Genomic DNA, 144,179 nt, shown 5'->3' with positions numbered 1-144,179 from the left:
CTGCGAAAGACTGGCACCCCGTCCTGGGTGTACCACGCCTTGTGCCCTAAGTCTCCTGGGATAGGTTCCAAGCCCCCGGCGACCCTTTATATACAGTATGGTATATATGATGAGAGAATGAGTGAGGACAGCCTCTTATTAAAAAATAATCAGATTTGGGGTGCATTTCATGAGCTTGTAGTTGATTAGTGTTTCCTACAGAATAATGGTTAATTCCTTAGATAGTTCCCTTTTTGAAGACTTGTTAAACGTATAATCTATTTTGAAAAAAAAAAAGTTATTGAATTCTTTCCCAGTGGACCTTATGTTTCAACAACCTTGAAGAGCCGTGCAAGAAAAACAGAAAAGTAGATATAAATAAAGAAAAGGCATGTAACATTGGCAGGAATCTACGAGAGTAGCGTTCTCTAGGTGATAGAGAAAGAGAGGGAACGAGACAGGCATCAAGTCTTAAAGTATCTATGGTTACCTTGGCTTTATTGTCATTTGTCTTGGATTGCAAATGGTGTAAAGTGGGAGTGGGAGGGAAGCTTTAGAACGTAGTGTTATCGCACAAGCATGGTTTCACACACAACCACAAGAAAAACAAAAAAGCAGCATCCAGAATGTCTTACTATCTCTCTCCCTCTATCCGTCTCCGTAGTCTCCATCTGCACTGTTTTTATTATACATGCTACAAACTCATTAAAGTGGATTATGATTGCGTTTTTTTTTTTCTTTCTCTCATAATGTCCAGTGACATCATATATCACCCCATGTTTCTAATTAAGATGTAACACTTCAGGACAGACTGGTACGTTATTAAAGAAATAGATGGAAAATTAAGTGTCTCTCGCTGGCGTTTTGTCCGACATGGACACAATAAGATCTAATGAAATTTCCAGCCTTGATGTAGAGCGGGTCAGCAATGCAGGAAACGAAGTAGTCGCTCAGAAATCCCAAGGTGTAAATAAATGCATCTCCTGTTACCTAGTTTTAAATGAGGAAAGCCTGCATATACACAGATATAAGTCTTGCTTTGATCATGGTGACATGGTCTTAGAATCCCCAAGAGTGTAATAAAAAAAAGCGAAAGAATGCCACACACTCGTCTGTTCCAAAATGGCTCCTTCTAGATGGGGTCCACAATAACTGCCATGGTCTTCTAGATGAATCACTAACACACAGAGAGAGAGAGAGAGAGAGAGAGAGCGAGAGCGAGAGAGAATTGCACAGCTAGCTATTATTATCTATTGAAAGGACACCATTTGGACGAGGAGCACAAATGCTTCCTACTGTGCTTTTCTCCAAATTTTCAGCAATTCACCAAGCTTTAGAGGAGGTCAAGGAGCAAAGCGGCAGACGTTTCAGCACCGGTTAATAATTTTTCATTAATGCAGCGCTCATATTTTCTGCACTGATTAAGGTGCATTTTCACCAGATGATAAACTGAAATTATAGAGCGTACACCTCAGGTGATAACTCATCACGATGGGTTATGGCTAAATATGATAGCAATATAATGCTGTCATAAATTATGTCACAGTATGCTTGTCTGAAAATAAAATTTATTTTGTTAACTGACTGAAAAGGAAGATTTCACTGGATTTATATCTCTGTAGTTTTGAATGCATGTTGAAACATTTTATACAAATTGTGATGTTCAGTTTCATGAAGGCATGCCATATTTCTGTTAAGGGGAGTCGAAATAGTCATAAAGTCTATCATAAACCTGAATGTCTGAGTTCTGAAAACAGAGGCTGTTAAGGCAAAAGACCATCAACTACAGTACATTAAGATTCCAGAGTGGCTTACATAAGTTCTTTGAAGTCTCTATGAATAAATATTTCCTTGCACTGGTTCACTGGGTTACTCACTAAAAGTACCATCAGTCAAACACTGTTGGAGGAATTAAGAAACAGATACGTCTGCAGACATTATGTAATGATTGCAAGTGACTCATCTGTACGAACATCTAGAGGAAGTTCCATTCCACCACCTACGGTAGATGCCAGAAGACAAAACAGTCTAGACGCATGTCTTCCTCGATCCCTTGGAGATGTTGGACCAGTTGTGACCTTGCCCTATTATTTGATAAAAAGCCGGTTTTGGCTGACATTTGCTGTAAAACTGTTGTATGCTATAAAAAGAGTAAAAACATAGTCAATAAACATAGTCATTATTATTATATTATATTATATTATATTAAATGCTAATTCAGTATAAGCTAGCAGCACAATCGCATGGTTATTCACACTGTGGCTTCACACCTCCAGGGTTGAGGGTTTGATTCCCACCTTGGGACTTTATGGAGTTCCTCCAAGTGGTCTCGTTTTCTCCCACAGTCCAAAGACATACAGACTAATTGGCATTTAAAATTGCATTTAGTGTGTGAGAGCGTGTGTGTGTGTGTGTGTGTGTGTGCTTGTGTGGTCTGTGATGGATTGGCACCCATCCACAGTGTACCCTGCCTTGTGCCTGGATTTCTCTGGGATAGCCTCCAAGCCTCCTGCAACCCTCTACAGGATAAGGGGTATCAAGAAGCCAAAACATTATGGTGTAGGTTGCCCTTTTGCCACCTAACTCCAATAGACCTCTGGGGGTGTGCTGTGGTGTCTGGCAACAGGACATTGGCAGTAGATCCTTTGAGTGATGTGAATTAAAGAGGGAGGGCTCCAGGGATCAGACTGCACATCCTATTGGTGCTCAAGTGGATTGGGAGCTGGGAAGTTTGGAGGCAGGATTGGTGGTCGTGGGGTCTTTGGCCTGCTGTGCTCCATATGTGACAGAGTGGCCTTTCTATCATGGCAAAGAATTGACTTTTTCTTATGATTCAACTGGACAGGCAGGCCTTGGTACTGTAAGTGGTCATGGAAGAATTTTGACTGCCCATGATCCTGTCATCAGTTTACTGATATATAATTGATAACTATTGCTACTGTGTAGTGGTGTTGAAGTGATGGCTGATTGCATTATATATACTTTTGTCAAGATACATGCAAACATTAGATTAGACATTAGAAAAGGCGAGTTTTCTCAGGCCACCACATACTGTGCTATATTTACAGCATATACTGTATTAGATATATTGTGTATTTAATACGTACATATTTTAGGAAAGCGTTTACTATTTGTCAGATTACAGTAGATGTCATCTGCATCACCTTTATTTCCTCCCAGTGGAATTTGGTTCAACATAATACATGTACTCTCTGAGATGTGATATGTATTATTCGACTGCTACAGAGACCTGGTCATGATGATTAAAATTTACTGCTATCTATTGATTTTATGATGCATTTGCTGTCAAAATCTACAGTGACCCCATAATAAAAGCTGTTATGAAACTCTTGTCTTCAGTTATGAAATCTGAACCAACCTGGGCTCCAGGGGGATTATCTCTCAGATCTCAGTGAAACATTTCCACAATGCGAGTTAACGGTCCATTGTATTTCTTTACAGCAAGTATGTTTATCCTGCTTGTTTATCTGCAATCTCCAGGAAAGAGCACTTCCTCTGTTAGGGGAAGGAACTGCGCTCAACCCAAAGCCTTTTAAAGTAAATGCAAGCAAATCTGACCTTATTGACTTTAATAATGATAAGTTAAGCATTGCCATTCGGTGCAATAATATGTATAATAGTTAGTACATCGGTGGGGTTTTTAAACCACATTCATGACCATGCCTTTGTGGTTTCCTTTTCATCTTTGGCATGTAAAAGCTATGATGTGGTTTTATTGACTTGTATGTATTTATTAAGGTGCTAATATCTTCAGCTTCAGAATGAAATCAATTGCATGTACAACTCTTCAGGGGTAGTTAACAATGAAGGTTTTGCTTTTTAAAATAAATAAATTTCCACCTTCTCATGTTCACTTTCAGCCAGTGTGCACACTAATGTTAGACAACAAGCTGCTTTTTCACACATGATCAATACCATAAGCTCTGTTTTGTCTGTCTTGTTACACTTTTCCTTCCTCTTATGGTTTGCATTATATATGTATTATAATTTCTCTTTATTGATTTCTCTTTACATGGTGGTTTAATGGTTAGCACTGTCGAACCAAGGTCCAGGTTCGATTCCCAGCCAGGCTCGATTCCCGTCTCTGTGTGCATGGAGTTTGCATGTTTTCCCCATGCTTGGTGGGTTTCCTCTGGGTACTCCGGTTTTCTCCCAAAGACATGCAGATTAGGCTAATTGGCGTTCCCAAATTGCCCGTAGTGTGTGAATGAGTGTGTGTATGTGTGTGTGTGTGCCCTGCGATGGATTGGCACCCTATCCCTGGGATAAGCTCCCGGCACCCCTGTGACCCTAAATACAGGATAACGTTGTACTGTATATATGATGAGTGAGTGATTTCTCTTTCTTTCTGGTCACTTTTTTTCCTTTTTCCACTAGCCCTCTATATCTATCTATCTATCTATCTATCTATCTATCTATCTATCTATCTATCTATCTATCTATCTAATTTCTCTCCCTCTCTCTCTGTAATGATTAGTAGCTACTTTTCCCGAGCTCTTTCATTAGGTCTCCATTACATAGCCAGCTGATGGAATGCCCAAGCAGTTAGGATGGATGAGACGAGTGTCATGCCACATTTATACATCAAATTGTCTCCAGAGATGTGAAGAGATCTTTCAGTCTTAATCAAGATTAACACTCTAATCTGGCCCTATTGATGTCTGCAATTACTTTCAATTCAGATTCAAAAGTCGACCACAAGCCTTAACAAAAGACTGTCCAGAAGCAGCATGCTCTGACCCTGGTGCTGCCGTGGCAACAAATGCCTGGACACAGTTACCGTGATACCTGACGATTGTACAGTAAAGTGTTTTTAAAGGAACAGATGTGTATAGCTGCTCTCACCATGCCCAGTGTGTATATTGACTCTATTTAGGGGTTGCATATGATCCGATCTCTTGTCACTCATTCTCCTGCAGTGAGCCGCATGAAGCCTGGAACTTCACGTAGCGGTGCTTGTTAATTGCTCCTTGCCAGCCCTCAGGCCTATTAAAAGGTGTGATACCCCGTCTTTTTTCTCCCCCCTGCATGAACAGATGGCTCCAGCAGGCATCAGGATGCTGTTTAGCTAATTATCAGCTCCAAAACTCCAGAGAGGGGATACGCTGTCACTATGCTCCCTACGACATACCAGACACTCAGGGGACAAAGGTCAGAAGCAAGGCTGGGAGTCAGTACTAGGGTTTGTGCTGGCAGGATGATTGGACCCCTGTGACCTGTGACTCCTCCTTCACTTCAGCAAGAGAAATGAAAGGATTATCTGTGTAAATAAAAGTGATGTTTTGTCTGTACGTACATTCGTCAGAACTTGCTCTTTCAATGATATATTAAGGTTTCATACGTTGGAGGACCAGAACCCAGTCACAAAAATATTTGTTTCTGTATGTCTGTCCAGCTGATTATGTCACAGCATAAGGTAAAAATGGCTCGACAGAATGTAATTAAACTATGCCAGTCCTTAAGTATTTGCCTGAAGTTAAATCTGCACCATAAATTAAATTAAAATGTTACACAAAACTCAATGATAGTTTACCAAGTTTTTGTGAACCCTCATGAAACTGTATGTTTATTCTTCCTGCGGGAAGTTTAAAGCCGGTTTGTCTCCTATATGTTCCGAAACTGTGGGGCTTATTTAAGCAGTAATGTGGAACATCACTATTAGATAAAACACGGGTCGTTAGAGCAAACACATCCTCCACAGTCCGAGGTGAGAGCATGTGTAATACCAGGACTGAGAGTGTGACACGCCAAAATCAATATGTTGAGTAAAAGTGATGTTATGAACAGTTATATAATAATCTACATTAAACAGGGAGTGTGTTCCCCTAACATCAAGTACAACTTAGTGGAAACAAGGCGTAAACAAGATCCAAATGTTATGTCTTTGTATTAATAAGTTAGGCAAAGAGTTCTGGCGTACAGAAAGACAGGCAGACATGTACGTGGGCTTTAACAAGAAATAATAATATCACTAATTACATAAAATCTGATTAACTTATTTTTAGCTTTAACCTTTAAATGGTTTTTAAACTCTTTAACCAAAAAAAAAAAAAAGGCTAAACATTTATAAATATAATAAACTTTTTATTTATTAACTGCCTCATTGTGTAAATAAACAAATTATGATACTGAGCAAAAATGATGAGTGTGTGTTTACTTTACTTTGGCAGAAGTAGTAGACAGAGCTCCAAGCCTATGTAAAGAAAAAAACAATGCATTTTTATAGTGGAAAGCTATACTGGTCATCCATTTCTATCTTTTTTTTAATGAATGATTGTGTGTTAATTAAATATATTTATGTAAATGCAAATTAAATGTGAAATTAAAACGCTGAAATTTGCTGCCTTTTTTCTAAACACACAGTTGAAGAGGGATCAGAAATCAGAAAACAAAACAAGAAAAGCACACTGTCATGTGTCTTACAGGAAAAATTATATAAATAAACAAATTGTGAAAGGCAATTTAGTCTATGGGGAACTCTTCTTTCCTCTGGAGACCTTTATCTAGGTCACTAATATGTTATTTATATACACAGCACTGAAGCTGAGTATGGAATATTATATAATTTCATATATTAAGAATAATGGCTACAATTTTCACACACTTCAGTGCAACCCAATTGTAAGATAATACTCAAAACAAATAATTATCAAACAGCATGTAGAACTGTAGTGTGTGTGTGTGTGTGTGCGTGTGTGTGTGTGTGTGTGTGTGTGTTTGTGTGTGCACGTGCACGTGCACATGTGTATATGTGTGGTTGAGTGGCTTTTGGGGCATGAAAAGAACAGATTTATTCATTGCCTAATGAACGTGACATTTAGCTGATATTTACGTGCCATGTGCGCTGTTACTTTTGCATGCAGAACACTAAGCAGAGATTAAATACAGCTTAGCAATTACACATAATCAGTCATGCACAGATATAGCTCAGATAACCCACACTGGCCCGACCGCTTATCCCTGACTCGTAATGCCACACAAGTCATTAAATGTGACACTGTGACCCGCCAGGCATACTGATACAGGCATTTCGCTGAAAGCATCAAATTAGCCGCACCGATCTAAATGCTTTAACTTGTTTTGATAGTTTGTTGCTGTATCTCTTGCATGTGGGGATGAAATGTCATTTGTAGGCTTGTTATGCACCGGTATGAGCAGGTGACTGTGATGGCCTTCTGTCACATTCTATTAGTTTGCTAATCATTCAACGCTGAACTCAAATCAAACTTCGGAAGTTAGCAAATGAACCCCGTCACGTGAATCTCATGACACGGTGGACATTTTGAGAAACCCCTGACATTTCATCAGATTTTTAATATGTCTAACAGAATAACAGAGTGTCTCCAGGTAACTGCGTTGCAATGGTGAGTAAATTGGACACTTTTGACAAATGCATGGAAGCGCTTCGGACATTTTTGACTGTAAGTTGTTCTGAAAGTACAGGATTTCCTGAACTTCCCTAAACTGAACTGAAAGTCTGATTTCTTGACAGAGAAAAGAGGAAACAATCCCAATGAAAGACTCCCAACCTACTTCTACTTTTACAAGGAAATGCATTTACAGAAAAAAAGGAAAAAAACATTTTTGGCTTATTTTAAGGAAATTTATATTCACCATGGGAAATGAGTGGTCAAAAAATGCCTATAAATGGCTATTCCCCCTAAAAAAAAAAAACATAAAAAATCCGCCAACAAATTAGGCCACGTTCTCTAAACCATGACTTTGTGGGGGTCAACAGTAATAACTGTTGTTTTCACTTAATTCCATATTCACTATTTTTTTTTTTTTTATAATTAGGAATTAAAATGAACAGCTCAGTGGTGTAGTGGTTAACACTGTTGCCTTGCATCTCCAGGGTCTGGGTTCGATTCCCGTCTCTGTGTGCATGGAGTTTATTATGTTTTCCCCGTGCTTGGTGGGTTTCCTCTGGGTACTCCAGGTTTCCTCCCACAGTCCAAAGACCAGGTTTGGTTAATTGACCTCAGCAAATAGCATACCATACCATACCACTTTATTTCTAAATTGCCTGTAGTGTGTGTATGTGTGTGTCCCCTGTGATGGATTGGCACCCTGTCCGGAGTGTGCCCCGCCTTGTGCCCTAGGTCTCCTGAGATAGGCTCCTGGACCCCCGTGACCCTGAATACGGGATTAAGCGGGATGAGTAAATGAGTGAGGAATTAGAAGGTGTGTCTAAACTTTCAAGTGATAGTGTACATACTTTTGGTTAAATCTAGACTTTGCATTGCTTCATTCTGTTTCTCAGAGGATTTTTCCATCTGCCCTAAAAACGCTCCAGTTCTCACATCAAAGTAGCTAGGTGGACAACCCGTTACCTTGTTTTCCTATGAAGTAGCGTTTAGCACAATACGAGATTACAGAAACACGGTTGTTATTGCAGTCATTAGTAACACCCAGCTACTTCTTACAAGCTAACCTGAGGCACGTCTCTGCAAGTCTGCAAAATTCATTTTCCTTTGAAAAAAAGGAATAATTATGAGGCTATTATGAGGCTTGTTGCCATCCTTTCTGACACTTGGATTTAAATGAGGGCAGTAATGCCTGGAGCCATGCTGCTTTAAGTGTTTTCCCCACTAAGGTCACGTTCATTATGCTAAAGTTCGACCACAACAGCTTGGGCTTGCCAAAACATCGAAACATATTTCTCTTACACTCTGTTGCTGAAAGTAAAGTGCCCCTATTATGTGATTAATCTAACAACAAAAACTCTTTCTATACGTTCACTTGTGGCCTTGTTTTCTTGCATTTCACCATCATAAGAGCCGAATTCTAAAGGCCTTTGTCTTCTGAGAAATGCCATGTGTAACCCAGGTGTTTAAGGAGCTGTGTTCTGATCTAAATGGTTTCGTGGGTGAGAGGCACAGAGTGCCGGTGCCGCATGGCCACAAGGGTCAGGTTGTAGGGTTGCCTTCGGATCTTTATGGCGTGTTTATGTGTTTGTGTGCACCGACAGAGACATGTGTATTCTTGTGTCCTCCTGAGCTGCAGAGCCTCTAATTAACCCTGACCCCCTGGAACTCTCTCTCTCTCCCTTGTCACTCTAAACCCCTCTGGCTCCTCTCTAACTCTCTTTTTTTTACCCTCACCCCTGGTTGTCCCTTACTTGTTAAAAAAAAAAACAATGACTAGAGCGGTCAATTAATTGGCACCATTTTGGAGACATGAAAAGAAAGGTAGTTAGCTCAGGAAATGTTTTCATCTCAAGGTCAGAGCAGTAGAACTACAGTAGAGCAATGCATTGTGTATTTGTGCTGCATTGGATTCAGGATTATTGTATGCTGCAAAGTCAAAACCTGATCAGCCTGTCATTTACTCCCACTCACGGAAAAGCAACGCAATTACATTTTCTGCACATTCTCTTTTTTAATATCCTCTCTAAATGAACTGATTATATGTGTCGACTTTGTAGATTTGTAGATTTAATGGGCTCAGTTGCAAAAAAAAGAACATGATTGCAGACTGAGGGTCAATGAAAAATAACTTGCCCCATAATTCAGTATTAACTATTTGGCAGAAATTGGCTTTTGTAATGAGGCCGAATACTGATGTGCGTGTGCCTTTTAAATCTGAAAGCACTTTTACAGTAATTGCGTAATATTCACAATAAAGGTGTTAAAAAAGCAAATAAACATGTTGTCTTTTATATTAAAGCAATTTGCATTTTTAAAGAACAGTTATATCTAAACAAATAAATCGATAGGCCAAGAGGCATTCCATGAGTGATATAGAGCATAGCATCACTGGGATGTTTAACTACTGTATATGTATTACTCCACTTTGCAGGTGATATAATAATAATTAACTGCTGTATGAGGGAACTACTAACTGAGACAATTCTAATGCAGAAAAATAAACATAAAAGGAAACTGTCAGTCGCTAAGTGATGGTCACCAGCTTAACGCTAGTTCCACAAGTTGTGAAAAAGATATGTGTCAGTAGAGAACTGGTTAAATAAACCAACAAATTATAATCTGGTGATAATTAATGGTCTGTGAAACTGTTGTATAAAATCAATAGCACACTCGAGGCTGTTGTGCTGAATATCGGCATGACTGAAATATCGTCATATGATATCTGATATCATGATATCTTACTGATATTCAGTATAACAGCAGTGTCATACTGTATTGCTTAATTTTAATCTTTTGCTCGTCCAGGTGGTAGTGACGTTTCCAAAATCCGTCCCAGAATGCTGGTTACACATCAGGAATAAGGAAGCCAGTACATTGCCATTCATTAGTCATAATATAAACCTAAAATGTCAATTTGTTAAGTAAAGGCTAATATCTTTTTGTCAAGCATTCAAGCATAAATATCAATGCAGTTTAGACTCATTAAGATAGATTTAACTATAATTAGGCCTCATTTAAAAACTAACCCCATCTACTGTACTGCATATATCAGAATGCATCAATGCTTAAATCCTGATTTAAGATTTAACCCACCCTTATTGAAACAATCAAGCTACAGTTACATTTTTTACTTATATGTCCATCACTTTGGACATACCTTTTTTTAAATTGTGCTTTATACAGTACATAAGATGTATTTACTTCCAAACTCACTCGCACACTCACACACTCAATCATTCTCTGGATCCAATAATAATTAATGGGGTGCTGTTCTTGTGTCCAACACCCTTCTGTTGAAAATATAAAAATAAAAGCTTAGCCAATATTCAGCAAGCAATAAATCTACATTTATAAGAGCATGTGAGATGCAGTGAGGCATTATTAATTACCACATACACGTACCAGTGTGCGGTCGACCATGCCCGGGCACATTCTGCATAGCAATCAGCAAAACGGCCCAAAAGTAAACAGTGAAAATGGCATCTTGTTAAGGAGAGGCTAGCAGTTCTCTGTCTTTATATAACAAAAGAAACCCACTGTGAATTGGGGATGATAAATCCAGCAGTAATTAGGTCTTAGTTTTTATACACTGACCCCAACTGATTGCTTAGACAAGCACTTTGGAATAAACAAATGTGGCTTTAATTAATGTTGTGCTGTTATATTAATTCATGTTTCCTTTTTATGTTTTCTTTTGGCTTGTTTGAGTTCAAATTGAGTTCAGATGTTTTAGCCGAAAAGTTTCTCGAACATCTCAATAATCTATCTAAACAGCCAGCCAAATAAATTTTTCTCATTTATTCATCTTCAGTACCTTTTTTAACCTGGTAAGGATGGCAACGCATCACACATGACATGGAATTCAGAACCGAAAACCAGTCCATAGACACCATGCATATGTACATTCATGCATAGAGGCCATTAAAGTACTGTAATGCAGCCAATACATCTACTCACATGGCGTAGGGTGATGAGGGAAAACCAGAGGAACCCCATATGGACACAAGAAGAACATGTGACGATCCATATTAACCTGAGCTCGGGATCAACACTGCAATAGAACCCTAAATCTTTCCTTTTAATGTAAGCAAAAATAGATCTAAAACTAAATCTTTAAAGAAAAAGGCCTAAATGTACTTAAATCTAAGTTAATGATGATAAGGATAATAGATGTATACAGTATAAGCCATGTGCTACCGTAATTACCCCATAATTACCCTATGTGTACATTCCTGCAGAATTCCGTCTTTCTGAAAGTGACAGTGCGTCAGGAACGTCTCTGTCTTTGAGAGGATGTGTGAGTATTTGTTTGCTGCTTGTGTGGCATTTTGTAAACTCTGAAGAGAATTCTTTAGCTCCAGTGAACTTTTGAACCATGGCTGAAGGGGCAAAGGGTAAACGCAGACCTCACAACACACACATACACAAAAAGGCTATTTGTTAACAGCAATTAAAGCTCATGTTTGCATGTAACTGCTACTCAGGTGGGCTTGAGATCATGTGTCTTTCTGAGCTCTCGGTTTTTTTTTTAAGTAATAAATAAAGATAAAAACCTGATTTCCAAATGAAGAATAATAATATCGAGTAAAGACTAAAAATATTATAAATAAAGGTTAAATCAAACTGTACAGCTAGGTCTATAAAACTAATCCCAGTAAACCTATAGTGGGCCAAAACATTGTAAATCATTGATGTTTGTTGATGTTAAATATCTCACTAATTAGACAGCATTCATAGCAATCGAATCAATTCTTATGCACATTATCATGTGTCCATTATTGTGTTAGCCTTGGGTATCATACATAGTTGCTACACAGTGGTTTTTTTGTATGTTAGAGGTTTATGCACATCCTGCTTTTAGATGCTGCCATAAGGTCAAAGTCTTCGACTGAACCCTGGGGTCAACAACTAGTGTAATAAAATGGGGCCCGAACAAAGACAGCTCAAAACTGGCTCAGAAAACGGTGACCAGATCGATCAAACTCAATGTTAAGATGTTGACCTCAGAGCAGCTGCGAAATCATATCCAATGTAATTAATAAAAATTAATGAAGGTAATATAACGGCAAGATTTAATTCATATAATCCAAAGTAGAATTTATGGGCAGTTAAAAAAAAAACAGTCTTTATACATTCTATACATTATTAGTTGCTTTCACTTAATTTTGGATGTTACAAGTTATAGCTGTTAAAGTTCTATAGATTACTTCCTATATAGACAAACATTTCTATAACATCTCTATTTTTCTTTGCCTTTATTTTTATACCTCCGGGTCCAAAAGTGTTAAGACAACATATGTAATGTATTATAGTTCTCCCTGTGCACAAAACAGGTGGTTTCACTAATTAGTTTTAGCCTATCTGGCCGAAAAGTTGTGAAAAACTAGTGAGAAACCGGGTATGTGTCAATGGTGTTGAGCTTCAGGAGCCATGGCCTGGGTCATCTCCAGACCTGAAGCTGCTGGGAAATGGTGAAGATGGCAGTGGCATACAATAGACTGTCTTCTGTACCGTATCTTCAGGAAGTAATCAAGCAGGTAAGGATTAAACGAGTGACACCAGAGTACTGCAGACATGTTTCTGACTTTATGCTCAGCCAGATCCAACAGATTTTAAAGAATAATTACAATTTATCACTGCATAACGTAATAAATAATTCTTGTTACTTGGTTGTGATTATTATTTTGGAGAATGTCATTTAGAATTGAATTATACTTTTGTTTCAATTATTTTAGCCATCACTCTAATCCAGTTTCAATTCATTTATAATCTATAACTGATTATACATCTATAGGGTATTAACTCAATTTCAAACTAGGTTTCTGTACATTTTGTTGATATTCCTTTATTTGTATGTCATGTTCTTGAGATTTCCCCACAGTAGACTCCTCTTGCAGTAAAACAAAATGCTGAACAAAGATATTTCTCATCTAAAATGGGCACACTACTTTGGACTACATACTGTACTATTGTATGGTATATACAGTATACTTCATATGGCCTTCCTGTAGGCACTATTAAATTATTTGTTCCTGTACATTGTGTCAACAAGATCATGTATAGGCACAGTTTGATAAGCTTGTAGAAGCAATTTTTATAATTTAAATCCATCAATTTCAAGGTTAATCTTTTAATAAATATGACGATTTTTACTGTGTACATGATCATATACAGTAGGTAATCTTCTTACTAATTAAATAAAATAAAATTAACTTGAATGTGACTGAATAAATAAATCATCTTGAATCTGCATACTAGAAACCTTTTTTTCTTTTTCAAAACTATTTGATGGAATATTATTCTGTAAAATCTTTCCAAACCTTTTCTAACATAACTTTACCAGTTCTCATGGAAACAAATGACCAAAATATTAACTACTTTTCATCGATTCAAAGAATGTGATTTTGTTCAAAATACTGCATAGACACTACAGGGTTTCCCAAAAGTCTCCATACATAGGGGAAATTAACATAATTAAGCAATTACATGCATAACACCAGATGTGTTAACACGAGTTCATCAAGAGTGGGAGAGCCGACTCTGCGTGTGTTTACAAAGAAATTGCAATCATGTAGAGGATGTTTTGTAAATACATTTTACAGTTACATTATGATAAAATACAGTCACGCTTTGCTGAGTTTGAGTGTTGTAGAGATTAAAATGTGATTTGGTTTGTAGACTTTTGTTGTTGCCAGTCTCCATTATTGTCTAAAACTCCAGGGTCCTGGGCTTTATCCTGAGCCAAGCTACTGTACGTGTGTGTGTAGGTGTCCTTTGGGTTCTTCCATTTTCATCCACCTTTTAAAAACATGCTGATAAGTACTGTAGATTGTCAGATTTGGGGTGTTTTTCCAGCTTGTATCTGGTTTTCTTAGGATATGCACTGAATCCAGTGTGACCCTGACCAAGATAACCTGTGTCTTAGACATTATTTATACACATATCCCAACTTGCCCCTGCAGGAAAACAGCTTTTCGGAGATATATATATATATATATATAGATACCGTATCACGATGTGTTTGTTCTTAATGACAGAGCACAGCCGTATTGAAGGTTGCTAACTTTAAGATGATACAATTAAATGTGACTGCTATAGACATAAAGGCTGAGATAAGCAGAATTTTTGTTGAGGTTTGAATTTGTTTTATTACTAAAAGCAGACAAGTCCATGCGATATAGACGCAATTTATCAAAAATCTAGAAAAAAAAAATTTTTTACCAAAACGGTCATTTCTACCTGTAGTGTCTTGTTTATGTACTGTTTATGCATTTTATAAACAGGAAAGATTATTCTGCAAAACACAGTTCATGTTTCTGTGTAATTTAAGCATTGATGTTTAACCACAGTATGATAAAAAGTATAATGAAGACAAAAGGAGAGCATAAATCTGATACCCTGTTGCAGATAACAGATACATCTATAAATGTTCAAGATTAAAAAGAAAGAAAAGAGAGAAAGAAAAGAACATGAGCAGGGGGTGAGTGGTTCATTCTAATGGCATTGCCATGGAGACTGTAATTATTGTGCTACATTTCCACAGATGTGTAGATGGCTTGAATGAGGGTAGTGACGCTATGGAAGCACGTCAGCGAATATTCGAGTCCTCAGCGCCAGTAAACAAGTGCCTGCCATGCAGCGAGTATCCTGCTGAGCACTGTCTCTCTCTCTCTCTTTCTCTCTCTCTCTCTCGCATACTCCGTGTTGCCTTGGAAACCAGGAAGGAACAGAATGCCCCTGAATGTGTGCCAGAGCAGCTGATAGGCCACGTTACCTACCGAGTGAGTCATGTGACCTTGCACGGTAGAGCCTGCATACTGTACATATAGTATAGTGACACTTATGTAGGATGCTGTACACCCTGAGGACTCACAGCTCACAGTTAGCAGGTAGGTGTTAAAATGAAGGAGCTCGTTTGCTCAGTAACAAGGCCCGGTTCAGTCTGGAGTGAAAAGTAGCTGTTAACTAGAGAGCCACATGAGTCATTATTTGTGCACAGGGATGCATTTCGAACCTTGGTGAAAAAGCAAGGATATAGGCATGCTTGTTATGGACTAAAAAAAAACTGTCTGTATATCTAAAACCACATATTGTGCTCATTAGAGAATAATTTAATAAATCAAGCTTGAAAATGTAGAATAGACCATCCATGACATCCCACAGTGCACTGCAGTAGGTTAGTATCCAAAACATAAATACAATAGGAAGTAGATTACCCATAATTCACTTAGGGCCTCCTCTGATTTCTAGGTGTTTTATGGTGTGTGGTATGTAAAGGATAAATCATGACAGGATGTGCTGTAATAAGCAGGCAATCAACTATAGGGAAGCAGTTCAGTGTGAAGCGGAGTTACCGCTACCTCCTTTCCTACAACAGCACATCCAGAAACGTCTAATACTCTAATAGGACAACAGTCGGCCAAAGCTAACCTATTTATTTATCAAAGAACAATATGTTATAGCTTTTATCGAGTTATAGCCACATTCACCCCTGTGGAACATCCATGAATTAAATTAATTTCGATTTTTTTTTTTAACTATAACATTTCCAACGTGTTCCTTCCGCCACCCCTCCATGTCTTTTTTATCTCTTTTCATGAAGACAGCATATATCCTGATGACTTTCTGATGCGTGAAGGAATTCCAATAAATTTCCAATGTTACAAAGTGCTGATACTGGAGATAACTTCCATAAGGTCCATAATACGAAACTTCTAATAAACATCTTTTCATTGAAAATGTCAGTATTATTAAACCCTGTTTGTGTGGAGAACCTATTAAGTCACTATGTAAGTTGTTACTAGTTAGCACATTAACATAAACCTGTAATTTGCCATCCAGCAAAAGCTATTGTCAGAACTGACACCCTCTAATGAACACCTTCTGACCAGTCAAAATCAAGGATCCCAACAATGTGGTAATCTATACTTAAGAAAAGTTGAGCTGTTTTGTATGTTTTTAAAACATTTCATTTGGACAGCATCTGAGCCTCGAGTTCAACCTTAATTCATTTGAAAGCATCTTCAATATTCAAACCCATAACAATTATTACAATGACGTCTCATGCAGAACATGTCTGCGCCTAGCAGCATATAATCAGCCACTTTGTTCGAGCTGTTATTACTTCCGAGAAGACGCTGAAGCAGCATGCAGTTCACTAACGCCGAACGTCGTGCGAGAGACGCTCCTTTCCACTAAAGGCATATTCGTCCTGTCAGACGCTGCTATTGTGCAGGAGACTGCTGATGTCTGGCTTTCTTTAATTGACAGGTTGAAAGCTACTGCTGCCCTTGTGTCCTTAATCACTCCACCGTCACTAATTAGCCATTTCTCCTTACTGCCAATTAAGCTTGTCTAAAGGGAGCAAGCAGATGAGTCATCTGGTCCGGGCCCCACACGTCTCCTGCATTTGCAGAGTCTTTCTCAGCCTGGGACCTGCTCCACTGTTCCATCGTCTCAACCAATTAAACACTGATCAAAGTACTTCTTCATGTGAAATGACAGGAACCCAGGAATAAAGGTAGCGTTAAGGATGTATGACTAATACAAACAATAAATAAATATAAAACATAAGAAATTAGTAAATTAATAATCATTATGTTTGATTTTTTTTTAAAGGAACATAAGTATATTAGTGCAATATGATCCAATTTTAACACCAACTTATTCTCTTTATTGGTTATCCTGTACAGGATCAGGTGGCATGGTGGCTTAATGGTTTGCACTGTCGCCTTGCACAAGCTGGGTCCAGGTTCGATTCCCATCATGGGTCTGTGTGTATGGAGTTTGCATGTTCTCGCCATGCTTGGTAAGTTTCCTCTGGGTACTTTGGTTTCCTCCCACAGTCTAAAGACATGCAGATTAAGTTAATTTGTATTCCCAAAAATCCCCGGCCAGGTTGTACCCCACTTCGTGCCCTAAGTCTTTTGGGATAGGCTCCAGGCAGCTGCAACCCTGTGTACAGGATAAAGCCGTATAGACAATGAGTGAGTGAGATTACAGGATCATGTGAGGCCTGGTGTCTATCCCAGTGGACTTGGCACAAGGTGGGGTCCGTCCTGCACAGGGTGCCAATCCATTGCAGGTATCACACACACGCACACATACACACACAGTCCTGGGAATTTGATAACACCTTTTAGTCTAATCTGCAGGTCTTTGGACTGTGGGAGGAAACTGGAGTACCCGGAGGAAACCCACCAAGCACAGGGAGAACATGCAAACTCCACACACAGACCCAAACCCTCAAACCCAACACCCAGGAAGTGTGAGGCCACAGTGCTTACCCTGATGACACTGCAAATACATGTTATACCACTATGTAAGTCATCGACTCTCATGCGGCCGTGTATGTCCTAATATGTCCTAAATGTACTGTATATTTTTCTAAGTCCTTGTTTCTAAGATAACTATTTAAAACCATTTCAACCTCGAAAAATACCTATTTATTCAGTCTATCATGTGATAAACAATGTCAGTATGCTTTTATGTGACCTTAGACTGTATCATGATGCAATAATCGAAAACATCTAGCATTCAGTGCACACTTCTGCTTTTTCTATGTTTTTTCTTCTCAGTTTTATTTCATAATATGGAGATAAACAAAGAAACACATTTCATCATATTGTCACAAGCTTGGGACGTGTTCCGGAATATGACAAAAAGATGTAAATAGACTTCTTAAAGATGCACGATGGGTAAAACTGCAATCATAAATAAAAATGTAAACATTTTACAGTAGTAATCTAATTGTCTAAATACTTGAAAAACCTGCTATTTTCTATATTTTAAAAGAAAGCCAGTTAGACATTGTTATAGCAAGAAATATTTGATTGTAGTGTTATTGTATGATGGTGGGACATTGATTAATTAAAATATAGCAATAGCAATATTGCATACTCCTATTACTATACAAAAATGCATATTCCTATCTTGCTCAATATCAATACCCTGTATGTACAGATTAGATTATGGGTTTCAGTTCATCAGTTTATCAAATGTTGGATTGAGGCAAGTGATGGCAATCCCTGATGTGTTGGGCCAGATCTTGACACAGGCAGGTTATGGTGTTTCACACATTCTTTAAACAATTCAAGAGTCATCTGCTAGTAAGGGACATCATAGAGATCTGTCATTTACAATAGATTTGTATGAGTTTCCAAACCTAAATAGGTTGAATAAGTGTGTTACTGAAAGCCATAGACAGCTTGGCAAGGACATTTTATAGACACGGTTAGTGCTGTACTCGTGGCGTCCATATTAAAGAAAGCTGGCCTTCAACCCTGCTTTTTTTGTGAAAGGAGAAGTTAGTTATTTAGTGGTTCCTTAACACTGAGTGTACAAAGATACGAACAGTTCAGGTTTGAATAACAATTCAGTCAATTAATATTAACTGAAATTCTATGATGGACCTAACAGACATTACCATGGAAACATTTAGTGTATATTCATTGAGCCAACACCATGCACCTTAACCATCAACTCTCTCTCTCTCTCTCTCTTACACACACACACACAAATACACTGAAATAAAAGCTCTTGCATCTGCTTGTAGAATGTGAAGCACATCCTTAAACACGAGCTGTCAGTGCTCCTTCATGCTCTGTTTGTCAGGATCAGATGAAAGCAAGCACCTCTGGAGGACCTAAAAAAAAACACCAGAGATCTCTTTATGATTAGCTTTAATCAAGCAGACCAAAGCCGGGAAAAGCATAAAGAGTTCACACTCCCTTAACTTCTGCTCTACTCAAGCTCTTTCTACACCACAGCTTTTGTCAGCAGCACTCTTATCTGTTGGTAAAATGATACGATTGTATGAATTCCTTGGACGTTTTAGGAGTTCTTTCATGTACATGCTTTCTTGATAGGCTTTTAAGATAGTCAACCGCAAACATGATTCATCTACTGTTGTGCCTGTATTTCTATCTTTGGTTTTAGGCCAAGGTATGAGCTGAATGATCAAAGGGACAAGTTTTTAAATACTCAAATAATAACTGTGTTTAAGTGCTAGATATGGGAAAAGGATTCATTTGCAAAGTCAAACCTTAGCCGGTAGCTTGGTGCATTAAGGCGCTGAGATACTAATGAGAAGGTTGGCAGTTCCAAGCCCCAGTTTCAGGGGTCTGTCTGCTCCAAGGGTGCTGTATCCTGTGTCCTTAGCTGACCCTAGCTTTTTAACTGCGATATAAGGTAAGGTGTTGTATGTGCCAACTAAAGGTGTAGTCTACCTTTTTAAATGTATGAGCTGATCAGTGAGTGCAAGATATATAGTGTATAAATCTCAGGTGCTTGACAGTGAAACTATTAGGGTTGGGAAATGCATTATAGCACAAGGTATGATCGATTGAATAATAAGAATGATGTGGAAAAAAAACAAACTGACCTCCCTAAATGCTGCTGGATTTATGATTTTTAATTGTTTTATGTCTTTCAAGTCCATAATGCTCTACTGGCTTCATGCCCTGCTTCTTCCAAATACTGTACAAAACGCAGCAAGCAGATTGTTAATGGGTGGGGCTCCTGGTTAAAGCTTTCAGATAGCGATCAGAAGGTCTTGAGTTAAAATCCGCTAGGTGTAAGTTGTGCTCAGTTCTATCCTGAATCAGTTGTGAATTGGTTTGGATTAAAGAATCAGGCAAACCATGACTAAGTATTCTGCCTTTTGTTTAATTTGTACATGACTAGACAATATCTAATTACTAACTACTTTTCATTTTCCATTTCCATTGGAGCTCTGGAGAATAAAAAACAATAAAGTAAATCCGTTGTCCAACTGATTTACTCATATACAGTATAAATATCACATCCACCTTCTAAGTCACTACAGAATTCAGGTTGATAATGATAGTCCCGAGGGGATTGTTTCATTCTGTATACAATCATCTGACATGTGTAACTGTTACTAATAGGCTGCTTGGTTCTACAGGCTGTGCTTAAAAGAACTCAGCCCCAGTTTCTTCATAGTTTTCTGTTTAGATTCTTTATAGCCAGCGGTGGTGCAGTTTCATTTGGTTACATAAAAAGTACAAAACTGTCAACCACAGGATCACAGCCAATAACCCGGTATGAATGCCAAAAAATCTTCACCTCTATTATTCATTTTTTTAAAGAACAAAGAGAAATCTGAAAAACATCTGAAAAACACAAAGAATGATCATCATGGAAGACTGTTGTCTCTCTCGCTCTCTCTCTAAAATAAAACTCTCATCCATCTCATTTTTTCTCATTTTCAAGGAGACGCGACACATCGCCTATCTTGCTGGGTCTATAATAAGAAGCAATGGCTTCTTTTATTAGATAATGTTTAGCAGTGCAGCTTCACAGCATGCCAGACCCACACCACAGAACCTCCATGCTAGGTGCTGACAAACCTTAAGAATCTCTCGCCTGCTCTTTTATCTGTCCCTTTGGAAGATAATTACCCAGAGCCGAACCGGCTGGAGGTCTATCCGTAGGAAAGCTACATCTGCAAGATGAAAAGACAGTATATACGTGTCTGAAAGAGAATAAGACACACAGAGGGAAGATTCTGAATTAATACTGCCTATAAAAGAATTCAAGTGTATGTGTGTGTGTGTGGATCTGGTAGTTCATCTATAATGTATCAAGAGAGGTTTAGGCAAGATATCACTTCTCTGTCCTATTCCCTTTCTCACTCCGTCTTTCTCTTTACACTGTATTTCACTTTACTTCTCACACACCTACAGTATCTATCTCTCACACACAATCCATCTCCTGAACCCACACACATCTGAGATAGTGCAAGAGGGGTGTGGACAAAAAAAAAAAAAAACATGTGATACCTGGTGCGAGATGCATAAAGTAAGGCAGCGCAGCTGCTCAAATATTGATCACTCTTCTTTGTGCTGGGGCCATGGCTCGCAGTCAGATGCTCAGGACCCCATCAAGATGAGGGGAGGCCAAAAGGCCACCGAGAACAGCCACATAGAGCCGCTCCATCATGATGCACTATTTAAAGAGCCTGACATACACACACATTTTACATGCATGCCCATACTCATTTTGTCCACTGGGAGGTAAAAGTCTAGTAAAATGAAAAGCCTGGGGCAGTAAGTGTCCTCCTTCACACACCGTCCTTCATACAGAGTTGCTGGATTGTTCGTTAGTACACCAGTATACCTTACAAATAGAATTTTTGAGTTAGAAGGAAGTGCCTTATTGTATCTAGGCAGTATCTGTGTTTTTTTTTTAAACATTTATGAAAGTTTGAGCTGATTAGTGCAATGCTCCTCCTTATGCAATGCTTTCATAGAAATGATGAAGAACATACCAATGACTCTTACATACTGTAGTTTATTTGGATAATAATTGCTGCATTACCATACTTAAATCCTTTAAATATAAATATTAAAATAAATATTAAATATATATCATATATCGTGTCATGTTTTTCTGTTGCTGTCTTTTTAACTTCTTTGCTAAATCAGTATAGTATTGTATTCTACAGTATAGTACAGTATAGTTATAGTATAGTATAGTACAGTATAGTTATAGTATAGCATTGTATTGTGTAATACTGTATTACATTTTACATTATACAGTACAACAGTTCAATCCAAGCAGTTCGATTAGACAAGAGGCATTTCATAAATGCTGATATAGTGTATATAGATAACAGCATTAGTACAGTATGTTTAACTACGTATATGTATTACTCTGCGTCACAGGTGTTCTAATGATCATTAAACCCTTAGGGCACTACTTAGTGTGTGGAACAATGGATATAATGGACAATATACATCCCACATAGCGCACTACAGTAGCTTTCCATTTTACACGGAGAGTTAACAGAACTGATATTAAAAAGTGGAATAAGTGGAAATATAAAGAGAAACGTACCGGGACTGGACGTAACAGGACTGTCCACCACCTTGTATTATGCCCCTCACCTATAATACCTGTAAAATTTCAAAATGACTTTCACCCCATTACTGTAATTACACTGTCGGTCGTAATTAATGAGTCGGTTGCTAACTGTCGGTCACCAGGTCAGCCAGGATCAGTTAATTAGTTAATTACTCAGTTAAAAATATGTGTTTGTGCAGAAAATAACTGGTTAAATAAACAAACAAATCATAATCTGTTGATAATAAATGGTGGTTGTGGAACTGCTGTATAAAACTAATATCAGACTAGAGGTTGCGCTGAATATAAGCACAACAGGATTCACTCTCAAGTGATATGGCTTTAAATGCAAAACAGCATAAGGAGGAAGGCTCTGTATGGACTTTGTACAAGCACCACGTCTAACAGCTAACTAGGAAAATATCCCTGGATAATGGAAGGCAAGAGAATTGTTTCCATTTAGCTCTCTGAAAAGTAAAGAATAAAGCAGACAATCTAAATGAATAATATTATTTTAAGTGTAACCAATTCAGCTTCTTACATTCCAGACGTAGTGTTATTTCTTTTTGTGTGCAGGTAATAATAATGTTCAAACTAACTTCCAAAATTATTGACTTGCCTTGCTGAGGCTGACTGAAGCACATGATTACACCTAAAGGACTGACGCAAAAATATTATCTTAAAGGTACATTTGAGGTAAAGTGAAGTTATTTGGACATATTTTTACCATCTGTAACCATTTACCACCTTATTTCGCCCTATAATTCTTTGCCTATCAATTGAATTATCAATAGAATTGAATTCTGTGTCAATCAATATAATGACAAATGACAATTCATTCACAGTGACAGGTTTTGTTTTTTTCTTCCAGTGGGGGCAATCTTACTATTCTTTGTAACCTGGCCAGATTTTCACAAAAGTTTCAACAAACATGGCAAACATGGAAATTGCTCACCTTGTAACTGATCAATGCTTACATTTAATTTGTATAAAATACCACAAATCATTGTGTACTATGTTATTCAGCTGTAACTAATACCAGGAAGAAAAATCATAGTTCGTAAAACCAGTAGCAGTTCTTTTGTTGTTGTCTAAGTGCTGTCCAATAAGACAGGATTAAATGAAAGATGTGTCTATACATAGTACATGTCATGCACACTCGGAACGCGACCAGCACTAGGACCCGGAAGTTAAGCGGTCGCGAACCAGGAAGTATAAAAGAGGTAAACAAACCATAGCACCTCGCTCAGTCATTGAGTCGCCGATGCTACGTCGGATTTCTACAAACCGTGAGTACTCACCTTCTTGGTTTAAAATCCTGATCGAGTGTGTATTTATAGGACGCGGGTTAGATTGTGTCTTTCCCTTGCTCCCCATTCGTGAGAGTCCTTAGATCAAATAGCGTGATTATCCTGCTCACTCGTGTTCGTCCGCGTTTGGGTTTACCATTCACGCAACAAAGGGCTAACCGCTAAAGCTACGTCTTCTGGTCACTCCAGGTTAGTTCTTGACAGAATGACTGAGCCTTCCGCGGTGAACCCAGCGGACTACGCGCACCTCTGCGACGTGGTAGATCAGCACGCCAAGCTCATCAACACGCTAACCGGGGAGATCGCTAATCTGCGCCGGGACCTCCAAGACGTCGCGGCCTTGCGCCGCGAGGTCGCGGAGCTCCGGCAGGAGAACGCGGATCTCCGGGCGGCTGTAGATAGCGCGGCTAGCCGTTCTCCCGTCGCGGCGGCTCCTTCGGATGTATTTCTGGCACTTCCTGATAAATGGGATGGCACGGACGGAAAGTGTAATGTGTTTTTAACATCGCTTGATCTGGTGTTTGAGTTTAATTCCACCAGGTACTCCACCGATCGGCTACGCATCGCGCTTCTGGTCTCGTTGCTATCCGGGCAGGCAGCTGAGTGGGCCACGGCAGTTCTCCGGGCGGATTCAGACACCGCACACTCATATAATGAGTTCACCCGCCAACTCAGACTCACTTTTGAACACCCAGCGGGCGAGGTGGAGACCGACACCAAGCTCTACCATCTGCGGCAGGGAGGATCGTCCGTGAGCCGGTACGCTGCAGAGTTCCGGACCCTCGCCGTGCAGACCGACTGGGAAGATGCCGCGCTCCGGACATCCTTCTACGAGGGACTGGCTCCACGTATCAAAGACGAGCTCGCCGGGCGGGAGCTTCCTGCTACCCTGGAGGGGATGATCCAGCTCTCCCTCCGCATCGACCAACGCATCCTCTCTCGCCCGAAGCCAGCCCCTAGGACCCTGCCGCCTGCACCCACCTTCTCCTACACCCCGCCACGACCACCTATTGCTCTCACCACCTCCACTACCGGATCTGTCGGATCTCCACCTCCTGCCGTGGTTGACACCGGAGCCGGGGAACCCATGCAACTAGGACGCGCCTCCCTGACCGTGGCGGAACGCGAACGACGGTACAGAGAGGGGTTGTGCGCCTATTGTGGGTCAGCAGCACATCACCGGGCGGTCTGTCCAATTCGTCCGGGAAACGCTCAGCCCCGGTGAGTGCGAGGAGAAGCTCACCGGGCCCTCTCCACCTCTCCACCACGATCAACGCCACCATCTCACGTCTCACGGTCCAGGTAACTCTCCAGTTTGGCCACAAACGAGTCCGAAGTACCGCGTTTATCGACTCCGGTGCCGCTGGTAACTTCATTGACTCAACTTATGCCAAAGAATTGGGGGTGAAGATCGAGGCGTTATCCCAGCCGGTTCACATCACTTCAGTCGACGGTCGGCCCCTCTCATCCAGTCCCATCACTCACCAGACCCAACCAATCACATTCATAATCGACCAACATCAGGAACAGCTTCAATTTCACCTCACCTCAATCTCATCTCCTCCCATCATCCTCGGATACCCGTGGCTGCTGCAGCATGACCCCCTCATCTCCTGGAACCAGAACCGAATCCTCCAGTGGGGACCGACCTGCACTGAACTTTGCCTACGGGCCCCGGCTGGGACGTGTTCCACGGAGTCCGAGGCCCCCGATGTCGACATCAATGCCATTCCACCTGCCTATCGTGACCTGGCTGGAGTCTTTTGTAAAAGGAGAGCCACCTACCTTCCACCTCATCGTCCCTACGATCTGGCCATAGAGCTCCAGCCGGGTTCAGTTCCCCCCCGCGGCCACCTCTACTCCCTGTCAGCGACCGAGACGCAGGCGATGGAAGAATACATCACCAACGCTCTTCGCCACGGAACCATCCGGCCCTCCTCGTCACCGGCAGCCGCCGGCTTTTTCTTTGTGAAAAAGAAAGGGGGGGAACTTCGCCCGTGTGTCGACTATCGGGGGTTAAATAAGATAACCATCAAGAACCGACACCCATTGCCGCTAACCAACTCAGCCCTGGACGCCCTCTCTGGTGCCACCGTGTTCACTAAGTTGGACCTCCGGAGCGCCTACAACTTGGTGCGCATCAGAGAGGGCGATGAGTGGAAGACGGCCTTCATCACCCCCACGGGACATTACGAAAGCCTGGTCATCCCATTTGGATTATGTAACGCACCCTCGGCCTTCCAGCAGTTCATCAACGATGTCCTGAGAGACATGTTGGGCCGATGGGTGTTCGTTTACCTGGACGACATTCTCATCTACTCCCGCACTATCACCAAACACACCCAACATGTCCGGGCTGTTCTAAAGAGATTGCTCGCTCACCAACTGTACTGTAAGTTGGAAAAGTGTGCTTTTCACCAGCACTCCACCACGTTCCTGGGTTTTGTCATCTCGTCCCAGGGTGTGGCCATGGACCCGCAGAAGCTAGAGGCTGTGCGTCATTGGCCCCTACCCAGGACGCTCAAACAGCTTCAACGGTTTCTCGGGTTTGCGAACTTCTATCGTCGCTTCATCCGGGGCTACAGTACAGTTGCAGCACCACTGACCAATCTGACCAGGCCCGCGACTCACCCCTTCCAACTCACTCCGGCCGCCATCTCAGCATTCAGGGAACTCTGCCATCGCTTCACCACCGCACCTATCCTTCTTCACCCAGATGCCAACCAACCGTTCGTTGTAGAGGTGGACGCCTCGGATGTGGGCACCGGCGCTGTTCTCTCTCAGCGAGGTCCAGACCAGAAGCTACACCCATGTGGCTTCTTCTCCAAGAAATTTAATCCCACTCAGCAGCGATACGGGGTAGGGGACCGCGAGCTGTTGGGCATAAAGTGGGCCTTGGAGGAATGGCGTCACTGGCTCCAGGGCGCCAGTGAGCCGTTCATCGTCTGGACGGATCACCAGAACCTCCTCACCATCCGCAACCTCAAGCAACTCAATCCCCGACAGGCACGGTGGGCACTATTCTTCGAACAGTTCGACTTCCATCTATCATACCGCCCGGGGTCGAAGAACACCAAGGCGGACGCCCTATCGCGACAACAGGAGGAAGACGCCCCCCGGGCGGACCCCGTGCCTGTCCTACCCACTTCACGCATCGTGGCACCGCTCCAGTGGGATCTCGAGACAAGGGTTCGCCAGGCTCAAGCTGCGGAGGCCGGGCCGGCAGGGGCACCGCCTGGACGACTCTTCGTGCCCCAACCACTAAGATCTGAGGTCCTCCAGTGGGGTCACTCATCGCCCGTGGCCGGACACCCGGGAAATCGAAGAACATTACAGTTCGTGAAACGGGCGTTCTGGTGGCCCTCCATGAAGAAGGACATCGAGGAGTTCGTTCAGGCGTGCCCGGTGTGCGCCAGGGCTAAGGACACCAACCGACCAACCCCCGGAGAGCTCCAACCTCTTCCCGTTCCTCGACGACCCTGGACGCACATCGCTTTGGATTTCATCACAGGCCTGCCGGTTTCCGAAGAGAAAAACACCATCCTCACGATTGTCGACCGGTTCTCCAAGGCAGCTCACCTGGTGGCCCTCACCGGACTCCCATCAGCTAAAGTCACCGCAGAGCTGATATTGGAACACGTAGTCCGTCTGCATGGGTTCCCCAAAGACATCGTCTCGGACAGAGGGCCCCAGTTCACCGCCCGGTTCTGGAAGGCCTTCTGCCGTCTGATCAACTCCACCACTAGTCTGTCCTCCGGATACCACCCCCAGACTAATGGTCAGACGGAACGGACCAACCAACAACTGGAGCGCTACCTGAGATGCTTCGTGTCCGATCACCAGCGCTCCTGGGCCCGCTACCTCACATGGGCTGAGCTGTCTCACAACCTTCACGTCTCCTCGGCCACCAACTTGAGCCCATTTGAGGTATGCTATGGTTTCCAACCTCCGATGTTCACCCATCAGGAACCGGAGGTTGACGTACCCTCGGCCCAACAGTTGGTCCGTAGGTGTCGACGGCTATGGAGACAAGCCAACCGTGCCATCCAACAGGCCAACGCCAGCTACATCACCCAACATCGCCGTCGACACCCCCCGGGACGGTTGTTCAAAGCAGGTGACAAGGTCTGGCTCTCAACCAAGAACCTCCATCTCCACACAGAATCCCGGAAACTTTCACCAAGATTCATCGGCCCATACCGCATCCATCTACAGATCAACCCTGTCACCTACCGGCTCCAGCTGCCTGCGGCGCTCCGGATCCATCCAGTATTCCATATTTCACAACTGATTTTCCCTTTACTATTTTCCCTTCACCACTTCACCCATGGTTCCACCCACCCGCCCTGCTCCTCCTCCCCGAATCATTGACGGCGGTCCCGCCTACACCGTGCGACGGATCCTTGATTCGCGGCCTCGGGGCAGAGGCACCCAATACTTGGTCGATTGGGAAGGCTACGGTCCCGAGGAGCGGTCTTGGGTTCCAGCACGCTTCATCCTCGACCCCGAGCTCATCCGGGACTACCGTCACAGGGTATCCTCCACCGCAGGACCGTCCGGAGCCGGTCCTGGACAGGGGGGTACTGTCATGCACACTCGGAACGCGACCAGCACTAGGACCCGGAAGTTAAGCGGTCGCGAACCAGGAAGTATAAAAGAGGTAAACAAACCATAGCACCTCGCTCAGTCATTGAGTCGCCGATGCTACGTCGGATTTCTACAAACCGTGAGTACTCACCTTCTTGGTTTAAAATCCTGATCGAGTGTGTATTTATAGGACGCGGGTTAGATTGTGTCTTTCCCTTGCTCCCCATTCGTGAGAGTCCTTAGATCAAATAGCGTGATTATCCTGCTCACTCGTGTTCGTCCGCGTTTGGGTTTACCATTCACGCAACAAAGGGCTAACCGCTAAAGCTACGTCTTCTGGTCACTCCAGGTTAGTTCTTGACAGTACATGGTTACTGTGTATAGATGTTGAATAACAAAGACATTTCCAACAGTGTATTGTGTTTGATCTGCCTGTTTGAACTACACCTGTGATTTTGGAGTAGCATCACCATCCTGGACTAAAATTAAAATCTGGCATCTTACACAATGTTAAATCTTTTCACTAGTGTGTCTTATACGTGCCTTGGTATTGTGACAACACATCCCGTCTACACACTACGCACACAAAGTCCGGTCCCACACCACGGCCGCAGGTGTGCATGCCTAATAACCCTTTTCCACATGCCTCAGTGGTATCCCTGATGGCGGGTGGCAGTGAGCATTTGGCTGTGAATCACCCTGCCCGTGTCCTCCCCCCCATCCGCCAGTGGCTCAGACGGCCCACAGAGGCTATGAGTGGCACCAGGTCCCTCACCTCTGCACCCTGGACCTCTGCCTGACCATCTGCTGCCTCTGCTGCAGCTGCCAATCACTGAGGGTAAGAAAAAAAAAGAATTCTTTGCCACTAAGGACCTCAAGAACAAGTCATCCAGATCAGCAGCCTCCTTTCGCACCTCTTGCCCATGACCTCAGTTAATCTGGCACTAGTATGTATACTAACTGCTAAGTATTGTCTTTGTCTGCTGCATAGACTGCTAATTCTTCTTATTGTTTCAGAGCTTTATTCAAGGAGAGAAGAAAAGGGCAAATAAACAAATACCAATGAAGTACTGTACATGTGAATATATGCTGTATAAAGTTAATTCTAAAACATGGGAGAAGAAAGTGTTTATTTGACTGATGAACTATTTAGTCATTTAGGAAACCGACAGTACAGCACATCAATGATCCCTCCAAATAGACAGATAGCATTTTAATGTGGTATTTTCTTGGTTTTACATTCCATTAGCTCACATCCATGAGTCACTGCTAATGGCTACAATCTTGGCTTTTTGTTGATTTTCTTTGAGATCACCAATTCTTGGAGGGGGTATGGAGCTTGACTCCTTTAGTTTCTGCCATTGCTCATCAGAGGAAATGAAGTAACAGGGAACAAGGAACATGATGTTTCTCTAATTTTGTGAACCCATGGCATCATATGACACAACTGCTGGGAAAGTCACCGATCCATTTTCCATAGCAACACACATCCTTTATTGGATTGAAAAACGTTCAGGAAAACCTTACTGCTGAATACAACCAGAGACATGTCCACCTGCTACAACCTGAGTCAAGTTACAGAAAACATAGAGCCTGAGATCAGGTGAATTATCCATGGGTGGCCTTAACACCACAAAGGGATGTAATTTCTTTTTACACTTGTGGCTGTTAGTGAGTTTGATATGGAAAGAACATGAAAAAATATCTCATGATGAAGCATGACCTCTCACAAACCAGAATTTCTCTCTTCTCCAATACGCAGATGTTCTCTTTCTCCCATCACTCACTTCCTTTTGTGCGCTCTTTCTCTCTCTTGGAATCATCAACGCCATGCTTGGCTGCAGATTATGGAAAGGAATTTAAGCTTACTGTTTGCTAGGCTACCCAGTGGCTACTAACATTCTCGTGCAATCTGAATCAAATCAGTTGCATTAAGGAATGTCTCAGGGCAAGAATATCAACTGTCTTTTAGCTTATATTACCTTCTAGCCCTCATCCAAGAAGAAACATGGCATACAAAAGACTATTTTGGCCTTGTTTTGATCGAGCCCCTGTGTGGGGATAAGTTTAGGGCAATTGTGTGTCCAAACAAATAAGTGATATCATCTCTCATTTGCAAAAGCATGTCCTTTTATTTATCTGCACACACACACACACACACACACACAACAGGACAGCTGTTTAACGTTATTCTCAAACTCTTTGTTCTTTTATTCTTTACGAAACTCTGCGTTGCTGTGCTCTCAGCTTGTTTTGGATGCTCTTTATTTTTTTTTTCCTGACGTTTTAAACATTTACAGTGCGGTTCTTCATCGGCAGAGATAACAAGAGGAAACGTAAGCAGTAAGATAAATGTCACAACACTTCCTATTCTCCTCTCAGTGCACAGATAAGGCTGGCCACAGATGAAAGAGCCGGCTGAAATAAAACAGAGGGAGACGCATTTGTTCTGATCACGATAGCATCTCTGTAGCACATACAGCTGAGATACACTGCATGGATAGAGTTGCGTTCAGATGAATGTAAATTCCAGGAGAGAGTGTTACACTTCAAACGCAGGAGGTGTGAGACCAAATAACAGCACAGGGTTTGTGTTGGAAACGGCTTGGTTGTATATATGCGTAGTTCAGCCTGTTTCCAGAATCAAATTAGCGCATGTTTTCCTTCTCTGTAACACATTAGGCTGAACTAATAAAATTTATTTATGAATGTTTTAGAGCAGTAAACAGTGTCTTAAAATATTGTTCAGGGGTTCCCAAAGTCATATGTTAAGGACAAATATAAAGAAAAAACATTATTTTGTTAGGCAGAGTTGGAGCTTTAAATAAGTTATTGTGTTCATCTATCATAATCTGAAAAGAATACAATGGATCATGCTTTTATGGGAAAATAATCAACAGTGTGTGGTCAGACATGTAGCAAAGGTACAGTTATCCCAAAGATGATTCCCACGGGCAACCTCAGTTCTGACAAAAAAACGTCTTTCAAGGACCAAGGTGTTACATACATATGTTGTTGCATGTATGTAGCACCTTGTCCTGGATGAACATTGTTTCGTTTCACTGTGTACTGAACTGTATATGGTTGGAATGACAATAAAAGCCTACTTGACTTGACACGGAAGTGTCAAAATGTGCAGTTTCTCAAATGCCCACTGGGGACTAGACCAGAAAGCGAGTCAAAATGTTAAAACACAAACAAATGAACTAAAGAGAACAATAAAAGTAAACATGTTTACAATCTGGTACAACAACAAAAAAAAAGTTATCCCTTACAATTATATTAAGTCATAAAATAATGCTGATATCTGTGACAGCTGCAATGCAGGTGCCAAACCGCTAGCTGCAGCTAACAAGTCAACTAAAATTGTTGAAGTTTAAATTACAGCAAGATTTTTTTTTAGTTGAAACGGGACAATGTGCAGTGTACTGTATGGATGACAGAGTTCAATCAAATGCATCAGTGTATAAATGAACATTAGCCACCATAGCAGTTTAATCAAGCTCAAGTGAAGCTCGCTAGCTTGTCGGAGGTAACTTAGTTGGGAAGGCGGGTTCCCAATGAAAGCCAGAGTCCGTTTGTTCAACTTATTTGCTCATTCATGGATTAAGCGGGGTTTAGACATAGTCAGCTCACGTCATGGAGGGTTTGTCCAGTTCTTTAACATACAGTCTACAATAGGTTTTTCCTCATAGCACCAGTGTTTTATGATTTATCTCAATGCATTTTCCTAGTGTTTACACTCATACACACCCTCCCTTTCGGCTCGTTTCCTACACTGAGGATGTTGCCACGGCGGAAAACTTTCTTGCTGCTACAAAGTGCTGACACTCGAGAGTCCTTTCACAAAAGGTAAATAATAGATGTCTCCTTAGAGGAAACTTCAGCATATCACAGTTATGCATTGTTCCATGTTAAATAAAGCTTTACTTTGTTAGATTATTATCCTGTGCAAGTCAGAAATAATATCTTCTAATGAGGACTTTAATATGCAGTGACTTAAGAGCAAGCTGCTCTTATAGAAAATTAATCATCGACTTCTAAACAGAGTCAAGACTTCAACAATGCTGTGGTGAGAGTGCAGTTAATAAAATAATGTACTGGTTATTTGGAAGACCTACACTCCCTCTTTGATGTTCAGTGATGTGAAATCTGTCCTCAGTTGAGAAGATGTGGCAGATGAAACAAAGCTCGTTGATCGATTTCACCAGCAGCTCTTGGAAGGTGCTGGAAATGCCAAGAGTTTTCTTCCAGCAGGAAACAATCTGTGGTGATTTATTGCTCTTTTAATATTGGCTTTCAGCCCTATTGCACTGCAATACAAAGAACTAAACACAGTGTTGGATAGCAGTTCCCCCACATTCCTTTCTTCAAAAGGGGGAGGAAAAAAAAAAATCTAAAGTGATTTTGGAAGTGCATGCTCGAGGAGCCGTACTCCTACATCCTGCAGAGTTTATGTTAGACAGGATCTAGAGTCTGGCTGCCAGATGCTTATCTTATCCAAAATGATTTGTGCCCCTGTGCGAACCTATTAAACATAGTGATAGTTCTTAATTAAAAAAAAAAAGCGCTAGACAGGGAAGGCCAAATGTAAAAATAAATTAAAGATAACTCTGTTTGATTTTAACAGAACTTTTGTTTTACCATAGTGAGTGACAATAGAATTAACCTTATAAATGTCTGGTATACACAGACTGCATTCATTAATGTTTGCCTTTTAAAGGCAAAAATGTGATACATCTCTCACCCCCAACCTAGAACTTTCTCTTTGACTTACATGAAGTTTGTCTGTGCGATGTTTTTCACAATAACTTTTCTTTCAGGATGATAACAGCTATATAGACAATTGTTCAGCCAACTTAGGAGCATATTGAACATTGTGCATGCTAATCTACATGTTTAGAGCAAAACTGATAATATTCACTTTTCGAAATAAACGAATGAAACTAAAGGGAAAAAAAGAAAAGATGCACTTTTCTTTCATGACCCCATTTGTAAATCAAGAGGCCTGGGTGGCTCACATCAACTCATCAACTCAATGTGTCTTTCAAATGAAACAATCAATCAAGCAATCAATAAGTGAGTAAGTATGCATGCCACGCCAGTATTCTTACTTTGTCTGGTTATCTACCATTTTGCCCGTGAAGCCTGATGAAATCATTCCATTTATCTGTAGTTTCAACATGTGTAGGATCGCAAGAGTAGAATACTATAATTTTTTTTAACCCATCAAAGTTCTATTCAATTACTAGCCAAAACTACTAATTATGCAAAATATTAGTCATTTTTTTATTCTAGACAATATGTATATAAATATATAAAACACCAGGCGTCATGGTAACCAGATTTGTTTTAATGCTTTAAAATGTAACAATAACGCAGAATGGTAGAATGAAAATTCTAGTTTTCATTTCTAGAATTAAAACTTCCCTGACCTGGGTTGCAGGAGCATCACAGACGTTTGACAGCCTTTATCCGATTACAAACCGAATCAATTAGTCTTTTCTATACCACCTAACTATCTGAAACCCTGATCAAAGCCTGACATTTGTTCTCTATGTGAAAGAATCACACACACACACACACACACACACACACACACACACACACACACACACATTTAGGAATATCCAAACACACTGACTTTTTTTGTTTGCTTTTTTTCATCGTTCTCAACTTGATCTGTGCAGGAAGACATACTTACTAATAAATATCAGGTTCCATGTTGTTTTGATGTAACATTAAAGATTTTGTTCTTTGAACATCTGTGATAATGTTCCCACTATTAACACTTATGTCTTATATGTTTCTTAATAATTTAGGAATCATTTGGTGCTTGAAATTTTACTTGCACCGTGTTGCAGAAATGTATAATTTAATATAAAAATAATGTTTTTTTCTTCTCCTTTTTTTTTTTTTTTTTTTGCAAATCCACTGATAAATCCAATTTATAAATACATGATAAACCTTTGGTTTGATTTTCAAGGCTGCAATTATTTGTACTACTGCAACCCTGAACTGGCAACGTGGAATAAAACTGAAATAAAATTATGTTAGTTGTACCAAGACCTTTTGACTAATCACTTATTCCTACACAAAGGAGAAATAGAAATTTTACACAGTACCACATGCACCACCTACACCAATAAGCCATAACATTAACACCACATAACATTAACACTGATTATCAATTACATAACCAAACTGTAAACTGGTGACAGGATCATACTGTAGGCACGTATGTATGGGGCTTAGCAGGCGAAGAGTTCAAGGTTGTTGATTTGGCCTTAAAAATTTAAAAGCATCCATGGGATGTGCTGACATAAAAGTCTAATCCATGGAGGCCCCACCTTACAACTCATAGCACTAGTGGACATGCAGAGAGGGGTTGTTGTGTCTGATCAGTCTATGTATTCAGAATGTGTGCATTGTAATTGATTGTTAAAACTAGCTATCAAAAGTATAAAAAAACAGACATTTGTGTGCTCAAGTTAAATTGTTAAAGCATACTCTAGCCAGAAAAAAAAACAATTAAATCTATTTTTTCCTGAGAGAATTTAGCTGACTTGCGATAAAAACATCCAGAAAACATCATTTTTGCACTAGTCTCTAAAGAGTGTTTTATCTGAAGCAGGACATTATGATGAGCACCGAACTCTACTGAACCGTGTACGCAGTGAGAGTATGATGCCATTCATTATGCACAGACAGGAGGCAGTTTCAGATCCTCCTACTCGATCAGGCATCATCCTCCTTATCATCATCATTATCATCCATTCATCATCCCTGAATCCTTTACTGTTTGCGTGACAATCAGGAATGACTCAGGATGAACCGTGTGGCACTATGGTGTCTCACTCTCTGAAACCATGAGAAATCGTTGGGAGCGCTACAATCGTTGCCGTGGTAACCAAATCAAATCCTTGACTCCTACACTGCGTATGTGTGTGTGTGTGTGTTGTGATTTTAGAAATGAATCAAGAACTGTGACTTTGTTTACAGCCAGTATTTCACAGGGTTATGTTGACTTTATTTTGGGGGGAATCACAAACCGACTCTATTAATTAAAACTGAGCATTCTGATGTTATTTGTAATTGAATAAATTAGATATTGTTGCAGTATAAACACGCTTGTTTACTGCATATTCAATTAATATTGACCTTGAATGTGTGATTTCATCCTCTTCCAATGTTTGTTTTTCAGCTATGTGTGAAGAGTAAAAAGCCTTATTTGTTTGCATTGACAATACCCGTATCTTGATATTACATGCGATAACAAATGATCCTATCTCACACCATTTTTTTTTTCTTTCTGAGCTACGAACAGATTCTGCCACTCTTGCTCACTATGTAAATCACCGAGCTCGCTAGGTGGAGTGTAGGAAACTGTCACCATCTTATTTTTGGAGATATATATTATTATTCAAGATGTTTTTAGAAGTTATTGGATGGCGTTTCCTGTGGCCTGCAACTTTCTCCTGAATGTTGCACTGATGCAAACACGGTGTATGTATTGTGTTTACACCAACCTGAGATACCTTACAGAAAAAAAACCCTATGAGTCAGACTACTTTCAGAGCGATTGCATCCAATCCTGTTCCGATTGCAGCTTATGGAAATGCAATCCCACTGTCACTGGATGTCCAACATCATCCGTTAATGCAAGGTTGGTTTGACATAATGTAAATTTCTTAACAAGATTAAATACTTGGCACAGTTTTCTTTTTTTGAATAGAGTTTGGTCGCAAAATTTTGTTAAACCATTTATTTATGGATCCTCTCATCTTCAGTAATCACGTCTTCTTGTTCACGGTTGCTATTTTGAGGAGCAGAATTACACCATAAATGGGATGCCACTGCAAACATATTAACACCTAGGAGCAATTAAACGTTGCCGGTACAGTAGGTTTACAGGAGGTTGTTGGAACATGGAGAACCTAGATGAAACCTACAGAGAGTTCTTATTACTACTTATTTAGACTTATTCGGCTTTGGAATATCAGCTCCATTAACTTCAAGGTTCTAGGGATAAATTCCAAAAAGCATAAAATGGAAACATACTGTAGTGCACTATGTAAAGTGTCCTTGATTAGGGATTACAGAAGGATTTAGAATTCAGCCTTGGGTTTGATGTTTGTTAGCTTATGCCTTTTGGCAGGTAACTGCTCTCTCTGCAATATTGTATTCCATCCTGACCTGCTTTATCCCATGCTATGTCCGACAGTTAGTGTAATAAACAATTATTGTAGGACATTGTAGGGAGTGATGGTGGTCTCTGACTTTTATTTCTTTCTACATTGTAAAGGCATCCAAAAGATGCAATACTCTCCTTTGAACAGCTAATATTGAGATGTATCTGCTACTTACTGTATGATCTGTAAAGCCTTCATAACGGCCTTTCTCTAGCTGGTAACTTCTCCACTGCTGCAGAGGTAAGTTTTGGTCTTGCCTTCCTGGGATGGTCTTCATCAGAACCAGTTTCATTATGGTGCTTGATGGGTTTTTGCAAATGCACTTTGGCTGACCTCCGTGTCTTAAAATAAGAACTCACTAATGGTGTTGTTGTTGTTATGTAATTGCCTAATGCCGTATGTGTTATTTCATAGTTTTGAAATCCAGAGTATTGTTGAATGTACAAAATAAATCACTAAACAAAAACAAAGAAATTTGCAAGTGACCCCAAACTTTTGAGCAGCAGTGTACTGTATAGTTGTCAGAGTGGTACATTGGATCCCCAACTCTGAGTTTCAGTTATTGTTTGTGTGGATACCTACGAGTTCTTTAGGTTTCTCCCGCATCCTTAAAACATGCCTCTAGGGAGACTCATAATAAAAAGTTGCCCCAGGTGTAAATGAGTGGTGGGGAGTGTGTGCATAATCCAATGGACTCGGGCATTGCTATGAACTTATGCTGACTATACACAGGGTAGATTCTCTATCCTCCATTACCCTGACCGGGATAAAGCAGTTCCTGATGGTGATTAAAATGCATGTAGGCAACAGTCATTGTGGTCATTTGATTTGGTTTCATACGTCTTCTTATATCAGCGTTAAAACAAAAATGCCCAAAATATCAGCACTCAGTGATTTAAATGAATGCATGACATCAGAGTGATTCATCAGCATTTGTCCTTCTGTCCTCAGACGGTGACCTTAAGATTCTTGATTCACTCACTTGCTGAAGATGTTGCTCTCCTAAAATCAGCCTGCTTTGATTCGCCTCCATGTCTGAATAACAAACAGGACAAAAAAGGAAAGAGGAGTCTTTTTCATCCTCATTGTTTTTGCTGTGTTCTCTCTCTCTCCCTCGCTCTTTCTGCATTTTAAGCTCCAGGCATCAGCATTTTCTATCCCTGATTACAATGAACCCTAAACAGATAAAGTGGCATCGCTTTGCTAGGATTGTGTGGCACATCCTGTGCTGTTACATGCAATTATCTCATTTTATATTTTTGATATGTGTGTGGGCAGGTGTGAGAAGTGTGTGTGTGTGCGTGTGTGTGTGTGTGTGTGTGTGTGTGTGTGTGTGTGTGTGTGTGTGTGTGTGTGTGTGTGTGTTTCAGTGTTTTCCTGCAACTATGGCAGAATACAGAGCAGCTCAACATGGCTGTTGAACTGAATTGTCCCTCATAATTCTGACGCAGAAGTGAACAACTCCTCGACAATCGAGAGCCAGATTACGACAGTGCTTTAAAAAGCTTCCATTAATACCTGCTGGATATGGCTAATTAGCCACAGCGAGGAGGCCTGTTTGATGTAAGGAGATATGAAATAAATGTTTCATTTATAGAGAATATTATGGCTCAAGAGGATGCCTACTACAAAGCACGGCGCAGTGAAGAGCCTGCGAGCATTGTACAGAATCCAGGCGCTCTCAGGGCTGAATTACTGATGAAGAGATGTACAAATAAGATGTGACTGCTTGGCTCGGCTTTAAGAAACACTCTCCATAAAGTGCAGCTCGAAACTTTTTCTCTCGAAACACTTTGTTCTACAGTCTGTGCCAAAAAAAATCTGATCCCACGCAATATTCATACAGATCCGAATCAGTTTGAGAGATGGTTCTCAATCAGGATTGCATATGGTTGAATGTTACAACCAACAAACTGATCAATTTTTTCCCCTCCCAGAACATTACTAGCTTTCATCTCACACACACAAACACACACACACCCTGACTTTGCATGCAACATTTTCAGCAGTCTGAATGATTTAACTCCAGTTGCTGCTTCCAAATGAACGGTTTAAATCTGGCATTAACTCAGCCTGAGATAAATCTGCATTTACATTCCTGATAATACGAACCAAATTTATGCACATGCCAGGAGTAAAGTAGTCCACCCTGATGTTGCCATAGCAACAAGAAGCTTGTTAGGTGTGTAAGCGCAGAGGTTTTTTAATTATAAATAAATGACACTGACTTTTTAATTACATATATATTTCATAAAGGGTTTTTTAAAAACTTGTACAGTAATATTTATATCTATGAAAATAAAAATGATGTAGCTTTAATTCCTGAATGTCTACCAACAGAACAGGTTAGGTCTGAGCTGCCCTTATTCATGGGATAAGCCTACTTGTTTTTATACAAGTTTAGGTTTGGATTGAACCTTTTAATGCAGCATGGACCACACTTTGAGAACTAATCAAAAAACAAAATAATTCTATGCTAAATTATGTTTAAATTCATACTGATGAAGCAATAAGAAATGTTACAACTTCTAACCGTACATCAAATGACTTAAATCATGTAATCATTTGTCAGATTATGATGTATAAAAAGTATGGCTATTATTTCCTCAGTTTATCTCATCGCTTGGGTTTGCAAAACAATATCAGTTTCTTAAATATAGGAAATTTTTGTCATGTTTCTAATTTGGAGACTGTAATAAAATAAATGCAAGGTTGTTAAGGAATATTCTTTTTAATTTACACATTTCAAGATTATAACTGTCTTGTATCCTGCAATGTTCTGCTTTATACTACAGCACTTTTGAACACTTGAATCTAAACAATCTAAGCTAAATTCATTCCTATACAAGCAGCTCCCAAAGTAGTGTTGTTTCAGTTCAGTGCACAGGTTTCTATTAATTGGCTAAATTTTTTATAAAATTTTGTAGATTGAATTAAAGAAATGTGAACAGTTTAAAAAATGAAAAACTGGTTGTTTGTGGTACAATCACAGCAGCAACCTCATTTCCCCTCTCATCTGTTCCAACTATTCAGCATCTGTTTTCCACTTAAGTTATTATGCCATGTTTTTTTTATACTTGACTGATTCCCAAGTCAAGACTATGTTTAAAAAGTACAAAAAGTCTGGCTATGAGGGGTGTGAAAGTCTGAAAAAATGAGGGGTGGCTCAAGAGTTTTTTGCACAGCACTGTATATTAATAAACATTTGTTTCCTCATAGGACCAGTTAATTGTAATCTTTGGATTATTGGAAGCTATACCGTATGTGCAAAACATGTCATTATAAAAGGATTAAATTGTTTACATGCTGTGTTTATTTCATGCAAATTACTGACCATGCACATAATTCAAATTGTTGGGTTCACTATAGACGAGGATATGTTTTTTATTCATTAATTTGTTTATTCATCCAAATGATTAATTGATTATTGGGCTGATTCTGGACATAGCCGATACCATGTTCATAAATGTAGACATTTGCAAATAACCAGGATCAAAAGATATATAGAAGTATGAAGACATAGAAATATGCAGCTGACTTGCTACCAATGTACACTGAAATGTGTAAATATTTAATAAATTCAGTTTAACATCTCCAGCTAGTTCTCCCAAACCGCATTTGAGTAAATCCAAGCAGAGTCACTCCGGTTATAATTGGTGTGAACTCTTCACAAGTTCTTCCTGGCAGTGCTTAAAGAGGGCAAACACCATGGGAAGGGCAGGCAGCTCTGAGCAGAGGAACAGGAGAGCGCTGAGGCTAATCACCATGAGGAGCTGCAGACTCTGTGCTCGTGGCTGTTCATGGCTGATAACTGTGCAGCAGGAAACACTTTGGGGCATCGTTGAACACCCTTAACTTCCCTCTTCACCAAGTTTATTTTTTTATGGGTGCACAACACTGATCACACAGATCACACCACTTCTGTCTAAGAGGAAAAAGCAATTTTGTAAAAAATAAAAAATAAAATGTAAAAAAGGAACAAGAGAAAATTATCAATTGTCTGTAGAAAAAAAAATACTGTGAAAAAATGATTGTGGTGAATCATAAACTGATTTCACTGGGTTTTGAAAATACTTGCTAGAGCTGCAATGACAAATTTTGTCATTAGAGTACCGGCAAATTGTTTACAATTTCATATTATTCTGCTAGTGGAAGAGTTTTGGGTAACCACCCTGGATATACAGCTAATTTAAAAGACTAAGTGTGATAAAAAGTCTTGTTTGATGCAAACAGGCTCTTACTGGAGTCACTGTTTTCCAGTAGCTGAGTCTTAAATAACTTCATTGATTTTGTTATACGCTGTTTCTTATGTCATAAGCATATAACCTAAATAAGAAGCGTAAACATGTGCTAAGGGTTTATTAAAAATTTACTAAGTGTAAAAATGCAACATTTCTTTATAAACAAAAGTAAAACTGATGTTCGATGAAGGGTGTTCAAGTCAAACCAGGACTTTTGACTTTTGTGCAGTATACTGTAACAGAACACGGTTATAAGAGTAACAAACTAATTTTCTTTCTATATATACTCCCCTGGTACACTAATGCACTTATCACCAGAGTTTCACTAGTGCTTGGATACATTGATTGCAGAAAGTTTTTTTAGTACACTAAGCTTTCGTAATATGTAAGTGGTGTGGAGGGTACAGTAGTATAAGGTTGTACATTATCCAGCAAAAACAGAACACCTTAGTTGATCAAACCAGGACATTTAAATCAGGCCCTTTCCACTCGCTAAATGTTCACAGAAAAGACTGCATTGAGCCACTGGTTCCGAGCACATCTTATTCACAGACATACAGCCTTATTTAAAAGTTTTGCACCATTCAAATGTTTTACTGCAGCCACCGACTTTTGGATATGTTAAAGATTTACACCTTCTTTCATGAGAATTTTCATCTCAAGTCCAAGTTTGACTTGAAACCCACTCATATAGTGTGATATAATATTGCCTTCTTCTTGATTTTCACAACCTGACTTTAATGATAATCCTTGCTCTGAGTATAAAATGATAAACTCATTAATATGCATGTGAAATGCTCTGACAGCTACAGTATATGTGTATTATATATGTTTTTTGTCCTCTTTTTATTGCTAAAAATAAAAACCTATGTGGGTTTGAGCCCTGGAGGGGTTTTTATCTCAGTGTGGTTCTAAAGCATGCGGCAGAGCTTATTCATTTTTGAAGAAACATGACTCCAACATGTAGACTGAGGAAAACATGAAACCCCACCGAGATGAGAGACCTGTGTGTTTTTTTTTTGTAAGTGTGTTTAAGGGTGTATGAGGGTGTGTGCAGGTGTGTGCACTCAATTGCTCACAGTTCAGCCATGACTAAGACAAACATAGTCTTTAAACTGTTTAAGTGTCTTAAGGAGGAAATGATTTTAAGGTGGAAAAAAAAGATCTCAAGAAGAATCGAGATGACACCGTATTAATCTTACTTTAAATCCAATGTTGTTGTTTTTTAAACCTAGACATAATCAGGCCGTGACATGGTGGCTTAGTGGTTAGCACTGTCGCCTTACACAGTACAGGTTCCCATGCAGGTTTGATCCCTGGGTTTCCTCCAGATACTCCGGTCTCTTCCAATAGTCAAAAGACATGCAGATTAACCTAAGTGGCATTCCCAAATTGCCCGGAGTGTGTGAGCATGTGTATGTGTGTGTGCCCTGTGATAGATTGGCACCACATCCTGGGTCTACCCACCAAGTCTACTGGAATAGGCTCCAGGACCCCAGGGACCCTGTATAAAGGATAAAGCAGTATAGATGGTGAGTGAGTAAGTGAATAGATAATCAGGCTGACAAAATAGCTCCACTTTTCTGTCATTATTGCCCATGTTAATCTATCAAAAGAGTGACTTTTCTCAAAAGCAGGAGAACAATCAATCTAAAACAAATGGAGCGTCAACAAAGGATAGAAGTACATTTGCATGGATGGCAGTGGAACGAGATTAAGAATTGTAATAATCTGCAGAAGCGAAGAAACAATTCATGACTAATACCACAACAAAAAATTCTGGACCCCCCAGGGGCAAAGAATGACAATCTTCATCACACCACGCACAAACACACACACTAGTAAAGAGGAGGAATGCCAGAAAGATGGAATAGATGAGGGAGACAAAAAGAAGGAATCTGGAATTTTAAACATTTACACTTGTATTAAATGAATACTTAATTGTGAAAGAGGGAAGAAAAGAGAAACAAATCATAGAGACATTTTGCGAGGAGAAAATAAGATAAAAGGGAGTCGAGTGTGAAGTCAGTGTTTGCACGAAGCATAATTTCGAGAGAGAGAGAGAGAGAGAGAGGGATGTGAGGCATGTAAGGGAGGAGGCTGAGTTATATACAGTAATCAAGCGTGCATTTCTCACCACAAGACATTTCCTGCAGGATTCAGCAGATGTGTCCCATTCAGGATTGTACATCACATTACACACGAAAATGTTATGCTTCCACAAGATTCATGATGCTCGTTTTGCTGTCTTTTTTCTTCCTCACGCTCTCCTCCCCTCTCCCTATTTCAAGCATGCTTAGCTTTGAGAGGTGACTGGAAGTTAAATATATAGTGCCGCACTCTGGAGCATCGCCGGGTAACACTTTTTTATTGTCCAGAAGGAAAGAAGAAGGCGAGAATTAAGCAAAGGGATGATGAGAGATCAGTTGTTATATATCTCCAGAGAAAATTCTATTCGGGATATACAAGCTCTTCATATGAAACACTAGAGAAGTGTGATTGTACAGTATTATTAAACTAAAACTCCAGCCTGAAACGCATGGTGTGCTTAGCTACTCCAGTGCTAAGCTGTTACTTGGAACTACATTTCTGCTATATTTGTAAGGACATACAGTAGTAGTCATGTCTGCTGCCCTGATGTGATGGAGGACATTGCTATTTCTGTCACAATAGTGTGAAATAGCAGCAGAAAAATAGACACAAGCCTACTGAAAATGATGAAGGACATGTTTGAGCGAAGACATTGGTGCAAAGGTTGTCCCTGAATACAATGCGGCAACACACTGTTAAGACAGAGATTCATCTCACCTAGTCAGAGATCTACTAGATGCCAAGCATGAGCAAGCGTTAGCATGAAAGTTGCAAAAGCTGGCAGCTGAATTCTGCAGTTTAAGCAGAGTGTAAAGATGAAGAAGTAAGAGCTAAAAAGGTTAAGTGATATTTGTGGCAAGCATTGTAGGTAATGTAAGAAACGAACATGTCAACATCTGGACAAAATTAACTTTAGGCATGCTGATCATTAAACTGTATGAGGGACGTTCACGTCAAAGTGGGACAGAACACAGTCATGCGTCCTTTTCTTCTCTATATACATAATCCTTAGCTACAATAATGCACTTATCACTAGTGCTTGGATACCATCAAGGTAGAAAGTCTTTCAGTATACCACAGCCATGATCAGACTGGCTGCTTCATGTCTAATACACTGGCCTGCCAGGAACTCCTTTAATAGTGCAAATATGTGGAAATGACTTGGAGAGAGCTCAGGACTGTACGTAGGATGTCGCGATAATTCCCAGCCAAGTAATGTGCAGGTGGCGTTGGTGAATGATTGTGTGCACAGTTCCCTGAATGTTCACATGAACGACTGCAGTGTTCTTCGAAATTCAAATGTTTAACTGTGTCTCATCGCCGTACTGTGCTTGAAGTCTTCTGTAAATGTCAACTGGTTTTACTACTTTATTCACAAGAAACTCATTACAAGTTCTGGTTTGACAGCATTAATGCAGAGAGTTATACAAGGGAGGCAGAGATGGAAACAGAAAGACGACATAGAAAAGCTAAAGGATACAATGGAGGGCAATGTGAAAGAGTCAGATCTCAGAGTAGGAGAGATAAAGAGGAATGTGAGCGAAGAAACAAATGTGTAATAGAAACTGCGTTGCTGGGGGAATCCAAGTGGAAAATGTGTGGACTTCAAACGGCGTCATGACTATGCCATTTGTGCAAGTGTGTGTTTGTGTGGGAGCGTGTGTAACATTTCCATGCCTGTTTCGCACATGAACAAAAAGCACCCGTCACTATGAGGCATATATGAAGACCTGAAGATCATTAGAGCATAATGGTGCTGCGGTAGAAGCTCTAGCTCTCCTGCACAGTGCTGATAGATGGTTCTTGTCGCATGCACTGCGTTTCGACACCACTGTTTGTGTGTGTGTGTGTGTGTGTGTGTGTATCACAGAAAACAATGGGAAACAAATTGACCCAATCATGAAGTTGCTGGCGGCATGTCATTTGTGTTGCAAGAGCTCATGGGAATGCTTGAAGTGATGAGTGTCCTCTCTCTCTCTCTATCTCTCTCTCTTTCTCTCTCTCTAGCTCTCTCTGTGCTCTCACACACACTGCATGCGGGCACTGATTCATCACTCTCTCTGCCAGTGGGGGGTTCTTGCAATGCCAACAGTGTTGCTCAGAAGGTTCCAGTTATGTGAAATGGAGGTCAAGACATAGGGGCCGACTCTCAGGATGAAGCAATCATACAGTAAGAGCTGCGTACAGCCTGCCATTAGGCCGATCAATGCCTTAGATTTTACAGTGCACTCAAAACCACTGACATTTTCTATAGTTTACTATAACTAGGCATAATAGATCACAGTGCAGAGACCATTTCCCGGATACATATACGGTACATGCCAGGGTTATTTAAAGGAATATTTCTGTTTTTGTTTTTTTAAACATTTTGACTGCACATGTAGTGTAAAGTATGTGTAAAAAAAAAATAATAAACAAGATAACTCAAGATAAGACTTCACATGTCTACTTACTTAGTTTTATGGAAATCTGAAGATAGGCTGTTAATAAACATATACATAAAACATGAAAGAAATTCACCAATTCTTGTGTCAATAGCTTTAAATTATGAATTTAGCTTTGAAATTATTTATGATATATATTATTTATAATAATATAATTTGTACACAGAGTAGCTGCACCGTTTAAACCTGAGCACGCATGGATGGACTTGAGAGATGATTTTTCAGAGGCGCAACAAAACCTTCACAAATAATTAATTAATTAATCGACTTTATACAAAAGATTTATATACTTTACATTTCCACATCAACTTTTTACGTGTTGCATGTGTTGCATGTTTTGTTTACTTTTATTTTGTTGGAAGAAATATCAAATATCAAATAAAAAAAATAAAAAAATTGAACTAACTGGAACGAATATGGAAAATATATGTTTTTTAAATAATATATTTATTTATTTATTTATAATTGGTCAGATGTAAAGACTTACCTTACCTTACTTCAACGTCATGCACGGTAGTCTGATTGGTGTTTCCAAATTGTTACTGTATGTGAGTGTGTGTGTCACCTGCATTATGCAATGAGTTCCCCAGGATCCTTAGACTGGGTAACCAGTATACAAAAAAAATTAGAATCAGGTGTGTTAAACTCTGCCATGCTGTGACGCATCAGGACTGAAGACTGACAGTGCATGAGTTTAACAACTCAAACAAAACGCTGTACGTCCACTAAGTAAAACCAGTGTATCTAAGTTAAACACTATCAATCGTCTTCCATAAACACTTCCCGTGTGGGCCGTACCAGCCAGACACCCTCAGAGGCCTATAAAGCGTCTCGACTTTCTCACGCCACCTGCCATTACGAAGCTGCATGCAGGGCCGGTCTATTAGTGACCTGAGGGGATTTCCCCATTACTCACTTAACCATTAACCGGCAAGTGAGTGTGTGGTGTGGAATACGTCACCACATGTTTGCGAGACCCTGATAGTGTCCGCATGTCTGCGGCCTGCTCACAGAAACCAGGTTTGGCCTGTAAAAGCTTGCGCAGACAGATAAGAGCAGAGCCACTGCACAAAGGCAGAGCAGGAATGACGAGTGTAAACAGCCGCTAATCAGTCAGCATTGCTAATTCAGTCACGGGCTGATAGTGGAGCATTTATCGCAGCCCTCATTTAAACGCACAGCGCCGCCTGATTTGGCTTATCGAAATTTAAAAGTGCTTCGATGAAGTGAGTGATTTCAGGTTCAGCCAGAGAAAACCGTATGTTAATAGCTCGATGCCGGCTCTGGGTTCCTGTGGATTTACGTCCACAGTTCATTCTGATAGTGGACTCTATTTATATGCTCCTTAAAACTGACACACTGTTAAAGAAAATCACCATTTATGGGTATGTTACATGTAAACCAGGTTAATGTAAGAAGCAGTAGGTTTATGTAGTGATCGCGCTAACAAAGCGTTTTAGTCTATTAACAAGAGAATAAATAGCTATCATCAGCTAGCTGTGCAGTCAGTCACATTGGTTGCATGAATTAAGGCTTAAAGCTAAATATAAAGTACTTTTACAAAGGAATTTTGTCTCTTGTCTTTGAAAGCTTATTCGAACACCCACCACACTCGTCAGTCTTTGGAAATATTTTAGAATCTGAATACAAAGCCAAAGTAATGAAGCTTACCAAAGTTGTGAAATTTTATACAGTACTGTATACAAGGATATGAATGTCTTACGTATGCATTAGGTATTTAAATAGGGTATATGTGCTAATGTATGTCCGTAACGAACAATAATTGTGTAGTGATAATGTACATATGATGTATGTGTAATATGTAAATACTATATATGTATAGTACAGTATCAGCCTTAAGGTTAGAATGCATACATTGTGCACAGTATTGAGTAGATTCACCTTGTGCCGCCTGGCCAGCTCTGATCCCCCGGGGCATGACTCCACAGGACCTCCCGGGCTGTACTGTGGTGTCTGGCACCAGGATGTTGGTAAACAGATGTTTGTAAATATCCATTATATTAAAAAAAAAATGTGATAACTATCAGTTGAAAAAGGCAACAATTTGATATTTCTCTTGTTATTATTAATAATTATTCACGTTTGTTCAACTTATGTATTTACCTGAGTGAAAATCCTGCCCTTATTTGAATACATGACTCTATTTTCAGGTTATTTATTCACAATTTTTTTCAATTTCCATTGAATTATCCATCAATTACACCAAAGTGCTTTTGAATTCTTGCTTTTAATTGGTAAATTAACTTTCTCTACCTGTATCTCTGCCAGCAGTTTGAGCTCCAAGGTGAATCTAAAGTTTATATTAATCTGCTTTTTCTATACATTTTATTCACAAGTACATGTATGTGTATTCCGGACACATTAAATAATCCGGTTTAAAAAATAAACTGTGCAATTGCTATAATAACATGATGATGCTTTCCTGTAAGGTGATGTGGTGGGGGAAAGTGGGCTCCAGGAGTGTGCGGTGTCCTTTTTGTTATTGCTGTGGTATAAGGGAAAGATAAATAAAACACTTCAGGATGTGCTGTAATAGAAAAAGAATCAACTTTGGAATAGAAATAGTAACTCGGTATCTATAACTCTGCCTCACACCTGGGTGTCACTGAGGATTTTAATAAAACTGCACATTCTGTCATGTTTTATTGCTTATTTATTAGGCTAGGTATAAAAGTTCTCAGTGTGAGTCATGAATAAAGCAGCAGAGAAGAAAGCTGGAACAGAGCTTTAACTTTCTAGAGACAGATCTGATCCAGTATTGTGTTCTTTCATCCTAAGTTACCTTTGACTTTTTTCATGTTTTATACATTTTTGCCCCAGTTTAAATATTTGAAGAGCAGATACCACAGTCCTCATTTTTCCAGGAGTTGATAGATAAATAAGGATTATATTTATTTGACTTGCCGCTATTTCCTGCCAGAACAGACAGCACACGGAGGCGCTTTATTACGGTGCAAGAGAGAGCTTAATTTAAAATCTGTTTGCTGAACCAAAGTGATTATTCCACTGTGGTAATTAAATTGAATAAGATATCAGGTTATTATGTAGCTTTCACTGCACAGGGGGCGAATCCAATAAGAAAACAATGTGTGGAAATACAAAAAAGCTCCTTAAAGCTGGATGTTGCTTTAAACAAAGTTGCCTCATTGTCTACCAAACTAATGTCATGTCTGCACTTTATTTATTTGTGCACTTTAAACTTTTTTTCCTTTTTAATATAGACCATGTCAGCAACACGTCCCCCATTTCTACCAGGACATTTTGTCTGTATCAGGGCCTTTCACCAGAGTCCCCCTTATCAGAACCCCCACAGTGACTCGCAGATCAGATCCATCAGCTCACACACAAACACACACACTCAACGCACAGAAGCCCAACACACAGACAAGAACGTTCACAGACACTCGAACTTATGAGATCATACGCACTCACATTCCAGCTTTATCTAAGAAATAACACTGTGTGCAATGATAAATGTATTCCCTTGCAAAGCAAATCATTTGAAGGAACAGAGCAGCTTTGGGAGGTAAGCATGTGTTAAATGTCCAGCTGTAGCAAATTTTCCACATTTGGGATCTGCCAGTCGGGCTGAGACTTGTTTCTAACACTTCTGGGTGATTTTTTTTCTTTTTACCATGTACCGAAAAACATGCAGGCGCAAGGTAAACTTGCTGTAAACTTGCTGTAAACTGTTAAAAACCCTGTCAGATAGATGAAGCCGACTGCAACGTCTAGCAAAAGAGTGTTTCTCACTCAATTAACAAATGCGTCTATATATCAATAAACAGCCACAGTTTTGTTTTACATCCAATTTTCATGTTTTGGAAATCAGTCCAAACTGTGAAAGATGAATGATGGGTAATTGAGAAAAACATGAGATTGAACACTCGAACATTCAGCGTCTCTGCTTTATCGCGTCCCCCACAGAAATCTTGGCCGACGTCATAGTTGGAACGTTTTTTCAGGAATGAAAACCCAACCCAATCCATTTGAAGAAAAGAAAAAAAAAAAGCTTACTGGAAATTTTTTATTCTTTATCTGGGCATTCCGATGAAGCACAAAAACCAGCTGGGATCACAGTGTACGTTTTCAGAGACATTGGGTTTGCGTGCTCATGATTCCAGTTTTACATGTCTGTCTAAATTTATCTGCTTTCCATAAAAAATTAAAAAATTAAAAAACGTTCACCTTTGTCTAAGACTGTATTGAACAGAACATCGAATCAGCAGAACTCATAACTCTCATAACTATATTTTTTTTCCAATGAAGTTGAATAATAATCCAGAGTATTACTGGGTTAAATCTAAACGGTCGAGCTTCATGAAGGTTAGTTAAGACAGTCACTATGCACTTCAATGTTCCGCTGGGCTCCCACTGTAGATTAAAGCTGTTCTACCTGTGCAGTTTAATATAGCTTCCTTTTGAGAGCTAAATCCAGCTTCCTCTGTGCTCCGAGACATCCATTACTTCAATTATTCAAGCCTTACTAATCCAGTCAGACCTCCACTCTCAGCCCGCCCTCGCTTCCCAGAAATACATATCTCAGAAATACCGACACGTCCGAAACGCTCTGTTCGCAAATGACATGGTTTGAAAAGGTCAACCGGGCGAATTATTATGATGTTCTAAAAATGCTAAATAAATCTTCTCGCAGAACACTTCAGATTATCAGACCGTATCACCCACATGTCTAAAGGATAAATAAAGCATTTTAAGGAGGATGTCTGTCTTAGTGTACTGTAAGAATGTGTTAATATAAACCATGCAGTCGTATTGTCAGACAGATTGCTGTTTTTGAAAATTAATCAACACCTTCTGAGTTCATCAGCGCTGTACTCTAATATACGATGCAATGTAGTTATCTTTGGTCTGACATAAAACTGAAAGAAAATGAAAGGAAAAGTGTCATTATGTACAGAAAAAAGAAACAAAAAGAAGTCTGAGCCCCCGCTTTAACAGCTGATCTTGCAACTTTTGATTTCACTATTAAATATGACCCCGTCCTTCTTCTGGTCCTCCTCGTCAATGCATTCACCATCCACCATCCTGCTGCCTAGTTGTTTTATTTCAGTCCTGTCAGACCACAGATAAGACAGGTCTAGTCTCTGGAAGTCTGACAGTAACAAAAGGCGTCTGTCAGACGGCTCCTGGGCCAGGCTGAGGCAGTGGCAGGCGAAAATGTTATGAAGATAAGGTGTCACAGCGAATGAACATGATGCTTGGACTGTCCCACCAGCTCCTCGCTTGGCAGCCTGTTTTCAGTTGATCAGTGCCAAGAAATCCCTGAGCGAATTGTTTTTAGGAATTGTTTTTGGTAGGGGACAAATCCAAATGACATTTGGCTTCTTTTTTTGTCTCAGTACCATAGAAGTCGAGCAATGACAATAGTCCAAATGTCATTTTTTAAGGTTTGCTAGAAGAGAAAGAGTAAGAAATAAAGAAAGAGAAAGAAAGGATGCATTCCTCAGAGCCAAAGAAAGCTTCAATAATAGAACCTGCAGTTCTGTGTTCATCTGGATTTCATTGAGTTATTAAGCAAAAAAAGACAAAATGTTTATTATGATATTTCCATTTCTCTGAAGCAATGGGAACATAATCTAATAACATCACCACAGTTGGCGGTGTTCATCTTATTAACAGCAGATGAGAATACTCAATGTTTACAACACAAATTATATGTCTTCTGTAATATTTTATGGTCCTTCTCGGCTCCACATGGACAATATTGTTGTGTAAGCATCATGATGTTCCAGCACTTTCTTCTATGTCCTTTTAGCTATTCGAAAAAAAATTTAAATGTGAGAAAATGTCTCCCTGTTTCACTTGCACAAAACCTGGAGTTTTTCCAGAAGCAAAAAGAGCAAAATACAGTTTGTGCTACTCTGTGAAAAGTAAATAAAGGAAAGAAAAAGGACCGCTCTGGACCATGCTCAACATGGATGATCAGGTTTTTGTAGACAACCTTGCAGCTCGTGAGGGAGTGTGGTTCATGGGGTTTTGGTTCACACCTCAGTTTTGTTTACCACCCATGAAATTGCAGCAGCTACTAGAAATAAGAAGGAACTGACACGTCTTTTTTTAAGCTTGACCAGTCTGAGCAATAAAAAAATGTGACAACAAATAAATAAATATTAAAAATACAAATTAAAAATTAAACTTAATGTACAACATACAATATAGTTTAGCAAAGTAAATTCGAAATAGTACTCTAATAGTCTTAAAATGTTTTGCTTCTCGAATTGTCAGGTTAAGCAAGTAAGAGACTGTAAATCAATCACTTGATTCATTTTCATATTTAACCATTAATTACCAGTTTATGCCTCTAAATAATTTTGTTTCATTACCACCATTTTGTACTAGTGCCACAAACTCTAAACAAATGAGATACCTGTTTTAAATTCAGTGCTGGAAAAATAAGTCTACACTAATCAGCCATAACCTTAAAACACAACACATTATGCTCAATATTGTACCAGATCCCCTTGTGCCACAGAGACAACTCTGGCCCCTCGGGTCAGAACTCCACAAGACCTCTGCAGTGTGTTTGGCATTGACTTTTTCAGCAATTTGTGCTACATTAGCTTTTCTGTGGGGTCAAACCACACAGGTTGGCCTTTGGTCCCCATTGGCATGGGTGAGCCTTGGGTGCCCATGATCCTGTTACCAGTTTTTCTGCTGTATAATTTATAATCAATGTTATTCAATTCACCGATGGTTGTGTGATTGTTGTAGATGATTGATTTATTCAGTGCTGAATAAATGCCAGTGCTTCTCTGCCCAATTACATGGCTGTGAATTTTCCCCCCTATTTGTCACACTTAAATGATTGAGATCATAAAACTTATTTTTCATTTTACACCAAACTAACCCGAATAAATACAAAATGCAGTTTTCGAATAATGATTTCATTTACAAAAAAGAAAAAAAAATTGTCCAAACCTACCTGGCACTATTTGAAAAGTAAGTGCCCCCTAAAACTAATAACCAGTTGTCTCTCACTTGGCGGCAACAACTGTCGCCTTTCACGTTTCTGTGAAAAAAAATTGGCCCGCTCGTCTTTGCAGAATTGTTTTAATTTAATTAAAACTGCCACATTGGAGGGTTTTAAGGTCAGGGTTACAACCACAGCAAATATTTTTTCATAGCACTGTATGTGCCAGCATGGTGTCTTAACAGTTATCACCGTAATCTTGCACCTCCTGGGTCGAGGGTTCGATTCCCTCCCTTGGCATCTATGTGCATGGGGTTTGCATGTTCTCCACATGCTTGGTGGGTTTTCTCCGGGTGCTCCTATTTCCTCCAACAAATATATGCAGATTAGGTTATAAAATCGGGAATGAATTCAATGATCACCACTTGTCTCCATGATCCCTAGTTGGACTACAGAGATTCCTATATGGATGACACACTGTATTTCTTAATTGTAATTTTTTATTAAACAAGCTATGTCAAGAGTTCACTAGTGAAGCCAGAGAGAGCAAACAAAATCCAAATTTCAAAAACCGAAACTGTTTAGAAAACTAGAGTCACTGAATTATGGCTATTTAATATCACACATTTATCAGCTGTTTAACAGTTGTTGTTTTTTCCAAGTCCTCAATTCATACCTCTAAGGTCCACCAAGAAGATCAGAAGGTTGTCAGTTTGAGCCTCAACTTTGGGCCCGTAAGCAAGGCTCTTAACCCTGTCTGCTCCAGGAGCACCATATCACGGCTGACCCTGAGCTCTGACCCCAGCAAAGCTGGGATACACAAAGAAAGAATTTTACTGTGCAGTAATGTACATGTGACAAATAACGGCTTATCTTAACTGATGACCTCTGACACAAAACATAAATTAACAACATGTTTTGTGTTTCATTTGCAAATACGTCTTTTTTTTCTCTCAAACAGATACAACTGCATCCATCTTCCTTATCCTCAGCTTATCAGGCAGATGAGAGACGCACATTATCGTGCTATACCAAATGATATTAGTGATGCCATGTGTCACTGTCAGAGGCTGCATGATGCATAATCGATAAAGGCTACATTCACAAGGGTCAGTCTGTGGCCTAAGAAATAATAACCATCCAGGAGACAAATTAAGTGTCTCCAACATCCGCTCTCTCCAAATCGGAGATGACGTTCACAGCATCATCCAAACTGGATTTTCTTGTTTGCTGACATTTAACCAGTCTGTTCTGATGTGACGTGACATTGATCACGAATGTGTCCTGTTTGCAAGATGAACACATTGGCTCAACTGTGAGCACACACTCACTCAAGCACAAAAACACCCCAAACTGATAAAACAGACAGAAGCGTATTATTGTACAAGAGATCTATGGACGAGACAAATGGGGTCACCGGGGGTCAGTGACATCATCGTGTCAGTCAGCAGGCAAGAGCTCTTTTCTAGTGATGGTTCTTCAGCACCACGGTTCACACATAGAGGTGGCTCAATGGTTAATTCTCTTGGTTTTGATCAGAAGGTCAGGGGTTCAAGAGCCAGCGCTGCCTTGATCCCTTAACTCTATCTGCCACAGGTTTGCCAGATCATGGCTGACTGCACCTTTCCTAAAGTTTTGGATTGGAAGAAAATCTTGAATTGCACCATGCTTTAATGTATCCCAACCAGCAAGTACCTATAACACAGTGCGTCAAAGAAAAAAACATGATGTGTGACAAACAAAAGCTTCTTCTAATATAAACTGCCTTTTAAATGTGTGAACAAAATGCAATTATTATTTTAAATAACACAAATTTTAAATCTTAACTGTTTATCTGGTAGTTCATTAGTTCCTTGCTGACTGAAGCTGACCCAGACAACATCCTTGTGTCCATCATTAATAGACATTTAAAGCATGCAAAGCATCGCCTCCTAATCTTCTCGTACTTCATGATCATCCTTGTCAAGTGATTCATAATTAAGGCATAAAAAGGAAGCCAGAGTTTGAACTATGCAAGTCAAAAACACAGTTTTTTTTTGAGACATTGACCTTTTTGTCTATCCCCTCCAGACAATACTTTAAGCTCTCTGTAATTCTCCAAAACTGTCCACAAGGGAAGTCAAATGAAGATGGCACAGAGTCGACAGGAGCACTTTAAGAACTCAACTTCTTTGACATTACGCCGTTCTAGCCTTAAAACAACAACCTCCTACAGCTTAGACTTCAGAGATAATGGCAGCATGTGTGAGGCGGGAACCCTCTCTCAGGACGTACCAGAGGGCTGGCTTCACTGATAACCTCTGTGTGTGTGTGTGTGTGTGTGTGTGTGTGTGTGTGTGTGTGTGTGTGTGTGTGTGTGTGTGTCCTTAGCAAGCTCATACATCCTCAGTATTTGTCTTTATTTGTCTTGGTGAACAGTTTGATTTCTCGCAAGACCACCCACAGTCACACATCTACCGAGCTCTTCTGGTATTTTCCTTTTAAATTTTTTTTTTTATTTGCTGCTGTGGACGGTGGCCACATTGAAATGTCTGACTGAGGAAGATCCCAGTGAACCGTATGCTCTAATTCCTCCAGCACACACATTTCCATCTTTTTTAGAATAGAGCTGAAACATTGAATCAATGCTCTGTTTATTAATAATAAAAGGAGCCCAAGGCAAGACTAAGAATGTGAATTTATAGGTCTGTTGATTTAGACTTATTCAATTACCCATTCATAGAGCATGGGCTATCCAGAGCCTATACAGGAAACACCTTAGTTCAAAACAAAATACTAGAAGAAGTGTATAAGGTGTGTTAAGCTTAACGATTTTAGATATAATTGAGAAAATAACAATGCTAATCAAAGACCAAACACCAGGCAGGATTTAATAACACTGAGAATATTTCTAAATGTGATATTCATCTACACTTATTTGTATTGGCATTTTTGTGTATAAGTGAAAATTATGTTTCTGGGTTGTGTTTGTGGCCTTATGAGTATTAAACCATATGTCTTGAAATACTGTAACGTGATGATGATGATTATGATGAAGGGGGGGATTTTTATTATTATTATTATTATTATTATTATTATTATTATTATTATTATTATCTATAAAAAGGTAGATAATAGGTTTACAATATACAAATAAATTAAACAAATAAAATCTAGTTACAAATTACATTATGAGCATAAATTGAATAAACTATCATTTTAAACCAATTTTTTCATTGAAATTGACTACAAAATCCAAAAATCCTTTTTCGAACATACACCCTGGTTGGTGTGCAAACACATCACAGGACAGAGGTGTACACACACTAAATTATACACTACAGATATACATCTAAGAATGGCAATCAGCCAACACCATGTGTCTTTGGACTGTGGGAAACAAGTGACAACCCTTTTAAACGCTGTCAGGTCTGAGGTGACAGTGATAATCATTAAGCCACAATGACACCTAGTAGTAGTTGTTGTTGTTGTTGTCTTAAAAGTAGGAGTAGGAGTAGGAGTAGGAGTAAAAACTCAACAATTACATGTAAACGTGTACTTGGGGGCAGAAGAAATCTTAAACAGAACATTATAAAAAGTAACAACCTTTTTAGTAACACCTTTAAAAAATCTGTACTCTAAAATAAGAAACTTTTCTTTTACTTTTTTAAGCAAAAAGAGTGTGTATATGTGTGCGTGTGCATGTGTGTGCATGTGTGTATGACCAATTTTTTTGATTATTCTGAGATTAAAAGTTCGAGAGTGTGTTTTTGGTCAGGTAAATATACTTTCCTTGTGGGGTTTTTTTTTCCTAATATTTACATTTTAATGCTTGGCATCCAGCTTAAATCACACATATAAACACTCATACACCGAAAACTGTGACTTAACTACTGGATCTAGTCTCAGTTACATGTAAATGACCCTACAACCTTAAAACATGGCCCCAGTCATGAGTCCCTGGTATCAGAGCTGGCTTAGGTACCGAAGAAAGAGATCTGATATCAATCTAAACCTCTAAACTATACACACACATGCACACACACACCTACACACACACACACACACACACACAAAAGATTGATATGTGTGGCCTTTCTCTGCCTCACCCTGAAAGGGTCAGAGTCTCGTCTTGCAGGAGTTCCCCTCTCCATATCTGTTCATCTTTGCTTGTACAGAGGTCGTGTTTTCTCCCACTTTTTTAATTGGTTTAATGGCAGAAGTGGTAAATGACTCCAAAGCCCTCTGGCTTGCTGAACACCGGGGCTTAAGGGAATGACAAGAAGCACTGCCACCTGTTGCAGTAATTATCAGCTTAGCCGAGCCTAAAGCCAAGAGGAGATGTGTTTGTATGTGTGTGTTTGTATGTGAATATGTTTGTGGGGTGTCAAATACAGTGTCTGGTTTCCTGCTCAGGTTTTTTGGGCTTCCTCTGGATCGCCTGGATTCCACTTCCTTTTTCTACCAAGCCAAGAGATGACTGCAGCAGGGTTGCTTTCTCATTCCTGTCTTACAGATCAAAAAGGACGTCCTCTGGTTTGCTCGCTGGCTGCATGCAGCCACCAGGGAAATTTTCAAAGGCTGGAGTTTAGAAAGTGAATTTTCTCAGCAAACAACAAAACATAAAAGCCAGCCACTGTGGCAGATTAAGCAGACGCTGCTCTGCCTCAGCAACTATCTCAATTGACCTACATAACATTTCTCCTAAACATCCGCCTACTCTTTTTTTTCCCATTTATTTATTTATTTATTTATTTATTTAATCTGGCAGCTGATGATTTCTTTACAACTGTCTGACTTGCGGGTCATAGATTTATTTATGGAATAAAACACGAGGGCGCATGCTGTTATAAGAACACAATCAGTGACAGGGTGGTGCGATGTGGTCCGACGGAAAACAGAGTCACTTGTTACCACCACAATGTAGATTATTTATCAGTAACAGCACCTCTTGAAGTGCTTTAAGCCTCTTTATACCTCGGAACATTTTGCCACTGTTGGTCTGCTAATGATCAGGATGTTCTACTTTTAACCAATAACAGCAGAGTTACAGGGAATGTTGTGCCATGACTGGAAGACAACTTCCTGTTTTTATTTCATTTATCTCTTAAGGTAAAAAAAAAAATTTTTTTTTTGAAGCTTGTCATGTTACAGAGAAACCGGAAAGTCCAAAGTCAGAAAGACTTTCCCATAGGGGAATTTACTGACCTTTATAGCGCTGACATTGGAGCCTATGACCGTAAACCTTAAAGAAAAATCACCATCCAGGAAACTTCCTTTGTTAAACAAATTGTTTTTCAAATACATTTTCAGAAAATGCAGACTAACCTTACAGTTCCCAGGGAATGGATTGCGACTATAGACACACTCAGATTTAAGAACTAGCCGGCACTACTGTACTATCTGAGCTCCTGTTACAGAAAATTAATCATCGCCTTTCGACCAATCAGATTTGACAATTCAACAGTCCCGTGATATAAATCTGAATATCACTAAAGTGGGCATTATTGTTAAATCTCCAGAGACTGAACTTAAATACTGTATAAACCACAAACAATTTAGTATCTGGTGAGTCAGTGTAAATACCCCCAGGGTCACCTGATTAAACACCAGTGGTTGCATGATTTCTTTTGTTATTCAGGACATCAAAGGTGATGACTAATTTGAAATGAAAAGGTCAGGATTTAACCAGATTTTATTTCTCTCTCTCTATCTCTATTCCAGTATTTCCCTCTCATGGATTCCCAAACATTCACATACAGTACACACACACACACACACAATTCATCATTAATTCACCAGCCGATCGGCTGCACCTCCCTCTCCTGAGTCAGTCTCCGTATCTCCTCAGGTTATACATATTTATACATGCACAGGCTCCTCCGCTTCGGCACATGTCACAGTGGTGAATGCTTCTCTTTCTAATGAACGCGTTCTCGTCTTTCTGTTTCTCTTCCTCCCTCTCTCTCCACCCACACTGCTAGCATATCTGTTTGAATTAGGGAAGCTCCTGCGAGAAAAAAAAAACAAAAACGAAAAAGGAAAAAAACACTATTGTTTGCACACATGTCAAAACTGAGTGGCAATATTCTAAACAGCTAACGATGCTAAGCTAATTCTTCCCCTTGCTTTTCTGCTTTTTTTCCTTCCATAAATTCTTTTTTTTTCATGCTTGATCTGCTAATCTGCTGCAATGCCAGAGGAGAACAATGAAGTTTGTTAAATATTTCTGGGGATTTATCAGTTGGCTGAGGAGAGAAGAAACACACATATTGTATTGTTTCATAAAGGTGTGTGCTTACTCCATCCAAGCAGACAGTGATCGCATGTAAATGTTCTTGGGTGAAGAATTACAGACAGCAGGCTGATGTGATAATGAGAATGATGGCTGTTAAGTTGAATGAAATGCAGCGCTTTGTTCAAAGAAATTAAGTGTAAAGAAACATGGAACTGAAGCCTGTTTGATTTCCTTCCTTTTTATTATAAATTAGGAAGTGAGACTCCAGCTTTCTCCTGATTCTGGCCATTTCTCTACTAAACTCTTCACCTTTCTTTTATTATAAGACTCAGTGCACGTAGTCATTATAATTATGTGTATAATTAGATATAATTCAAGAGCCATGATTTTCATCCGGGAAGAATAGATACGCACACAGTATTAGATGAATTTATTACTCTGGTGAAATAACAACCCACCATAATCAAAGTGATTACTTTTTATAGAGTTTTATAAAGTTTTATAGTTAAAAGTATATCTATACATATAGAAAATCGATCATAATGACAGTTTTGGTTCAAATGTCCTGGGATTAAATGTATTATTTCAATAGTACACACAATATCACTTAATCTATTTAAATAACCCTAGTATGATTGAATTCCAAATTCACTTTGGACCTGGTCATTGTGTATATTAAGACATTTTACTTTACCAAAAAGAAAGTAAAGACAACACAGAATAATTTCTAAATAAAATTCTCAGTAGTAGTAAACACTAGAATATGTTTCTCGACCCTCATAAACTCAAACTCATAAACTCATTGTTTTCTTACAACCATAGTGGGCTGTACCTTGTCTTACATGTTTATGCTGCTTAAATCTTCAATTTATTATTAAATACAACTTCCTAGCTAGTTAATTAGCTTTAAAAATATTTTGTAAATTAGCTAATTTAGTCTTGCTTTCTAAACAAATAGTTAAATGGTACATTTATGTGTTTCTTTCTTTCTTTAATGGAATGAAGTGTTGCTTGATTAGCGGACGGTGAGGCAGACGCCTAGTCTAAGGAATTTTTTATTTATTTTTGTACAGGATGTTTCTTGACGAGGCTACTTGGGCAGATGAAGTATATAGTCTTACTGTACTGTAATATGAATAACAACTAAGAGCATAACTATGCATGGATACATTATAAAATGTGAACATTATTAGTTGATCAACATGAGCATCTCGTCCCATACATAGGGCAAAACATCCATAAACATCTTACCGCATTAGTTCTCAGCAACATTTTCATTAAATGTTTTTGTGTATGGGAATAATTTGCTTCTTTTTTATATTTAGAATTTTTTTTAACTTACAAAAAATACACTAAGCTTTTATTTGTGCTTGAATTAACATATAACATAAATGTTAATAGTGCCATTATTAAAAAATAATTAAGGAAGTGGTAGTGTAAAGCTGTTCCTCAATACACATACACAAAAGTTATCTCAACCCCAAATATTTCCTTTTTCTCATACCACCATAGTATCATACTGTTTTTTAAAATAAATAAATACCTTTAATGTTGTAGAACATTCAAAATAACAACTTTTCTGTTTCTCTCTCCTGAAGTTAATATGATAAAAGAGTAGTGCATATGCCATGATACTGAAAAACTGCAACACATAAATGTTCAAGATGAACTTTATAGCTTTATGAAGACCCCCTTCAAAAATGTTAGGGGGGTGTTTCATTTACCAGAAAAAACTTTACAGAATCAGTTTTTTTTTGTTTGTTTTTTTATGTGGGACACCCACCATACAAGTTACTTTATAAGTTGTAAACATAAAACATTAAAGCAAGTGCATTAATATTAACCTAGGATTTGGATTATAGTCTGAACTATTGACAGAACTGCTGTTAAAGGTTATTAATCAATCAATGTAACATTTGAGAATTAAACTGCTCTGTGAAATAAGTAATATACTAAGTGAATAATTGAATAATAAGCTAAGAGTTTAAAAGGCTAACTTTTCCTGCCGGCTAGTTAATCTGTAAACATCACGGCTGGGGTTACTGCAGTATTGCTGCCAATGAAACGAGTGTGTGCTTAAATATTGTTTCTCATTAGACAACGCAATGAGAATGAAATCTTCTGCCAAACAGAATGAAGAATGTTGTGCACAACCAGGCAATGCCGAGGTTACTAAATCAAGCTAAGATTTAAGAGGAGGATTATAGCTCCAGACCTTCATGTTTATGGCGAGACACAAGCCAACCTTTAGAACCTTCCTTCTCTTTCACTGCACATGCCAGTTACATGGATTAGCTTTTTTTATAATGTCATTTAAACCAAATGTTTATGAATATTAAAGGTTCTTTGAGTTAATTACTATTTTATTAGCAGCGATGGTTCATGGTGGTAAAAATACACAAAACTAGTCTGTGATCTCAATTCAGGATTGGCATGACCAACATTAGCTCACAACTGGCATCCAGTACCTTATCATTATCAGAACTGAACATATGCTATTTACTCAGTGTGGTCATCAGAATGATTTTTAAATACTCAACCATGCCATTTTATTTCCTGTAAGTTTTATGTTAAATGTATTGACATTCACTTGCCTTGCTTTTTCAGTGTTAACTTTATGGAATTAACGTCAAATTAACGAAAACTTTCAGTAGCAGAGGGTGCTTTTGTTCAGTGGTAATCATTCCGCAGGACTGTATTAAAGATCACTCCAGATATGCAGGAAAAAAATCCTGTAAATGGGCTCTGCATTGTTGCCGTGCAATCACCATCATTTCAGATATGGCTAGTGTAGACCTTGTGAAATTACTCGGTCCCATTGTTCCAGGCTCCTATTCCTCTCAAGAGACATCACTTCACTTAAAGGCACTGATGGAAAAGCCTATACCAGTCTCTCTCTCTCTCTCTCTCTCTCTATTTCTCTCTCCCTCTCTTTTACACACACACAGACACAGAGACACTTCCCATGCTATTTGCAAAATGAGCGTAATTACCCATAGCGAATGGTCATAAATGAACATGTCCCTTTGTTCCTGAAACATTACATTACTGGGTTGAGATGGCATTTCTTAAATTGAAGTGCTCTTCCCAATCACATCAGTGTACACAGTGGGATTGGATTGTCATTTCTGAAAAGTCTGAGCTTTATCTCCATTGCAGTGTTATCACTCATGATTTATAGGGTCACGTATATATTTCACCCCTTTTGAGTGCATTTTCAATCTCTAAAAGGCACAGCATCTGCCAAGTAACTGAAAACAGGCCTTTTAACAAAAAGTATAATAGAAGTAGATTTGATGGTCCAGATGAGTCGTTGTGATGAGCTCACGCTGACTGCTGACTGCTGACTAAAGCATTCGTATTTCCTTCACGAAGAAAAACAAAGGTCAGTGACCTGATGGGTGAACTGCACCACATGGGAAAAGAGTAACAAAAAACCCAGGAGGTCAGGCACCTCCATGAATCATCAACCACAAACCACAAATATTTTTTTCATTTAAAATCCAAGAATTTCTTAATTTTCCCTTTATTTGCTTGTTTTTTACGTTCTGAATGTTCTTTTATGGAAAGATGCATTTTTAACCCAGCCTTTCATGGAACTTTATCGTGAAATAAAATAACAGAAATGTCAGTTCTGTATACAGATACCACGATTGAACCTAAATTCCTTTAATTCAATATTATTGTTATGCACGCTAATGTCCAGTGAAATAAATAAATAAATAAATAAATAAATAATCAATATCCTGTCATGGAAGGAAATTTGGGAAAGGATCAACAGTGGCCCCCTGGCAATTATGGGGTTTAAATCTACAACCATCTGATCACAGAAACTCAAAGCCTGAGCCCAATCTTGCACACAATGCTTAAAGTCACTGTAAACTTTCTTTGTTATTGTTTTTTAATTGGTTGATGTTAAATTTAAATTAGCATCATGTCCTAGAATGTATTTAGACCAGGTCCCTTATGTATTAAACCATGCAGAGCAAATATTAAGGCAATATAGCAATGACATTATACTGTATGGCCTTTAATTTTACACCGAGGAATAATTCAGATATTTTGCAATTGCGAGTGTCCTATATGCAGTTACAGTACGTGGCACAACTGCTTAGTGCGCTCTTACCAACAGAAACAAATGGAACGACATTTTACCCTTTCTTGTCTTTGTGGTGCAACCCTTGTTTTGTTGTCTATCTATGTACCTACAAAAAAAATTTTTTAATAGTAATAATATTTTTTTTCATATATATATATATATATATATATATATATATATATATATATATATATATATATATATATATATATACTGTATATTATTTATTTATTTATTTAGTCTGTCTATTTTGGTCTGTCCATGAGCCATCTGGCACAGACAGATACTCTCCACCCTGGAGATAAATACGGTGCTTCTGTAAGGATCGGGTTGCCACCTCGACGCCTGATTGTCATTCATACATTACAGGCAATTTTGGAACATCAGTTATTTTTTGGAACATCAGCCTAATCTGCAAGTCCTTGGACTGTGAGAGGAACCTGGAGTACCTGGAGGAAACCCATCAAGCACAGGGAGAACATATAAACATACAGACACACAAACCCCACGGAGGTATGCATCCTGGATCTTATTTTGTGCATTTATGCATTTAAGTACATAATTGGACCATAATGACCTTTTAGAATTCTGACTACAATAATGACTTTCTAGGCAAAAGGTATGTGCTTGAGGGTATCAGCCAAGAACACCAACTAATACTGACAGTGTACTCCCTTGTCCATCTCATTTATGAAGCAATTTATTTATAATTTTTTTTATATTAGGGAGGAAGAAAAATCTTAAGAAGACATTTAAAAATAGCAATCGAAATCAGTGGGGGAGGGGTGGAAACTCAAGGGTGCACTAAAACATTTCACTCTCTCTTCTTGAAGGACCCCTAGAGGCCAGGGCAGCGCGCGTGCTCGTGCTCGCGCCTAGGCGCACGCACCCTTTTTTATAGCGCGTGGCTGAACTGCTGCTAAACCCACGCGCACTAGTGCACAGCTCTACATCTCTATAGAGAGCGTGTTTCCTTCAGTTTACCTCCAACCTGTAATCTCAACATAATTAGAGTTTTCAGCGCGCTGAATCAGGTGTGCGAGATAGATGCAGGTTGGAACTAGACTATAGAGCATAATCACAGCACTGCAGGAGGAGGTTTGGATGTCTGTGCACTGCACAATAGTAGCCCACAGAGACACAATAGTACTGCACAATAAGCCATGGGTAATCGGTATGTCGAGCCTGTTGAGGTGTTTCTGCATTGATATGCATTATGGGGCTGGGGGAGTCTTGTGCATTGCAGGGTGCAAAGAATGCGCATTGCAAAGCTCACTGTTTTTTATCCCCACTTTCCTTTCTTTGAGTTTCAAAGAACTTAATCAAGTCGACGGAGAGTGGTTTATTACGTGCAGGACTGCTGGGATTTTCATCCTGCATGTGACTAAAGATCCTGTCTGAATCGATTTGTCAATCACATCTCTTTGTTTGACCGTCGACAAATATTGGGCAGACAGTTGGCAAATACGTGAGCAGTCCTTAATTACACTCCTGCCCCTGGACTGTCTGATCTGCTCCGTAACGATGTGGCAGCTGTCAGCCGGGAAACTGGGTTTGTTGTTGGAAACGCGCCTGGGGCTCATCACCGAGCACCTTCATGCAAATAAGGTTTAGAGCAAGTCACCGTTTAGGTCAGGTTACCTGTTTGGGTGACAACTGCCAACAAACGATCATTCATTTCAATGATGCCTTTCAGTTTTTAGGAAATCTTTTAAAATAATTTCAAGTCGATCTATTACAATTCACATGACATCAGTTGTTTCATTGGTTCGTTGTTACCTCCTACACAAATTCATATGAGCATCACTTAAAGGTGTATTCTGACTATATTTTATCCCACGCAAGCAAATAATAATAATAATAAATAATATATATACGAATGGCTAAATGTTTAAACAAGGGATCAATTTGCTTAAGACAATTTGTACAAATTGTCAAATATCTGGAAGTTTTTATAATATGCAAATATTTCTTAGACGTTTCTAAACATGCCCTAAAGGAGAACTTAGTCATGTGACTAGGGCTAGTTGTAATATCTGAGAAAGCAAAATGAGATGTAAGCAAGTACTAACAGATTTTATAAAATAAAAAAAAAAGTAAATTGGCACCAAAAATGTTTTTACACACTCAATATAATTAGCATAGATTGATTTTAGCTATACTTCTGTTTTTGTGAAAATGACACAAGTCAAGCAAAAAAAAAATTTTATATGCTGCTTCATATTTATTTTGCATCTTTACAATCCCAAATATGTCTTATATGTCTTATTTCATGCATATGTGAAAATGTTAAAGGGCCCAAAAAATCAACAAGATAAGCTGAATACACCTTTAATTTTCCAAAATGCTTTCCAACAAACGAATACAGAACATGGTGCTGAATATGCTAAAGTATTAGTAAGTCATCAACCCATTTCAGGGCGGTGTCCCAAAACTGCATCATAGAAAAAAGCGCATCATTCCTACAAATTTCTATTCTTAATTGAATTGTTTGTATGTAAAGAATAAAACACAATAGAGACAATGTTATGGACAATTAATCAACAACAGGGTGGTCTGATGAGTTACTATGACAACATTGATTGTTTTCTAATAACAGCACATCCTAAAGTGTTTTATTCGTTTAACACCATAGCAGTTTAGCAGTTTGGCAATGTTAACAGTGGTGTATTTACTACTGAACAGTATATACGTTTTGTCCATTTACAGTTACCTTCAATGTTGTGGAACTTTGCAAAAAGTTTTGAAACAAGTTCCAGTCACCGCCGTCAAAACAGTCATTTCCTCATCAGCTCTCTCTCTTTTTCTCTCTCTCTCTCTCTCCCTGTATTATGCTGTTTCTAATAAATGTCCTAAAAAAAGGTCCCAGTTTGCCTATAAATTAATTGACACAAACTACAGGTAATGCAACATGTACAGTAAATCACCAAAGCTTATTTTAAATTGCACTTTGGTACACCTGTATACTTCTGTGAAATTATTCATTTGTGACCAATTCACAGAAACCTCACACCCCACAAAAACAGACTAGCATGGCTAACACAATAACCAAAGGCAATCCAAACACTTAACTACTAACAGGAAACTAAAAATTAATTTGTGTTACAAAATGTCATAAAACTATGTGCTAACTGCCAGAATAGCTAAGCAGTCTGGGAATCATTCAGTTGGCACATTCTTAAATTGACCCAAGAATGCAACAAGATTTTAGAATAACTTAGCAAACAAATTGAAGCCAGATTACATGCTAAATTCTAACGTTTTAGAGATTAGAACCATACACTATACCATGAGTATCCTATAGTTTACTGGTAATATGATTAGAGAAACCAACATTGTAAATAAAGCACTAACATTTGGCTAAAGGGAAATTACAGTTCTAAGTGCAGAAACTTGCTTCCTTGTACAAAAACACAATGACATACTTTTGTGTCATACATCATTCACATTTTAAAATGGCACTACTTGTGCTATTTGAGATGGAGTTCAAAACTGAAGTGTGTGGCGATCAGCACTTTTTGAGTTAAAGGACAGAACCAACTGTCAGCTGGCAGTTCCACCATTTACGATTATTTTATGTACTTTGTGACATTTGCGTTATCTTGGTGTTTTGAGATATGAGACATCAAAGTTTTGACATTCCAGCTAGCAAAACCTTGAAATATAGTGATTTACATTTACATCTTGACAAAGCCTGGATTTTAAGGTTACTTAAATTTACATCACTGCAGTTCTGAGGCATTTATAAAGTATACTACTGGACAGCAGATTGAATTGTGAGATATGAATATGTGAGATAATAATTTGTGAGCTTAAAGGTTGAAAAAAAAGAAAAGTAGTTGGAGAAGGGAAAAAACTAATAATAATAACACAAGGAGAATAAAGTATTCCCCAGCTATGAAGTTGTGGTGAACTAATTTTTAACCAAAATGCCCCAAACCAAGGTTGTAACATTAAAAAATAAAAAAAAAATTGTACTGTATGCATAGCACAGTGAGCGTAACCTGGTTGCTATGCTAAGTATAGTAACATCCAGAAAAAAGGGTCAATAGTGCCAATAATGGTTCCTGGTTTTCCCAATAGAGAAACCAAAAATATTCCTGCAATGAAATGTTTCCTTGTTAGAAGGGAAAACTAGAGCAATTTTAAGAAGCTAAGCATACTGTACTTTATATTAACCTTGGCTATAGTGAAAAGAAAAACGTCTGAATAACGCTTTTTTTAAGTGTACTATAGGGACATGGCATTGACATTTCCCTTACACACCCTATTAACTATTAGTGCAGAATTGGAACCTTTTTTTTTCTATCGAACCAACTTTCGTGTGGATTTGGACTACTATACAACAAATAGTCTCAGGGATTATGTCTGTAGTGTGCAAGTCCTTTCAATGACTCGAGCTCTTATTAAATACAGTAGTAGAGTGAACAGATTACGCCACCTGTGGTAATTATGATGATGGTCACCTGAAGTGGTGGTGCTGCTGTTGGTGTAGGCTACTCTTCTGGCACACTGTGAGCTGGATTAAGACATAACCAGTGTCTCCTCTCTCTGCCTGTGTGTCCATAACACTGTGTTTGTGTGTGCGGGAGTCAGTTACAGAGACACGAGAAGCTTTTAAACACTGACTCCGAGTCGGACACACTGATCTGCTGAGTCTGGTGTTTATGGGTTTTTTGGAGAGGATGGAGCGCTTCCCTGGGATTTGACTATTGCGATCAGAGGAGCTCGCATGGTGTTTTTAAGGATATAACAAAGGCAAGTGGTTGTTGGTTTATCTGAAAATTAATAGCCTTTTGGGGTATAGGGATGGCATCGCCAAATTGATTGTGTGCTCGGCTGTTACTGCTATCCTTGACTGCAGATTACTGACACTAAAACGGCACAACAAGGCGGGATGTGCATGCATGTCGTTTCTCGTCGTTCTTTGAAAGCACGCACTGCATGTGTATCTGGGTCTTACGCGCTTTCGTGCTATAAATATCATAGTCTCTGTGCGTAAAAGCCAGAAACAAGCATGACACAAAAACACCAGGACTTGTGGCTCGTATAGCGTGTGAAGATGGGGGGAAATGCAATTCTATTGTTTAGGTAAATGCGCCTGCATGGTTTATTAAATTGGACATGCATATAATAATATAGGATTCGGAGCATCCCCTAGTTGTGATTGTGGTGAACTTGCTTTTCCCTATTCTCTCCATACACCATACTGATCAGGAGCGCAGCCGTTCACAGCCTTATATAGTCCAAGCACACACACACACACACACACACAGAGAGAGAGAGAGAGATGGGAGGGGAGGGGGGTCCATAAGGGTGGGCTTTGCATATTTCTAATGAAACCAATGAGAATGCCCAGATCCGAGCAGCCGGGCGAGGGCAGAAGAAAAGCGACTGCAGTTTAGGAGGGGTGTGTGGTGTATGTGTGTGTGCGTCTTGTGTGCATATATGTGTGTGTGTGTATATATCGGTCGGTTTTAAGACGCTGTCATGGCAGTGCAGTGTGCCAGATGTGTGTGTCACTAGCTCGCCTCTGGTCAGAGAGTTAAGACTCGGAGTGCTCGCGCGAAGGCTCGCGCTTCGAACCCAGAGCCACAGGCAGACCAGCGGTGAGTGCGCGCGCTTACACTTTTGTCGTGACGGAGGATTTTTTTACGCTCACATCATCACCGGAGCAGACGAGAGAAAGATCGGCTGTGCGTGTTGAACAGGCTCCGCGTCTCTCCGCCGCTGCTTGAAGGAAATGGCGAGTGGGGAGAGGGAGAGAGGCGCGCGCCGGCTCACCAGCGCAGGAAACCGGAGCTGAACGAACGCACGCGCGCAGCCTCCGCTTGCTTTTCACAAGAAAAACCTCTTTCCTTCACTCAGAACGACGCTCCAGCGAGCGGATTTTAACCACACAGGATTGTTCTTACTTGTTTTTTTTTTTTCTTTGTAAGGTTATTGTTATATATATATTTTTTATTTGCAAATTTTTATAAACCCAAGGACGCGAGGATGCATGTTGGATTAGCGTTGATCCTCTTAACGGGAATCTTTGTCAAAGCGAGAGCTATCAAACCCGGTAAGTGACAGCCGATGATGTGTGTTTATTTATGCGCAGTGTTGGTTTAACCAGGATTTGAAGGGATTAGACTATGAAAACTGCTGCATGTTGGCGGAGGAAGGTTTTTTTTTCAGCGATCTGAGCTGCTCACCTGTCCGGTCCAGTTCTCTAAACTTTAAGCATTAACTATGATCATCTAGTGTATAATCCATGCTCATCTTTAAGTCAGCAAGGGACAACATCATAAGATCTTAAAGTGTGAACATTTAAGTCAACACCATGTTAAATTAATGTAACCTCAAGTCGAGGTTATTTGCGTAACTCTTTTAACAATTTCAAAAATCAGATTTGCTTTTCCAAAAAAAAAAAAAAAAAACTCATAATCGGGTTTAAGTTTTAAGTTTAAGCGCGCGGTTATTTAACGTTTAAATGAACGTCCATAGATTTAAAGCATAGGTTTCTGGTTCAATACGGACTCAGAGACTCAGACATGGACTTTCTTTTTTTGGTTGTTTGTTTTGCTTGGTAAAAGAAAACTGATAATTAGTCCTACTTGCTGCGTAGTAGCTTATCTAAATAGGAGCAAACATAGAAACACCAAATTCCTAAATTCCTCTCACTTTTTTATTTTTTTTATTTTAGTTATTTCTGTCCTGGTAAAAAAAAAAAAAAAAAAAATCTCACATAATAGGCGGTAAGATCTACTGCTAGTTCAAGTAGTGCTTGGTAAAAGTTATGTCGTATAAGATCATTTTTGTTCTGAAATGAAAAAGTCAATAGCAATAAAATGTACAGTACATGTGTCCAAGTTAAACCGAGAATCAAACTAATACATTGTAATAATAATAATAATAATAATAATAATAATAATAATAATAATGCAATTTAAGGAATCTCAGCTAAAGCAGAAGTTAAATGTTTATCTTGTATTAGGAACAAGTTTAGTCTAATCATGTTGAGGCTACTGTCTTACTTTGTGTTCTTATTAAAAACTCATGTGACTCAGATTTGCGAATGTTTCTGAGAATCATGTGTGGCCTTCACGTGCCTTTCTTAATGCAAGCCAATAAGAAAAGCAACAAACCAACGGCAGGATGTTCAAAAGAAATGAAAGAAAGGAACAAAGAAAAGGAATGAATTTAAAAGATGCATTCTTTGCGTCAGCAAAACGTGCGTAAAGGGGAGGAAAGGCTTATACCAAAACTGTGGTACTTGCGCATATTTGTGTGCTTGATTTCGTTTGTTAAAATAATTATATGTTTTCGTGTTTCATTCATTATCGAAATCCCTGTTCCAACTTGGATTATATTCGGATTTCTGTTTTGTTTTTTCCCCCAACGACATTGTGTGCGTTTTTATTCTTTGCATTGTGTCTCAGTTCCAGACCAATGTGGTGGAAACATCCGGATCACCAGTGCCAACTACCTGACCTCTCCAGGCTACCCGGCTTCGTACGAGCCGTCGCAGAAGTGTGTGTGGGTGATCACGGCTCAATCATCTCACCAGCGCATCCTCATCAACTTCAACCCGCACTTCGACCTGGAGGACCGCGAGTGCAAGTGAGTACCTCTCTCTCTCCCTCTCTCTCTCTCTCTCTCTATCTGAGTGTGTCTATGTGTTACCGTGTGCGTCTGCATGTTTGTGCAGTGAAGGGGCGCCACCTAGCGGCAGGTCCTACTCACGGCCTGAGGGCTGCTCTATACACCAAAGTGTTTCCTGGCTTATTGATTTTGGCGGCTGTGTTCAGCAGATGAGTGGTTCATATTAGTTTTGAATGGATTTAATGTTGTCGATCTGTGATGAAGTCTTGGATAAGTGCTTTTTACTCTGCTCTTATACAAGTTCAATGATTATTTGCAGCTATGAAATGCTGTTTGTTTTGTTGAGCCATTTAGCAACACATGGAAAAAAAAAAAGCGATGCTTTATGAAACCATCCTTCAAGTAGCTGCAGTTGCGTCTTGATTAAGTGGTTGCGTGATTGGAGAGATCTGAGTACTGTCAGCAACGTGAGAGTTACACAATAAGGCATGCTGCCGCTCTGTCACTGTCTGAAATCTCGCCTTCCTTCACCCTCTTCTTTGCTTCCTTTGTTTGTGCCGGAGGGTTTAGGCTGGAGAGTGGCGGTTGAGGGCTGTCACCCATGTGCTTGTCTCTGTTGCACCAACCTCTAAACCCGGATAGTCTTCCGCCCTAAGCCTTTTGTGTCCACAGAAAGCCTTGTATTAATGGCACCCTTTATCAGGATCTTTACCTTTTTACAGTCCTAAACCTACAGAGATTTACAGCTTCTGATGACCCTGGGTTCCATGCACAAAAGGGGATCGTTTCTTCTCTGGGGTCAGGTTTCCTTACCCAGACACACACACACACACACACACTCACAAACACACCGTTTTTATAGACTGTATAGATTGGAGTGAAAAAGGACACGTGGTCAGGAGACAATGTAACCCTAAGCCGCCTAATGAAATTACCCAGGAATGAGTTTCCTCTGTTTAAATATGCTGGGTAAAAGAAGCACCGCTGGAGGCAATAAACTGAAAAAGAAAAGAAAAAATGCATTCTGTCCTTAGTTTAGGAAAGATTTCAGACAGCTGACTTCAGCTATTAATTAAAACATTACTGATATTTGTGCTTAATCTAATTTGCTACTTGTAAACATCCTTGCCTAACGCTGATTTGTATGTTAGTTTGTTGGTTGCTCGTTCATTTGCCGGTGGATGTTGTAGGTATTGTTGTACATGCCCTCTCGCAGAGCGCCCTCATTATAGTTGGATTAAAGCCAGTGTGTATTTTACCGGTCTGATCAGTCACGGCTTGTAAACCCCAGCATTAAAGCATATTCCAACAGCTAACCTGGAACGACGTCTGTGAAATCTTATCAGCTCACGGCAAGGTCGCTAAGGAACTTTTTTCTTTCTGTTTTGAAGTCAGTCTGAACATCTTGACTATTCTAGTTCACCTTTGACCACTCTCGAACCATCTGTTGTTTTACATTTGATTTGCAAGGACAAGGTTTCATCGGATTTCAGTTCGCTTGACGAGCTCTGGTCCTGAGTAGTACTTGAATTCCGAATTAGGGTCTTTTCCCACTTAGTAGAGCCACAGCCATATGGAGACATATATATATTTTTTCACTAATTTGATTTCAAGTAGAGCTGGGCATCTGCTCAGTGGGTCTGGTGTCTGCAGATTGGGGATTGTTTTCCTGACTTCTGCTTTCAGCTGGACGGACATTAAGAGGCCTCGCATGACAGAAACCGTTGAAATGGACTTCTTATCAGATGGAATCTATAGTGTGGTGATGTAATTAGCTGCATATGGAGCACACATGTTCCTCTTGTTCCTGACATGTCTGTTATCAACAAATCAAACAAGAAGAGCTGCACAGCCAGTGATAAAAGTCACTGATTGTCACACGTGATGTGTGTAAGACAAAGCAAGAGAGAGAAAACGGGAGTGCAGTCTGTCAATAGATAAGTGCTTAAGTGGTTCTTGAGTATGGCTCTTTCTTTTAGCGAGTTTGTACTTCTCGTCTTTTCAAAAACGAGTTGCACACCCATGGAGTTTGAGCAGAAAGCTGACCTGTGAAGACAAATATTTGAACTGTATTCTTTTCACAGCAGTGAGCTGCCTCCCACATGCCTGTCTGAGTGAGCAGGTTTCCTCTTAGTCACCTCCGGGAGCTTTACGTGTGTTCAAACCTGACGATCTACTGCAGAAGCCTTGTGTTCCTTTGACCCCCACTCCAGAAGGGTGTAGTTTGAATGCAGCGTGTTCACTTGAACGCTCGCAGGAGACGTGCGACAGTTTTGCTGGCTCTGTCAGACTGGGACCTTCAGTATTAGGCTGAGAAATAGCTCTTGGCACGCACAGCAGGTCTATTAAAACTGGTCGAGTGTCTCTGAGGCTTGGCTCTTGGCACGCTGCATGGTTGGAGCTTGTTTTTGTGTATGTTGTGTCAGAAGCAGCGTTCTGCAGGTACGTGACACATTATGAATCACTCATGCGTGCAGATTTGCTGACCAGATGCAAATTTTGTTCGCACTTACAGGCACCTGCTTTTAAGAAATGATGGCATGCAATTAAGGAGAGATGAATGAAAGAACGGGAGTGAAGCAGGGACATATGCTGCAGATTCCTCTGAGAACACTGGATGTTTGTAACCAGCAGTAGAGCAATGTGTGTGTGTGTGTGTGTGTGTGTGCGTGCGTGGGGGGATGTTGGAAGAAGGCAAGTAATATTCAGGGAATGCATACTTAAGAACAGCCCATTGTAGGAGAAGTCATTAAACGTCTCCCGGCCTCTTAGTGTTTCTGAAGTTCCAGAGCCCCCCTGTCGCTCAGCAGAAACCTAACGCCTCGAAGCGCAGTCTCTCCTCTGTAGCGAGGCCTCGGCCTCTGCGCTGTCCCGCTGGTTCAGCCCACAGAACAGCACACACCCCGCTGGCAAAGCAAACACGCTGTACTCGGCTCGCACACAACACACATCCTGCCACTTGGTTGACAGAGAGGAGGCTGGGATATGGCACGGCTTTGATTTACTGAGTGTGGATAATGCAGGGAGATGAATTTGAATGAAACATAGACCACAGGTTGCTGTAGGCTAAAAACCTCCCACTGTGGATGTGAATCAGTCGAAAGAAAAGTACACAGGGTTTTGTTTATGTGTGTGTGGAGAAAAGCTTTCTCATGGTCTGTGTAATGTGTGATTCTCATTGTAAACCCACCTTGCATCTTTAAGACTTGATGGAGGCACCACATCAGAAACGTTTGCCAAACCCCTCCTGAGCCAGTGGAACCTTGTGTGATGCCTTCCACCATGCACTCAACACATAGAGCATGTATAGAGCTGGACACTGGGATGATATCCTTGTCATATCTACTGGATATCTTTTATATAGTTCTTTATATATCACAGTCTACATGTTTTCCAGTTTCCTCCTACAGTCCAAAGACTTGTCGTAGGCTTTCCAAATTGCATGGCGTGTGTGATTGGGTGTGTAAATGTGTGTGCGCTTGTTCCCTGTGAGGGGTTGGCAACCCATCCAGTCCGTCCGCTGCATTAAGTTCTCTGGGATAGGATCCATGCCAGCCGCGACCATACACAGGATAAGCAATACAGAAGATGGATGGATGGATGGATGGATGGATGGATGGATAATTTAATTTGCAGGTATAGTTTATGGCTAAGTACACCAAAATGGTACCAACATCCATTAGCAAACCCACAGCAGAACTAAATATTGTGGTACATACAGTAAGAGGTGAATCCTCATATTGAACACTCTCTCACCTACACAAACCTTTATTTATTTAATTAATTATTTATTTATTTATTTATTAATTAAGTCCTTCTCGCCTCCCTTTCACAGTCTTGAGCGACTAAGAGAAATCTGGACAGCGTGCTCGTTCATCAGTGGTTGTCACGGTGGTAGAAATAAAGAAGACAGGAATGTAGTGGCCCTCTTTTATCCTGCACTGACTGGGCTTTTTAAAAAACAGGGAATGCTCTGACCTCAGGGCCCGCGGAGGAGGACTGGGCTGACAGCGATTGTTCCTGTTACTTATGACTCGGGTTAACAAGCGTAAGCTGTGTAGAGCATCAGAGAAGCTTTGAGAAGCTGCGGGATCAAACGCAGTAAGTATTGTGCTGCAGTTGTTCCGAAGCAGCTGGCGGGACGAGGAGAGCAGCTTTTGCCTCCTGAAACAGGTGCAAGGTTTGAATGCGGCCTCCTGAAGAAGTGCCATAGTTGTTTGTTTCCGATAACAGCGTGCACGCAGCGTGAGGCTGAAGCGTTGGCCGGCTAAATTCGATTGTACCGCGGGGGTGAAAGCAGTTTATTAGGTGGTGGATGTTTGGCAAGGCTCTCGCTAAGCTATTTCTTTTTCATCAGTGGTCCCAAATCAGATTTATTTGCGCGCACATACACTCACTCGTGCACACACCACGGCTGAACGGGGGAAATCCGTGAAATAATCGCGGTTCTGTTTTAAAGTCATGTGTTCGGAAGAAATGAAAAGGCCATTTTCTGTCTCTCTTCCTCTTCCCGCTGCCCTCGTTTTCCTCCTCGCACATCTCCTCTCCAAGTAGGACAAAGTCCTCTGGTTAATGAGAAGGATTAAAGTGCACCGTGTGTGTGTGTTTCTGGACCGGGGGTAGCTAGCAGTGAAGTGGTTCACCTTGGCTGCGTGTCAGAAGGACAGGCTGATTGAAAAGTGCTCTCTGTCTGCGACATCTGCCGTCCTCCCTGCTGCTCTGTCAGGCTTGATTCATGTGCGCCTCTCCCTCTGCCTCTTGCCATTTCGATGCTCAGCATGAACGGATCTGAGAGCAGAGAAGAGGAAGTAGAGATGGGCGGTGCAGATAAGAAAGAGTGAAAAGTGTTAGATGGAATATTTAAGTAAAGTGGGAGGGCGTAGGGGCGAGGGGAATAATTTGAGAAAAGCCACAGCAGCATAAAGGAGTGATGGAGATTAGTATGAATATTAATAATAAGACAAAACAAGGAGAGAGACAGGGGAGGGGGTTAAAAAAAAAAAAAAACACACAGACCGTTACGTACTAAGAGTGCGATGGAGATTAAACGAGCGTATTGAATTTGTGAGTATGAAAGCAATAACAGCCGTTCATAAAATATGATGCGGACCCACTCCCCCCTCCCAGCTCTGTTAAAACTCATAAATCTTCTTCTTGAAGTTATTTAAAGAATGGCGGAGGTTTAAAGGAGAGTTTTGGCTGACGCTGTTCGATTTTCTAAGCTTTTCCGACAAGGACGAGCCGGATGTTTGACGTCCCAGGCTTAAGCCAGGCAAGCTGAGTGATCCCTGCTGCTTATTTGGTTTTCAATCCCTCGCTGGCTCCTTAAAAAAAAAAAAAAAAAGGGGGAAAAAGAAAGTGTTACAAATTTACATGATTAAGAACAACACACTAATCCTTCAGCTTAATCTGGGCCCTCCTTGTTCTTCCTTCTTTTGAGATAAGTGGTATCGATGTTAACCCTGCAATTTAATCCCATGTCCTGTTTAAGAAGCAGAATCTCTGAGCTTAGCTTGATAACTTTATCATTTGTTTTTCTATCTCTACACACAAATGAGTCGAATGTTTAGCAAGAGCGATTCGAGCAGAAAAATGAACGAGCTGTAATTGCAACACGTGACATGTCGAGTCATTGAAGCTGGCTAAAAAGACCCAGAGTGCCCTGGCGCTTAATGCCGCTCCACCCCTGCACTCGCCCCCAGAGGGGCTCTATGTGCGAGATGTTAATTGATGTTGCTCTAGTGGAGAGCTATTGCATCGTGTTTAGTTTGCTGTCAGGATTGCAAAAGACCCTTTTGGTCTGATTGATGACGTCCAGGTTGGGTAAAGCCCAGCAACCCAATGGTTACACCCGGGTCAATACTGATATTTGACATGTTTTGGCTTGAGTCCAGTTCACACTAGGATGTGGAGACAATTCCAAGTAGTGCGTGTGTATCTTTGTAGTGGAGAAACTTTCACCTCCCTTTTCCTCCGTGTGTGTGTGTGTGTGTGTGTGTGAGAGCGTGTTTTCTCCTATTCTCCACTCTGTCCATCTTCATGTTCCCCTCCCACGTTCGTGTGCTGAGTCTGACAGCCGTCGACAGACAGTGATGGATGTTTCTCTGGGTCTATCTGATGGAGTCTCTATTCTATAAAGGCTCTTCACTCAGACCTCGCAAGCACTTAATTTGCTCTTTTCTCAATCTTTTCTTTCAGCACCGAAGCCTTGCGTGAAAATGTAGCCACACTTTAGTCAGTCCCAAGGTGGGACGCTGGTATTCCCCTCTCTTGGCTCTTCTTGTCTCCCCCCACTTCCTTTCTCTTCTCTGGCAGATCTGCCAGTCCTGCTGAGAAGGCTACACTCATTAGCACTCGCAAAGCCTCCAAGTTGGCAGAGCCCATGAGGATTTGGAAATAGGGAGGTCAGTTTGCCCTCCAAACTTTGGCACCGTCTTTGGCACCAGTACGTTGATCAAACGGCATCATACAGAGTCACGCACACACACACATATACATGTATAGAGTGAGTATATACACACATATTCACACATTGAGCAGAACACACTAGTTGCGGCGGATATGAGGAAGCTCTTGGCACCTGACTCGCTCAGCACGGCTGCTCGTCACTACAATTCCAAGATTGGATGAATTCCTCATTACACATAAAAAAAAAGGGGGGGGGGGGGGACAAAACAGAGAAAAGGAACGGGACATGATTTACATTCAATGGACTTCAAAAGATCTTTGATCTTTTTTAAGAATGTTTTTCAATACAGTAGGAAACTTTTACCTCGTATGTTGAAATACACTCACTTCATACAAAACATCCTTTTTTTTTTTCTTTTTTTTTTTTCAAAGCAGTCCATACCTTATCTCCGTATACTGTAATTGTGGAGGTCAAAAGTGCTTTGTGAGCGTGTTGTGTTGCGACCATAATGTGAAAAAGCCCCGAGGTGTCCAAACCAATTTTGTGTCTAAATCTCAAATATGAAAGGAATCAAAAGTATCATTAAAAGATAATATCACACCTGGACACAAAAAAGCGTGGCAGTTTAACAAGCAGGAATGAGTTTTCTCCTAAGTTTGATCTTTGAGTATATCTGTTGCTTGTGTGTGTGTGTGTGTTCGTGTTTGTGGGGGAAGGGGTCCGGGGGCCAGGGTACCGGATTAGACCCGGCACTATCTTGCGCTCGTGAGTTATGATCCTGACCCGGTCAAAGGCACAAAGTCAGCACGCTGCCCTGTCCACCCTCGCTGAACGAATGATCCCCCAGGAGGGGTGTGGATGGAAGGATGACTGCGGGGTCACGATGAAAGACGAGATGTCCAAGTATACGCCTGTTAATTGAATAAGTCCCAGTGTGGTTTAAACCCCTTACACCTCATTCTTTCTCGCTCAGTCATTCATTCTGTACAGAGAAAGGAGGAAGTGAAAGACTGAAGAGTGAATTAATGAGTGAAGGCCAACGTGGAGAGGAACCGGACACCAAAACACAGCGCCCACAGCCTTAGGGTTGTTCCCACTTTTGTATTTATTAACCAAGCACACAATCCACATACTCTTTCTCTCGTGTGCTCTTTCGCTTTCTTGCCCTTTCGCTCCACGGTGAATCTTACCTCTGGTTGACCTTCTCCATTCCTCATTGACATTATTCGCTCCAGTGCTCAGAGCTGACCGTGCAGGGATGTACAGTAAATAAATGGATGTTATGCTTTTTTATGAGACCCCTGTCCCTGGATGTTACACACGACACACATGGACATGGCTTAAAATTCTTTGTGCTCACTGGGTCATTTGTTCCTTCTGAAATAAAAAAGAAACTTTATCTAAACTTAATTCTTTAACTTATTATAGCTATTTATAGTTTCATGCATAACTCTTAACCCCCCTTAAACATTTCCACATTTTGTAGTGTTACAGCTTGGATATGAAAAGGACTTAATAAGGATTATATGTCATGAATCAGTCCATAATACTTCTCAGTGGGTTCCCTTTTGAGTCTGGTTTCAGATTTTTTTTTATTTTTTTTTTTTAGTAAAGCTGCTTTTGTGACAATGTCCGTTGTTCATAGGTTATACAATAAAGGCATTATACAAAATCAGTTAAATAGAATTGAACTGAATAATACTTAAGTCTATGTGTGTGTGTGTGTGTGTGTGTCTGTGTGTGTGTGTAGGGGGGAGCATGTCAATATAGTTTGGAAATTAATTACAAATGAAAACAGATAAAAGTTTTTAGTGCATAAATGCTCACCCCCTAAATTAATTCCGGTGCCATCAGAAGTCACATAATTAGAAGAATGGAGTCCAACTGTTTTCGATTAAATGCAGCAGAATTAGTTAGAGAACGTACTTAAACAATGCGGATTGAAAAGTCTAGGACAAAGTTCTGCAAAATGGGTCGCTTATAAAGTTATAAAAAAAAAGAAAATACAAATGAGCACCATGAAATTCATTATTTATTATTATAAAGAAAAAAAATAATGTTCAGGGGGGGTGATTACTTATGCAAGGCACCTGAGATCTCCCTTAACTATGTTTGTCTTGGACTTTTATATTTATTCCTTTCTTTAACTCAGTTATCAATTATTTAGACATAACACTGCACTATGTATTGTATCTGTTTACTTAAAGCAGCTAACCTTTTACATCACATAGCAGCACAAGCTCACAGCAAGTCAGCACCAGCACGGTTAAAAAGTCCCGGTCGATACTCAGAGCTCTGACATCGATCTAGTATAGAAAGGTGAAAGAAAAGGGAGGATTGGTGCATGCTTAATTTATTATAGATCTTTTATAGAGTCTTGAAACCCCTACTGTTCTGCTGGATGGTCAGGGTGACCGTACTGACCCTGGTTGTTTTCCAGCATCGCTCTCCCTCTGTGTGTACGTCTGCACCGGCATGCTGTGAAATCAGGGCCGGACCACACAGTAGCTGGCCTGAGGAGAAGCTCTGTGCCTGGGGCTGGGGGCTGCTGTGCCACTTTATCTTTTCCATTTCCTCTTCCTAACAGTGTTCCTATAACAACACCTCCGTTCAGAGCTCTGGGCATGGCCTGGATAGCGATACAACCTATTCCTATTAGGCATCATGGTGGGCCAAATGGAGCGTGTTCTCACAAGAATAGCCAGGCTGAAGCCTTAATAAAGATGGATATGGGGGAGTTATGTTCCAGGACGTAGTGGAAATTTTGTTTAAATACACTGCTAAGTAATACATGACATTTTTTATAACTTCCAATCAACTTAATAACTTTACAAATATCGATACTGACTGTAATAGCTTTAGACGTACATTCTATGACCTAATTTATAGCCTACTCTCTATTCCCTAGTCATATTTTCCAGCCCTAGCGTGGATAAAACATGACAGATCTTTCACAGCTTTAATTTAATGAAAAATGTGTGTCATGACTAAAAACAAGCAGCTCTAACTTTGGAAATATTACTTTTTTAAATTCCTCCAGATACCAACGCTTATCGATTATTATTGTTTTATTATTGTTATTGTGGGCGTGGGGGTGGTTTGTGGCACAGAGTTGTGCTGAGGTTGGATCACCCAAGATTAGGCTGTAGTTCATCTCGTCCCATTTCTCATCATGTCCTGCCTGTAAGTGACAGATTAATGTGTATCCTGTTCTGCTCGCCATGTGCTAAAGAGGTAGATGACGGGACTTCCTTAAGCTCTCACAGCTGTGTGTGTGTGTGAGTGTGCATGTGCACGCAGCCATCAGCAAAGCCACTTGAAGTGATATGATCTTAAAACCGCGACTCGGTGCTCATTCTGAAAAAAATGTATTTTCCTTTTAAATGTAAATGTGCAAGCGTTTTCCCCCGGGCACAGCTCTTAATGAATGGTCCGGGCGCTTTTTAAAGGTATGAAAGTGGAATGTAATGGCAAAGGAGTGTGTGGTACTTTATGGTCTAATATTCTATCTGCTATTCTTAGAAAGCATTGCAGCCCCATGTTTTGAATTACAGGAAGAAAAAAAAACACAGAAACGTCCCCAGTAGATATATAATAAGACCTCATAGTACACCTTTAATAATAATATTTCATAACGCTTTTTGTTTTCCATATTAGTTGAAACAGCTTCTTTTTTTTTTTTTTTAGAAAGGAAACTCGTACAAGCTTCTACGAAAACAGAGACGGTGTTGTGGCTCCATCACATGATAGAGTGACTGAAACCCCTCCAGCAAATCTGTCTCCATGTCTCCAAAAATGTCTCTCTCTCTCTATGTCTCTTCTACTTTGCCTTCTCACTCATTTCTTTAAAGAAAATATTCTACTGTGCAGTATTTAGGCTCATAATTAGCTGTTAATACTTTAACTTCATTAATATGATTGTTGCGAATCTGAGGATCTCTGCGAAGTGTAATTAGGTAGGTAATGAAAGCAGGCATGCTGAATCCATCAGTGCTAATCATAATTGCTGTTTATGAAAGCATGGGGTGCAGTCTGCTGTGCTGCGCCTGAAAAAAATAAACCCAGCTCTAAAAATATGTCTCAGGCTGGAAAAGCCATAGGGCCTCGGTGCAGCTGTGCCTTTTTTTTTTTCCCGCCCGGGTGATATTAAAGTTACATGGCTGTGATAAGCATGGAACCACTTTAAGTTTCTCCACCCGTCTTTAGCTCACTCACTCCGCTACCCGCTATACACTTTGCACTCAAAAAATGGAAAAGTGCTTAAGCTGCCGGGCGGTAGCTTATTCTTGGAGTGAAACGTTAGCGAGCATTGGAATGCAGCTGGACGGCACCAGTGTGGAGAAACTGGCATGCCACTGATTGCAGAGGACATTTTCGAACCTTTTTTTTTTTTAAACGGTCGAGTTGGTCATCAGTGTGATCTCTGCGACAGCAGATAGAGATAGCTGAAGTTAATCATTCTGTCGCGCATCGTTCTCACAGCTGCAGTGAAAAAGGCGTCCCATCATGCCACACTCTGTCTATCACAGGGAAACAGTGACAGACAGCTCTTATTGAGCCTTAGGTCTTTTTAGAGCCTTGGGGTTGGTCAGAAGGTGTTGATTAATTTTCAGAGACAGAAACCGTGCGCTCCTTCTGATTCCTTATTATTGTTTCTATAGCAACAACCCATTGATAGAGATGGAGGAAGTTCTGGTGATGAAACAAAATCTGTGGTTTTGGTCCCTTTCCATGTTCTATCCGGATCCCTTGTTGAATACATTTCACGATAAGATAAATTCTACTTTGTCAGCAGACACGAGGGTTTGATCAATGACATGTGCAGTAGCCGGACAGTGTGGATCTAAAGCAGACATGTCCGCTCCGGGCTTTTCCAAAGAGAAAAGAGAAGAAAAGAAAAAAAAAAGATCAGACAGATGACAGATCTTTTGCCAGCTTTTCAAAGCTAACCTTTGGCTCCTCAACGTTTTTTCCAACTGGCAGTTTTTTTCTCATATTACATCAAGTAAAGCCAAGCCTCGCACTCCTGCGCTGCCTGTCGAATATTCCGTGACGACATTCTGAAACTCTGATGCTTAAGGCGTAATGTTTGGCATAAGTGTGTGCTTTTTGACAGCTCAACACGAGAGAGCCGGCCTGAAAGATTGTTTCAATAAGGTCACATTACACCTGACCCACATCAATGGAAATGGGTTAAGTGATCTGTGGAGTTGCATAAGCGAGGAAATTGCCATCAGTGTAATCATATTTCACGTCTTTGGTTGTATTACCGGATTTTGAATGGCAGTGTTGGGGCTGAGACGGTCTCTCCCTCGCCCCGGGTCTATGTTATATTGTTAGCCGGTGGTTTATTGTGTCTTCATGAGGAGAATGGGAGCCAGAGCTAATGTTCTCATTTAACACTTCTGGATTGCCTGCTCTACAGACCACACGTCTGGGTAATACATCGCAGTGCGCCGAAGCGAAGGTCATGGCATATTAGATTCATCCTTTTCTTTTAATTTCCACTCTGGACTGTCCATTTTCACAATTAGCACTGTTATAGGAAGTGCCATAGCTTGCGGCTTTTTGGGAAGGAGCATTTGGAGCTAGGAGAAGTTTGGGCTTGAACACCCAGTGAAATATTATCCAGGTCCAAATGCTTGTTCATGGGCGATTAGCAAGAAATACATACTGCACAGGTGACAATATATACTCTCATACACCAATATGGTACAATTACTATTCACAATTTTGTCTAACAAGCTGGCATTATAATGAGAAAATTTCACTTATTTTCCCTGGTTTTGGTTTGAAAGCCAGCTATCTACACTCTGGACTTAGCAAAATGAAGGGAACAGGCACAGGAGGGCAAAAAGCTATATTTCCATGAGATACCTTCCAAGCTCAATCATATTGGTATTATTATGCACTGAATGTCTGTCTGTGTGTGCTTGTTTTCGTGCATGTCAGAGCAGCAGACGGTCTGATGGCAGGCGATACTGACAACCCTGAGACAAATGGCGATCAGTTTAAGGGCAAAGCTGTTGTCTAAAAGGACAGAGGGAAAAACCAGAGAGAAACACATTAAAAGCAGCATGTCTGCTGTGTCCTCTAGGCAAGGAAACTGAAACACGCAGAAAGCATACAGGGCGAAAAGTGAGAAACAGATTTGGGACCAGGGGCAGGTGCACCAGAGTGCTGTCTAGGCTGAAAGATCGCGCCACTCTGTTTTGATGAGATTGCTTGGCTCTTTTGCTGCTGGCCCCCAGGGAGCGATTCCTTCTTATAAAACGGGCCTCAGTGCTTGCTTTCAGTCGGTAAACGCCTCACACTGGCCGCGCAGAAGCTCCTGTACAGAACTAGACCCCTGCAGGTGTGTAGGCGAACATGTTAGCCAGATCCGTCTCACATGGTGCGTGCCGTTCATCAGGAGAAAGTAACTCTTGTGCCGTAAATGGACCTGCGAACAATCTTGTAATGCCTCCCAGATGATCGGTGTCATAACATTTTGAACTAGGTGCGTCTGCAGAACAGCTGAGAATGAAGGAGAGCGGATGTACCAGCTTACTTCACACGCATTCAGGAAAAAAAAAGGAAAAAGAAAAACAGATGCAGCAATGTGCGTGGAATGTTGCTAAAACACGTTTCTTAAAATTCTCATCAGCAGCATAAACCCAGAGGCAGTATATCCATCTGCATCTCATTACTGCTGAATCACATCTCAGCTTTATATGGTCCATGTGTGAAGGCAGCTCATGATGTGTTTCGAAATTCACTAAAGGTGCTAGATTTTGATGGAGGTGTGAATATTAAGCATGCAGGCAGAAGGAGTGGGCACGAGTCTTAAAGCAATATGCTTCTTCTGTGTCAGTGCCGTCATGCCACTTTGGCTGATTGTTCGGATCTCTCCGAATCGAGAAAATAGGTTTCTTAAGGCACGACAGTGACAGTCGTGTCAAAAGATCTGCGGCATAGTGCACGACGGCATTCGTTTTGTGGCTGCTCAGCAGTACGTGGAAGCTATGAGTGCTTGGGGACTTCATTTGTAGAGTGTGTGTTTATCTCTGTGTGCGCGTTTGGGGATGAGGTTGTGCTACAGGGGAATCTGAGAAAGCGTGGAGGGAGAATTGTTCGATGAAGCAGAGGAATGAGAACGGAAAAGACAGGCCTGAACAAGATTGATGCTCTCCATCTCGTGCCTGCAGCGCCACCGCTGCTGATGGGAGATTTTCCTCACGCTCCAGCGCAGAGAAACCGGATCAATCTGTCCTGTGTGGATCAATCTGACTCAGTCAGTCCAGCTTTCCGGGCAATTTGTGGAATTTCGGATGGTGAGATGAGAAAAGACCGGTAAGCAACCTCGCTGATGCGCCCAGCCAAAATGTTTTTCGTAGAAAGTCTCAGATTATGCTGGGCGTGATGTATGTGTTTTCAATGGGAAGCAATATCTACATGATTACTTAAAAATGAGTGAGACCTGGATGTTCGTGCGTAAAGCTTATCTTTGCTTATGACATTATGAAAGACTTCTCTGGCGCAGATCTTTCCACCTTCCGGCATGTTGGCGCCAAAGACGACGTTGTCCAGGCAAATTGAAGAGGACTTGAAAAAACAGCGACTCAGCCTCTATGTCACCGAGGCTCATGGATCATAAAGCATAGGAAGATTACATAAGTGAAGTTAATTAAGAATTTAATGCCATTATTCAACATACATAACTTGTGTACAGTGACACAACACAACACAAAACAGTAGCACGATACACAAACCACTTTAGAAAAGCCGTATGTGTGTAAATGTGTGAGAATGACTATGTTATATATGATACCGTATATAATATATAATCTGCGTGTTATTGCTGTAAAGTGTTCAGTCGAGTGTGTCCCACAGGACTGAATAGCTTTTTGACTCATATGGGATCATTTATCTTTAGGATCTGGGTGTAATGCACTGGTACAGACTGGAGACTAGGCTAGGAGTGCTGCTGTTTGTTCTAACTGATGTTGTGCTCTGGGTCTGCTATCAGAGCATCCAGACACACACACTCACTCAGACACACACACACACACACGGGTGAAGTCATCGCTACATTAGCCACCACCCCAGGGGAGCCAATTTCAGAGAGCTGCACACTTCTCATATTCTCAATTCACACACACACATAAGATCGTACAGAGCGAAAAAAAAAAATTTCATTTAAACATCACGTGTAGTTTTACTGCAGACTGTGTCGCCTGCGGTTAGGAATATTTTTAGATTTATTTTATAAATTCAATTCAGGAACGGGTTATTTTTACACATTTAGGCTTGTTTCAGCTGCCAGATATATAGAAAAGATTGTGACCTCTGTGCATGTGTGTGCATGTGTGTGTGTGTGTGTTTATTCGTAATGAGCTCAGAGACATAGTCTAAAAGTGGCAATGTATTGCAGCAAAAGCCCCAGTGGCTCGTCGTTCCTCCTTCTGCTAGCGTTTAAAGGCACCACAGGTGATTAAGCATCACGGAAACCAGATCTCGCTGTCAGCCGTATCAGGCCGAGCTTTATATTTTACGCATTTAAAAAAAGTGGGGCGATGTTACTGTGTTAAAGGCGTTGTCCTAAAACAAAACTGTAGCACTGGAGGAGAGAAGCGGAGCATCAGTTCACAGTAGCGTATCTCACCTCACTGGCTCTGACACGACCACCCTCTGTTTCTCGTGTTGTGTTACTGACACAAGATCCCCGAGTGCGAGTTTGTGTTTCTGTCTCCCTTTTGTGTAGACACACGCGTCTGTCTGTGTGTGTAACAGACTTCCGAAGTGTTGCTGACTCAATTAGGCGGTTTCTCACATCAATAGCTGTAGGGCTGAAATTCCATTTGTGTGTACATGTGTGTGTGTGTGCGTGTGTGTGTGTGTGTGTGGAGAAGCCAAAGAAAAGAAGCAAGTAATACAATCTACTTGCTTCTTTTGTCTTCTTACTAAAAATATTGGCACCCTTAATTGAAACTGATGAATAAAAATGACGTATAGTTTAACCTGAAACAAATTTATTGTATTCAAACACTGTATTGTTATATTTTACAGTATTTCTTTTAAATATTGTTTTTCCCCCATATTTCAGATGGAATGAAAATTCTGTTTCAAAGACATTCATTTTTTCTTTATCGCTTTCCGGTAATGTTTATGTGACCCAATTATTTTTGTCCTCTCTGTTCGAAGGATGCCAATATTTTTTTTTTTTTTTTAGAGACCCAACTATGTTTTGACATCATACGATTATGTTCAAATGTCTTTACATTTTCTTTATTTGACTCACAGTAGCATACACACAGACACGAATGTACACACACACATACACACACATAAACAAAGGCATTCTGGTAGGTTTGGCATGGAGCAGCTGTGTGCATTGTTTAAGGAGCGGTGAGACATCTGCACTGAGCACATGTACTTCATCTCTGAATGCTCCTGATCCTGCTTTAGTGGATTAACTGTAATTTAGTGCCAAAAGTTTGATTTAGTTGTCAGCATTGTTGAGGGTTCAGCAGTTCAGTTTGGGGAAAGTCAGCCGGCAGCTGCAGCTTTAGTCATTCTGTGTGTTTATGAGTGTATGTGTGTGAGTGTATGTGTGTGTGTGTGTGTGTGTGTGTGTGTGTGTGGGAGAGGGAGAGCGAGGGAGAGCTTTTCTTGTCCTCAGCTACAGTAGGACATTGGGACACTGGGTGTGGTGAGGATATCTATCTGATCAGTGATTAAGCTCTAATGGAATTCCCGCTGTTTTTACACCTTTAACGGACATGGAGATTGTTTCCCATGACACTAAAAATAGTTTAATTCTTAATGTGGTCACAAAGGCGCTTTTATTTATACCTTAGGTATAGACAGACAAGGAGTGTGGGGCTGGAACAGTGGTATAACTTAAATTACAGGCGCTATAAAAATTCATTTTATATATGACCTGTTTTTTTTTTTTGGGCTGCATCACACTTTTTTCCCCAATACTGTATATTTTACTTTATGCATACTGTATATAATATTAAGTAAAACTGGTGTTCAGATTGTAAGTTAAAAGGCATAAGTGCTAGGCGGTAAGTACGTTTTTAATTTGTTTTTGTTAAAAGCTAGAAAGGCGAGATTATAATTTGTTAAATAACCTAATTCCAGAGGATATGGTGTCTGTCTGAGGAGTGAATCCACCCAGTACATTTCACTGTAATTATAAATATATAATTAACTTTTTTATTCCTCCTGTGCTGTTGAGAACATTGGTTTCCATCGGTGTGCATCGTTTCTATAGCAGTGGTGGTTTTACAGGGTCTGGGTTGCTAGCCGTCTCCCAACCCTCATCTTTGTCATCCGAGCTTTGGGACCGGTGAGGGCAGAGCGTTTTTGTGTGGGCATTGGGTTATGGGCCTGGACCAAGAGCCCAAAAGTGACAACTCTGCTGTGATATAATAAACTTCAATCACAAATAATGTTATTTTTCTTCCTCTCTTTCTATAGATATGACTATGTGGAAGTAAGGGATGGCGTCGATGAAACCGGGCAGCTGGTGGGCAAGTACTGTGGGAAGATCGCTCCTTCTCCTGTAGTGTCTTCCGGTAACCAACTCTTCATCAAGTTTGTGTCAGACTATGAAACGCACGGCGCTGGCTTCTCCATCCGCTATGAGGTTTTCAAATCAGGTAAGTCTGACGAGTCATATTTAATTGATTTTCTTTCTGTCATGAATGAATCTGCGGATGTATAGATATTTTGGGGTACTGTAAACTGATGCACACTCACCATTATTTTGCTTTGTGCTGTGATAGCCTTAAGGAACTTGTTCCTGACTTGCTAGTTTATCAGTGGATGAGTCACAGCAGACGAGGAGAGAGGGGCTCTTAAGAATGAGAGCAAAAGAAGGAAGACTTTCTCTTCTTCCTGGTTTGGATGCCTGAGGAGATCAGATCAGCTGATAGTTTTGTGAACATTACTAGTTCCTTCCTTTAGCAGAATCATATCTCTCCCTGCTGTGTCCTGGTCACTTATTGGTGTGTGTGTGTGTGTGTGTGTGTGTGTATGGCCTCACAAAAACATCAAGTCACACACATACCCATGAACACACACAATGGATGACTTATCAGAAGAAATTTCCTGTTGTTCAGGCCAACTTCCTGTGTTTAAAGGACAAGTAGGCACAAAGTTAGTTAGCGTGTGCTGTGTGTGTGTGTGTGTGTGCAGTGAGACTAACCCTGGTAAGGTGCAGCAGATGCCACTTTCATTAATTAACCCCACTTGCTGCTCTCGTGCCTTTTCATTTGACCTCATGATAAGATGGATGCTTTAGCCGGGTTTCTTTTCATCTCTATAGTGAGTGCTTGGCCTTTAATGTGCACGTGTGGAGCAGCTGGTGCAATCTGCTTTTTTTCCCCGTTAATCACAAAGAGAGCACCACATACTGTACACACCTTTACACATAATGGAAAGTGGAAAAAATAAATCAGTAAGGATAAAAGTCTTACAATTTTCTACTATATGAAGTTCAACAAAATACAGGTTTTCCTGAAATGAAATCTGCTTCAAGTAAAAAAAGAAATGGACCAAAATGTTAACTCAAAATATAAAAAAGGAGAAATCTGTATTTAAAAATGAAATTTCAAGTATGGTGAAAGAGCATCCCTGACATTTTCACATTACACTAATGTAGCCGTCAAAATTGCAACAACTGTGGTTTAGATCAAAGGATTTAGATGTCATTAGTTGTTGCAATTTTTCATGGCCTCAACATTCTCCAAAAAAATTAAAAAGAAGGAAAAGAAAATACATACTGTAATAGCACTAATAAAACACTGATCAAATAAATAAATAATAGTATACAGTTGACAACAATTAATAATAACAACCAGTCAGTTAATGCCAGATTATAGATTAAATAAAATAAAAAAAAGTTAAAGCCAATAATAGATATTAAAATAAAAGTATTATAGGTTCAAAAGTTTGTGTGGCAGCTCAGCTCAGCTAAATCCAGACCACCCCACACATACCATATATGTTGTAATTACACGTTCCTCATTAAAGTCAGTGAGATCTGAGCCTCTCTAATTACTTTGATGTTGTTCTCCAATTACATTAAGGCACTTAGACCTATAGCATGCCCTACTTTGAATTTAGTAATTTCAGTTTTCTCACACTAAGCCTCTTCAATTATTTATCATGAAGGAAATTCCTTAGGAACTGCTATGAATTATTTAGTGACTAAAGGTATGCAGCTGTGAGAGAGAGAAACGTATGCTTCGCCTAAGTCTAGATGCGCCGACAGGTCGTAGGATTTTAAAGAGTTGTAAACGAGCCCATTGTGTGAAATTGAACCTATATGTTACAAAACCATCTGACAATATCTACAGTGTTACTGAATTACTATCTTCCCATGAAAGACTTCAGTGATCAGCAGCGTTACCTAATATATAGTTCTGCTCAGCCCTGCGGTTAGTGCGATGACTGAAACAGATGTGTGAATTAACTTGGCTGTCATCTTTCCCATGGAGAAAAGCTTTAGTGCAACAAAATGTGTTTAAACCAATGTAATGGGGTATAAATCAGAAATGTTTTTAAATCGGCTGGCGACTTTAAAACCTTGGATGTTCTTTAGTGTTGTAATAATAGTTTTCTGGAAGGAAATTACTGAAGCAGTAGTTAAGGAGATTATAATAATGATGTCTGCAATTACTATAATAATAGAAATATGTATCTGTAAGGGAAAATAAAGCCTCCCTCCGGCTCTTTTGCTGTCAGCGCTAGCGCTAAGTCTACAACTTTCCCACACTTAGCTTCACAGAGTTTTGATGAAAAAAAAATCTGTGTCATTTGGCCAATGTGTGTGTGTGTGTGTGTGTGTGAGTGTGTGTCTATAGAGGTGGGAGTGCATGAACTTTTGTACAGTATTTTGTTCTACAAGCCTGTTTTGTTGGCGTATCAAGCCCTTGTTTGTGCTGCTGCTCGAGAGTAGATGAAGAATGGTGTTACGCTTGGAGACAGCAGTGTTTTGCTCCGTTGCTACTGTCTGTGTGGTGAGTAGTACGTGGTGTACAGCTAAAAAAATCAATTTAGATAAATCTCAAGAGGATGAGAGAGGCAGTGTTGAAATAAGATAAGGGCTAAAGAGTGTGAGGCGGAGAAACGGAGCGAACTCCAGTCACTTCAACATGTAATGAAAGTGGAAAGGCAAGGACAAGGCGAAATGGATCAGCAAGCACTGGATAGGCTACAGTATGTTAGCAGGCTAGCATCAGGTGTGATGCAGTGTGTGTTTGATATGTGTAAATCTAATGCTTCTACACAGCTACTAGATTGTCATGAAAGTCCTAGCAGGTGTGCATGGATTCAAATGAGGCAGAAAAGTCTCAACTACACTGACTACCGCCAACAGTATTTAAGCAGTTTGCACAATTTGGAGAACTGGCCGCTCCAAGGTCAGAGACTCCCTCTCTCTCAGTCTCTCTCTCGTTTTCACTCACTCTCTCTCTCTCACACACACACATACACGGATGCACAACCATTAAAGGCTCGGTCACACATGTTGGCAGTCTTCCTAGGAGCTGGAGGGGTAGAAAGTCTTAATTATTCACAAAACAATCATTTCTATGTTAGTGTGGACAAGAGACAGGGAGGACAGAAGGTCAGTTAGGTAGGACGTTGGAAGTAGGATAAAGACCAGAGATATGCAGTTTAGGAAAGGAAGAAAAGACAGTGACAAGTCTTTCTGAGAAAATTGGGACAGAAATCAATTACAGAGAATAAAGGTCATAGACAGAACATACGGAATTCAGATTTGAATACGATCAATTATTTAAACCATGATGTTTAAATAATACATTAGTATTAAATACTTTCCAACCCGATGCTATAGCGTGAAAACATTCAATTAGCCTAGCTGTTGCACATGCACAAAGTTTTTTTTTTTTTTCATACGGCGTAATGTAGGTTGCCCTCAATAGCCACCTCCACTCCCTCAGCAACTCTCCTGCACTGAGAGAGATAGGCAAAAATGTTTACAATCTTCTTGCCTCATCTATATTCGAACAGGCTCTGCACATCCATTTATTTCATTCCCCTTGCTGGAGAGTAATACGGGACAGATGCTTCACACAGCCACCAAATCCCTCGCCTAGGTTTACTCCCCCTCCACCCTCAATGGCTAATAGGTTCTTTATGGAATCGTTGCTCGTGCATCTCTTCCCAAAAAAAAAAAAAGTAGGCTCTGTACTTATCTTGTCATCCCGTCTTTTGCTTGCATCTCAGAAAAGTACCGTGGAGTAGAAGAGCAACATATGCATGCAATTAACAGCTCTGCAATTTTCAGAACCACATCAAGCCTGGCAAAGAGGCCGGCTCGCCGGCATAACTGTTGATGTGCAAATGGATGGCAGGGATGGGTAAGAGGAAAGATGGATGGATGATGCAGCGACGGCTGGTTCTGATTTTACAGTATACGGGAAAGCTACATTTTTTTATTATCTAACAGTAAACATTCAAACTGTTACCAGAACGAGGCTCATAAGGTCTCGTCAATGACAGTAAACAGAAAAGTTCTAAACGGTATGTCTAAACTTAAAACAGTTGGCTTATGATTCTGTTTTAATCTACCGCGTGGGATGGAAAGAGGTCAGTACCATCCTTGCTTCTTTATTCCATAATCTGATATTAATGCCCATTGATATCAATTTTATAAAAGTCCAGAAGGGGCGGGTTCATCCCTGGTAGTCTATTGACACCAGCCGTCCTTGGGTGGATGGATTGATGGAAAGAAGGAGAAATGGTTGCCAAGTTGAAAGGCAGCTTTATCCAACCTCGGATTTGATTTAGCAGTTTATCATGCTCGTGCCATCTCGGTGGTTTTACGATGACACCTGTGTCAACACCTCTGACTGACTAAGTGCTGTGTGTGTGTGTGTGAATATATATAGGTGTGTGTGAAGGGTAGTTTATTCACCATATCCAGTCTGTTCAGTGTTTACGTGCTCAAAGGGCCAGTGGTATAGGTCACATCTGGCAGGGTGGCTCTGTCGTTCCCCAACACCCTCACGCCACCGTTACAGTCTTTCCAAACATCACACACATACCAGATCCCCAAAAGTAAACACTCTGTATGTGTTCCCAGTCTCCTTTTATTCTCAAGGGGCACCAAAAGCAAGGCTGACTAAATGTTGTGTCAGCAACTTAATCCGTATGAGCATTGTGTTATGTGTGTGTCGCTGTGTGTGACTTCATGTTAATGTTTGATGGAGATTGTGTTCAAATTCTATCTTGCTAATTCACTCCTGCCCATTAACCTCTGCCTGTTTGACCACAAGAGATGAAAGAAATGTGTGTGTGTGTGTGTGTGTGTGTGTGTGTGGTTAATTATCCACCTCACAGACATATGGAAAATAAACATTGGTGATTACTTCACCGGCCCCGGAAAGCATTTGCACTACATCAACGTTATGCTAATGGCATTTTGCATAGCACTTTGTACTTTCTATCACTTTTTAACACCCACTCTACATATTTTACTCTCATACCTCTAGGGCGCAATTTAAAGGAGATGCCATCTCCATGGTTAAAAAATGACAATGCTTTTCTTTCCGTTTCATTGTTATTTGATAGGATTTAAGATTAACCTTTATAAAACAAAGCAAATGATAAACATTAGATTAGATCAATTTCTTGAATCTCAAAATAAATTCATGAAACTTACTAATACGCAATTCTTATTATGTAACATTACTAAGGTACCTCGAAATAACATCACAGAGGGCTAAATATGATTGAGTTAAGGTGAGTAACTATCCGAAATTGCAGTGGTGTGTGTCCTGTAAACAAAGCCAAAGAAAATGCAGGCTGAGTGTTCTTGGGTTAAAAACCCACCACAGTCGGTAGTGACTCAGCAGCAGATCCAGCTTTAAACTTAATATTTAACATGCTAGAGCTGGTTGTAACTACGAGGGTTGTTCAGGTCAACCTGGGACTTTTGATTGTTCAGAATAACAGAAGACAAATATAAGAGTAAAACCTTCCTTTATTTCTCCCTAGTTTTCTCAGTACACTGGAGCCATAATCAGACTGCTTGGTTCACGTCTGAAACACTGGCCTCCCAGGAACTCCTTTAACAGCCCAAATTGTAGAAATGGCTTGGAGAGAGGTTAGGACTATACGGAGGATGTGGCAATAACACCCAGCCGAGTTCCTGTAATGCACAAGTGGTGTTGGTGAATGATTGTGTGTACAGTTCCCACAGTCAGATGCATCTTTGCAGAAAGTTGGCGACAAGTTCAATCTGTCAATTTTCATGTTTTGATGTACAACCTACATTACAGCTTTGTGCCATTTAAATGTTTTACTCTGGCTAAGAGTTTCATCACCGTTCTATGCTAAAAGTCTTCTGTAAATGTCAAAGCGCTTTATTTTTCATTTACAAGTCCCAGTTTGACTTGAACACCACTCTTTCGGGAGGGTCAAGAGGATAAAATAGACCTACCTTATCAGGCAAAATCTCTAACCATGCCATTCCGAAGACGGAGTAAATGTATTAGAAAGTGGTTTGTGCAAGTTCCTAACCTGAGGATTAACTCACAAAAAAAAAACAGCCTCAGAGTCAAAAGTTAAAAATGCTCCAACTGTGACCACAATGGTTTCATAGTGTTCGCAATCTCTTTGGTATGTAGGAGAGATAATAATAATAATAATGAAGTGTGAGCTGACTTTAGGCTGCCATTCATTTGCTTTCTTTCATTTTTGTCTGTCAAACTAATATACATTTTAGCTTTTTTTTTCTTGTTAAATAGCATTTTCTAGGGTAATTTCTTGACATTTGGGAAAACCTTGCTAGGTTAACTAGCTAGCTTGCAATCTAAGCTAAGAAATAGGTATTACATAAAAACATAAAACCTTCAGGTACTGTATTGTTTGATTTTTCTTTAAAATCTGACTATTTAAATTCTATTTAAGTACTGTACAATAAAACAACTTTCAAACCCAACTGCTCTGCTCTGAGAAAACGAAGTAAAGATCTGTATTGCACGGTATACATTCTGCAGGCTAACAACAGGCCTGCAAACAATTTTTTTTTAACAAGCCTTACTTGTGGCCTGTTAAATAAACTAAGCAAATTCCTCAGAGATGGAAGCCTGTAGCCATCACGCCACCAAGTAAATATAATCCCGTAAGGACAAAGCAGTAAAATAATCCGTACAAGTGTTAGCTGTTAACATTGGAATTAGCACTTAGCTGCCTTGAATCCACTTAAGGTTTCTTATTTCACAGACGACGAGCTTCAGTTTAGACATCCTCCCATAAATTCGAGTGTTTGCGTAAATCCTGGTCCTGGTTGTTTTTCTGTCTACTTTTAAAAAGTCGGGAAGAGGAGGACAGACCATCTGTGTGAAACAGAAATAGCGAAAGGAAGAAGATGGGACATGCATGCCTGGGCTAGTCTCACAAAGCTTTATTTGTTTCACGCGGGTTTACAAGCTGAAAGTTCCTTCTTTTTTGTCCCCCAACAGCCACCTCCACTGTCTTGTAAAAATTGTCCCGACCCGACGGCTCGCAAACAACCGCAACAGGAAACCGAGTGATAACCCAACTTTAGAAATGTTCTTTTTTGAGCAATATTTCTAGTTAACAAATGTATGTCATTGTCTCTTCACACACACACTGCCTCCCCAACAGCAGTGGCGCATTATAAATAGGAACTCTGATCTGAGATTAAACACTGCCTAGTGAAGTGCTCACACACTTGATCTGTGCGCAGATACACACATCCATAAGCGAAATTCTCAGATTTCCTATCTAAATCTCTAGCAAGCAATACTTCTTTTTTCAGCTCACAACATAAAGGCTTGTAGTGTCTCCAGCTGTGACCCCAGTGTGTCCCGTAGTGTTCAGCGCCTGAAAAAATGGAAGAGGGAAAAAAAAAAAAAAAAGAATGGGGTGATAACATGCAATTACAGCCTGGAGAGAGAAAAATGAGGCAAATCTACAGAGAGAGTAAGAGAGAGCAAGAGAAAGAGGCAAAGGCAGAGATTGATCGGGTGCAGAGGAAAGACGTATTAGAGGAGTGCTCTTATCTTAACAGCTTTCCCTTTGACACGCCAGGCAGTTGGCCTTTTCTTTTTGATTGCCAGTAGTCTGACTGCCCATAGAGAGGTCAATGGGGATTTCTAAGCCCTATATCTTGCGTCTTAATGTAAATCCATTGCATTGGCGTCGAGGTGTATTTTAGTGAACGAAGGAGTCACTAAAAACCTTGACATGAAACAATTCAACCCTAGCATACCACCAAGTCAAGCACTCTGTCACGGTTTCCTTCTTTCTAAGCAGTTAATGTAGCGTGAACAGAGGTAAAAGGAGACCCACACTGCCAAGGGCCGTTCTGAAGCCTTATGTTGTAAAATGTTTCACTGAAAATGACTTTGGAAGCGAGAATGAGGAGCACAACAAGCGGAAACCCTGTCACATTGCAGGCCACAGGGGTTAAGACCATAACTGTAATGTCCTGCTGTTTCAGGCCCAACTTTCAGCAGGACACTAAATGTCAACTCGCTTTAGACTCAAACCACAGCACCGGCCATTTGCTTTAAAGGATGAAAAAACACAGCTAAAGTCAGACAGTGAGCTGATGATATGGTGGTATTCTAGCAGCAAAAGCCCCATAGACATGACGCACAGAGGAAGCGCTCCTCCACTTAGCAAGACTACTCATCAACATCGAGTAACGTTCTCAGCTTCTGCTTATGCTTTATAGGCTGTACAGTGTCAAGAAAAACAAGGTAGTATTTCATTTCTTACTCCATCGTCTAATCACACCGTACATTCAAGGCATCTGGTTGTCTAAGGCCGAGACTTATGATTCATAAGTTTACACTTGTAATGTTTGGAAAGGCGACTAATGTTTGAAAAGCTTAGTGTCACTTGACACTTAGTGTCATGGAGGCATGTTCGATGAGAATGTTTTTCACAGCACTGACGTTATGAATACAGCTGCAGTTATTAGGTATCAAATTCCCTAAAATGAAACAGGACACATGGAGGGCAGGGGGGTCAAGTTTTCCTGCGTCAGCCTATTAAATGTGGCACAACGTATTAGTTATAATACTATACACAATGTAGATAATGAAGAACTGCAATACAGGTAGGTTATCATACTGTAATGTTGTTCCCACCTTCAGTCATTTAGTTTTGATGTTGATTTAGTGTTTATTTTCAATGTTCCTAGTTTTATTTCTTTAAGCATTTTCTATTCGATTTACAGCACATTAGTTGACGTAATTTGTTTTTAATGCGCTTGAGAAATCAATAACATTAAGATTAACAGGCTTAAATCATACATTATTCTGAAATTGGCAATAGAGTAAGTGTTGGTTTACTGTACAGTATATTTTGCATTTCTGTCAGTCTGTACAGTCTGATCAGACCTCTTCACTTCCATTTTCCAAAGTGCTTTGCACTGCTGGATCGCCTCCACCTTGAGAAGAACCGCAGAAGCTGCCGTGCTATTAGGAGTGGCAATAATATGGTAGTTTTGCTGTCAGCTCCATATTACCGTACACCGAGACTGTTTCTGTACTCGTGTCACGAGTCGTGCGCTTTGTTAAAATATACTGTGTTAATCTGGCGGCTGTGATGTAAACCTTAACGCGATGATATGAGGTATGTGTGAACTTCGGTGACAACCCGCACTGGCAGAAAACCGAGCCTCTAGAGGTGTTTGAGTAAATGTTATGACTTCCCGATATGAAAAAAGTGTTTAAGCGTGTATATAGAAGGCTTTAATTTTCTTCTCTCTTATGTCAGACAGGCTTGTAATGATATGTGTGTGTGCGTGTGTGTGTATGGGGGGTAGCGTTTGGGGGCACTGCTTCGGAACGCAATCTTACTGCCATGTTTACTTTACAGCTCCCAGAGTCCCATGTTGCTGATTGAAGCCTTTCACTAATCACTCCGTGCATGCACACCCATATATACACCTACACACAGTCTACCCCCAGATGATACGCTAGAAAGAATAAACGTCTATAATGAGCCATAATCGTTTCCCTTCTCATAAAAACAGATTTGCTGTAAGTGTTTTTTTTTTTTTTTTGGATTTAGTCATTCAATCTTATATGAAAAGCATAAATCTTTTTTCCTTTCTTTTTTTCAATTACGCTCCTTGCCCATTTCACCCCAAGGCTTGGACCTGCATGGTGGCCCCTCATCCATACACCATAAACACTGTGGTCATGGAGCTAAACAATATGGACCACCATGCATTTCCGCTGCTGTTTACCCACCCCTTTGTTTTGTTGAACAAAACAGCACTAAAAGGAATTATTTCTCTTTCTTCTTTCTCTCTCCTCCCTACCTTCCCAACCCCTCAATCATCCCTCTTTGCAGGTCCAGAATGCTCAAGAAACTTCACCTCCAAAAGCGGGTTCATCAAGTCACCTGGTTTCCCTGAGAAGTACCCTAACAACCTGGACTGCACATTTATGATCTTCGCCCCAAAAATGTCTGAAATCATCTTGGAGTTCGAGAGCTTTGAGCTGGAGCCTGACACACAGCCGACCGCTGGGGTCTACTGTCGGTTTGACCGCTTGGAGATCTGGGACGGTTTCCCTGGAGGTAGGAAACTGTATACTCTGTGTACAAGCAGCTTCACCAGTGTGAAGCAGAAATCTTTTATAACCAATAATGTCACAATCTGAAATGCATACAAACTCCTTCCCCACTTTAAGTAACTCTTTGACCTTGTTGTTGTTCCTGCCCATAACACAGCCTCTCTGTCCTTTAGTTAGTGTTCTTTTGGTTTGGCTCTGACAAACACAACAGAGATATTGTGGTCTCTCTCTCTCCAGTATTGGGCTAGAGGTCAGCCGGGAGACCTTGTCCTTGCAAATATGCACATTTTATCAGCGTGAGTAGATGCTATCGCTCCTGAACAATGCACTGTGATTGATCTCTGGGGAGAATGGAAGGAAACTCTGGTCTTAAACTGATGACGCAAAGCGAACCCCCTCCACACTGGACTGTAGATCATGTCCCCCCAACACACTACTTTTACACACACACACACACACACACACACACATATATATAGGTCATATTTAACTTCCCAGACATTCTAAGATCATTTTCCCCCTGTGGATACGTTTATTTTGAGAACAGATGCATGATCCTTGACGTGTACCCTGCAACTAAGGCACTTGATGAATACAGGCCATTTTCTTCCGATGTAATGGAGTCAGTAGAGAGGCTGCTAGGCTGCTTGAGTGCACATAAGCAAGCCATCACATAATGATCAGTGTGTGCTTTTAAAGAGCTTCCATTCTTTTAGTCCATGAAAGATTTTATGAAAAGCTTGGCTCCTAATAGTTTGCACATAAAAAAAAAAACTAAAAAAAAAAAAAAAACTCATTCACAGCTCAAGAGGCTGTGTTCAGTGTCTGGTGCCTCTGATCTGTGAACACTCCCGCAAGGTAGAACAAATGAACTGGCATCCAAATCAGGAGTGAAGACTGTGAATAGCTACCTGAAGTCTTGTTCTAGGTTTCACTTTATTATCACTTTTTATTTTTAGAGGTGCAGAAGCTGACAGAAAGGTGGCACTTGTGATTAGAAACAAAGTGGGCTCTTAGTCTTGAATAACCAGGCATGTCATCACTGACAGTCTAATGGAGTAAACTGTGCTCTGTTATTGGACCGTACTGCTTTACCAAAAAAAATGGCAAATGGCAAAGTCGAACAAAAATCAAAAACAAAGTTGAAACAGATATAGATCAATGCACTGTCATGAACATGGCAAGGAAAAAAAAAACAGCTTAGGCCAAGCTGATTAAACCAGTTGTTAGATTCTGATAACAATCAATAATTAAATTTGTACTGAGGGAGTCTGATTAATTATACAGTTAAATGGGTGCAAACTGTTTCAGGACATCTGCAACAAAGGTTTGGTTAGCAATCAGGAGCTAAATGTAATTACAGTAATTATAGCAAACAAGAGAATTTTCTTCGCAATTTAGCAACACACCGGAAAAAAAACTTTAGTATTTCAAATATTTCTGACTGGTCTGGTTGCTGTTGTCATTATGGCTTTACACATTCAAATAAAGACTCGGCCACTACTACTGCGCGACAAACGATTTCATTTGAATCGATTTGATGAATTGAAACCTTAGATCAGTTTTAATTGAAATGTTAGCTCAGTTATTTATTTTTTTATTTTTTTTGCTTATTAAGGTTTAAAGTGCCCTAAAAGTGACAAATTCTTTGGCAATATGCAAAAATAAATAAATAATTGAAAATGTAAGCCACTACTGTTTTTGTAAACAAATAACGAAATACTCTCATTTTGTGAGATTATCGTTATTTGTCTTTCGCCTTTTTTTTTTTTTGAGTTTATTGGAGGTTGGTGCAATACCACCACCTACTGGATGGGAGTGTGAAGCAAATGCTGGACAGGAAATATATTTTTTGTGGGAGACCTGACATTTAAACAATCAACAACACATGGTATTTTAATGTTTTAAAATATGTTAAATTGTTAAATTGTTTTAATACTTGTAAAAAAAAAAAGTGTTATTGAATTGAATCAAATAAAAAAAATAGAAAATGCCAAAAATCCACACAAAATCAACAATCTACCCATAAATCACAGCTCTTTCAGCAACTACATCTAAGGTAGCTAGCACCAACTAGCTCAATAATTAACCTCAGTCATAAGCTAGGTTATGCTGGCCGACTGTACTTGCCAGTTGCCTAGCAACAGTTCAATATAAGCACCTAAATATTTTAGCTTTCAAAGTCAAAAAGAGAAGGGAAAAAAATAGAAGAAGTAGCTCCTATTAACACCTTGTAAATATCCAAAGTAGAAATATCAATCTTGCATTTTATAAACTGCCAAAGAATAATCTATAGCAATGAACAATTTAGAGTTCAAGTTGTAATAGAAGAAATTGAGTTTAAGGGCAAAAGCAATAGCCAAAAAAGAAACCCTAGGAAAATGACACCAGGAGGTCATGCCTGTGTCCCGTGTGTGTTCGGGTAGCCAGAAGAAAAGGATGAGTGAGGGGAGAAAGCATGGGTTTACAGGCAAAGCTTGGCGCTCTGGCCTTTGGCTGCTTACTGGTCTGCCCAACTCAGACAGCCGCTGCAGTACCTGTGGAGCCTCACAGATCAATAGTGCATTAGAGTGGAAAGCAAGAGATGGAGCTCCGGAGGGAGAAAGCCGTCCCGGATTCCACAGTTACTCTTAAAGCAGTATGTGCCCGGCAGAGAGAACGATTCCCAACTGCAAAACATAACACTGTGCAGAAGTCTGGTTAATATTCAACTTTTTAAGCTTAAGTGTATGTTTTGATGTTGAGATGATTCTAGTGCTTAGAGCCTGGCCATCTTTGACATTAACCACTCACAAACACACACACACACAAACACACACACACACACACACACACCTGGAGTGTGTTGTTGAACTTTCTGTGAAGTCATGGTAAGATTAATCTATCTGGTCCTTATATGAACACACACACACACGTACACACAAAGAGATAGAGAGAGAAGAGCGAGTGAGAGAGAGAGAGCGAGAGAGCTGACAGCTTTTTCTTTCATCTCTGGATGCATTTGCTGAACGATGCAAGAGTCTGTCACTCGCCTCAGATCACAGAGCTGCTAATCAGAGATAAGAGCCAGAGAGAGAGAGAGAATAAAGAAACAACAAGACGGAGAGATTTAATGAGGACAGACAACCTGGATAGCTAGCTAACCCTCTTTTTTCTAATTATACTCTTTTTTTGTATCAGTCTCTCCATCTCTGTCCTCCACTTTAATCTCTTTTTAGCTACTTTTCCCCCCCAACCCCTTCTTCTTTTTTTCTTTCTTTCTCAAATCCGATGCTCTGTTCTGTGTAACATGTCTCCGGGACCTCCGTTTACGACTGTTCTTTCATGCATTTTGTTTATCCTATGCCCTTCTTTTCTTTTCTTTCCTTTCGGAGAGAGGTTTGGAAAGTCACTGGACTGTGACCAGAGTTACCCCAAGACCAAACCAGACTCAGGTTTAACAAAGAGACCAGGAATTTATGACGGTGAAAAAGCGTTTGCCTTGTCTTCAAAAGCACGTTTCCCGTCATAGCCTTTAAAGTTAAGGAAGTTAAGGAACGTCAGCGCCTTTAGTATTAGCGTGTCCTTCAGCTGTTACAGAGTGGCCTTAGCAAGACAAATTCCTGTCTGAATTCTCTGACGCTATTATTTCCATGGCTCTTTAGCCTTGAGCGATAAATGTTTCACAATTTCTTTATTTATTTGCCTAGAATGTGCTTCTAGCTAGATGAACCTTTATAAAAGGTTAGAACTCAACTAAATCCACCCACTCTTATTTCTTTTCTTTCTGTGCAGTTGGCCCGCACATCGGCCGCTACTGTGGGCAGAACACTCCGGGTCGAATTATCTCCTACACCGGAATATTGGCCTTGACAATCAACACGGACAGTGCTATCGCTAAGGAGGGCTTCTCTGCTAACTTCACAGTAGTGGAGAGGACCGTCCCCGAGGGTGAGTAACCACCACAACCCTAATATCGCTTTATTTATAAATCTCATGATAAAAAAAAAAGAAAGAAAAAAAGTTGAATAGGGAAGTGGCTTTCATGCTTCAGTTCACACACTTTCAGAAACATACACTTATCAAGCTATTTGTAGCCTGGGGATGCATATATATAGTATAGTATATATAGTATACACACACACACACTTAGAGGCAATATGTATGAAAAATGAACACACACACACACACACACACACATTTACAGATAACGATGAAGCTTCAAAGGAAGTTATTAAATGCTCAGCTGCAGCACTCTTTCATTAAGGGAATGTCTAAGAAGTCAAGGCCTATCTCTCCTGTTTTATGAAGCCTGTCTTACACCCACATGCACACACGCACACACACACCTACATATTACCAGACGGATCCTGGCTACTATTTTTACTCACTCACCCAGAGGATTCACCTCCTCATCTGTAATTTAAAGTATGTTTCAAGTAAATAATGCATTTTAATTCTCCGAACACACAACCAATACAGTATGTCGCCTTAATGGCGCCTTACCTCTCTTTGTCAACCTTTTTCTGTTTGGGCCAAACCTGATCGTTCCATCTCATATATTCCTGGAGTCGGCAGCCTAGACTTCTTAAGCATTACCTTTAATGAAATCTTTTTAGAAAATGTGTAACGTGTTACTTTGTCTCCATCAACAGTTTGATGTGTGTATATTACTAGTTTATTGAGATTTATTGGGGGGCACTGGGATCGAAACAGCAGCTTTGTCTTCACGGCTCGTTTTCAGCCCTTGCTGGCGAACTATTTCCGTGCGTGCCGAACAGGAGCTGCGAGACGCAGACGCGAGCTATCAATTATTTATCGCCTACATAAATTTGCATTCCACGGGCCTCCCTGCTCTCCTTGGTGCCTGAGCAGGGTGCTGCAGAGGACGTGCTCTCATGGTGTGGAGACAGCTGTGGGTTAAGTGTTTATATGTGAGAGGCTGAGAAATGTAACAGATTTGTATGTTCAATGGAGGGAATTTATTATTTTTTCGTTAATTACATGATAAACTACTGAATATAATATGATAGTATACAATAGAGAATGTAGTAGATGGACATAGACATGCAAGAAGTAAATACATAGCTATGATAAATTGTATGCACTGAAATTTGTTGCTTTTTAAGAAAGTAAGATTTAGCTCTTAATACCTTATTAATACTTTTTTTTAACCATTATTTAGTGGCTTTAAGAGAAGCGACATGCATAAGTGTAGAATGAGAATGCTGTTCTCAACAGATTGTTGAACAGCATGAAGGCGTCCTTCATGAGACCCTGGTCGACTCAGTTGATGTTTAAAATTTTGCCTTAAGTTGCTCTATAATTCTGTTACCTGAAGAAATGGGGATTTCAAGATTCCTATCTGTTTGTCCCTGGGACTGTCCACCCAACATTCTGATTTGTTTGAAAATACTTACATACAGGTGTATTTCAGTCTGAAATAAGAGACCAAACCACACCATTTATTATAAATCCATGGGTGTGTATTTCGTTCTTGCTGTCTGTGTTTCTACAGTGGTGGCCAAAAATATTGAGACAAAAGTAGAATTTTTTTTTTTTTTTTTTTTTTTTTTATATATATATACATGATAATTAGAACAATTTATATTTCATGCAAAGAAACTGCTACACAATAATCAATATCGGATGAAGTACTTTAATCTTTCAAAAATCTTAGAAAAAGACATCTGCAGTACTCCGGTGCTACATGCTCAATCCTTGCCTGCTTGATCGCATCCTGAAGATCATATACAGTAGACGGTGTCTTGACTGCCGCTGCCTGCTTCAGCACCGTCCAGCAGTTTTATTATTAGGTTTATGTCTGGAGATGACCTAGTCCATGGCTTCAGAAGCTGATTATCATTGCCACATAGACAGTTTTTTACTAGTTTTTACTTTAGTTTTTTTAGTTAATTAGCACAACTCTTCAGTCAGATAGGCTAGAACTAATTAGTGACATCACCTATACTGTATATACAACTATAATACATGTTAAGTATTATACATATACATACGTATAATACAAATAAGACAACATACTCTACATCTTGTCTTAATACTTTTGGACACCAGTATATGTATGTATGTATGTATGTATGTATGTATGTAAATCAGGGAAAACTTGCCCGAACCCTTACAAACCCTTTCTGTCTATCGCACACTTTCAATCAGTTTTATAGATTTCAGGATTAAAGAAATCAGCACATATACTTAAAATGAACTTTTTAAAACAAACTTGCAGCTAGTTGCTAAACTGAACCCTTTAAACTTATTATTATTATTATTTTTACTTTTCATTTTTCATTCTTCCATGACTCCGCTGAGGAGCTCCACTGTCTGTCTTATTCAGTTACTTTTTATTTACTCTCTTGTTTTATTGACAGGATCTGCTACGGTTTTGTTTACGGTATCATGAGTCGGGTCAAAATCTCCAACATTGATACGTTCTTCGATCGGGAGGCGAAAAATAAGTGTGCACGCTTTTTGTTTTCTACCAAATGTAGAATCCAGCTGGCCTGAAAACACCAGAGTGAACTCTGCTGTGAATAGTAGTGTAATATAATCCTGGCTTTATTAAAAGAGAAGGTTTTTAAGGAGAAAAGAAAAGAGAGCGTAGGGGAGAGTTGATATCTTAGTGTGTGTGTGTGTGCTTGTGTGAGATGAGAGGACGGAGATGCAGTGTGTGAACAGTCAGTGTGCGCAGCTCAAACTGCTGTCTATCAGATAACACAGATGCTCTGTCCATCTGTTAGTAGTATCCAGACCAACGTAAAAATGTGTGTGTGTCTGTGTGTGTGTCTGTGTGCAAGCACTATGAATGCTGGTTTAGCTGCATAGTTAAGCAACGTGAAAATGTACCCACACTGCATTAATGTGTGTGTGTATGTGTGTATGTGTGTGCATGTGTCTGGGCGTTTGGTCTAGGTAATTAACTGCAGCGTTAATTAGTGATAATAAGTGCATCATTGTGCATATGTATGCAGACTACTAAATTAGCCTCATCTCTCAATCTCTCAGCTCCATCATTTCTCTCCGTCTCTGGACGTCTGGGCAGTGACCCTACAGGGTCAGGGGTTGAACTCTGACTGACCTTTTCGTCCCTAGCCACCAAGTCGGCATGCCTCTGGTCGATTGCTCCACAACAACACAAACAGAGTAGGATGCCCACAGTCTGGGTGGCAAGGCGATCAGAGTGATATATAGTCCTTTCTCTGGCTCCTCATTCCATCAGCACAAGCCTAAACAAACAAGTTTAATGTTTGCCAGATACATAATGTTCCTAGAGGGAAACTTTTCCATCCAGGTGCAGTCGTTCCTCATGTTCTCCAAAAAAAAAAAAGAAAAAAGAAACTCCTCGTCCTCGTTTTAAGCCTAAAGTTAAATATTTTATGAAGTACATTTTATGTGTTAATGTGGTCCACTCCTAGAGTGCCTCAGTTAAAAACATTTTTCTGTACAGTCAAGAAGAGTGTGTGTGTGTTATTCTGGTCACCAGAGATAGAAAGTGCTGCATGCATGAGTGGCCGTGTCTCTAGAGGACGGCTGCGCTTCGAGGTCGCATGGGATGCATACTTTATTCCGAACGCACCTCTAACTTTTCCTCCTGCGTTTCGATCTCTTTCAGACTTTGACTGCATGGAGCCGTTGGGTATAGAGTCCGGCGAGATTCCCTCAGAGCAGATCGAGGCCTCGTCGGAGTACAATCCCAGCTGGTCTGCACAGCGTTCCAGACTTAATAACTTTGAAAATGGATGGACGCCAATGGAAGACACTAATAAAGAATGGATTCAGGTAGGTCAGGATAACAACTTATATAGTAACCAGCATTCCTGCTTCGATTAAGTAAAATTTCTCTTTGACAAAAATGTCCGTCAGTGCTTTTTACGATGTTAAATGCTGTTTTATGTTATACAATGTCAGGCAGATTGATGATCTTTAAATCGTTATATATTTTTCTGTGTTAAACCTTTACTAGATTTGAAGCTTATGTTGCAGATTATTGCTTTTGTCAAGCATTTGAAGATGATTTTTGTTAGAATAGCCTTTTGTTGACTGCAAACCCCTAAACCCACCGAATCCTTAAAGGCCACATGATGATCCCCAGGCTTTAGAACAGCCACAACAGTGTGTACGTGATGCCTGCCATCTGCTGTTGTCTGAACTTATGTATGGATTTGATGTCGAACAGGATGCTAGGATATATCTTCTTTCATGCACAACAAACTTCTTCTGAAGTATGTTTTCAGTTGTAAATGCTCAGGAAGGAAACATTATGTGACATCAGGGTACATACTTTTCTTCTTGGAGCTTCAGTTTTGCTGAAACTCTTGGCTCCCAGGCATTCTCAAAACCTACACTTGTTTATTTTACAATCTTCACTTCTCCAGAAAGTTTCAGGCCTCATTCCTCAGGAGGCTAATATCCGAGCCGGCCCTCAGTCAAATATTTGCTGGGGGAGGTCTACAAACAGTCCATAAAAGATCTTTTCCTTATTGCTATCAAAATATTGTCCTGGAGGCCCCATGTTCTAACTTGCAGACTAATTGAATCAATATAAGGAGCTTTTTGGTTCAGCAGGGAGGAGGAACTGTGATGTTTCAGGCTGCTTTTGATTCAGGAAGAGGCTCCAGAGTGCTTCCTATGAGGCAGAGGTTTTGTCCTGAGGCCACCATGTTAGGAAGGGAAATTCCTTTGTGAGATATAATGTAAGAGAGTGGAAAAGCGAAAGAGAGAGAGCCTCTAGGGTACAATGTGAATGCCAGACATAAAGAGGACTGACTGCAGTACGTCTGCTCCATCTCTTCTCTCTATGCCTATCTCTAGTTGTCCATCTTCCAGGTTCTTCCCCTCTTAAAAATGTCTGCCTTGAAAGACTCCTCAGCCTTGTGGTTTATTGGATCCTCTGAATATGGCATTGATTAGGTCTTCAGTCTTACAAAATGGACTTCACTTTAGACTCCTGTTCCACTAAGATGTCGTATGAAAGACAATCGATAATTGGCTTTGCTTGTTTTAAAGACCGCAACTAAAGGGACTAAATATCTGTCCGATTACTAGGTGCACTTGTGTCTGGTTCGCAGTGGTATGCTAAAAACTAGACTTTGAAATCTATGGCCAGAAAGATATGGAATGTATCTAAGTGCAGAAGAGATCTGAAGTGTCAAACTATTTATTCTCTACATTGGCTGTAAATGGGTTTCATTAAAGCATGGCTGTGAGAGAAAAATAGAGGCGAAAAAATGGTTGCCTCTTTCAATCAGCGTCTTGGTTCCACACCGTTTCACACTTGCCATTTCATATTTTATCTAGTGTAATTAAGCAGCCCTCTCTACTTACTGGAACTTGTTTAGTCATTTCGGATTTTAATGAAATTCTAAATGGACTGTCTCCCGTCGAGTATGAGAGGCAAAATCCAGCAGCCGCTTCAAATCCTCTGAAGAGTATTGATTAGAGGGGGTATTTTTTTGGCAGGAAAATTTCAGGCAAATCAAACGTATTCTGTTTCAAGCCCTGATCTGATATTCCCATGCTAATCCCTCTTGGCCAATCAGATGTCAAAGTTTAGCCCCGTGCATCTGTTTCCAAGGGAACAAAGCTGGAGTACTGCTGAGAACGAGCGAGGTTGAGTGATTTATAATTTAAAGAAATCCCCCCTCTCCTTCTCTTTCTCTCTCTCTCTTTCTCTCTCTCTCTCTCTCTTTCTCTGTCTCTCTCTTTTCAACCTGCATTCATGAAGTGGTTTAATTATAAGCCTTATTAAAGGAGACGAATTCTTCATTACACCTTCATTAAGCCACAACAACCATCTCTCGCCCTCTAATGGTGCAATTCGCTCGGCATGCACAAATCACCCACTCCTCCCTACTTCACCTCTCTTCACTTGTATCAGCAGTTCATTGGAGATTTCATTAATTCTGCCCAGTGCATTTTTTAGCGTTTTCCTATGTTATTCATGGAAGTCTAATTGGGATTTTGGCATCCATGTTTCTTTTACTGTGCATGCATTTAAAAGCCGGCAACCCATCAAGCACGTATTACAAATGTCTTTTTTATAATTTCGCATTTTTAAAATATATTCTACACACCAAAAACATAGACGACAAACATGGTTTCTACACATTACCGAAATGACTGAATTGTTATTTCTTATTTTAATGAGAGGATTTTTTTAGCTAAAGTGTGACAAAGGCCAAAGAGGCACCTGCATCTGTATAGCATATTAAAATTCTACAAGGGGAAAGTTTGTCTTTTTAAAAGACTTTGACACACTACATTCCAAAAACCAAAGAAGCATTTTGCACAAGCTCCGCGAAAGACAATTTTTCATCTCTTGAGAATGCTGAGTAATGAGAAATTGGTTTTGTCAAGCAGCAAATATCCCTGCTGCACCAAAAACCCGAACGCTGGTGCTAAAGCAGCCTGAGATCTTAAGTCCGACTGGTTCACTCCGACAGTCGCCATTGATCAAAGTAGAAGCATGAATAATGCATTTTATCTAGGAAAAAAAAATCAACTGTCAATACCTGAAAGCTTCTCCAGTGCTTAGCTCCTAATGGTACTACGAAGGTTTCACAGAGTGAATAGCTTGTTTTGTTCCATTAATCAAATCCTTTTACCCATCCCTGCCCATATCTCCATATTAGCATGTATAAGCTAGCCTTTTGAGTACACAGTGGTTCATTTATGTAGATGATACTCTCCTGTTGTCATGAATGATTTGATCAGTATAGAAGTCAAAAGCCATATTCATCAGAAAATTGAAAAGAGCATGATCCCACAGGCTGATTAAAGGGTACATCTACTGGTATAAATGAATAGCCAGTTGTATTACTATCTGTTCTTTAATTGTCTGTTAGATGCTCCCAAATAAAGTATGAATATTACATTTAAAGCTTTAATCCATACTGTATGTTACATCATAAAACCATGTGTGATGCAAATATCGGACTTTACATCAGAAGAAAGGTAATGTTAATATGAGTGCTGGATAAAAATAAAAAGCTGTATCTTTTTTTCATTTATTTATATATATATTTTATAGACATCATCCTAGCATTCTAACACTGCCTGAGTAATGCTAAAGAGACTTTCAAAGCCCTACTGAGGAATGTATGGTTATCGGAAACAAATCAGAAAGAGGGTAGACCATTAAAAAGAATCAAGCTTCATGGTTTGACATAGGCTTCTCATATTCTCCTGAAGTAGATCACTAACCGGGGCACAGTTATCAGCAGGAAGCCAGTATTGCTTGATTGATGGAACTGAGGAGAGAAAGTGCCAGGTCCAGAGATGGAAACGATGACTGAGTGACCCTTCTAACCCAGCCATTATGCCATCATCCTGAGTCCTGGGCTTACTTAGCTTAAAAAAAATAAAAGAACCAGTAGATTTCAGAAAAGGCCACTGAAACAGGCACTAATTACAGACTTCCCTCGAAGAAAACATTCCCTACAGGCTGTTGAGCACTCGTTTATCTTGAAAGAACTGAAAGATTGCAAGAGGGAGAGAGAGAGAGAGATGGAGGACACAGAGTGTGAGCCGGTGTAACAATCCCAGTCGACCATATCCTGTTTTTCTTTCCTTCTGTCCAAATGTGCTTCCAGTTAGCCGCGGCCAGCCGAGCGCTCCTATGTCCGTTTGCCATTGTTTTTCTTAGCTTTTTCACTCATCAATTAAAGCTGCTTCTATTTTGAGCCAAGAGCTGTCCTCTTGCCAGCTCATGAGTAATTACACAATGTGCTTATAATTAACATACGAATCTCTGATGATGAAGCCTGTGGAGTTGGTGTCAGACTAAGTCGCCCTGCTAGCAACACACCTGCGCTAAGTCACATTCTGTTATACTTGTAGAGCTAGCTAATGTGGGATGATGTTTGTAACAAATTAACAAGTTAAAATAAAAAAATGTATAATAAGCCACGTTAATAAACCAGTAACTAGGCCAAATCATGAACAAATACTTAAAATGATTAATTAATGTTTACCAATTTTTTTTATTATTGGGCTGCAATTATTATCAATAAGTAGCGAATTAGCAATTTTTATTACCACTTGTGCCTTGGTTTTAATAGTAAACTTAAGTGGATCACCTGATCCGTTAAAATCGACAGATAACTTGTTGTCAGCTTTCAGAAGAGGCGCATCTGTCTATGAGAACTGTACACACAATCATTCTTTAACGCTATTTGCACATTACAGGATCTTGGCTAGGAGTTGTAGCCACGTCCCCTATGCAGACCTGACCTCACTCCAAGCCATTTTTACTTGTTTGGGCTATTAAATAAGTTCCTGGGAGGCCAGTGTTTCAGATGGAAAGCAGGGGAGTCTGATCATGGCTTCAGCATGCTGAGAAACCTTGATGGTATCCAAGCATTAGTGAAACATTAGTGTATCAGGAGATTATATAGAGAAAAAAAGGGAAATTTTACGTTCATAACTTTGTTCTGTTATTCTGTACAATCAATGGTCCTGCTTTGACTTGAACAGCCCTCATAGAAGTCATCACTTTTAGCATTGTTTTAATATCTTTGAAGAAAACTCTTTGGCTGGAGTCATTCTTTCCAATTAGAGGTTGCAGGAGCTTTTAGGCGTCAAGATGACATGTTTACGGTCCAGATGAAAGCAGAAGTCTGTTGAAAATGCCAAACGATATCAATAATACAAGAACTATCACACTTCTCATACCAAAATCTGCCAGATGGCTCAGTTATTCATCAACAGTTCTTGGGTATTGAAGTAAGGAAGTATCTTGCAAGTACTGTACAAATCTGTAATAGTGTTCAATGAGCCAATGTTAACTAATCACAATATTAACGAACAGCTTTATACACATTTCATCTAATAACCCAGGAATAACAAATCAGCACACATCTCAGGCTGGACACACTCCTCTGCAAAGCGAAAATCATTTTTATTAATATATTATATATTTTTTCATAACTTCTAGCCTATTAACCAGAATTTTATCATTCCTCATTGTGTCAGATGTAGATGATCATCTCACTTGGAAATATGTAAAATCTAATGCTATTAAAGAGAGGCACGAGGGTGCTAAAAATAACACCGGCTAATTCTGGCAGCTAGACTCAGTGATGAATGGAATTGCCTGTTGGTCTTGCAGTGCACACTAATACAATTTTCATGAAAATGCTAATTAATTATACCTGTAGTTAATGGAATTTTAGAGCAGTCTGTCATGACAGCCAGGTGGTAACGGGTAAAGTGAGAGAAAGAGAAGCATGGCTTGATAGATGAACCGATCTTTGCCCCATGGTAGCTGCCAGGCCAGGTTTGTGTTTGCTTTGCTGGAGCATTTTGGTGTCCTTCCCTTCAATTCTTCACCATTAACTGCTCTTGTCTGGCTCCTGCCAGGTGATATTCGTATCTGAGCCACGTAAAACAATCTGTGATCATACCGATCAACTATTCTGAAATTTTTCTTCTTTTTCTGTTGTGCTAGTGGGAATAAAAATAAATAAAGAGAACGAAACAAATAGAAAATCACAGTATAATTCACAATATAATTATGCATTCTGATTACATTCAGACAAAGCTGCAATTTTTCCACTACATCATTTTTAAAAAGCTTCCTAGTGAATTCAGTTCCCTCCCATAAGCCCTATTAGCAGAGAACTAACAATCAACATTTAAAGCATCATAGCGCTTTAAAATCCCCAGATTAAACCACCGTGGCAGACGTGACTTGCTAGACCTGGAGGCCTCTCCCAAAAGCCACACACTCACCATGGAGAAGGGGTAATGAGCCTGTGGTGGGGTCATGACAAAAATTTAATAAGTGTAAGACATGGAAAAGAGAGAATTACATCATATTCATCTCATTCACTACCAACCAGAGAAGTCTCATCAAATATGAACGCACGCACCCCACACATCAGACTGCTTCAATGTGGTGAAAATCCACTCTCCTTGTTAATCTAATTGCACACTAGACTTAACTGGCAGCCTACAAAACAAACCTTGGCTAATTCTGTTCCCACTTTTTTTTTTTTTTTTTGGCATTTATTTAGCAGTGTAATAACTGCAGTCTCTGTTATTCTGCTTGTGGAAGCAGATGTAGCTTTTAAGCACGCATTCTGTGCCAGATCTTGTCCTTACATCTTAAATGATTCTACTCAGGTTTGGAAAATGACCTTCTGATCCAAGATCAGAGCCTGTATGGTATCAGCCATGTAAAGCTATATTTCTAGACACACATTAAACCTGATTTAGCCTTGGCATACATTACACATTCCCTGGGAAATCTCTGAAACAAGTCTATTGTCTAAGAATAAGGTTACAGATCTTCGATGGCTTTTCCAGCTGCCTAATTGTAGTCATTTGGATACGATGAAAAGAAAGAAAATGATAGAAAACTCATCCACAATCAGTCATTTTTAAATTGAGTAGATGACACATTTACCCTGTGGCAAAATGACATTTCTGGCCTATTAGATTATGAGAGGTTGCCTGCGGCCATGCACGCTGTCTTATTAGACAATTAATGAGCAAAGAACAGGATTTTTCTACCCACAAAACAATTATGGAAATGCTTTAAATCATATAGTATGAGGTCATAAACACATTTGGGGTTTCACTCTTATAGTCAAGTCAAGTCAAGGCTTTTATTGTCATTCCAACCATATACAGTTCAGTACACAGTGGAACGGAACAACGTTCTACATGCAGTACATGCAACAACATAAATTAACAACACAAATCTACCGGAACCAGCTAGCTACACTAAGAGACCTTATTAGCTGACTAGCAGATTTACATTTTTTTTTTTTTTAAAAAGAACACAATAGACAACAAAGTGCACGTGCATTTTGTAGGAATGAGGTATTGAGGAGTTGAGGTAGTGGGAGGAGAAACAGTGAACATTTGACATTCCTGAAGTAGCAGCATCGATTTAAAAAAATACTTTATGCAAATAGCATAAAGCAAGTAAAATAAATATTGGGCAATATATTGCAAAAAGAGAAGATCAGGTGGGTCGATATGAACAAATTGTGAGATGGTTGTAGATCAGAGTGTTTCTGCATGTGTGTGTTTATCAGTTCAGTCCTGATGTTATTTAGATCGTCTGAGTGATGTGTGTGTGTGTGTGTGTGTGTGTGTGTGTGTGTGTGTGTTTTATCAGTCCAGTCCCTTTGTATTGAGGAGACGGATGGCTTATAGGAGGCATGCCATGCTATGTTTTTTTTTATTTGAGTTGAACCCGTCTTCTGGGTTTAATTAAAGGCTGTGTGATATAGCATTTCACTAGCGTGTCTGTCTTTTGATTGACATCATATGTGAAGAAAAATGAACGAATAATTCCGAAAGTAGAAAATGAGTCAAAGTAAAGCTGCCCAATTCTCAGTGGGCTTCAGGGGTCCGACACGCATACAGTGGGTGCAATTGCCGTTATAAATTCTGAATTCTGTCCATAAATCCATTCTCTTCAACAAAACACACTTCCATCCGTGATTGATGTTTTTACTCAACAGCAGTCTGGAACGTTTGACCTGATTTTTCTCAGGCTGTACACAGGAGTGTGCGTGTCCACATGTAAAGATATACTAGTGTGGTCATGGTGTTCTCTGTGAACAAGTCAGGGTCAGGGAAATGTGCGGTACATGTCCCTATCCTTTTAAGGTAATGTGGTAGTCTTTTGGAAAGCTTCCTGTGCATTCACTCAGGCATCTGGAAGGTTGTGTGTTAGTTAATTAGGGATTTCCAGCTGTGCTGATGCTGTTCTCTGGATAGCTGTGGCACACAATGTGATGTGGAGATGTCGGGAAATTATGCGGATTTTGTTCCTGGTCCTTCTACCTCAGTGACGTCCCTTATAACCCATATATTTCCATTTGAATATGAAATTATTATGGATAAGCAAGAAAAATTAAGGATTAACAATACTATCTTACAGTTTAATCTGAAACAAAAATCACTACTAAATTTATCGCCAGTCATGTTAGTTGCACATACAGTTCTTTGACGGCAGCAAATTTAATGTAATGGAGAAATTCACAAATTTTACTTGAATATCTCTGCACATCCCAGCCAAAAATTTATAAAAGGAATGAGACTGAGGTGCCAGGCTCGATTCCCGTCTCTGTATGCATGGAGTTGTGTGTGTGCCCTGCGATGGATTAATTGGCACCCTGTCCAGGGTGTACCCTGCCTCTCCCTAAGCCTTCTGGGATAGACTCCAGGTCCCTGCGACCCTGAATACAGGATAAAGCGGTATGAAAGATGAGATGAGATGTGACTGAGGTTGTGTCTTAACTGGAATCTCAAGGCCACACACACTTCCAGACACATATCTACTTAAATAGACAACTCCAAAAAAAAAGAAGAGAGTTTGTATGTGTTTTTTTCCACTTTTATTAAAAATAATACCCTAAACCAGAGAATTATATTCACTCTACATTTATGCAGCAGACGAAATGTGAGATTTTATCGAATGCTGCTTGTGCTCTTTGACAGCCGCAACAGCGGATCCTGTTCGATTTCTCTAAATTTACGTTATACCCTCTGAAATGAGGCATAAAGAAGGCAAACTAGACGGGTTGTGTGCATTTCCATCTGTTTTTGTTATTAGTTTGGATGTCTTGGAAGTTACAGTAGAATGGGTGTTTAATATGAAATGAAAGCCATGTCAAGAAAAGCAGCCAGCAATGTTCTGCCTAAACGCCGCCAGGATTTTAATGTGCAGTTACCATGGCGGCTGTGTGGGGACCACAGCACTTCCACAGCTCCAGAAGACTGATGTTTGGAACAGGTTTCGAAAAAGTGGAAAGTGGAAGCATTCGGTGTAAATTTTAAACTCCAAAATGTGTTTATTTTAATGGTTAATGTCTCATGGGTGGCTGATTTAGAGGATAGTTTTCACACTTATATGAATATAGTAGGGATTGTTACTATTGGTAATAAAAATCCTGACCTAGCATAGGTTAGGTTACTGAGCAGGGTACTGCGAATATAAGAATCAAGAAAAATTGGGACTCACACTTCTCGGTGGTGAAATATTATTATATTTTTTCTATTTATGGCTCAGGTGGCTAAGGCTCTAGGTTGTTGGTTTGGGGATCTAAGGATCCAGGTTCGAGCCCCGTCGTCTGTGAGTTGGCACACCCCATACTACCCAGCCACTGCATGCAGTGCCGGTACCAAGACCTGATTGTCCATATACAGTTAATTCTAAACGTTAGAGAATATTAGTCATATGATTGGGATTGAGGTAACTCACCATGCAGTCAAGAAAAAGAAAAAAAAAGCTTCATCCCAGCAATCAGACAGAGCCAAGAGCACAAACTGCAAAATCAATCCCTTTTACAAGCACCGGGTGAGAGGGTCATGTACAGTCTAGTCCGTCTGTGCCAACAGGGAATAAGACAAGACTGGGAAGACAGGATGTGTTTTTCAAGGGTATAATCGTATGTACGGTAATATCATAAAACACATTCACAGCGAGAGTTTGTCTGTGTCACTAGTGTAACAGACGTGCTCCTGCTAGGTCTGTCTTAAATCTGAGAAACTGCAAAGTCTGCAAAACTAGACATTTGTTAAAAACAGCACACATACGCACACACTCAGACTCTCCCTGTACATTCAGTCTCTGCCAGTAACTCGTAGACTCTCTCTCGCTCTCTCTCTCTTTCTTTCTCCTCACTGGTATTCCTCCATAATGATAACGGAGCTCATTATTCATTTATGAAGCATTTGTCTTTTCATACGGCACAGATCCGAAAATCTCTCCTCTTTTCTGCATTTTTACTGCTTTAGTCACTTAGCCAGACAAGTCCCATATCTCCCGGTTATCCAATAGGCTCACGTGTCTTATCACAGGAAATTAAATCGTCACCATCACCACCACCCTTTATTAAACTCAGCACCATTAAATCATACCTTCTAGGTCCATGGTGCGGTTCTGAAAGCGTCACATGTTAGACACGTTCTACAGTAGTTCTTTTCTATACTATCATGTTTTTTAACTGCTCTCCTTTTTTTACTCAGGTTGATCTGGGTTTCCTGCGTTTCGTCTCAGCCATCGGGACTCAGGGTGCCATATCACAGGAGACCAATAAAAAGTACTATGTGAAGTCCTACAAGGTGGACGTGAGCTCGAACGGGGAAGACTGGATCACACTGAAGGAGGGCTCCAAACAGAAGGTATGAGGAGCTCTTTATTGACACTAATACTCACGTTTAAATTATGTTGTACAGGCCATCTCAAACAACTGTTTTTTTCCGAATTCTTAACTCTGATTGGCCAATAGTTTATATTAAGTTCATACATACTGTATGCTTCCATTTTAATATGGTGAATGTTACATTCAAAGTTAAAGCTGTTCCTTTAATGCTTTAGGGTGAAGGGTTTTGCTGTTTCTCTGTAACATGAGACACAGTGTCTTTTTTTTCTTCTTTTTTTAACTTCAAACGAGAGAAAGAACAAGCTGGTGAAGGAATTACAGCTGTTTACAGCTGCTATAACATAAGTGATAACAGGAGGGTAACTTGTTTTACAGTCTTCCCGCAACATTTTATGTAGCTGTAAACTGACAAAGTTGTTTTTTAATGAGTAAAAAAATAGAATTTTCTGCAAATTGCAATGGTATGGAGGAAATAAATCATAACTTGCTGTTATGAGTATGCTGTTATCAGACAGTATCTTCACGTATGTTACATTGCTGCCCACATTGTGTCATTCATTATTTTCCAATAACAGCAGTCTTCATCATGTTATTTTTTTTTTACATACTGGCTATATAAGGAAATTAGACATGGGAAGATATCCCAGAGGTTTAGGGGTTAGCATTGTCACCTCACACCTTACCAATACCAATCAGCATATAATGCATGTCTTTGGGCTGTAGAAGGTTCTCTCAGTGTTTTTAGGTTTCATCCACTTTCCTCCTACAGTCCAAAGACATGCATTGTATGCTGATTGGTATTTCCAAGTTGCCCACTGTGTATGATTGGGAGTGAGCCTGTGCCCTGCGATGTGTTGTCAAGAAAAGTTCAGATTTCACGCTCGCAGGACTCGAGTAAGACAGTTGCTATATAAACTGTGCACGTGAGCATAATGTAAATCATGCTGATGATTTTTGCACACCTCTTGTGCAGCCTGTTATAGATATTAATTCAGGCCCGACTTCACTATATCATTTTCTGCCTATGTGTAAATGTCAGTGCCAACTAAGGAAGTATCCTCATGTCAAAATATCCATGACGTATCCTTCTCCATAAAGACCACCATGCTCACTCGCGTCTGTCAGACTCCGTTATTGCCCCAGCATGGAATGTTAACACTTTCTCGAGACTGAATGAATTTACAAGGGCCGTAAAAAAAAAAGAAAAAAAAAAAAAAAAAAAAGACAAACATGAAAAACAACTCCAAAACAACCACAGTAGCCAGACAGGCTGTGGGAGACTTTTTATTTCGAGCGAGTGTTGAATGATGTCAACATTTGTGGTAGGGATTTTGTTACTTAAGAATGAAACCAAACAACAGAGTGATTAATAAACAGAAGCTTTTGGAAGAAAGAATTGAGGTGAAGAGTTATATGTTTGTGTGTTTGAGCAGCTGGTCCTCACTCTGCATTAGGACTCCCTGGTCAAATAGATATCAGGTGTAAGGGTGCATCTTTCACCTTCCTTTTATCTTATAATCAGTTTGAAAATGTTTAAATAGACTTAAGGTGTTTAGTCATTGTGTGTACTGGTGTGTGTGTAACCCCTAAGGCCCAATTTTTGCCTCGACCCCATTAAAATCACAATTCCCTTTTTATAAAGCTCTCTCTCTCTCTCTCTCTCTCTCTCACTCTCTAGATGCTCCAAAGTGCTTTAGTGAGAACGGGGCCCATTTGCAGACCGCTGAGGTTGCAGTTTGCCTCTGTGGTTGCCGCTCGCTCTCCAAAAAAAGGCTTTTAATAGTTAGTGCAGTCGGATGGAGCTTTACCGTGACATTTAAAGAGAGAACGGCTGGCCCGTTGTGTTGTTCTCTGCCTCACGCACACATTTGACAATCTGCACCCAGAGACCTGAGATAGCAGCGGAAATAAAGGAATAGTGGCCCAGAAGAGATTACAGAAACTATGGTCTCACTGCTTCAGACATCCTTAAATACACCTAAGCATATTAGCATATGCAAGTGGACAGATTAAGCAGCTTTGTGTGTATAGGAACGCAGCCGCATCTCGGCTTATCTCATCTCAACCAGGGAACGACATGCTGAAAGGTCGAAAGCATTCCAGTCGCGATGACAAAGTCAGATAAATACGCTCAGGGCTTTAATCAGAAGGAGGCATGAACTCGGACACGTCTCTGTAGTCCCCAGTATATTTTAAGTGACCTGTAGACTGAGAAGTGCGTAATGTTTTGAGAGAGAGGGTTTTTCCCTCCAAACCCTTTTCCTTTTCCTTTGGCACATAGGATTTCCCTGCTCTCCCGAACACACTTCAGCTGTCAGTTTAAAATAGAGCTGGGAGATGTAACGATATTTGACAAAGCCACTAAACGAGCTGTACTTAGCACACTGACCACATGGACAGAACCATAATTGGACAGGGTTTGATCTTTCACTGTGGCGTTTGAACCACTGGCGAGTAAAACAAAGCCTCCGGTGTGGTGTATCTCTCTATAGCTGACAGTGTTAGGAGGAGGATATTAAACCGCAACTAAATTATGGAGCAGTGTAACATGTTAAAACTGTTGACGTTGTGGCTAATATATTTTTTGTGCAAACAGCCTCTTGTTTTTATTCCTTACCTACCGACAGTCAGTCAAATCCAGACTCAGAGATGAATTAATGTAGGAGCGACTCGTGTGCCTGGAAACCAATAAAAACAGAAAATGTGGCGCCTACGGTTAAATAAATGAACTCAAAGCGGTTAGCTTTAATACGGACTGATCCTCTTGTTCCTGATTAATCCAGCAGTGTATTCGAATTTAATGAGTTTAATTCGGTTTTAAGTGCTCACTTGGACAACAGCATAAACACACTTGCTTACTGATATAGGAAGTTATTTGAATGTTATGGTTTAACATTACTGGAATTGTGCTCAGAAGTGATTTCCTGTAAATTTCATGAAAAATGTGTGATTGTGTGTGTGTGAATGTTAATCCTACGATCTACGGTCAGACAAAATGGGAATAAATACGATGGTCATCATTGGCCTCCACTGTCACTAGTAGGACTACAGAGGTTCCTAGATGGATGGATGGAGCGATGGAAATCATTAACAACCCAACACAAAGTTAATACTTTTTCATATAACAGTGTATCCTGAAGTCTTTCATCCCACAGCAATTTCCCACTGACAACTTGATGAATGACGGTTTATATTTTTATCCATTTACACTTACATTTAATGTGATGAAACATCTGTAAAGCGACACTGAAGTCTCATCTAAGTAAATCTGTTTGTTATTCGCCTTATTAAATCATGTTGAGCATCCGCTATACAAATCCAAAAGTTGTTACTACAATTATAACCATAACATATTATAACAAGCACTTTATTATAATCTTGTCATTTACATTGCAGTTAGATCTATTGTCATAGCTGCTGTGTAGAAAATTCATCAACACTGAGGAATAACATGATGGAACTGTTCAAAGTTTCCTGCATAAATGATACTTTTGTTCTTGGGACCTTTTTTTCAATAAACATTATGTACAGTACCAGTCAAAAACGTTTGGACTCAAGTTTGGATTTATTTTCTACACTCAAAACTATTAAATAACACATATGCCATTAGGTAATTAAGTACCAACAACCATGTGTTATTTTAAGACACTGAGGTCAGCTGTCCTGTAACAGTTTTTGCAAAAACAGTATTGTTAAGTGTGTTTGCAAAACCCATCAAGCACCATGACGAACCTGGCTCTAATGAAGACCATCCAAGGAAAGCAAAACCAAACCATACCTCTGCTGCAGGAAGAAGTTCATTTAGGTACCAATTAACAAACAGCAGCTCAGATTAGAGCTGTTATAAAGGCTTTACAGATCGTAAGTAGCAGATACATCTCAATATCAAAGATTATTGCATATTTTGGACCGCTTCAGTATAGTTTTACAGTGTAGAAAGAAAAAAAATAAGGAACGTCCATGCAATTGGAAGGTGTGTCCAAACTTTTGACTGGTAGTGTATATTTATTGCACATTCTGATCCACATATTGAAGAACCGAAATGTGTACTCTTTTCAACTAGGTTGCATAAAGCAGGTTTATTAACAAGTTTTGTTTTGTTTTCCTAATTGCCATCATAATAATAAACAAATTAAGATTGGGGAATTTAGCAAAAATGGGTACTGTAATTATCCTGTTTATACCGCCTCATCTCCCAGTATAATGTGCTGAATATAATCCAGTCCAGTTGCTATGTTTACAGGACAGAAAGCTGCACAAGCTCCAGGCTTCTGGGGACTGTCCTTGATGAATCCTCTCCTGAAATCGTGTTAATAATTAATGTGGGATTTGTTGGCTCTCTGGCAGGTTTTCATGGGCAACACCAATCCCACTGATGTCGTGAAGACCTCGCTGCCCAGACCGACCCTGACACGCTTTCTCCGGATCCGACCCTTCATGTGGGAGACTGGCATTGCTCTGCGCTTCGAAGTGTATGGCTGTAAGATCTCAGGTGGGTTTTCAGGGCTATCGATTTACCCCAGCTGCGATTTGTCTAAAGTGTTGTTTATATGTACCAATTCACATCAGATTAGCGTACAAGACAGAAGCCATGTTCGGTGCATGCACCCTTCTGAAGGTCTATAACTCTCGTCTACATAGTTTACATTTCTCGCACACTCCTGGCAAGTGTGTGGAGAAGTGTTTATCCGTTGTACTGAAAGATTTGTGCAAGAGCGTGCTGGGTTTTTTTTTTCACCCGGAGGAAGTCGGGGTCGCTTCTGCATTATAGATGAGCTCTTATGTGCTAAAGAGGATTACGTATTCAAAACTCTTTTGGATCTTCTTCATTTAAAATGAACGCCCTCCATAGCAGGCATGGTTACTTCTCCTTAGAGAGAGTCTAACATTCTCGCTTCTGCTCTCTGAACCCACTAACCTTCCCCAGAGTTTCAGGCTCTCCACCAGACGCACTCACACACGCATGTTACATTGCTATTATAAATGCATGGCTCCTCAGTCACCAATCACACAGTCCCAGCTGGCTCGGCTCTCATTTGCATGCTCATCTGCATGTTTTGGCATGGCTCCACCCTCAGCAGGGTTTTGATTATGAAGCCTTTCATGTCATGAGCGCCTCCCTGGTGAAACGACGTGTGCGTACTATCAATCTCATATACATCCTACGTTCACTGCCACTATTTTTATCCTCTGTATACTCCTGGGCAAATTTTGAGTGGGTTTTGCATGTGTGCATAAATGCATGTGTGTCTGCATTTGTGTGTGTGTGTGTATATGTGTGATTGTACTCAGTTTGATGAAATGCCAGAGCCCAGCTGGGGCAGCCATGTTTAGGGTGGATGTTCAGCGCACCACATTTTAAACACATCACAAGAGCGTAGGCTTCCTCGTGACATCATCAGCGTGCTGCGGGTTCTTTCTGAAGATACGGACAGCTGGGCGTTCACTTAGCTGGGAGAAGAAGAACATGGAAAAAATTGGTTGCAGCAAAGAATATAGAATATATGAATGAAAACCATACATTTATACTAGATAGGATGTTAAATCTTATACTTTCCCCCATAAAGAATGTGCTTTCGTCAAATAATTACACTTTCCATATTTATTTTAAAAAACAACAATGTATAAATATATACAGCATATAGATGCATAATGTTGTATTATACTGTATATACTCATTAATATATAATTTGTTACATTATGGTTAAAAAATACATGAAAGGTATTTAAAAATTATTCAACATTTACCACTGATGTGTATACAGTATGTATATTTTACTTACTTCATTTTTAAAATCCTGATATTATACACCATTATACAGTAAATCTCTGTGGGAATTCGTTAAGTTTCAATAAACTTTACAGACTAATCCAGCCATATAAACGTATAATCTGTAAAAAATGTAAACAGTTGTCACACTGTATAACACCACCCTGGGATGTGTGTTAAAGTGCAGGAACATGTCATAGGCGTTCCACATCCACACAGCCCCCTCAATAAACTTCCCCCGTTTGTTTGTAAATAAGGCCATCTGTGAGTGCCGCCACCCGTTCCACAGACCCACCCCAATCAGTGGCAACTCACGCGATGACACACACGCACACCAGACACAAATGTGTCTACAAGAACAAATACATCATTCTTTCAGGCAGTCTTTCAGCACTATGAGTCAGGGTGTCTGTACATCCTCAGATTGTTGAGATTTGTCAGAAATGATTGGAAAATTCAAATTACAGACTTTAATGAGTCCATAAAGTATATTTAACACAACTTGACATTTAGATTGTAGCTTACAAACATTCTTAATCATACTGGATAATAAATTGGACAACAAACTTCCATTTAAAAGGCATACAGAGCACAATCTAATAGTGTCACTTCTAAGGACATCTAGTTGTAGGAGTCTATTTAAAAGGCAACATCCCTTATTAACACATAGATGTGTTATTTTTAAAAGTTATGTATACAGTACATAATGCAGGGTCAGTTTTGCTTGGTTGATTAAAAGTCGATAACAGTGGTGCCTTAACAGTAGTGCTTTCAAATCATAGGATTATATTATAGGCACACTTTAACACAGGGTTTAAATTTAGATTAATAAGGGTTAATGTTTTTTTTTTTTTCATTTTATTATTTTTTTATACAAACTAAGTTGTATCTCAGGAAGAAGGAATAAATCCAGGTAAAATGCTCTTAGAAAAGAAATAGAGACAACGTGGAGCATTGTTAAACAGTGAACAGTTAAACAGTGAACCTAAACAATGCACAGGTATGTAAGCCAAGAATATACTGTATATTAATTTTATACTTTAAACAGAATATGAAAAATACAAGGAGCATTCGGGTCAAAATGGGCCTTGTGATGAAGATTCTTGTGAATGAAAATGTAAAGCAGATTGACATTTACAGAAGACTTCGAGCACAGTACGGCGATGAGACTCTTAGCCGCAGTAAAATATTAGAATGGTGCAAACATTTTAAAGAAGGCCACATTGCCCCGCTGCATTCTTTGACACCTGATCTTTGAAAATCAACAGATAACTTGTCATCGGTCTGTGGGAACTGTACACACAATCAATCACTTGTACAATACAGGGAGTCATTCCCACATCTATCGTACAGTCCTGACCTTAAGGGAATTCCTGGGAGGCCAGGGTTTTAGATGTGAAGCAGGCAGTTCGATCATGGCTGCGGTGTCCTAAGAAATCTTTCCACTTTGTTGGTATCCAAGCACTAGTAAAACGCTTGGATAAGTGCATTAGTGTAGCAGAGGATTTTATAGAGAAGGGAGTTTTTACTCTTATAACCGTTATTCTGCACAATCAAAAGTCCCAGTTGGACTTGAAAACCGTGTGCGATTTCAACAAAATACCAACTCCTTTAAGTAATAATTTACCAGTATCTTTGGGATTTTTAGAGAACATCTGAAAATCGCAGGCAAGGGTGTTTATCTGTTCCAGAGCTGCACAGGCAGCATTGGTATTTCACACTGCATTAGGTCCATCTGTGACACATCTCAAAGTGTTTCTGATGCTTTCCTGATTCACAGGAACTGAACTGATTTTAGATTATAATATTATGACAGGTCATTAATTTAAAAACCTTCTTCTTCCCTTTTTTTTTTTTATTTATTTTTTTATAGTGTAGCTTATGTGTTTATCGCTACATAGAGAGCCCATGTTACTGGAAATATTCTATTAATACAAACAAATAGATCAAGGGCAGTATATAAGTACACACTCTAGACTCTATACATTCTCCTCCTTAAGCTTTCTATTTTATGTCAGAAACTCAACCGCTCTAATGAAGTGTTTTTGTAATCATAAAGACAGTCATGTGCTCATTTTTCACATCCTCAACATCCTTTTTCTGTGCCTCACACTTTTATTCCTTCACTGCAACATATACTATACTGAGTGTTTGGTAATCCGATTATTATTATTTATTTATTTTTCGTTGTTGTTATTATTGTTTTCTGGTCTTTTTTTTCTCATATCATGTCAGGAAGTTTTTGCTTGTTACCGTCACCCTTGCCATTCTCTGTAGGGATTTATCTACAGTATATCCGGATCCAGATTTATATTTTGTGATGATGCCTATTATTAAAAAAATTTACTGAAGTAATTAACTGAAGTGAAAATAGATAAACTGATCTATTATGTATGGGGGGGAAATATTTAGAGATTACACACCACATGAAGGTGCTTTAGTGGAGAATGGAAAGATCAAGCCAAATGAGATTGGAAGAATGTCAATGACAAAAGAAGGTGGTTGGAGCAGGGGGAGGAAAAACCTGATGCATGAAAACTAGAAGCTCTGATGTGAAAGGTAGAACCGCCAGAGGAGAGGGGAGTTTTAATTAGATACCTGGAGACTAACACCGCAGGCGGGTGAGTTAATATGCAAAGGGTCAGAAAAGAGAGAGAAGGAGCGACGATGAAGGAAAGGGAAAAGAAGAGGAAGAGACGCTCGACTGCTTATATGTGCATGCTGTGTCTTCATTTTCTCTTGGGTGCTGTCTCTTTGCTCTCTTTCACATGTTTTAGTCTCTCCAGATGCCCTTCTGTGCACCATCCAGAGCTCAATCCAGGATTTTTTTTTTTCACTGTGACAGCTGTACTGTAGACAGCCAGTAATGCATTTTTTCTCTCTCCATGGTTCATCTCTTTGCAATTTAACAAGTGAGATCATTGTTGTGCCCAAGTTCCTTATTGTTTGCTTTCACGTGTGTCTCAACTTCTTTTCTACTTCTTCTGTCCATATAGAATACCCATGTTCAGGCATGTTGGGAATGGTCTCAGGCCTGATCACTGATGAACAGATCAGCATTTCCTCACACATGGACCGCAGCTGGGTACCGGAGTATGCCCGGCTGCTGACTGGCCGCTCAGGATGGATTCTATCGCCCCAACCGCAGTCCTACATGGACGAATGGCTCCAGGTGGACCTGGCTCAGGAGAAACTTGTGCGTGGATTGATCATCCAGGGAGGGAAGCACCGCGAGAACAAGGTCTTTATGAAGAAGTTCCGTCTGGGCTACAGCAACAACGGTTCTGACTGGAAGATGGTGATGGAGTCCAACAGTAACAAGCCCAAGGTGAGAACAAAGGCAGCTGAGGATTAGTAATGTATGATCAAAAGGATTTCTTGGTTATTATTAGTATGTTCTGATGATTTGCATATTTTAAAAAATTGCAGAAAATATTAAATTATGGGAGTATAGCCATGTGGTAGGCCTGTTATAACTACTTCTTCTGTTATGAAAATAGTCAGGCCAAGATCTGTTTTACAACCAGTCATTTTTCATTTTAACTTTGTGGGCTGCGGCATTACTGTTTTGCCAACCCTAAATATCAAGGTAGAGTGAAGTGCAAAATTATTGGAACACTTCATGAAAATGAATTATATATGCATAGTATTGTATGACCTTAAACACATGAGGGTGTTGTAAAGTTTTACGTTATTGGCCGTCTTTTTTCCAAACATAAAAGGCTTGTTATGGAATTATTGCCACCCCCAGAGGAATCCATAGAGGAAAAATACAGCACTAAGCTACTGTAAAGCTGGACAAGGTTGAAAGGCTGGAGACTCTTGGAAATGTTGGACCATTTCTCAGTTTTTCCATGCAGTCCATTTTAATCTCCTTTCATATTCTGAATTATTTATGTGGCCTGGCCTTTTTAAATCAGGCTACTGATTTCATAGGGTTCAGATCTCAGTTACTCTAAATGCAAAAAAAAAAAAAAAAAAAAAAAGGTACACTGACTTAAATTACCTTCAGACTTTTACGCCTTTACACTGACTGTAAATTCCTGCATAAAATGCTTTGCAGTTCTGGTAAGTAGAATGGATAGGGGGGAAAAAAGATGAGAAAGGAGGATTTGCACCAGCTGACTGTAAATGTGTTAATACCTCATTGGTATGCGTGGTGCACGCTGTTCAGCCACGCTGCCCTCAGGAGCGGAAAAGAGAAGAAACACCTCATGCCTGTCAGAATACACTAGCAGGGATCTAGCACTGGGGCTTCTGTAGCTGATTTAAAAGTCCTAGTTATACAGTACCTTTTTGCTATTCTCTCTCATCCTCACCTCTGTCCTTCTATCCGAGCTTGAAGGAGACGGCAAAAGTTAACAGCGAAGCCCATTAATTCTCTTTCATGACGTTACTGTTGTAGACCTTCCTCATTACCAGAGCATGCGTCTCTCTATCTCTTTAATTCCTTCCCTCTGTTTCTCATTCGATTGTGGTATTCCACTGTGGAGAAGGAGTCTGCTGAAATTGAAGTGAAAGGCAGTGGGAGATTTCCCTGAGCGAGACACCCCGCTGCGTTGGTAGCTAGCAGGCTTTTGCTCTAATGTTCACTTCAGATGTCAATCACTGACTGGGTTAAGGCTTTTGCTTGTTTTATTCCCAGTTCTGAATCACCGCTTTCTCTTTTCAAAGCGGTAAAGAAAGAGACGAAATGCACAGCTGAATTCTCATGCGTACTATATGCTCTATACATTAATCCCTATCTCTATTTCATGCTCTTTTCCTCTGTCCTTGTGCAGCTTTTCGAGGGGAATATGAACTACGATACACCGGTATTGAGGACGGTGGAGCCCATCCTGACACGCTTTATTAGAGTTTATCCAGACAGAGCTACACCAGCTGGAATGGGGTTGAGACTAGAGCTGCTAGGCTGTGAGTTTAAAGGTAGGTCTTTGTACATTATATGCTCTGTCTCTCTCTGTCTTTTTACAGGCTCTCATTTTCCTTCATAATGTCCCTACTTTCTGTGTGAACTGCAAACAAATCAGTGACAAACTAAAGGGATTTCGAATGAAACAAAACAACTGAAAATCCCACTGTGTGGTCCGTCATCATGGAGGAATAAATACACGTGCTGCTTGGCCGAACATGAGCGGATCCACTCAAGAGGGTAGAAAACGATGCCCCGGGCTTCGGCTTTCTTCAGAATTAGCCCAGTTGTCCCACACATGCACCATCAAAGGATTTTTGTTGGCCTAAATAAGCATCCGTGTATGGCCTTCCCTAATGACAGGCACCCGAGACGACGATATACAGCCCATCCTCCGCAAATCCCATCCTTATGTTTTGAAGGAAACTCCACCCTGAAACATGTTGAATATCCGTGATATGTTTGGTGGGTGTATGCGAAGTGTTGCAATAAAAAATCAAAGAATTCTTTTTCTCATTCATTAAATTCCAGTCATGTCATGTTATTGAAAAATCAACTGTACGAGTAGATGAGTCAGCAAATTGTGGTCGCAGAATGCAAATCATTGCAGCTGTACAACACTGTTATATTGAGTTATGGCAGAAACTCGGCTTGGCTACTTAGCAATTGACAAGATGACAAGCGCAGTGGTGAATGTTCAAGTATGGATGCGGATTTGTTTGAGCAAAGTGTATAGGCACTGATGTGAGGAAGCTTTCTTTTGATACAAACGAAGCAAAAGAGACATCACTATCAGATGGTAGTCAAACGGCATTATGGGTAACGTAAGCAACCATTAGACCAAGTGGAAATATACCTGCAATATTTATTTTAAAAAAATTAATCAATAAAAAAGGAATTTGTGAAGAACTTAGTGGTTAGCATTATCACCTTGCACCTCTAGGTTCTGGTTTCAAATCCCCCGTCATATCTGTGTGCATGGAGTTTGCAAGTTTTTCCTGTGCTTAATGGGTTTCCTCCTGGTACTCCGGTTTCCTCCCACAGTCCAAATTTCCAAAATAGTGTGTGAATGAGCCTGTGTATGCGTATATATGTGTGTGCTTTGCGATGGATTGGTATTAAAAATGTTAAAAGTCTCCAGGGATGGGCTCCAGGCCCCCCGCAACCCCGTACACAGGATAACATGATATAGACGATGAGTGAGTAAGTGAGTGAGAATTTGCAAGGGCATTAAAGGATACAAGTTTGTCATGGTCTATTATTACCTGCTCTTCTCTTTACTTATCTACACCCCTTACTCTCCCTCTTTCACTCTCTCTCTCTCTGAGCTCGTTTAGGTTTGTTAGGAGAACATTCTCTGTTGACACAGCATTAAGTGGATTTACATATTGGCTTTCTTGGAATCATTGAAGCTGGCTTATGTAAGCTAGAGCGTCCCACTGTGGGCTTTAGCTGGATGATGGCTTGTTTTCACTGGCAGTGCCAATACACACACTCACGCACCACACACATATGGACAATTTACAACAGTTTATATATACTCACTCTCATTCTCATTCTCTCTGAGTCTCAGACACACACACACAGAGTATAGCATACCATGAAATATACACACACGGCTGCTATCCGTATCTGTAAGAATAACAGCAAGGTGCTAGAATGTAACCAAAGCAGTCAGAACAGATTTATGTGTTCGAATATTATTCAAATCTCTGCGAAAGAATAGAACGTATTACATGGAACACTTTTTACTTTTATGTGACTCATAATTTTATACATATAATATTAATAATGAATGATTCTGCAACTAGTACAAGTGAAATAACTTTTTCTTGTGCAGTTTTCTTGTTGGAGTCTCTCTTTTACAACGTCAGTTAAGTGAACATACAGTATGTGTGAACATATATAGAAAACAGGAAATCATTTAGGAGTTTACGAGCAGGAAAAGCATTTGAATATGATAGTGGTATATAAATGAAATGCTGTGGGTAAATAAATGAAAGCAAATTTAGTGCATTCAAATGTAGAGAATGAAGCCGACCTTAATTTCACACAAAACTAACTGTCTCGTAGCAGAAGCAATTAACATGTGCAAAAAAAAAAAAAAATAATAATAATAATAACATTAGTGACTAATTTATTTAGCAGAAGGCAAAAGTAATGTTTTCACAGACTTAGATTTATAGGATGTGATTAGCCTTTATAGAGTCGGATTAGTGAAGCGACGATGTGACTTGTTAAAAAAGTTGCTAATGAAACAAGAACATTTAAAGATTATTAGATAGAGAAGTATGCATTTATTCTCCGCTTCGTGTCGTCTCATCTGTTTAACTGTTGAGTCCTTTTCAAATTGCTGTTAAACTCCCCTGACGTGAGGATTATACAGTACGAAATATCCGCTCTGTTTGTTGGAGTATAATATTATTTGCTTCTGCAAATCATTTAAATCAGCCTGAACAGATAATCTTTTAAACCTGTGTTTATGAACAAAATCCAACAGCAGGATAATTACATTCGTCCAACTTTCAGTAATCACGTCTAACCCCTCCTCTCTACACCCACTTCCTGGTTTCTCCATTCTCTCTCTCTCTCTCTCTCTCTCTCTTTGTAACTTGCTGAAAGCCTGGCAAAATCAGGAGCCTCTCATTATAAGTTGTGAGTAAACGGAGGGAATCCGGCTGTGAGCATAAGCGGGCAGAGCCACAGGCAGCAGGCATGCGTCTGCCTAATGAAAGACCCGAGTCTGCCTCACACTCACACACAGGCCGAGCCCTGGGTGGAGCCGCTCGAGCTGCCAGAACCCACAGGAGCAGAGCCAAACCTCAGCACCCAGATACACACCACACACGGGCGCATATGACACACACATCTAGCTTCAGCTCCTGGTGCTGTTATATTAAGTAGCTAGTGTATGATTTATGGGTTTTATCATGTCCTGAATTGTCTTTATTCAATAGTTTCTTTCTTTTTCTCTCTCTCTCTCTAGCACCCACAGTGCCACCCACCCTGCCAGTCCCCCCAACAACACCGTCTGACGAGTGTGACGATGAGCAAGCCAACTGTCACAGTGGAACAGGTGATGACTACGAACAGACAGGTGCTAACAGCAGAGCCTGCGCCCTTTCTTACTACACCTTGCATGCTAACTACTCTACATGCTAAACTAACTGTAAAAAAAAAAAAAACATCCTTTCCTTATTTGAATATTCTGGCTAAGCTAATTCCACAAAGCATGTTACCCTCTTAAGATTTTCCACATGCTTAACCCCATGCACGCAGGCTTACCGAAGCACTTTCATGGGTCATTGCTTCTATGACCCATCACTTATGCTAACTGACTTAGCATTATGCTAACTAATAAAACCCATAATTTTAGACACTTGTGATTTCAGCTGCTGTTTACAGTATATGTCATCTTCATCCAGAGTGTGGCAGCTTGCTGCATTGCTAGCATTGCTCTAAAAACAAAAACTTTAAGGTTTAAAGGTGCAGTTTGTAATTTGTAGGATATGATTTTCACTCATTTCTAGTCTAGCTAGGCCCATCTGCCTCACATGTTAATTTAGTATTAACGTCATTTATACAATTAAAGGTGGATTTTGTACATTTTCCATCACTTTCCAGACCAATAACAAACATATATAGCTATAAATACTTTCCAGTACAAACATGGAAATCTTATTTGCCTCACAAATTGTTTCCCCCCCATTTATGAACAATGCATTTTTTATTTCGTTAAGCAAACATAATTTTAAAAGAGGGGATGTGGATGCTTTTGTAAAGAGCGATGACGGATCATGTTTTCACTGCAATTACAATTCACCAGTAGAGGGCTCTAAAATTACATACTACACCTTTAATCAATTAACAGGAACTCGCAGCCTCAAGTTACTAACAACTTTAGTTACCCTTAAGCTGTGCAAGTTGTTATGGTGTTTGAGTTGGTCTGTATCCAGCTGTGTGTCTGATTTCATTTCGTTCATTGCGCAGGCAGCACTACCGCTCCCGAGACCACCACAGAAATGAGCTCCGTACCAGGTGAGACTGCACAACAGCACAACACTTATATGAGCTCTCCCTTTATTTGTTTCTGTCCATCCATTACTTGGTACTCTTGTGCTTTGTTTTATCTCAGCTGTAGGCAGATATGAACATTTATGAGTTGCATAATTGTTAATGAGTGCTGTTATAATTTAGCTTGTTCAGCATTAACAGATAAAACTGCAGGCGTGGGAGGACAGAACAAATCAACTCTCTCTAATTAGCTTGTGTTTTTGTTATGACTGTGTGGGTGGGTCATATACAGTGTATATATTTTTTTATATATATCTTGTCCTCAGAAGCATAAAAAATACCCAAACGTTGTAACCCTATAGGGATTTTTGGCTGATCTGTACAAGATAAACTTGTGTGTGGTCTGGATAAGTTCATATTAAACACTTCTGTTTATTCCATTTCGAATGTGGTTTATTTTCTATGCGAAGGATTCCGAAACTTTTGGACTTCTTCCTGCCCAGTGCCTTCCGCTGCCGCAGTCCAAATCCTCTCGAGATGGAAAAAGAGAAATAACTTTTAATTGGATGGCGGTATTGTTGAGGAACAGTGGCAGGGAGCTTTAGCTGCGGCTTTTAATGGGAATTTTTTTCCTCTTCACTGGGCAAATACGCTGCAGAAGCCACTCTGAATCCTCACGTTATTGCATTTCATACTGTCTGGAGAAAGAAAGGCGACGACATCGTTTATCTTTTATATCTGTTTTTTTTTCTCATGTCTGGATTTTACACATCCGCCCCCCCCCACCATGTTCTCTTGTCTTTTTGTCTTCCCTCCTGTCACAGAGAAGAGACAGTGCCCTGTATTAAACAGTCTCGATTTCACACCTTCTGCCTGTTTCATCAATATTATGCACATATAAATATCACTCGCAAGATCTTGCATCTGCATAATCAGTGACAGCTTCTTGCATGTTTTAAAGTTTTTTTAAGAATCAGATTAATTGTATTATTTTTATCTTATTTGTAACAGGGTATTCTACTGCCCCCTAATGGTGTAATGTAGCCTTGATACTGCAGAAAGATACCTGTTTCTTGGTCATATTAAAGGTTAAAGAGTAACAGAAATGATTAAAGGAAAAAATAAGTACAAATATAAGTAAAACAAATGACAGAATCAGAGCAGATGATATAAGGTTGTCTTGGTAATTCTAAACATCTGTGTTTGTGCGTTTTGTAGCTTTCATGTGGTTTGCGTGTGACTTTGGCTGGGCGAACAACCCCTCGTTCTGTGGCTGGACGTCTGAAGGGGGCAGCTACACGTGGCAGATTCAGTCAAGCGGCACGCCAACATTAAACACCGGTCCCAACATGGACCACACAGGTAATGTGCAAAGACACCAAACAGGGCAATTTAACAGGCACCGAAATCAGCTCTTTAAAAGAGGTCTCATATAGTGTGATCATTATTTTCTGAAAATGGTATCGGTTCTCTTTAGGCGGCTCTGGAAACTTCATCTACACCCTAGCCACTGGAACACAGAAGAAAGAAGTGGCGCAGCTGGTCAGTCCGGCTATTTCGGGTCAGGACTCGGATCTGTGCCTCTCCTTCTGGTACCACATGTTTGGCTCACACATTGGCACACTGCACATCAAGCAGCGGCACGAGAGTGGCCGTGAAACAGCCGACGTGCTCCTCTGGACCGTCAGCGGACATCAGGGTAACCGCTGGAGGGAGGCCCGTGTGCTGATCCCACATTCAAGCAAACCATATCAGGTGTGTTTATAAGAGAGTGTATTGGATCAAAATAATAAAAAGTTATTAAGATGATGTACACTTGGCAAGTGAAGTAGTTGTCTTGCACTGGAAATACAACAAGCTAGCAGAGGATATGCCTCAGAACTGAAATCTCTAACACACTTTTGATGTTTATCAGGTGGTGATAGAGGGTGTCGTGGAGGGACAGAGTTTGGGAGACATCGCTGTGGATGATATTAAAATACTAGAAATCAACATGGTGGACTGCAAAGGTGAGTGTAAAAAAAATTATGTCATATTTTAGTTCTGCTTTGTTCATTAGTATTCAAGTGGCAAACAACTGTTTATACCTGTTTGTACCTCTAAGTGATTATATCTGTCTTGTGTGTGTGTGCATTTAGACCCAGATGTCCCTACAGAACCTATGATACCTGATGACTTTGGTAAATTCCGTAAGTTTCTTGTTTTAAACAAACACCACATATAGACATGATTGTATTATTATAACAAAGCAAAAAGAGCTATTCGTTAAAGGTACAAAGAAGAACAATTTCACCACCTCTGTTGCATCCTACAGCCTCCATCCATACAGCAGTATAATGTGTTATTTATTCAGCTACTTATTACAGAGCCTGGGAGAGTAACACAACTGGGACAGTCTGTTCTAGATCATATTTTTTTAAGATGTTAAAAACTGTCAAGATGTTGAAAAACTGTTTTCTTTTTACTGAAATCACTTATAGCAGATTAAATTATACACTGCTTATCCAACAAAAAGTTGCATACTCTTGGATTTCGTTTGACTGTGTTTAGCTTTCATTAGGGAACTTGCAACCAGTGCAAGTGTAAAAATCATTCCTCGTGCTTGCAGAACCAATCTTTCATAATCTGAGTCCTGTGCCATCAAAAAACAATCCAAAAACAATCCATAGATGTGATAAACTGGTCATTTAGCACATTCAGGTCATCAGCTGATTTTATTTTATTGCCACATAATGTTGCTGAGCCTAAACCTGACCAACTGAAGCAACACCAGATTATGACACCGCCTCCACTATGCATGATAGTGCATCATTTTATGCGCTTCCCTTCTTACCCTGATGCATCCTTTACTCTGAATAGGATCAATCTGGACTCAGGACCTTTTTCCCTGCTCAAAGGTCCGATCTTTATGCCCTCTAGCAAACTGAAGCTTTTTTCAGATTAGTGTTACCTACACGTAGTTTTCTTATGACCACACAGCTGTTTAGTCCCAATCATGTGAGTTCTCATCAAACTGTGTGTGTGGAAATGCTCTTACTTTTACTATGGAACATAGCTGTGATTTCTACTATCAAGCTGTCTTATTTTTCTATAAATAACATTCTGCTCTTTCTCTCCCTCCTGCAGCTGTGGACATCACCAACTTCCCAAAGACTGTTGAGAACAAAGAGATCAGAACAGGGAACATGCTGAATACTCTTGACCCCATCCTGATCACCATCATCGCCATGAGCGCGCTGGGCGTCTTCCTGGGCGCGATCTGCGGCGTAGTGCTCTACTGCGCCTGCTCTCACGGCTCCATGGCCGACAGGAACTTATCCGCCCTGGAGAACTACAACTTCGAGCTGGTAGATGGCGTCAAGCTCAAGAAGGACAAACTCAACTCACAGAACTCATACACAGAAGCATGAGATGGAAACCAATAAGAGGATACCTCTCCTCAGGGAGGCGGGATTTAAAAAAAATAACTAGACTGACGGCACTTTCCCACTGGATAAAGACAAGGCTCCGAGGTTCTGAGAACCAATGGGAGCAGAACTGGGACTGAGCCGTGCTTTTCTCAGGATCTGCAGTGAACAGAACCTACCAGTAGGGGACACTGTGTACACAAAAAAAAACATTAAATCTGAGGTTGAAGGAGATGAAAAACAAACAAACAAACAAACAAACAGACAAAAAAAGAATATGTACAGAGGATTTAGATGATTATTTTAATTTTTTTATTTTATTATTTTTTATTTGCTCATTTTTACAATCGGATGCTGGTGTTGAGACCAATATATGAAAATGTTATACATATTTATCTTTTTTTTCTTCTTTGCCTGGGAGGGGAAGAAAAAAAACTTTTTTGTTGTTGTTTTTTTTCTGTTCAAAGGAGATGTGTAAAAAAAAATCCAAAATGAACCATGTTTGATAACCCATAATGGGACACGTATCTGAGGGTGTGGTTCAGACAGTGCCTTTGGTACATCTTTCTTGGCCTCATTTGTTGATTTGTGAGTTTTTCTTTCATCCGTTAAGTTCTGGAACGAAGACAAACACAAAAAAATAAGAAAAGAAATCTGTTGGTCACATGACCCTGCAAACATGACCCGGATTATTCCTTGCGCTTTAATGTTGAGAGCCCACATATTGTACATACAGTAAGTTTTAATATATTTTATTGCCCTTTCTAAAAAAAAAAGAAGTAAAACAGACAAAAAAAAAGCTGCAGTATCCATTTTTTCCTTTGGTGTTGTAAATACAATCGTCTGACTGTTTCGTGAAGGTGAAAACGTGTGCTTTCTGTCCTGTTCGGTTACTTTATCACGTTTCCCAGAAATGCAGCTAATGTGTTAAACGCTGGTGGTTCACACACATGAACACAATAAACACACACACACAAACACTGACACTCATTCCCCGAGAAGTTACGCGCTCCACAAGGTTCCGTAAGTGCTTACACTTTGTGCTTACGTCTCACCTAGCTCTCACGGCTCACATCTGTCCACATGTTCTGATCGTCCTTCAGGCTTAAGGTCTCAAGGAGGGGGAAAAAAAATCAGGTGTAACCCAAACTCTTTTTTCTGTTTTTATTTATGGCTATGTTTTAAATGTTTGGCATCATATCAGAAACGAACAAATCAGCATTGTCATTTTTGCCTTAACCATCTTCTCGCCTCGAATGCACTTTGTCGTCATCGGTCTTGTGTAAGACTTGCGAATGAGACGTGTTTAGGAACGGTGCTGTCGTCTTTGTGTTTGGCGGACCGTCGTGGCACGTCTCTCTGATTGGACTGTACTCATTCTTCTCTTCCCTGTTTAAATCACACCTGGTTGGTTGTGACGAAAACGCTATCATCTCATAAGCGTGACATTTGCCTTGGGTATGATTTAATACAGGAATCATCACTTTGGCTCTTGCGTCTGTACCAAAGGACCATTGCTTCAAATCACACAGGGCCACACATACTACACCGTACAGCGGACGTGCATCAGCTCGGCTTTAAGGCACTGGACTTAATAAAAAGTGAACAGCATATGAAGGACTGACTTAAAATCTAAAACAGGAAATGCTGGCTTGTCATTTAACATCACGTAACGATATACAAACTAAGAGCTTCATATCACATGTAGTATAACCCAGAACACTCCATCTCACTCCCTCTCTGTCTCCCTTTCTCTCTCTCTATCTCTCTTTCACACACACACACCTACACTGACTCATATTTTAAAGATTTCTTGGTATGTTTCTGTGCTGTGCTGTGTTCTGTGACAAACACGTTCTCTATTCATTTATCTCCAGTAGTTTGCAATGCCATGACCCCGTTACTCAATGCTACCTGTGTGTTAGCTGAAGCTAAAGGCCGGACTAGTTTCAGTAAGGTTTAATGAAGAAAGCATACTGTAGCATCAAGGGAAAAAAGAAACAATGTTGCACTGATAGATATATTTAAAGAGGTTTATGTGTTTATAGCATTCATTTGTAAAAAACAAAATCTTCAGAAAAAAGGACAGTGTTCATTTTTTTTAATAGTTTCAGAATGTGTAAAAGAATTCTGAAATATATGGTTATTGAGATGTTTTCATTATTGAAAAAAGGTATAAAAATTTCCTATAGTAAAGTTCCCATTTACCCGATTGATTATCTTTGGTTTTGTATTGTCATTCAAAATTTGTGCTAATTTGTTTTTGTTTGATTTTTTTTTTCTACACAAGAAGACGGGGAGAAACTTTTATTTTCAATACTGATTCTGTAATTGCTGTTGTAGGAAGAAGAACCTAAATAAAACAGCAAGGCCTTAAAAAACTGTCAATCAATGTTTTGTATTTAAACATACTGCATCACTAACAGGAAATCACAAATGTCTGCTGTTGCTCATCAACTTAGCTTAACGTACATTCCAAAGATTCAGATCCAATAAACGTTTTCTTAAGACTTGCTGGATGCAGTTTGTTCATTATTTCTTATGTGCAATACCTTTAATATTAAATTGGTAGTGCTGGGGCTTGAACCTACAACCTTCTGATCGGTAACCCAGAGCCTTAACCGATTGAGTTACCACTGCCACATGTTTAAAAGTGCAGCAAGGAGGGAAAAAATCCCTGCAATCACAGGACCTGACTCTCAGACACTGAGGCTATAAATCATTATAGTATGAACAAACCAAAGGGTAAACATACTGTGAATAGGAAACCTGGACTGTCCTTATAATTGAAGTCTTCGGTACAAATCTCCAGTGTCCAGAAAAGATTGTGTGTCTTGTTTTGAAAAGTGCAAATATTTCAGGTATCCATGTGGGAACTTATACAAAGCAAGAAAGTGAGCCATAAGAGCAGAAACTTTAACCGAAGTAAAAAATCAATATGAATCAAGGCAGGTTCAAGAGCTACAGCAGTAGATGTATAACTGCATCAGGCAGTACACATGCAGTATACAGTTCACTGGAATACAAATTCTGGATACACTTTAATAAAAAAAATTCTCTATGAGCAACCTGGATTCAATTCAACTCCCTAAATTGGACCCCTAAAAGGCAAGAACCTTGAGAGGAACCAGGCTCAGGGAACTCATCTTTATTTGGGTGAAGCCAGATAGCAAGACCATAAATAAACTCCCTTAATATAAGTGAGGTTGAAAAGTCCAAGTATATACAAGGAAATGTGTTGGAGTTGATATAAAGTCTACCTTACTGAGGATATCAACTGTTCAGTGGTGGAGATTTGGGTATGAAACTCTTCATGGCATCTAAATGCCTGAAAGTATTCGAGCAATTGCTGTCATAAGCCATCATAGTGAAACTGTTTGTATTAATGCAATCCAAGCAAAAAAAAGTTTTTTTTTTTAAGATGGCCATATTTTTTTTAGACACGTCTTTTTTCTTCTCAAACACCACATTATGTCATAATTATAGCATCCAAGCTCATATGCACAAAATTCCCGTAAGGAAGCAAGGCAGTAGATCAGATTGAGATTTTAATAAAAAATTCTTGGAAATATAGGTAATGTAATAGATGGAAAGAGGCATTGTAAGCTTTACAAACATGTAGCATGAAAATGCAGTATATTTAAAATGACATAAATATTATTAGTTTATATTTAGAATAAAACATCACGGAGGCATGAGCAAGCAGGAGGCAATATGTGCAAAAGAAGTCTCCATGATTCTTGAAAAATACACACAAGCTGATCTCTTCATAAAACCTCACAAAGACAGAGAACTGATGAAGTCTTCTGGGAAAAGGATGGCATTTATTCATACTGTTTTTTCCTTATTTTTATTTATTACTTTATTTATATAATACAAATACATGCAAATGTGCACAGGTAAAGCTTTTTAAAAAACTTTAAAGGAGTAAAATTCTTCACATTACTCACTTTACATATCACATGTATATAATCTGCAAAACTGCATAGTTAAAGATGCAATAAAGTATAAGGTTGATTAAAACTTAACATTTACTTTCATATTAATTTTACATTAGGCTACTATTAATTTTACATTATCATTAATTTTACATTACCATTGATTTTATAATTCATTTTTAAAAAATTATATTAATTGTATATTAAACTTACCGAATAAATCATGCCCACTAATACATGCCCACAAAAAAAATACTATATGCTATAAGGTAAACTGTAAAATATAATGCATCACGGGTTAATAAGTTAGGAAGGGATCGACAGTGTACTAAATCTATATTTTGGTAAATATAGATTTAAATCACTTTCACTTTAAGTTATTTTGAAAACTTAATTAAGATTTTCAAGCTACTCTATTAAATCATTTGTTATAAGAAACATTTGTATTTCATACCTCCTATCAATTCATACCATTAGAAAATATTCTTATAAGGTTAATACCTCTCTTAAACACCAGAGGCTGCTCATGTTCATTTTTCCATCTTCTATATCCCTTGCAGTTATTACCATTTTTTTTTTTTTTTTTTTGGCTTAAATATTTGCTCAGGGCATATCTTTGACCCTCTTTAAAACCCTGCCTAAACCCTACATCACTTAAAACCTGCTCATTAAATCATCATTACCATCTGACAGATTTTAATAACTGCACATAAAATAAAACATGTATGTAAGGCCCCGGAAACTGCCGTACAGCCTAATAACTACAATAAATAATGAAGCAGGTTGAATTTGCTCTGAGATTAGTGTGCTAAAAAGATGTTTGCACTGGATGATTCGAAGAAAAAAAAAATCTGACCGCTGATCTATATCGTCTGACTTGATGTTACTTATGATGCTCACTGCGACTTGTATGGAGCCTCTACACATTCTTCCTATTACGCTAAAGGATGAGGTGTAGGATAAAATGCCATGTCAGATTTAGAAAGTTGTATAGAGGCATGCTTTATTTAGACATTGCTTTATTACAGCAGCCAAATAGTAGGACAAGCATATAAACTGCGTGATGTGTCAAAAGAAGTCACAGCCAGGTTGTATTCTTGCTCCAAATGCAAATGTGACCCTGACATGAATAATTATGTATAAACAATAATGTGTAAAGCAATAAAGAAATATGTCTAGTAGCTTTTCTGAGGCAAAATAAACAAGTTGCTGCTTATGTAAACTCCTTGCTGACTTTTTATGTAGGTGAGTTATAATTTTTTTTTAAATCACATGACAGGCTAAATCTTTTGAAGTAATAGTGTAAAACATCACAAACCATTGGTATTTCATATACATTAGCATTAAAACCACCTTTGGTTTCCCCTTGTGCCAATGGCCTTTTGTCCCTGCAGGCATTGGTGAGTCTTGGGTGTTCATGATCCTGTCATCTGGGACTCATACATATTTAGTGATCAATGTTATTAATTTCACCTGGTGTTGATGTTGATGTTATGGCTAATTGGTGTATATTCTGTAAAAGGTCATTGATATACAACAGTAATATGCTTATCAAATTAGAATAAAAAAAGTTTAACTGTAATGTACAGTACAAGTGTTTTGATGTTATAATCAGTTTCCTATTAGTTAAAACAGTTTAGTACAGTTTTATCGAAATGGTATCCAAATACACCTGATTATGTTATTCAGATGCTTGTAGTGAATCTTTAATTAATCTCGTGGAGCATTAGCCTTCAAAACTATAACTGCTTTTTTCTTGAAATACTGGAGTTTGCTCGCATATAACAAGGTTTTAAGTAAAAAGTAGTTAACACATTAATTAATTGTTAATCATAATCCAGAAACATTAATATAATTCAGGGACTGATTTATTTAACAATTATTAACACTTTATGTGTGACTCCACCTGTGTCAAAAAAAATTGGTGGTGTATAATTAAAGAAATTCTCTCTGCAATGTTAGGAACAATGATTTTGTTGTTTGCATGTTCTCCCTGTGCTTGGTGAGTTCCTCTAGGTTCTCCAGTTTTCTCCCACAGTCCAAAGACATGCAGATTAGTCTAATTGCCGTTCCCAAATTGCCCATAGTGTGTGAATGTGAGTGTTGACTGGAGGTCCCACCACCGTTATACAAAATGGGAATAAATACAAGGGTCACCATTGGCCTCCATAGTCCCTAATTGGACTACAAAGGTTCCCAGATGGATAGATGGGATGGATATGGTATTAAAAAACGTAAGGTTTTTACAGATTATTATTGTTACATAACAGTTATAATAATTTGCTCTCTTAATGTTTCAAAAGAATTGCATTAATGATTTTTAACATTTATCATTGACATACAAAGTTATAAATAGGTCGGTAGTCGTTGTAGGGCTCACGTTCATAGACTTGGTTAGATAATGACTTCAAGCTGATTTATGGCCTGAATTTAATTTATATAAGATGTGCAGGGCGACATTAAAGAACTTTTTTTATTGGACACCCCATGTTCACAAAGTACAATTTTCAAACTATAAAAGTGTATAAATCACTTACACATTTTTATAGTAATTAATTAGACTAAATGTAAATTCAAACTATTTTACACGCTTTAGGAAAATCAATGATGTTAAATTTATGTTAAAGCCTGGCATCTGTTGGCAACTGTAAAAGGTATGACCATGTATTGCAGTACAGTTACCAAGTTCTCTGCCTGTAATATTGGTATTTATTTACAGTAACATACAGTTAAAAATAAATAATTGAAATTATTGACACACTGGCTTAGTGGTTAGCACTGCGGACCTCCAGGTCGAGTGTTCGATTCCCCCCTCTGGTCTGTGCATGGAGTTCGCATGTTCTTCTTCAGGTTCTCCGGTTTCCTCACAAATGCAGATTAGGCTAATAGCCGTGCCTGTAGTGTGTAAATGATTGTGTGTGTGCCCTGTAATGGGTTAGCACACACCATGCCCTAAGTCTCTGGGGATGCGTTCCAGACCCCCCATAATCCTGTATACAGGATAATTTGGTACAGACAATGAGTGAGTGATCAGAAATAAAGAATTTCCCGGTGCACTAGTTTATATGTGATGAATAAATGCTGAAGTTATATATTTAGGATACAATTTTGCTGTTGTAGTATTACTGTTATTGCTAGGAGATTTCTTTAAATAATTTCAGTGTTTCTGAAGGGTTTGATGCTTTATGGTAATGGTGGCCTCTTCTTTTTCTAGACTGGAGTGAAACAAGCAAAACACACACCTGCTTCCTTAAAGTCACTTGCATGTATTGACAATAGTATCGCCAGCAGGGGGCACCAAATTGTAAACTATTGATCTCTGTTGCGATAAAATATGTACAGTACAGTATGTCCATTTTGGTAACACGGAATTAAACGCTTGAAATGATCAATTAATGAAAGACACAACTTTACTGAGATTATTACACAGAGAGCAAAAAAAAAAAAAAAAGGAGAAGTCAGCTTTGAACTCTAGATAAAAGGGTACTGTGGGGACAGTATATACGGTTTTAGGTGTAAATTATATGATAAGGTATATTTTATTAACTATTACTAAAAAACAACTGATCATAAACTAGGATAGGCGAGAAACAAAAGCAAACTTTTAGACATTTTGACCATGCGACCGTGTGTAAACCCCATAAGGACATAGAGTGACATGGTGTCACAACCTCTTTAAATGTTGTGGAAAATTCCTTATTCAGCTTAATTCTTGATTAACATATTAAGTCCCTAATGACATCATTTCCAATATGGCATCATATAGCCATGACATTGTTTTCAATATGGTACTGTGCCTGGGATAGCACATGTGACAAAAACTGTCTAATAATAGACAGACAGACAGACAGATGTTACTGATCCTGTGAGGGAAATTATTGTGTTACAGCAGAAGCAGGTTACACAAAAAGCAAAAAAGGGGGAAAAAAAACAAAGAGGGAAAAAAAAAAAACAAAGGCAATTCAAAATGACTTTCATAGAATAGTTTGCCTGTTTAACTGAATATGGGCCAGCTTTCTGTATACAAAAAATACATAACTATATAAAGCATCGTCATACACATGATCCACTTACATACACAGTCCTTTTTTTTTTTTTTGAGAAAATGGAAATAACATGTCAACTGTTCACAGAGGTTCCACCCTACAGTCACGAATCATGCTAAACACCCAACTAAAAATGACAAGCACTGAGAGTGGCAAGAAAGGCCATAATCTTCACGCAAGAGAGGCCATAATCTTCACGAGAAAGAATAATAAACATGTGTCTATTATATATTTTACTGGGTCAGTTTGGTTGTTCAGAGGTCACTGCTGATTAAATCATGAATCAATTTATGCTTTTGACCATAGCAAAGGTTCTCAGTTGAAGTTACAGTCTGCGAAGACATTTGCACACAACTCTGTGTGCTTATTCTGGGCAAAACCAAACATGCAAGTAGGAGCATTGACTATGGTAAATTGCTGCTAGCTATGAATGTGTGTATACAGTAAATGACATCCTACAATGGACAGGCATACCATCTGATTTCTCCTGACTTATGCCCAATTTTAACGGGATTGCCTCCAGGTCAGGATTAATCTTAAATATTCTCCTTTGATGCTACTTTTTCTTGTTTTGTTATCACTGCTAGCAATTGGAATGAGGGGCTTCCAGCTCAAACTGGGACTTTTGCTTATGCAGGATAAAAGAATCATAATTACATATAATTATATATAATTCCCTGCTATACTAACACACTTATCCCAGCATTTTACTAATGCATGGATACCATGTTGGATAGAAGGTTTTCTCAGTAGACTGGAACCATATCGGACTGCTTGCTTGGCGTTTGAAATGCTAGCCTCCCAGGAATGTCTTTATTTGCCGCAACATGTAAAATTGCCAATTCCCTGTAATGTCCTGTAATGTGGTGTTTATAAATTATTGCATGTACAGTTCCCACAGACATATGCATCTCTTAAGCAAGTTGAGTAACAAGCAATGAGGATCAGGCATTCCAATTGCTGAATATTCATGGGACCAACTGCAGTTAATTTCCAGCCTTATCAGACAGGATCACCATTCACAGATGTATAGCCTTCTTTAACAGATTTGCACCAAACTGTCTCAAAGTCTCATCACCGTACTGTGCTTGATGTTTTCTGTAAATTATCAATTGTTCTTATGCCTTTATTCACAAGGAAGTTTATCACAACACCCGGTTTGACTTTAATTTTGTACTTAAATGACAAGTGCACTTAAGCTGGCATTGATTCCACAAGTTTGTCTAAAACCATATGATGCATTTTAGATCACATGCTGTGAAAACACTTTAAGTGAAGAGATTAGACATGAGGAAAATTTAAGCTTTTGTACAAAGCAGTTAACAGAAGTATGGAAGTAAGAAGAAGAAGTTAACAGCATAAGATTTAAACAAAAAACTAAAGGGCAAATAGTCATTTTAAATGCAGTTCACTTTAATACAGTCACAGCTTTAACTAAGTGCATGTGTCAGTGGGAGGTCCTCACAATGTTAGTAAGCCTCTATTTTTAGTACGTGCGTGTGTGTGTGTGTGTGTGTGTGTGTGTGTGTGTGTGTGTGTGTGTGTGTTCGCACGCCCATACAGTATGTGCGTCCATAAAACTTCATAAAGGCAAATTTTCCAATAAGGATAAGAATATCAGACAGGTTTGACTTTGTGAGGACCAGGGGCGTTTCTAGGATTTTCAGTTAAGGGGGTTTAGCTGTTTAGATGTTTAACACATACTGTATTTGGCTTGTTCAGAATCAGTACTCAAATGAGTCTTCTCGATCACACACTCTTTTTACCGTATAAACCTTTTTCTATGTACAAGTACAATTAGAAAAATGTAACCAGAAAACAGCATACAACTTTAAACTTACATTGATTAGCAATATAAACAACACACCTGTGAGGATGGACAGTGCAATAAACTGTGTGGGTGCCAATAATGTCAAACATTTATCTGCTCATTCTTTGACAATTGAAGGTTTTTCAGCTCACATGGGAGTAGGTCTCCAAATGGGCAGCAGGTAAGAATAAAACATCTCTTTTTTTATGTGAATTAAAAACCCTTCCATCTACAGTTAAATATAAATATTAAAACTTTGATAATCATGTTATCTAGTTTAATTTAGTGTTTTAGCTACATAAATAAGACAGTAGGTTCTCTATTCAACCCCTTAAAGTTTCATAGCTACTAGGCTATTTATACAAATTCATTAATATAGACAAACATTGTTTGAATGTAATTACACAAAGCATCTTTTTAATAGTAATAGAAAAGTATTTTTTCTAAATCAAAGTGACAAAAACACTATTCTAAGACTGATAAATGTATTTTACGATTTGGGATATTATTTAATACAATACATTTATTAATATTATTATCTCTGTAAATCACACTGTTATGCAGTTAATATATGTAACCCTACATGACTATATAGTTATATAGACTAACTATATGTTCATAGGGTATGTATTAAGGGCTTCATGTTCACTAGAGGTAACAGCTGGTGTGATGAGGGTGAACACAGCGAAGATATAACTGATTAATCCCTCATGACATTTTGTAAAGTGTATTTATGAGAAAGGACTGCACTGATGCAGATATAACAATTTATCGAAACCACACACCTTAATCCTCCCTCTGTGATGGCGAATTGAAGACGGCGCTGAAAAACGGGGAGGAGCCGAAGGAGCCGAAGTCTGCCGCCGTTTTTAAATTAAATTTAAAGGGGACGATGGGCGATCAACAATTAGTGTGAAGTTTATAGAGAATTTTTAGGGGGGCTGAGTACAAATGTTAGGGGGGCTGAGTACAAAAATGGCCTAGCGACGCCCATGGTGAGGACATTTGGCAGGTCACCACCATATCTTTTGTTTGTTTGTTTGTTTGTTTGTTTTTTTACAACTTTTATCAAAAGGAAAAAGACAAAAGGAGGTTAAATGGTTATTTAAAAAAGTTACGATGTAGATGTAGTGAGGAGGGGCATGAGGTTGGAGTGACAGGAAAATGTAGACAGAGTTCGATGGAGACAAATGGTCTGCTGTGGCGCCCCCTAACGG

The 144,179-nt window shown here is 39.7% G+C and overlaps 1 protein-coding gene across 3 annotated transcripts; it reads left to right on the top strand.

Annotated features, from left to right (window-relative positions):
• The first annotated feature begins 67,724 nt into the window (after positions 1–67,724).
• nrp1a (neuropilin 1a) lies at positions 67,725–135,681 on the top strand. Of its 3 annotated transcripts, none has more exons than XM_053495309.1 (17): positions 67,725–68,432; positions 69,793–69,973; positions 86,832–87,013; positions 96,723–96,950; positions 100,721–100,876; positions 104,553–104,719; positions 114,929–115,084; positions 119,413–119,557; positions 123,832–124,163; positions 125,617–125,761; positions 128,734–128,844; positions 129,738–129,785; positions 130,980–131,123; positions 131,239–131,516; positions 131,677–131,770; positions 131,900–131,941; positions 132,888–135,681. In XM_053495309.1, exons 1-17 carry the CDS (start codon positions 68,366–68,368, stop codon positions 133,169–133,171), a joined length of 2,760 nt encoding a protein of 919 aa, XP_053351284.1. In that variant the 5' UTR covers positions 67,725–68,365; the 3' UTR covers positions 133,172–135,681. The 3 variants fall into 3 exon arrangements, with proteins under 3 accessions (XP_053351284.1, XP_053351282.1, XP_053351285.1); XM_053495307.1 differs by having other exon boundaries at positions 131,900–131,950; XM_053495310.1 differs by having other exon boundaries at positions 67,726–68,432; positions 128,734–128,823; positions 131,900–131,950.
• Positions 135,682–144,179: the final 8,498 nt, after the last annotated feature.

This window comes from Clarias gariepinus, chromosome 4, assembly GCF_024256425.1.
Source record: "Clarias gariepinus isolate MV-2021 ecotype Netherlands chromosome 4, CGAR_prim_01v2, whole genome shotgun sequence".
NCBI lineage: Eukaryota > Metazoa > Chordata > Actinopteri > Siluriformes > Clariidae > Clarias > Clarias gariepinus.
Note: the sequence above shows the minus strand (reverse complement) of the source record. Positions and strands in the feature narration are given on the sequence as shown.

Coding starts and splice junctions, on each gene's coding strand:
- nrp1a (XM_053495307.1), top strand. CDS start 68,366: ATGCATGTTGGATTAGCGTTGATCCTCTTAACGGGAATCTTTGTCAAA. Junction 87,014..96,722: donor CTATGAGGTTTTCAAATCAG/GTAAGTCTGACG, acceptor CCCTCTTTGCAG/GTCCAGAATGCTCAAGAAAC. Junction 129,786..130,979: donor AGAAATGAGCTCCGTACCAG/GTGAGACTGCAC, acceptor TGCGTTTTGTAG/CTTTCATGTGGTTTGCGTGT.